Genomic DNA, 125,011 nt, shown 5'->3' with positions numbered 1-125,011 from the left:
AGGCCAATTAAAAAAAAGTGTTTATTTATTAGTTTCTTGTCCCCACATTGGTCCCCGGCCGCGTCGTTTTTACCGAAATATAGAGTAAAACAGTTACTGTATTAAAGGCAAGCAAATTCAGAGCTTAAAACAATCTTGATATAGGCAAGGAAGAGAATTCGTGGGGCATAAATGCACCCCCATGAATTATCATGAACATGTATATAAAACACTTACATGTATATGGCGGGGCAAGATATTGATATGGAAGTCTTGCAGAAAAGACACTCGATCTGTCGTCTGATAAAGGGGAAAATAGCTGTACTTTTGGAAAAGGCAAAAAATTGCACTCATCCTCTCTCTCTCTCTCTCTGTCTTAAGTTAAGACGAGATACTTAATAAGGCGTGTGATCAATGCAACTCCTGTGCCACCCTCGAGTGCGCTACATCTCCACAAACGCCACGAAATAATCCTGTGCATCATTTGTTTTATAAAATGGGTCGAAAACTAACAACATTTTTCACGCACCTTTGTGGGTCAATACCAGTCAGCTACATGTAGCACTCGCTCAAGAATCGATGTCCGAAGATGATGCTCGTCCCAAACATTTACGCACGTCGCACTCGGAAATGCCGCACATATAAGTACAGTGTACTTTACGTATGAGAGTATACGTACGCCACACATGTTATGCACACAAGAAAGGCCGGCCGGCAGCCCGAACTAGAAGCTGTTTACAGGATTGACAGCGCGTATAGTAGCGCGCGACGCACTTGTAACAAGTGATTGAGTGCGCACTGCTAGTGTAAACATTGTGACGTCAGGCCGAACATGTTAGTGAGAAATTAATGCACGCACACGTGACTCATTTCAGCGCTTCCAATTGGCTACATTGTTGAACCCATTCTATAACATATCATATACCTCAGATTCCTCTCATCTGATTGGTTAAAAGTGGAGTCATGAAAATAGCTGTGCCCCATTTCTTTAATCAAAATAACGTCATGATTTACTGTGCCCGGGGCATAGAATCAACTGTGCCCTGTAAGTAGGTTTGGAGACAGTCGCAACCCCGTACACAATCATATATCACTCATAAAATATGTATACGCACCAATGATACGACCGCCGCGCTGTCGATCAGCGTTGATTACGAGTGCTGTAAAAGAGACTATTCGGTATTTATATTTCTGAAGCGTTTTTTTAGACGGCACAGATTGGGGCATGGCGCGTATTAAACCTATGGGAAACGCAATGGGTTAGGGTTAGGGTTTAGGGTTAGGGTTAGGGATAGGATTAGGGTTAGGGTTAGGGTTAGGGTTAGGGTTAGGGTTAGGATTAGGGTTAGGGTTAGGGTTAGGGTTAGGGATAGAGTCCTCAATCTGTGCCGTCTAAAAAAACACGCATTTCGGAATCTATATTTTCGGTATATAAAACGAATAATGGCAGCTTGATATTCGGGGCACAGTTAAAATTATGTAGGCCCTCGGTGATGTATCTGCTTCGCGGGGCCCATAATTTCAACTGTGCCCCTCATGTATAGCAGTCATTTTGTATACTATGCATGCCTGAGCCTGCACTTTCGCAATATTTTCGTGAGGCCAAGACAGGCTATAAAGACAAGAAAGAAGGAATTTTCTGTAAATCTAGAGAATCATGAGTAAATATAGGAATTAGTGCAGTGCATTAATTTGCACCAATAGCTACATCAAACCATCAACAGGTTCATTATTTCGATTTCCAAGTTTCCATGTATAGGTCGTAGCCATTGCAGGATTTGATCTTATACGGGTTTGGGGGTGGGGGGGGGGGGATATTGGAAGAGGGTGGTCTCTTCCCCCCCCCCCCCCACACACACACACACACACACACAAACAGTGAGAACTTTTTGATGTTGTAAACGGTGCAATTTGATGCATTGTTGCGTGTTTTATCAACTTAAGACGGTCCCACTGGTTTAAGTAAGGTAGCAGTATATTTTGATATAGATTAGGCCTATTGTTGAACAATTTGCCCCCAAAATTTCATCATTAATCTTGTATTACGATGAATATCATCATTATCATGAATGCTGTCTGTTCAGCAAACAGAAAAAAAAACCATGGAAACGAGGGTGTAGGAGAGGGGTATATCTTCTCCAACAAGAGGATGATTTTGCATTTTCAGACCTGAAATTCAGCGATCTGGTGCAGAACCTTAGATGAAATAAATGAAAAAAAAATGATGCAAGCAATTAAGGTGTTGTTTTTTTCTTCAGGGAAGTGTTAAAAGGCTAAATCACGAAATTTGGCTCTTATTCCGCATGTGCATCATCACTGTGTAGTTTAAGGTCTAGATGGGGAGGATGTGGGAGGGGTGCCCCCTCCCACATACTGACGAAGGTTTGCGTTTTACGAATATTGAAATAAAGTAATCTGAGGCACACTTTTTTTGTGTGTAAAAAAAAAATCGGAAATTGCCATGGAGGGGACCAAGCAATGGGAAGGTGGATACGTCTCCTATATTCGAGGGAGCTTTTTCGTTTTTAGAACTGAAATTCAACCATCTGGTGCTCACCTTTGCTGGAATATCTGGAATTGTCAATCAGAGAAGTGTAGCGAGTATGTGGAAGGAGACAAAGAAGGAGGATGTGGGAGGGGATAAGCCCTTTATAATCCCCCTCCTATCAACACGAGGGAGACTAATTACAGTTAAACGTTCTGCATGGTGCACACATTTTGTTGCATTTGGAATACTCATACTCTCATGTTCAAAGTGTTGCATTAGTCTACATGCACCGGCGTAAATCCGCAGCGAGGAGGGGGGGGGGGGGGTGATTGATGATAGTCACCATCACATACAATCACGATTGTGAAGACAAGCCCATAACCGGACTGGCCCAACAGTTGGGGGTGAGGGGCTTGGAGAGCTTGGTGGGGGGGGGGGGGGGGGGCGCTACCCCCTCCTCTCTCTCTCTCTCTCTCTCTTTATGACAAAGGGATTGAATGTTTGCATCCACGACATTTTGTTTTTTGCATGAAATATAAAATGGGAGGAAAGTAGCAGCAAAAAATGTGAAGACTCTTTGTACCTCCCTTTTTTTTTTTTTTTGCTTGTCAGCCGACTTTCGGCCGAAAATTGCACGGCAAAATATCGCAGGACCTTTTCTTAATTGCTGTTTCGCTTTACTTTTGTTTTCGTTTTGAAAAACGTTTTTGACACCCTCAGTTTTAAAAACATAGCCTCGCCCTGCATAATGCAAAAATGAAATCAATAGAATAGTCATATTCATTTCTTTGTATGCAATAATGTAGTAGATATTTCTTTATATACTGCGTTTCTAAATTTTATTTATTTAAATCAATTAAAGCCATCACCCCCAGGGGCATCGTTCAGTTTAATCGATGGGGGATGGGCCAAAACATTAAATTAAAAAAAAAAAATCTGTGCGAGAGAGCGGAGTGACCGAGAGGGCGAAGGGAATGGAAGGGACAGGAGCGTTGATCCGTTCTCACGATTGGGGGAGAGGAACTTATAGAGTTGAAATATCTGGCCTCCCACGCCGAAAGATTTTGTATTTTTAGACCTGAAATTCAGCGATCTGGGGACCGTTTCATGAAACTTTTTGTCAGTGATTTACACTGACAACTTTTAAAAGCTACTGAAATCCTTGCGTCTGATTGGCTGATAGCAAATTTGTCGGTGAAAACCTCTGACGAACTCGTTGATGAAACGCCCCCAGGTGTATACTTTTGGTGAAATGTTGGACTTTTTTTCCATAAAAGGTAAGAGAAAGAAATATTCACAGATTGAATGGCTTTTGTGGTATCTCGTATCTCGTATCGACCTATAGTAAAATTAATGATACGTGGAAGTTATCAGGGGAAGGGGGACTTTGCAGGAATTAAGGGATGGTCCCCTCCCTAACGGACCGTTTGCATAACAATGGGCATAGAGTTAAGCGCACTTTTGTGGAATCATTCGGAAAATTCAAATTGTCAATCCCCAAAGTGCTCATAGAGTCTAAATCAATGGATAGAACCGACAGCGACCGAGGGGGGGGGGGGGGGGGGGCGGGGAGGGGGGGGGGGAGGGGGGGGAGGTTTACATTTAGTAAAATTGAAGTCATGGATCTGATCATGCAAACTTAATGACACATTTTGGAATCTGTCAATCTAAATGTGACAGGAAAAGAACCGAAGTGTGGCGAGGGAGGGTGTGGGAGGGGATACCCCCTCCCACGAGGGAGTGGTGCACACTTTGAGTGAAATATTGAAAAGTTATAATTTTATTAAAAGGTTGAAAGTGAGCGGCTTCATGCACATGCTTGCAGTATATCCGCAATTTTTCATCCCCCAGCCTTCCAATCCCCGGTCCAAATCTTGGGGGGGGGGGGGGGGGGGGAGGGGGAGGGCGACTGCCCCCATCGCCCCCTCCCTTGACTATACTGATAGTAGTCAAATTATTCACTCTACTTGTCAAATATTCAGTTGATAAAGAACCTAATGTTTAACTCTGAATTAGTATTGTGTACGATATTGCCATAATTTCATTGTGGTTGTTTCAATCATGAAAATTCAAATATAAGCAGAAGTCCAGTTTATAAATACTAAGCCATCTCTATTTCTGTAAATGCAGTGTTGAATAACAGTCCCTGTTGTGCATGTAGTGTAGCCTGAACGATCTGGAAAAGTTGTGAAAGCTCTCTAGGGAACTTTTGATTGAATGGAATAAACCGCTGAGTAAATTATAGAAACTCAAGATTCTCATTTAATGAGATGCCAAAAACTGAACCAGAGTCTCTCAATAATCTGTATTGGTGGCGTTGCCCATGTTTATATATGAGGCCTCCATCCATTTCAAGCTTACACGGTAATCGCTTAAGATGGTGGTCTCCTGCATTCAATGATCTCTGTTGTTTACTTAAAAATACTGTATATCTTATTTTATGTTTCTGTGTATCTATATACATTGCTCAGTGCAATCACCTATGTGTATCTATTTGTGTACTGTTATCGATTTATTTCACTACACGTGTTATTCTTTGTCTTTGTACTTTTTGAAGTTTGTATTCAAATTGTATTTGATTGAATGTAGAAATAAAAACAAACAAACGATATCATAGGCACACTCTTTAGAACCGCTCCCACTAAGTCATGATAACAATAGATAAATAAAGAGCAGATGAAATTCTCTGATTGATATCTTGAGAAATGTCATAGAAAATAAGCTATATAGTCATGATGATAAGCTGTGATATCATTATCTGCTAAAGGTCTGTTTATTTTGTTCCGAAACATAAACATTATTCAAAGAAAATGGCAAAAACAAAGTGAACGTGTATTGTTTCTAAGAGACTATAATGTAATTAAATTTGAAATTTTAACCTACCAGAGGTACCCGTAAATATATGTTCCCAGTGAATGTGTATTCTGTCTAGGAAACTAATGTAATCAAATTTGAAATTTTAACCTGCAAAAAGTGCCCGTAAAAGATGTTTTAAATCCTTTTTTATTAGTTCAAACTTTTTTAATTGCTTAGATTCAAAATATGATAAACCTTAAAGGATTGTAACATGATTTCCAAGCGAGGTTATGTAGCATTACACAAAAATCTAACGCTTTAGTTAAGCGAACATGATTGTGACGTTGACAAAAATTTTTGCCGTTTTCTCATGGAGAAAAAAACCCTCATATTTTTAGGGAAAAACAACTACAGTGGATTCTTTGACTAGTTTTCACTCCAGAAATGTATACTTTCATTCACATAAAGAAGTAATAATTTGAAAGCAGAAGCGCTGAAATTAAAACTTCCTAGGTTGACACAAACCTGCTATCGACGTCTTCTGACCACTGTAAGTATATAACGTGGATCGATTTCAGTGCCTGTGTACGTGTGTGTACGTGTGACCCAGGTTCGATTTTCCCCGCTGAACGCTAGAGGGCGGCTGCCACTTGCGTTTCACCAGCGGAATCATCATCTTCAGAATCGATCTCAGCCATTGCTAGCAGACACACTCCTGCTAACCCCACCGACCACCCCTAAACATTTCCGTATTAACTCGATTTTGTATGACCGCTAGTCGTGATTGTAGTACCCAATGGCTGGAAACGAAGAATCTGGCCGTTTCGCCGCTCTTATCTTGGCAAGGGGTGGTAGCAAAGGCATCCCTTTGAAGAACATCAAGACATTGGCTGGTCAACCTCTAATTGCATGGACCTTGAGAGCCGCTGTAGATTCGGGAGGTAAGTGGCCTAGCTAGCGTAAGCGTAGTGAGCCGCCGCAGCGTTTAGGGCGCTACGACCCGAACTGCCCTGCCCTGTCGCACGGCGTCTGGTCGGGCGGGCTACCCGCAGTCCGTTGACTGACGCTTTCTTTCATTGCATACATTATAGTATACCGATACTGAACTCCAGTACATTTACATGGCAGCTCAATCATTTCTCGACAATCCTGGCTTCAGTTTGAGTTACATCTACTTACTCATGATAAAGAGTAAATTTAAGTTTAGATGCCAAGTTTCTCAAGTCTCAATTAAGTGGTAGCAGAGACTCCAACCCAAAGCACCTTCTGATCTTGAGATTCTCCCGCCTGAAACCCCTAGCAAACGGGAGACTCCAACTTGATGTGTGCAAAGCGCGAAGTTCCTAGGGTTCTAGATGCTCTCTGTTGCTATCTAAGACTTATTTTATCAACGATAGAAATAAGTAAGAAATCCTTTCCAACGGGAGACAAAGAGCCAGGGTGGGAGAAATTAAATCTCAAGCGGGAGAACAGGAGATTTTGCAAAAATGGTTTTTCGGCGGGAGATCTCCTGTCGAAAACGGGAGAGTTGGAGTCTCTACAAATAAATTCATACTGCTTCCCTCTCCACCATAAAGAAATTTCCAGTTTTATTATCCCGAGGAAAGGTCTGAATTACTTGCCATTACAAAATGCCAGCCTATGAAAGGAATTTGATATTCAGAGCTGCAAAAGGGACACACCAACTTCAAAAAGGCAGGTTCATCAAGGCATGAAACACTTTAAAGGGAATCAAAGAGAGCGCTCTCTCTCTCAATGGCTAGCTTGCTGAAAAGCAGGCTTGGCTGCATCTAAGGTTTCGGGTCATGCAGACTTTGTGATGCTCAAGTGTGATATTAAACAGACTGTGGTATGCTTTTTCCCTCTTTTAATAATAATAATACCAAGGTCTTATTTATAGACGGTAGCCTTTTTAGTGTTGCCACTGCTCTACCAGAGGGCCCTGACATTATTATCATCCCAGCGTGCCAGGTACCCATTTATACACCTGGGTCGAGAAGGGTGAATACATGTAGTGGGTAAAAACATCTTGTCCAAGGACGTAAGCACAGGGCGGGAATCGAACTCAGGTCCTCCGCTTGGGAGTCAGGACTCTTATCCACTATGCCACAGCGCCCCAACATATAGGGGCAAGGCACCCAAAGGATTAAAGGGGGCTAATAGCTGTCTCCTTCAACTAATATTACAAAACATTAATTTCTTCCAGTCATTTCCTTATGAGACACTTTTGTACCATCCACAAGGAAACATTCCCTTAATAATCATATAAAATAATTGCATGGTTTCACACAAATGTAATTTCCTGTTTGACTGACCCTGCAGATGATCAAGGCCTACATCACTTTTTAATGCTTTTCATTGAATGAACGTATTATAGCAGTCTGTTACCCTTATCCAACTTTCTCCATCTCATCTCAAGATGGCGAGTGGTTATGGTGATGGACAATTGCCAGAGACTCCAACTCTTCCGCTTTCGACGGGAGATCTCCCGCCGAAAGGCCATTTTTGCAAAATCTTCCGTTCTCCCGCTTGAGATTTAATTTCTCCCGGCCCTGGCTCTGTGTCTCCCGCTTGAAATAATTTCTTACTTAGTGTCATCGTATGTTTAAAAATAAGCCTTAGATAGCACAAGAGAGCATCTTGAACCCGAGAGCTTCAACTTTAGAACCCCAGCCGCAAGATACTTCGCGCTTTGCGCTCGTAATGTGCATGAGCTAAGTTGGAGTCTCCCGTTTGCTAGGGGTTTCAGGCGGGAGAATCTCCCGATCAGAAGGTGCTTGGGGTTGGAGTCTCTGTATTTGGGCCCCACTCAAAAAAACACTCAACAAAACAAAACAAATTCCAACCACTTTTGTCCGTCCCAGAGGGGAGCGTATTATGGAGTGATGTGGGTTATTTTTTTCAAAAACTCTGTGGTGTATTACAGTAAGATTTCATACACGATGCAGAGAGACATTCTTCTTCAGCCATGGAAAATATTGTGATGTTTGCTAAGGGGATGTAACCTTTGTTAGAGGTCATCTGCCCTTGAGGACTGCTTGGTCTGTCTACCTTTGTGTGAACTTTGGTAAAAACAGGTTTTAGCTTCATACTTACAAATGCAGTAGTGCTTCCAACCAAAAGGATTTGGCAGGAAATTTGCAAATTTGCAAGACACATCTCATCAATCAGATTTGGGGAAAACATGTTTTTCAAATTTAAAGATGGCCATTAAACGATACCGGTACTGTGGTTTGCTTGTTGACCTACAGTGCATTTTTATGTAGAGAAAACTACATGTATACCATGGCTAGCTTCATGAACAAGACACTTAGCAGTGTACCAAAGGTGTACTGAAGCTCTGAATGGCAATACTTGTTCATGAAATGAAATGAAGAGAAAAATGATTTCTAAGGAGATTTATTTCTCCTTCTGTGTCCTAGCTTCATTGTAGTCCTTCCTTCTTTTGATATTCTTCCTTTCCTAATTATGCCTGTCGGTTGTGCTTTGTTCTTCTAACATATCATTCCTCTTTTTTTTTATGCCTCCGCCACAAAGTGGTGCTGGACGCACTATGTTTTCGGGTTGTCTGTCCTTCTGTCCGTCCTTCCATCCGTCCATAATGAATTTTGTGGACAGCGTAACTAAAAAACCTTTTGAGATATCCTCGTGGAACTTAGCATGTATGTGTATGAGGGGGTGAAGTTGTGCCTATCAACTTTTGGGTGCACATGCTCAAGGTCAAAGGTCAAAAGGTCAAGGTCAAATGTTCAAAAAAAATCACTATTTCCCCTATATCTATGCAATGCCAGAAGATATTTTCTTAAAACTTATTGTATAGATGTATTACCTAATTAAGATTCTCTGGTGAAAGTTTGGGGTCATGAGGTCAAAGGTCAAAAGGTCAAGTAAAAATGTTAAAATTTCACCTTTTTTTCCATATCTTGGAAATTAGGTTCAAGGTATCTTCATGGAACATAGTATATATGCATGTGCTGACTGGCAGTGATTAGGGAATTTTGGGTTCATGGAGTCAAAGGTCAGGGGTCAAAGGTCAAGGTTAACTCCTCAAAATGTTACTATTTCCCTAATATTTATGCAATGCCTGGAGGATTATTTTCTTTTTAAACTTGGTGTATGCATGTTTAACCCAGTAGAGATTCTTTGGGAAGTTATTTTTTTTTTTTGCCAAAAAAGTCAAAAGTCAAAAAGTCAAAGATCAAGTGAAAGTGCTGAACTTTACTTCTTCCTCCATATCTTGGAAGTGGCTCAAGTTATCTTGAAACTTAGTACATATGTTCTGCCTGACAATGATTCTCTTGAATATGAATTTTAGGGTCAAAGATCAAGGGTCAAAGGCCATATGAAAATGGTAGCAATTTACTATTCAATGCAGAAATTGCACTTTTTCTCCGTACCTTGAAAATTACTCAATGCATAAACTTATGAAAGGGTCAAAGTCAAGTAAAAGTCCTAATATCCCCAAGTACATGCTCTCTCATTCATCCAATTAAACCAAGGTCAAGGAAGGTGAACATTCAACACATTTGACAAACATGCCATTTCAACATTCTACCAATTTTGTGAAAATGTAGTCACACATTGTCTACATGTACTATAGACCTATTAGGAGTACATGCATTATGGCGGAGCCATACCAGTCACCACAGCGACATTTCTAGTTTCTGTATCTCTCTTTCTCTGTCTTTTTGTCCTTCTCATACTTTTTCTGCTTATTAACTTCTTCCTTCTCTCTCTCATTTTTTTTCTTCTTCTTATTACTTCTTCTTTGTCTTTGCACTCCAGTCAGTCCTTTGCGATCAATTATGACACCTCCTCTGATTCTGCTAAAGTGCAGACAGAATAAAAAAACATGAACAAAGAGAGACAAGCTAATATGTTTGTGTATGTTGGACTCTTCTTGAATTTGTGTACGTTGTAGAGTTTGACAGTGTGTGGGTGTCGACAGACCACGACGAGATTGCACGAATTGCGGAAGAGTGGGGCGCCAAGATCCATCGCAGAAGTCCGCATTCTGCCCGCGACCAGGCCACATCCATCGAAGCTGTACAGGAGTTCCTCAACGAAAACCCAGGTGTGTAGAGACTTCCATGCACAGCTTCTCCCCCCACAATTCCGGCAATATTTTAAGATTATCTTATAGCAATCGTAATCATTAGCTTTATATGAACCAGTGCTGGCATTTGTTACAGGTAGGCAGCTTTCTCTAATGGAGCTAATAAGGCAAAGTGAGCAAAAGGCTGATTGCAAAACTCATAATGCATTTATATATCAGGAACCAGGTAACTCGCTGTCCACTCAAGTTTCAAGACGGTCTGTGGCAGACTTAGTGTTTGGTATACAGAAAGTGGACAGAAATACAGCTGACTAGAGTTCCATATGTGACTTAAAACTAGCCATATTCTCTGAAATGACTGTTTAATGAGTGATATTTTGTTATGTTTCTAAAATCTGGAATGTAAGTTATGTGGTCTGTGATTGATTGTTCTTAGAAAGTTATGAATTTCAGACCTTGAATTAGAATTCTGACATTGAACCTCTGAAAGTCTGAAATAGTGTAGGACAAACGATGGGGATAAATGTTTTTGTATTGTGTCTGACCTCTGTTTGTGGTCAAAAGTGCTATTAAGAGGCAAGACAGAAGGTTATGTGAGCATGGTCACCAAACTTTCTGTCCTAAAGCAACAGCTCCTTATTGACACTGCAGGACATTACTGGATCGTGGAGGCAAGCTTTCTGTGTGAAGTCCAGTCAGGAGCTCTTGATACCTTCCTGTCATGTATTTGCAGTTCAGTTTTCTAGGATATCAATGCCTGCTGGACTTTTTCTGTTCAAAGGATATCTTGTGGGAATGAACCCTTTCCTTAAAGGGATGGTACAGTTATTGGTGGAGATGAGAATTAGGCTTTTTACTACCCTCATTTCATTACATGCTCTCTGCCATGGTTCTGGCATGGGGACACGCATTTATTCTTTACCGATATATATTTCAATCTAATCTTATTTTCTGAACAGAAGTGACACGGGTTGGTCAGATCCAGTGCACATCACCATGCCTACACCCATTCCACCTCCAGCTAGCCGGTCACATGATGAAGAACCTCGGCTATGACTCGGTCTTCTCCGTGACTAGGAGACACCTCTTCAGGTGGACAGAAGTCTCCAAAGATGATGGTAAGATGATGTGATGTCATCAAAGGATGGAGGGCGTACTGTATAAGCTGTTATTTTCGTGTACAGATATTTTCGCGAATGAGTAGGTCACAGGCATTTTTGCAAGGTGTACAAGTAGTTGTTTTTTCACGAATTGACACGACGCTATCGTAAATACACTCTTAACCTACCGTATTGTGACATTTTCATGTGTTGTTATATTCGCGATCCAACTGTGATTAGCGAAATTTGCGAAAATTAAACCCTCCTGAAAATAACAGCCTATACAGTAGTTAGTGCTTTATAGGCAGCCTACCTACCCAACCGATCATAGTTCCTTATAAGTGATACTGTTCAGGTAATAAAGAGTGGCAGTGGGGCCACCTGCAGACCATCATGGCAACCCATCTGTGCACAATGTAGCTAGTGGTATAAAGTGGTAGACCAGAGAGGCAAAGTCTCCAAGATTTTCTTTTTCTAGATCCTGAGCATTTTCTCTTTGCACTCACACCCTACTCTCAGTGTCTACAGAAATGTTCATATTGTTCAGCCTTCTGTGATCACTTTCCAGATCATTGCTGAAATTGTCGCAAAACACTCATACACAATAGGCTGCTACTTTAAGCAGTAGCTTCAGTTGCATTTATGTAATTCAGAAAGAAAAAAAAACCCTGAAAAGGTATTCCAATCAAACAAAGCATTTCTCAGTTCAGAGCTCAGAGGAATTTTTGCTGATTTACTTTATTCTACATTTTTATGTACTTAAGCCATTGTGCCATATCCAACAGAAACAAAAGAGGAAAAATCTAAAGATCTATTTCGAATTTTTGAAAAGTGTGTGGGCTGGTTAGTATGTTTTGTAGAATAAGATTGGAGATGTGACATGTATAGTGTAAACGATATTATTCTGTTTTGATCTACTGTAAAAGTGGATATTTTCGTGCGACTAATTTTTCACGCTTGGCCGGATAAGAAGAATTTCACATTTTTTTAATTCCATGGAATCAAGACATTACGCACAGGAACACATGGCTAGCAAAAATATTTGCATGCTTTTATATTCGCGGTAGTTTCTGGTTGCGCGAAATGCACGAAAATGTCAACACCGCGAAAAATTTCCACTTTTACAGTAATGGCAGACTTTGCTTGTTTGCTTGTGTCGTTTAGTTTGTGCATTCATGGAAGCTTCCTATTTCAGAAAACATTGCATCATCCATGTCCAAAGCTAATGCTTATACTTCAGTTTATAAAAAAAGTCAAAAATAATAATGATGCAGATTTAGACATAACAGCTAACAATTAAATATGGAGGAATTTTGTATTGTGTCGATATGCCATGGTATTCTTGAAGATGGTTTGATGTGACTTAGTATTCCAATGTCACAGTCTGCTATGATTGCTCATAGCTCGCGTTGAAATGGCATCAACTGAAAGCAAATATCCTCAACATGCCTCATGCATGCCTCTGAATCCATGATAAGATACCATCATTAACTCTTAAGGGATTGGAAAGTATTGGTGGAGATGAGGGTTGGGCTTTTAACTTTTTGCGAGATACCAAGAAACCACTTATGAAATAAAACAGAGCATACCGTCCTATGTAAAGAGGAATTCAAAATTTATTAGATGAAAATCAGTCTTAGGATGGCAGAGACATCCATAAACAAAGTAAAACAAGGTGATCCTAATAAAGATGTGGGTCCGACCTTTTATTAGGCTTGCTCTGTTTTGGATATCTCAGCCATTTCAAACCAATTTTCATTAAATAAACTCTGAATCCCTCTTGGAATTACATGCTCTTTCATATTTCATAAGAGGTTTCTTATTATCTCACACAGACACGAAAATAAATTTGAAAATTGAAGTTTCAGTTTCAGTTTCAGTTTATTTTTCCACAGTTCAGGTAAAAACATATAAATACACAATCAATCAGTTCTGACACATACATATACAAACCAAAAATTATTTTGGATAAATACATAATCACAGTTAAAAGTTAAAAAGTGTGTGTTCCAGATTGACATAACAATTACAATAAATGGTGGAGGGGATCAGCAGTAGGCCATTGGCCTTTCGAGGCTGATCCCCTGAGCAAATATACAATATTAAAACTGTATGTCATTATACACTGTTACATAAATCATGAATCGCATAAAAAAGAACTGGATTTGCAATAAATAGGGGCAAGAAGAAGAAGAAGAAAAAAAAAACACATCCAAAAGGAAGAAACCACGACATACCAAAAAACAACCATAAAAAGGGTGGGACAAAAATGGGCAAAAATTATCATTGAATGCAATTTAAGAAATATATATATGGTTTGAGCATATAATATTCTATAAAAATCGACAAAGACAAAAAAAAAAAATACATATCATCATAATACCGAGTATCATTGAATATAGTGTGCAGCTGTATAATCGTGATTCTTCAGTGTGTACATTTATGCTAAGCAATATCGTGAGCCGCGCCCCGCCACTGAGGGCGCACCACTTCCAACATGATCAGAGCTCTCCATTACGATACATGTACTGAGTACAGTGTAAAAGAATAATTGTAATACATTGTACAATGAATGTAGAAGGCTCCGATCATATTCACCACAGGCACGCGCGCGATTCCCAACCTGTACCACCCTACATCCTCCACCCGAGGCGGCCGCCCGGCGACCCCCACCCACAGAACTGGCGCGCGCACCCCGCCAGCGCGCCGGGGTGAAGGTCACCGAGCAGGCGCCCGAACAGAGAACACAGAACAACACATGCCGAGAATCAGCCAGTGCACTGTATAGACACAGTACAGTTCTATGAACAATACCGGTACGCATTAATCAACTGTAACTTAAACTGTCTTTTGAATGATGAAATGGTGGGGCATAATTTCAAACTGGGGGTAACTGAGTTCCATATTTTTGGGCCTGTATACCCTATTGACTTTCTTGACAGGCTAAGACGGTAAAATGGTACATACAATTTATCAGAGTTTCTAGTTCTATACAAATTAACTTTGTTATTACAAATAAAATACTCTTTAAAAAACATCAGGCAGTAAATCCGTAGAAAATTTGTACATGAAGCATGCTGCCTGCAATGTATACAAATCTAAGACCTTTAAAACCTTCAATTTCTCAAACAAAGGGTTTGTTGGAGCTAAAAAGTGAGAGTTTGAGACACAACGGACTGCACGTTTCTGCAAAACAAGCAATCTGTCCAAAAGATATTTAGAGCAGTTTCCCCATACAACAGTACAATATGAAAGATGTGGCAAAACCAAAGTATTATAAATATTTAACATAATTCGAAGAGGAAGCAAGCTCTTCAATCTGTTTAAAATACCCACTGCTTTTGCTATTTTACCTGAAATATTTTGCACTTGATCTTTCCATGTGAGATGTTCGTCAATAATGACACCAAGAAACTTTATTTTTTTAACATTACTTATTTTTTGGTCATTAATGGATAAATCAAACAAAGTTGTATCTAGCTGTAATTGCTGAGGTCTAAATATCATAAAATTTGTTTTTTCAAAATTAATAGTGAGTTTGTTGGATAAAAACCAGGAATACACCTTTTCAAGTTCTGCATTGAACACAACATTCATATCATGGATATCCTTGCCTGACAGAAAGATGTTTGTGTCATCAGCAAATATAATGGGCTTTAAAACATCACTTACAAAAGCCAGGTCATTAACATAAAGCAAAAAGAGTAATGGACCTAACACTGATCCTTGCGGGACACCAACATTGATATGTTGAAATTGTGAAGTATGATTATCAATAGACACATATTGTTTTCTGTTTAACAAATAACTTTCAAACCAGTTTAACACATTGCCTCTAATTCCATAATGATACATTTTACTTATCAGAATTTTGTGATCAATAGTATCAAAGGCTTTTGATAAGTCTAAGAATAATCCAATAACAATGTTTTTTTCTTCAAAAGCCAAAGTAGCATTATTGACAAATTCTAAAAGGGCCATAAATGTGCTATATCCTTGTCTGAAACCAAATTGCCCTTGATACAGGATTGCATTTTTTTCCAAGAATGAGATCAATTGTTTGTGTACCAACTTTTCGAAAACCTTTGAAAAAATGGACAAAATAGAAATTGGTCTATAATTAGAACAAAGACGATTATCCCCAGATTTAAAGATTGGGATAACTTTTGCGATCTTCATATCACTTGGGAAAACACCTTTTTCAATTGAAGTATTGAAAATATGGTCTAAAGTTAGAAGTAAGGTCTAAACCAAAACTATACGATCCCTTTTTTTCCATATTACATCAACACAAGCGAACATGCATCTCTCATTTAAAGAGCCATTTTCAATGATGTGTTGAAGCACTATTCCAGTGTATGTTGTATTTTCTCTACACACATGTACGCATGCACACACACACGTATCACACATTTAATTACTTGACTTTGAGTTGAAGGACACATCAGCTGTGGGAAGGTACACAAAGACATGTCTATATAAAGCCAGCATGATTTATGTTGCATTGTAAAGTTCAGTCAACATTTTTTTAACATTCAGTGTGGCTTTCAAAGGGGGAAAAAAATTGTCCACAGTACTGAGTCAACAGTGATGGAGAATATGTTTCCAACTGGCTTTTTATGTCATAAAAGTCATTCTCCTTTCTCATTCTTTTCTCTTTGTTATGTGCTGTGTGTGTGCACGCATGCTTGTCCAGGTGCACTTGCGTTCAAGCAGTGTTGGTGTGCATGGGAGTATAACTGATTTTTGACTTTTTTTCTATGTACCTACCCCCACAAGCATCTGCTTCCATGTAGGTTCCCCCACACATGAATGTAACGTACCCTAGACTGATGTAAATTTATTTTGTGTCATGCAAATGCAGTCATTGTCAAATTTCGCCGGATTTTTGCGAATTATGAGATAATAATTTGAGTGCGACAAGCGATCCATACGGTGAATATTGTGTAAGCTCGATAATCCATGTCAACAAAAGATACAGCTTTCACATTGGGAATGGACCAGAAAAAAACAGTGTGTGTGTGTGTGTGTCTGTGTGTGTGTGTGTGTGTGCGCGCGCGCTCCCAATATGAAAGCTGTATCTTTTGTTGACATGGATCAACGAGCTTACACAATTCACCGTATGGAACGCGTGTCGCACCCAAATTATTATCTCATAAGTCGCAAAAAAATGAAAATGACTGCATTTAACAGAAATTGGCGTAGAATAAAAAGTACTGAACCAAATTTAATGATTTTGGTATCATAGTCTTCTGCGGAAGATGCTCTTTCTAATGATGTCAAAAAGTATATCACTTTTAGAACGCAAGGTACTGAAAATCCACCGTTCCACTTTTTTTGGGACACCCGGTATAATATACACAAACATTGCTGATTCTGTTGTATTATTACGCTTGACAGTCCTTTTTAAAGTGAAAACATCATTCTGGTAAGGGTTTGAGAACCAGTCTTGCATCATTTCATATTTGCTTGCAATATATATCGAAAGAGGCTACCAAGAAACTTACCTGGCTGATGCAATTTGCAGGGAAGCTGAGTTGTTTTGGAGTATTTTGAGATCAAAAGTAAAAGTCAGTATACCGACTTTTATTCCAGAAGGATCTAGGTGAACTCGGTGTCAGGGACAACTCGGCCCTATTTCAGACAAATAACACGCAGTTCGAGATCTCCGTATTCTATGCATAGGCACACGTTCATTTTCTATGCGCGCAAAAGAGGTTCTTTTGATGTGCGTATTGTATCAATGCGGCCCATAATTGTGACCAGCCAGAACGCGAAGCTCTCCCATAGCACAACACTGTACAATCCAGAGGGACAACTCGGCCCCACCTTCAAAGTGAGGCCGAGTTGTCCGTGACTCCGAGTTAGCCTGACCCCAATTAGGTAGGTTCTGAGGTGCACACCTTTTTATGCCTCCGCCACGAAGTGGTGCCGGAGGCATTATGTTTTCGGGTTGTCCGTCCGTCCGTCCGTCCGTCCGTCCGTCCGTCCGTCCGTCCGTCTTTCCGTCCGTCCGTCCGTCCGTCCTTCCGTCCGTCCGTAATGAATTTTGTGGACAGGGTAACTACCAAAACCTTTTGAGGTATCCTAATGAAACTTAGCATGTATGTGTATTAGGGGGTGAAGTTGTGCCTATCAACTTTTGGGTGCACATGCTCAAGGTCAAAGGTCAAAAGGTCAAGGTCAAATGCTTAAAATTTTACTATTTCCCCCATATCTATGCAATGCCTGAAGATATTTTCTGGAAACTTAGTGTATACATGTACTACCCAATTAAGATTCTCTGGTGAAAGTTTGGGGTCATGAGGTCAAAAGGTCAAAGGTCAAAAGGTCAAGTAAAATGTGAAATTTTCACTTTTTTCTCTATATCTTGGAAATTGTTCAAGGTATCTTCATGGAACATAGTATTATGCATCTACTGACTGGCAGTGGTTATCTAGGGAATTTAGGGTTCATGGGGTCAAAGGTCAGGGGTCAAAGGTCAAGGGCAATACTTCAAAAATTTACTATTTTCCTTATATTTATGCAATGCCAGCAGGACTTTTTTTTTAAAACTTGATGTATGCATGTATAACCCAATAGAGATTCTCTGGGATTTTTTTTTTTTTGCCAAGAAGGTCAAAGGTCAAAAGGTCAAAGATCAAGTGAAAGTGCTGAACTTAATTCTTTCTCCATATCTCGGAAGTGGCTTAAGTTATCTTGAAACTTAGAACATGCTGAGTTTATGTATGTTCTGCCTGACAGTGATTCTCTTATAATCAAAGGCCAGATGAAAATGATAACAATTTACTGTTCAATACAGAAATTGCGCTTTTTCTCCATACCTTGAAAATTACTCAGCGCATAAACTTATGAAATGGTCAAAGTCAAGTTAAAGTTCTTAAATCCCCAAATACATGCTCTCCTATTCATCCAATTTAAATAAACATAGGTCAAGGAAGGTAAACATTCAATACATTTGTGACAAACATGTCATTTTAATATTTTGCTAATTTTGTGAAAATGTAATCACACATTGTCCACATGTACTATAGACCTATTAGGAGAATCATGCATTATGGCGGAGGCATACCAGTCGCCATAGCGACATTTCTAGTTGGTTCATATTTCACATTTTTGTTGTTACCCAACAAATATCTTGTTATCACAGCGTTATTCCACACATTTCTTAGGCATATCTTTATGTGTACATTTTGGAGCAAAATTTGACAATTTTGCAGGCATACCAGAACTATGTTTTGCCTTTAAGCTACAGATTGTGTATTCTTCCCTGCACACAAATATATTCCCTGGGTGCTGAGCCCTTTGGGGAAAACATAACTCCCACAGGGTTGCCAAGTGTTATGATACATCTCTCACTGTGTACTATACAGGGGTATGCTATAAACATTTGATAGCATCTGTCGGCCGGTTTATTGGTACATTTGAAATTGATGCCGGCATTGAATGAGAGGAAGTTGCAATCTGAGTGTCAATAGCAATGTACACATATAGACAAATGATAGTTTAATAGTATGTGATCTCAACTGGTGTTTGCAATCCTTATGGTGGTAATTCCATTCAATCTGTCGTGTAGCGGTTTAGGATCAGTAAAGCTTATAGCGTTGGTTGGGATCTGCATGCAATGTGCACACTCATGTTGATGAGAACATGAGGAGATAAGTCTGTAGGGTCAATGTAGAGACGTATGGGCTTATACCGGGTGTCCCAAAAAAAGCGGAACAGTGGATTTTCAGTACCTTGCGTTCTAAAAGTTATATATTTTTGGACATTATTAGAAAGAGCATCTTCCGCAAAAGACAATGATACCAAAATCATTAAATTTGGTTCAGTACTTTTTATACTACGCCAATTTCTGTAAATGCAGTCATTTTCAAATTTTTGCGTCTTATGAGATAATAATTTGGGTGCGACGAGCGTTCCATACGGTGAATTGTGTAAACTCGCTGATCCATGTCAACAAAAGATATAGCTTTCACATTGGGCGCGCACACACACACAGACAGACAGACACACACTTTTTTTTTCCTGGCCCGCGCCAAAATGTGAAAGCTGTATCGTTTATTGACATGGATCACTGAGCTTACACAATATTCACCGTATGGATCGCGTGTCGCTCTCAAATTATTATCTCATAAGTCGCAAAAATTTGAAAATGACTGCATTTACAAAAATTGGCGTAGAATAAAAAGTACTGAACCAAATTTAATGATTTTGGTATCATTGTCTTCTGCGGAAGATGCTCTTTCTAATAATGTCCAAAAATATATAACTTTTAGAACGCAAGGTACTGAAAATCCACCGTTCCTCTTTTTTTGGGACACCCGGTATAGTGTTTATTAGCGTTGCATTTCATTTCATTTCTTTCATTGATTGGTAGTTTATGTAATTGCTGCATAATGGCTTAGAGCATGTGAAGTCTGTGTGTATCTGTGCTTGTAAGAGTATAATGCCTGGCATTATTTCCCCTTTTGCTGTTTGCTCTGTCAAAGTTTATTGTTGTGCCGTCAGTAATGGAGTATTCAATTCAATTCAGTTTAATTTTATATCCAATATCACCTGAATTCTTTCAAATACAGTAATTACAAGAAGTCATTGTAATACAAAATAATATGTATTAAAAAAATTAAAGCGGAACAGACAATAAGCAAGTGCATTTCGTCGGGTGCCCGTGCATTGGCCGCTAACGCAATACAATTTGTATTGCGTTAGCGGCCAATGCATGGGCACCCGACGATTTATAACAAAAATTAGGGCCTGTTTTAACAAAATCATTGCATTATTTAATAGAGAAGCCCTTTTGAAAGGCAAGCTTGTAGATATGCTAGCCACTCAAATAACTGAAGCACAACCACAAAAAAAATGGTATTATAATTGGAGCACTGAGAATCAAAAACACAAACACACGCGGGGGGGGGGGGGGGGGGGGGCACTGGGCGCCCACCCCCTTCGATTTTGTACAATACCAAATGTATGCATGACATCGCACAATGACCAACATAAATATTAAAAATCTCTCTACCGCGGGAGGGGAGACACCCCCCTCTGTCGCCCTCCCCTCCTCACTCGCATTGCATGCTCAGGCTCGGTTGCTTAGATATACTCCTGCGCTTTGCGCCCTCCTTTACGGAATTCCTGGATCCGCCCCTGCACAGACAACCAATGAACCAGGAAAGAAAGAGGTAAACGTGACAAAGCAACAAAGCAGCATGCATCTTGCATTGTGATAAAAATCACTATATACTGTGAGGATTTTATTCAATGCCCAGCATTATTTCAGCACTTGTGCAGACTACTTTGTCTGAAGGTCAGAGGTGAAATTCTGCCCCTCTCCACCTCCTCAATTGTTGTAGCATAGCCAAAAAGCCCAGCCTGATTAGGTTGAATTGGAAGTTCACTGGTTTTTCACTGTGTGAGATCCCACGTTGTAGTCATTACATGCGCAGTACAGTGTACCTGCATGCATTACCTCTGAGAGTGGATGATCAATTCTATATCATTGTGTGTTACAAGAAGAATGAATGCAAGTTGAAATTTTGTTTGATGGCAGGAACACTGGTGTTGTTATGATGTTATAATACTTGACAGAAATTTAATCTGAATTTGATCTTGACCAAAATCAAAAACAACTAAACAACGAGAGGAAACACCTGCTGAGGAGAGCCAAGCAGAAGAAACCTAGCCTTGACTTCAATTATCCTGCCTGAAGCTGTCTCCATATTAGGTTCTCTTTTTTTTTTCCACTCATTTTTTTTCTTCTGTTGCTGTAGAATTTCCTGCCATAGCCACAAACATTTATGAATGATTTCAGTAGGCCGTACCAATACAACCCCCCCTCCCCACACACACATGCATGCCAAGAATATTGTAAGGAAATGAGTGTCAGTGAAACTGTATTTCATGCTCGTTCACAATTCCAGTGCTAAGAATTGATGAGAAAAATAGATCAATGTAGCACAATAGAAGCCTTTAATAAATTGTGTACTTTTTTTTCATGGTAATTCAGCGTTAATAATTGGTTGTTTTTTTTTTCATGGTAATGCAGTGTAAATACAATTACAAACTAGTTGACCTTTCGATGGATATGTGAACTTGTATTCTGTGTGTATTGTTTGTGCTTATTTGAGCAGAAAAGGGCACCAACCCAGAAAACCTGAACCCGGCGAAGCGCCCACGCAGACAGGATTGGCCTGGTGAGCTGTATGAAAATGGGTCCTTCTATTTTGCGACAAGGGAACTTCTTTTGCAAGGACTCTTCCAGGGAGGAAAGTGAGTAGAGACACCTGTGTCTGATTGGTTGATTGATTGATTGATTGATTGATTGATTGATTGATTGATTGATTGATTGATTGATTGATTGCTTGCTTGCTTGCTTGCTTGCTTGCTTGATTGATTGATTGATTGATTGATTGATTGATTGATTGATTGATTGATTGATTGATTGATTGATTGATTGATTGATTGATTGATTGATTGATTGATTGATTGATTGATTGTTTGATTGATTGATTGATTGATTGATTGATTGCTTGAGGAATGATTGATTTTTTTTTGCTTGTGTGTTTGGTGTAATGCATACTGACACCATGACTCGTTATTGACTTTCCAGGGTCGGTTACTGCGAAATGCATCCCGAATACAGTGTCGACATAGACACAGACATCGACTGGCCAATCGCGGAGCAGCGAGTCATCAAGTACGGCTACTTTGGCAAGACTAAGCCCCAGGGTGTGAAGCTGGTGGTGTTTGCGTCTGATGGAGTGCTCATAGACAACCAGATCAACTTCACTGCAAAAGGTCGGGATAGATACTCCAGAGATACTTGCACAAATTAAAAAATGTGTGTCATTGGAAGGATCTTGATTTCTCACTTGCCAATGCTTTCATGCTTATAAAGCAAACTAAGGTATCACAAACCAAACCAATACTGTAGGAGAATCAAAAGCTTACTTGTTTGTGAAAAGATAAGCAAAAAACGACATTGAGGTCATTGCAATTGTTACTAAATTGTATTTGTTACGACTTTCTTCATCAAAACACTGCAGATAATATTCTTGATTTAGCTGTACTGTCACCTAGGAACTCTCTTTTATTTGCTCTAGGACTGTGAGGAGTCAATAGCTTCAAATTTTGTGTCACTTTGCACAGAAATTCATTGAGGACCCACTTTTGCATTGTGTAGATTGATTGATTATTTCCTTCCTATTCCAGTCACAAACAAGTTACCCAATCTCATTTATCAAAAACAAAATGATAATAGTGATATTTAAGCAGAATCATATGAAAACTGTTTTGAAATTTGATTATTTTCAGGAGAATTTATTTCATGTACTGTGTAGTTTATTGAATAATCAATTTATGTATTTCTATTCAGTTCCATCATGCCAATGCAACCACCCTATGATTGTGTTGTTACTATACAAGTGTACATCACACACACTTCTTTCATGTTTACACTTTTTTTTAAAAGTGAGAATATAAATGAAGACAAAAAGTGCTGCAATAAACATGCAACATTTGCATGCAAAATTTGCTCCAGTAATGGGAATAAATGAACAAATACCAGGCTTGCAAGCCATCTGGGTCATAGTCTATAAATCACTCTGGTATACCTTCTTATTCCTCAAGTTAATTGAATGATTTATTGATCCAGCTGTACCAATCATTAACACTGTGTGCCAAACAACAGATGTGCCTGTTTCTAAACTGAAAGTTGCTGAGTTCAGTATCACACATACATATGTATACCCCTATCTTGTCCTCTGTAAGTCTTACAAGTTGACAAGAGAACAAATGATCTTTTTATGCCTCCACCACGAAGTGGTGCCGGAGGCATTATTTCTTTCTGTCTTTCGTTTTCACAAGCATCATAGATTTCATTTTTTTTGTCCCCGCCGAACGAGTTCGAGCAGGGGACTATGAAACGGGCTCCGTACGTGTGTGTGTCCGTGTGTCCGTCCGTCCGTGTGTCCGTGTGTGCGTCCGTGTGTGATCAAAATCTTCAATTTGCTACTTCTCTGTCATTTATGAGCCAATTTTGATTCTGTTTGCTTTATATGATAGCACTACATGGGAGCTTTGAAACTTCTACACAGAATTTCAGTCGTGACCTTTGACCTTGACCTTTGACCTATATTGTACATTTTGCTACAAAATGCTACTCCTTCGCCATTTCTAACCCGATTTCGATTCCGTTTGCTTTATGTGATGGCACTAGGTGAGGGCTTCAAAACTTCTACACAGAATTTTGACCTTTGACTTCTTTGACCTTTGACCTTGATTTTTTGACCTATATTGTACATTTTGCTACAAAATGCTACTCCTTCGCCATTTCTAACCCGATTTCGATTCCGTTTGCTTTATGTGATGGCACTAGGTGAGGGCTTCAAAACTTCTACACAGAATTTTGACCTTTGACTTCTTTGACCTTTGACCTTGATTTCTGACCTATATTGTACATTTTGCTACGAAATGCTACTCCTTCGCCATTTTTAACCCGATTTCGATTCCGTTTGCTTTATATGATGGCACTAGTTGAGGGCTTCAAAACTTCTACACAGAATCTTGACCTTTGACTTCTTTGACCTTTGACCTTGATTTTTGACCTATATTGTGCATTTTGCTACAGAATGCTACTCCTGCGCCATTTCTAACCCGATTTCGATTCCGTTTGCTTTATGTGATAGCACTAGGTGAGGGCTTCAAAACTTCTACACAGAATTTTGACCTTTGTCTTCTTTGACCTTTGACCTTGATTTTTGACCTATATTGTACATTGGCTACAAAATGCTACTCCTTCGCCATTTCTAACCCAATTTCGATTCCATTTGCTTTATGTGATGGCGCTAGGTGAGGGCTTCAAAACTTCTACACAGAATTTTGACCTTTGACTTCTTTGACCTTTGACCTTGATTTTTTACCTATATTGCACATTTTGTTACAAAATGCTACTTCCGGCGGGGACATATGTTACGCACCGCGTAATTTCTACTTTTCCTTGTTTTTTTTTTGCCAGGTACAGATATCTCCCAGTATAATGAGGTCCTCAGGACCAGTAGTTTTGCTTTCATTTTATCAAACTATTATAGCCAAAGAGTATCATATACAAAGATATACTGTAAAACATGATATATTCGCGGCATGAATTTTTCGCGAATTGGAGCCGACAGCCTTTTTTGCGAGATGAAATGTTCGCGAACTGCCAATGGTATTCAATGCATCTAGTGTAGACAAGAACTTTCGCGTGCATTTTAATTTCGCGAATGTTCACGCTCGTGAAATTCGCGAAATTAAAATGCACGTGAACATTCCTGGTTTTACAGTATACCTTAAAGCAAGACGTTTTCATGACATGATGCATTCAGTGCATAATGTAGACAATAACATTTGCATGTATTTTAATTTTGTGAATCTCGGCTCTCATGAAGTTTGTGAAATTTAATAAATGCATGCAAACATATTTGGTTTTACAGGACATGATAATTTGGGGATCTGAATTTGTTACTTTGTTTTAAAAAAGGAATTTCTTTCAAATTCATGATTTTCTTCCGTCGAGATGTTTTCATTGCGACTGATTGACAAATTGCCCTACATCGACGTAAATAAGCACTGAATTAATCAGTGTTTTAGTAGTAGCCATGATAAAAAATCATGGGCGTACATACTCGAGCAGGATTCGAACCTACGACCTCCTGATCACCGGACAGGCGTCATCTCCACTAGACCACCGAGCTTTCGCCCGAAAGCAAGTGTTGGTTCTAATCCTTATAGCATGCAGCGGGTACTGCTTTATGGCTACTACTAAAACACTCTTAATCAATTCAGTGCTTATTTATGTCGATGTAGGGCAATTTGTCAATCAGTTGCAATGAAAACATCTCGACGGAAGAAAATCATGAATTTGAATAACAAAGCAGTACCCGCTGCATGCTGTAAGGATTAGAACCAACACTTGCTTTCGGGCGAAAGCTCGGTGGTCTAGTGGAGATGACGCCTGTCCGGTGATCAGGAGGTCGTAGGCTTGAATCCTGCTCGAGTATGTACAATGTACGCCCATGATTTTTTATCATGGCTACTACTAAAACACTGATCAATTCAGTGCTTATTTACGTCGATGTAGGGCAATTTGTCATTCAGTTGCAAGGAATTTCTTTTAATATTGCTATGTACATTATATTGGCAGTATACTGAATATCTGTCCTGAACACAGCCACAGAAAGATTAAAAAAAAAAATAGAATTGATTTTTCTTTTTCATTAAATTTCACTGACAGCAGTCCAGATGATATTATTTTGTATAATGTCTTGAGTAAAGTTTGTCAGCTGTTTGTAGCAATTTGGTAGCTGCAAATGAGTTTGCAGGCAAAATAAATTGACATTAATTATTGTTACACCCACCCACACACACATGCACACAGACACACTCACAACTATATACTGGTATACAAACATGGCAAACACATGTGCATGCATACCACACACACACACACACACACACACACACACATTTTGTACACACACATGCACACACACTAGACACACTTCAAACATACTCAGGAACTGGCTCTAGTTTACCTACTGTAAAACACAACATTTTTGCGGTATGAACTTTTCACGAATTGGAGCCGACGGCTTTTTGTGCAGCATGAAATTTTTGCAAGTTGCCTCTAATGTTCAATGCATATAGTGCAGACAAGAACTTTCACGTGCATGTTAATTTCGCGAATCTTGGCTCTCGCGAAATTTGCGAAATAAAATGCACACGAACATTCCTCGTTTTACAGTATAGAGCTAGTTTCAGCCTCGTGTCAGACAAGAGTGTTACCCAAAACTCTGTCTCATGTTACTAGATATGAAGTATATCACCTCTCTCTCTCCCTTCTCACATTTCAAGTTCATCGATGAAGGTGTGTGCCCAGTTTGCATTCTCAAATTGATCCATGTCACATGCACCAGATGAAGCCAATAGGATCAATATCTCTGGTGTTACCATGCCTTGTTTTAATAGTTTTGCTATGTCTATATACAAGAAGCTTTTTCCTGTAATCAACTACACTACTTTGTCAGCCAGTCAGAATCAAGTATCTGGAGATTTTCATTGCTTTCCTGGGGCTAGCCATAGACAGCCATATTGGATTGAAAGCAGAGCTGGGGGTATTTTTGCCACACATGTGGCCACCCTATCTCTGTAACATCTGGCAAATATTTAGTTTTACTTTTAAAATGCAAGGGAAGGGGGAAAAAACACATCCATAATCTTCAAAAGAAAATAATCAAAACACCTCACTAACCCAATTGTGCCTGTAATATACTATGGGTCTACTACTGTATATACTGTATACGGATGCTATTCGTAAATTGAAAAAGAAGCAAAAATATGAGCTCTGATTTCGAAATGAAAGTAACGTGCACACATACATTTCTCCATTCAGTACTGTAATCCACGATCACGAAATCAACCACTTGTGAAATTGTTGAGAAGTCCCGATTTGCGAAAATTTGGACTCGCTAAATGTATGGTGTATACAGTAGTTCTCACCCAGGGGCTTTTTCCGACAACAGATCTTAACTGAAAATCTTTTTGTGCATGTTCTTTGGCAGGGGAGGAGTTCCGGTCATTCAACTTGAGCGACTCCATCGGCATCAAAATGCTGAAGGACAAGGATGTGAAGGTCAGAATCATCTCAGGTGAGTTCAGCAGGCCAGGCATCTCTACCAGCAGGTTTGCAGTTCAAACCACTCCCTTCCCCCTCTGACCCAAATTATCAGGCCTATGCACTATCGCCCGAGGAGGCCAGCCATTGTTCCACATGAGTGCATGCAAACCGACAGCACTTAGAACAACTACTCTTTATTGGCAAAAAAGAAGAAGAAAAGAAATGAAAGATGGGCAAGTCATGGGATTAGGCAAGTCAGTTACTAGTGTAAAGTGGAGATAATTGCCTGTCATTACCACGCATAAATCACTTTGGTTAAAAATGCATGCAGCAATTTTAGCATGGAGAAAAGTTCAAGGGATGGCTGCATTTAACTGCCTTTGCAACTGAGGGATATCTCATGTGTGGCTTCTGTAGATATTGTGCCCACTATGGGATGTCCTTGTCTGGCCCAATTTGGGTTAAGTTTCAACCCGTCAGAGATGCGGATCTAATCTAATGAAGTAACAATATTTATGGCCCACCATTACAGGGCCATGTATGTTTCCTAGAGACTCCAACTCTCCCGCTTTCGACGGGAGATCTCCCGCCGAAAGCCCATTTTTGCAAAATCTCCCGTTCTCCCGCTTGAGATTTAATTTCTCCTGCCCTGGCTCTGTGTCTCCTGCTTGAAATGATTTCTTACTTTTTGTCTTCGTATGTTGAAAAATAGGCCTTAGATAGCTTGAGAGAGCATCAGGAACCCTAATTATTGGAGCTTCCAGGGCCCAAGCGGGCCCTGGACCCCGGCCGCAAGGAACTTCGCGCTTGTGATATGCGCTTCGCGCACATCAAGTTGGAGTCTCCCGTTTGCTAGGGGTTTCAGGCGGGAGAATCTCCAGATCAGAAGGTGCCTGGGATTGGAGTCTCTGGTTTCCTCAAAGTAATTTTGTCGATTCCTTGTTGTTGTAGTTGTTGTTGTTGTTTTGTTTTTTTTTTTGGGGGGGGGGGAAGGGGGTTCATTACTCTTTACACATGGAACCTATTGAAACTGATATGAATTGCAAGGTTCTGTATTCTACAAAATGGAATCATTCTCAGTCATCACTGGCTAGTGTGTCACAATTTTTTTTTAAACTTTTTTTTTTGGGGGGGGGGCGGGTGGTGAATTACACTTTACAGCGTGGAACCTGTTGAAAGTGATATGAAATGCAAGGATCTACACTGTATAATCTACAAAATGGAATCATTCTCAATAGTCACTGGCTAATGTATCACAATGATTTTTTGGTATTAGATTTTTGATAATTTAATATTAAAGAAATTGGCTCTTTTGCTCCAGTCTGTATCTGTAAGTGGGTGAATGATGCCTCTCACTTCCTTGTTTCTTTCCCTCTTCGTTGTTCTCCTGCATCTCAGAGGCAAAAGATGCCACCACGGTGAACCTAGCCAACCGCATCGACGTCACCCTGGCAACGGAGTCCAAGGGCAAGTTGGCCCTGTTGGACAGCTGGAGGAGAGAGCTGGAATTAGAGTGGAGCCAGGTGGCCTTCATGGGTGAGGATTTCTTGGCTCACCTGAGCCAAAGGGTCAAGTTAAAAAGTTTGAGATCCTATCACCCTGGGTCCACGACCTGCCAAGCTTGGTAAAAATGGTGCATGAAGTTTTCAAGGAGGAGCTGAAAATGTGAAAAGTTTACACATGATGTACGAAATGGGGACTGTGTTGCTGATGGATGACCCACGACCAGACGAAACTCCAAAAATAAAAGGAATCTTTACCAAGTGTCCTCTCTAGAACCATAAATGATAAAGGATGGTTATTGCTATGAATTCGTACATTGGTGACTTTCGTTTCAAGTTTGTTCATGGTGGATCGGGAAGTTGTTCAAATGGGCATCATCCCCTCCCCCCTCACCCCGTTAGTGCTATGAGTACTTACATACATTGCTGACTTTAGTTTCAATTTTTTTTTTTTTTTTTTTTTGGGGGGGGGGGGGGGGGGCAGAATTCACCATACTTGGCAGGTAGTATCCCCAGAGTGATAGGATCCTTATTTGTTCAAATGGGCTCCATACCCCGCTTTGGGGTCCCAGCGGGCCCAGAACCCCAAATAGGAGAATCTCCTAAATGTAATATTCAATAAAACCAGAATTACTCTGAGTATTTATAATGAACATTCATGAAAGTACTGTCAAGTTTGTTTCGGGGGAAGATTCAGGGGTGTCCTCCTTGGTGCTAGGACCATGTTGGGTGTTAGATTTCACATTAGGATCTTCTTTTGAAAAAGTGTGGACAGCTGCACTGCATTATGCATTATCAATCCATGGAAGATGTAAAGTAAGTAGTCGTAGGACAAGTTCGTGGATTGAAATGATCTCATTCTGAATAAATGTTCAGAATTGTCATACATATTTTAAAATCATAAATATTATCATTATTATTATTATTATTAGTCGTAGTAGTAGTAGTAGTATTGTTATTATTGTTATTATCATTATTGTTATTATTATTATTATTATTATTATTACTGTTATTACTACTGCTGCTGCTGCTGCTACTACTACTACTATTGTAATTGGAAAAAAACAAAACAAAACAAAAACAAAAAAACACCCCTATAACAGAGCTGAATTGGTACTGGGATTATTATCGCTGGGTGCTAAATTTTGGTCACCATGATAGCAGTGTGTAGATATACAGCTTCCAAACATGAGATGGCACCATACACCATGGTACCCTGGGGTACCGCGTGGTACATTGAAATAATGCCAAACTCTCTCTGCTCGCATGCAACCCTGCAGGATGCGACCACATGGATCTTGACTGCATGAAGACAGTGGGCATCGGGGGAGCCCCGGCTGACGCCCAGAAGGACATCATCACTACCTCCCGCTTTGTGGCCAAGAAGACTGGCGGTCAAGGCGCGGTCAGGGAGTTCTGCGACCACCTCCTACTGGTCATGGAGAAGGCAAAGAGTGCTGCCGAGAGTCAACTTATCAACTGAAACACGGTCAGATAGTGCCAGCAAAGGAATACTCCTGTAAACACACAGATTTCCGCGGTCCATTAATTTTGCGCATTTCGCGCTACTTTTGAATAGCGTGAATTCTAAAACCCGCAAAAATATCTTCACAATTTTCTCTGAACATTATTAGTAGGTTGACAATCGTGCAGCGCGAAATCAAGAACCCGCTAATATGTTTTTGAGCTGCTCAGCGCAAAAAAAAAAATAATTGCAAGACGTTTACAGTAGAAGGCAGCTATTGCTTTGATCGATTTGACCCTTTTGTACTAAAGCTAAATAAAGTTGAGGAACATGAGTGTTTTGATAGGTTCACAAATGTGTAAGTCATCAGACTAAAAAGACTTCTAATGATGTAGAACTTCTCTCACTTTATTTCCACAAATCTACCATCACAAAATCACTGGAAGTGAGTGGTGGAAAAGACAGTCACTGTAAATAAACTAAACAAAGTCTTTAGAAAGTCAGCAGTGAAGTTTTATGCAGAAGACTATTAATCAAACCTCATTGGAACGTGCTTCATTGAAAGTGAAAATTTTTAAATGTGTCTATATAATGATAGTCTTTTTAGAATACAGACAAGAGGTTGTCAAGACATGTATCTTTTGATATTTGATCCAAGATCAACATTTATATTCTTTTTTTCTTAGATTGGTTTGTGATTTCATGAGGATAGCATGACGGTAGCATGTTTAAGATGTGGTGTGATTGATGTTTGTGCAGTTATTAACCCGTTGACGACAAGTTCCGAGTATACTCAGGCAAGTATCCAAGGGAAATGAGTGTTGTAGCAAAATCAGCCTGTCCTCAATGGGGTAATAGAGTCATGTACATGTATAAGTGCATTCTCTACAATGAGCTATACACACCACATATTGTCTCTTTTTTGTATTTGCAAATACAATATTGCAATAAATGCTTGACAAAAAATATAATGAAATTTGTCACGTAAGTGTAACAATTAACAGAAACCAAGTGACACACATTTGTAATCTGTTGCATTTACATCCAAGTAGAAGACATAAATTATTGTGAATGTGGCTTTTTGATGCATGGCGTGTTGACTAGAGGGGAAAAAATGTGCTATTAATTGTGATCTCTGAGACTACTGACTGCCTGAAATACCTTTTGCTGAAGTCATTTTGCTTTCTTTTTGTTGTTTTTCTGTTTTGCTTTTGAGCTCTGTATTCACGTGCTTATTATTTCACTTCCTGCTATGCACATTGTTGTTTGGCTGCATAGTAAGAGAAACATTCTGCAGGTTGCAATCTGGGTATTGATATTTACTCCAAGTGGCAATTTGTTCTTTGTGTCTTCTTTCCTATATTCCTTTTTATATTTGTGAACAATACAAAGAATTGCACCATATAGCATACTATATATTTTATGCTCTTGCGCATAGTAAATTAATGGGAGTAGTTGCAAATTTTTATGCTTAGCAGAAGAGAGATAGAAAAGCACTACTTGCACATTGTGCATCTACTACATATATTGCAGAAACAATTCAAAAACTATTTAAGGCATAAGTGATATTATGTTTATAATTTCTCTCTTGTGCGATATGTTGACAAAGGATGTGATGTACAGAGGAATTCATATTTTGCTCTATATACTTTATGTCAAGTCATAGAGGACTCTTTTCTCCTTCAAATACAGGTTACAGTGAAATGGAGTCGTAATACCACCGAAGTTTCATGACACTGTGTTGACCACATACTCGCTATGCACCCTACATTGGCTAGTAAGAATGAATTGTCTGGAAGAGCCATTGTGTATGTTCTTTTCCCTTCATTTTCACAAGTTCAGTTGCAAGGCAATTTTACAAAAGAGATATTTGATAATCTTTGACCCAGTTTGTCAAAGAACGAAAGATCTAGAGGTTGTAGGCTTAGTATATTTGCTACATTGAATAACAAAAAAGCCATTGAATTGTGGCCAAGTTTCATACATTTGGTGTTTTACTGTCATGTGTTGACTGAAAGTCTACAATGGGACTTGCAATATGTTTTGTCTCATTTGTTATGAGAGTACATGTAATATTATATTGGGAGTATTTTAGTATTGTTTCCATTTAACCTTAGCAGCATTATCAGCTGGATTAGAACCACTCCACTCAAAGTGAAAGCAGTCTTATTTGTCTTTTCAACATTTGAGGGAATGATTTAGAGTCAATTTTGTATACTGTAAAACCAGATATATTTGCGGCATGAAATTTTTCGCGGATTGCCACTAGCATTCAATTCGTTAGTGTTGACAAGAACTCTCGTGTGCATTTCAGTTTTGCCCATCCTCGCAAAGTTCACAAAAATTTCATGCATGCAAAAATTTCTGGTTTTGCAGTAGCCCAGGTATTCGAGATTTGGTGTTGTGTATTTTTGCAACTGTTTAAACACTTAAATATGCCACAATGATGCATCGTTGTATATGCTTTTTGATGCATAGATTATCTTCTTAGAGTTCACTATCATTGCAAACATGTCAAAAGTTTCTTTCACTGATACATGTAATTGATTACAATTAGAGGTAAATAATTCACTTTGTGACCCAGTGTGATGTATTTTATGGTATTCTGACTTGCTTCTTGCACAGTGAAGTGCATGGTTCATTATTGGGAGAAGTTGCATGTTGATTCGCTCAGCTGGAATAGCTCTCTAAAAAATTGATTAACATTGTGAGATTGGCTGCTTTTTTGTTATTTCCATCCACAAGTAAGTTACATGTAAGTGAGTGCATGTACTACTGTATATATCTTTTGCACTGTACTTACGTTGTTTTATCATTGATCATCGTCAAAGCAAACAGGAGATTTGACAAAATCGGTGTAGGGCAGCTGGCGTCTTTCCAAAGTGTTGTGAAAATGTCTGCACCTGTACCCGAGAAAACGTGACATCAACTTTCATAGTGTCTCAGCGTCTAATAGTCAGTAGTGTAAAAGTAAAGCTACGAACATTCCCACTCTTTCTTTCTTTTTAGCTAGAGTGACGGTCTATTACAGTCTAATTCTTTAAAATCTGCTCTCACATGACAACTAGCTGGTATTCTACCAACAACCGTGAATTGAAAAGTGCATTGCCCTCGTGCGTCCCAAACCAACTTGGTTTGAAAATGCTGCTCCCGATGCGTATTTGTCAGAAACGGCATTTTGTCCACGTAGATGTACTTATGTTAGGGTGGACTCTCCTTGGAGCAATCAGATATGTTTAATGACATGGACAAGGATAGCCTTCTGGTTCTCTGTCAGTGATGATAGTTGCTGTCCACCCCTCCGGTCCACCTAATGTCCATCTCCCATTGCCCTCTGTCTCGGAATCGTATTAGCACTTTTCATGAATTTGTTGCCAAGGGAACCAGAAGGATTAAATTCACTTTCGTATTCCAGTCGTGGCTCCGCCCTTGGACCGGGGTCACTGTCAAGGTCTCAGGCACACTACAATGTCATTCATTCTTGAGATGGAATGTGAAGTCCTCCGTGGATGCATGTCAGGTTTTGTATTTATGATGGATACCAGTGCGTCAAGTGCTCATATTATGACTATTATTACTGTTCATTCCCGTGTCATCCTACTCTGTGAGTTAATTCCCAGAAAGACATGACAAAACTTGTCTAGATCCATGCAAGAAAGTGAAATTTACTACTTGTTTCAGAGAGTATGGGCCGACATTGTGAGAAATCTCAAAAGAAGACGCCAGAAGATCAATCATTTTGTGAACATGCCATCAGGCCCAAATCACCTTCTCTGCCCGACCCTTGTGAAAGGGGGGGGGGGGGGGGGGTGTACAGTTGTACAGATACGGGGGGAAATGTCTTTATATAAACAACCTGCTTGGGGTCACTGCAATTCCTTCTTGTATCAGGTCATGTCAAAATATTAATATGATATTAATGAGGATGGGACCTGTAAAATTATTGTTATATCAGGAATCATGCTACATCTGACCTTGTTATAACAACGTTTCACTGTACGTGTATTTGGACTGCATAGATGTTGCTGCAATTGTGGATGACACATGTGGAACCTCCAACAGCATGTCATTTGCTGTGCTGTAGAGTCCAGACGTGTCCCTGCTCTCACACTGAAATACAAAAAAAGTGAAACACTGGTACACTGTATATACATAGGGCCTACAGCAGAGTGCCATGTATTACAAATTTATGTCATGTTGTAGGTCTTTTTGAATATTCGTGCATTTCCACCACTTTTTTGTGTGTGCGATTAATTATGGACAACTTTTTTTTTTTTCTGGAAGATTTTAATGTATCAGATGGATGTGCAGTTATTAAATAAAGCTCAAGTCCATACAAAGAAGGTGGATCTCTGCAGAAATCCACAGAAATTGCTGTCAAGGGCTACAAGCTAAGAATTGTCTATTACCTTATGTAATACTGTACATTTACAAGATGTATAAACTTGTGGGTAGGCTGGCTTCCTTATTTTTTTTTTGTAACAAATCTGCTCAAATTTTACATTGTGTCTCCCATGTGAAAACTTGCATTTAGGGAAAGTACATGTATGTACAAAAAAAAAAAAAGAAGAAGAAAAGAATAGATAAAAAGAGCGATTCCAAAATGTGGCGATGAGACTTGAAAGTAATTCCAGGCGATTTTTTCTATTGTCTCTAGTGCTGTAGGTCTACTTCATGTATGTCTTTTGCATATTTTCTCAGTTATGCTCTAATGAAATAAAGGTCTTGTATGTTTTAATTTGTGAACAGATAAGGGCCTCTAATTCATAATCTCGTGTCATATTCTGTATTTTTAAAGCAAATTTATTTGTTTTGTTTGGTCTTGCTCTATGTCCGCTCTTGGTCTTGCAAAATATTTTTTATGAATGCTAGGTAAATATATTACCATGTACTACCAGTAACCATGATGATGATGAATATTTATAAGCATGTGTACAGGTACCTACATTGTGTGTTTATCCATCTGTGTACTATTAAATGAAAACTTCTTGCAGAAACTTCGCTGTAACTCTGGTGTGTTCAGTTACATGTATTTGTTTTCCCAAGCTCCACACACTTGGCTGCACAAACGGTAGAAAGTACTGTATAAGCTCTTATTTTCGTGTACAGATATTTTCACAAATGAGCTGGTCACAGACTTTTTCGCAAGATGCTGTTTTTGCGAATTGACACCGAGGCTATTGTAACTACACTAGTAGCCTAGCGCATGTTGTAAATAAATTTACAATCCAACAGGGATTTGCGAAATTTGTGAAAATTAAAATCCTCACAAGAATAACAGCTTATTCAGTATTGTCCACAGTATTTCATTTGTAGAAGTACTTATAGATTGTTAGTTCACACACTTCATACATGTAATTTTTATATGTTTAATCTCTTTGCCATCTTGTGGCACAGGCTTTCCCCATGGCAAATTCGATGGACGTCTACCAGTTTCATATTGCAATACATGTACTTGCTTATCATTAACTATACAGTCTTTGTATTAGCCCAAGTCATCAAGGTGTACATATTAAATAACTAGGTGCTGTGTGCAAGTCAATGTTGATGGGAGTCAACACATTTTCTCTGGTCCTACAAATGTTGACTGTAGATTGCATACAAGGTTTACTGCATTCTGACTTCTTTCAACAAGAGCAAACCTCCTTTGTATGAATCAATTGCTCACTAATTATCAAACATTGCACTAAAATGTACCTGAAATATGCTTGAGGATTCAGTGAACACTAAAAAAAAAAGTGTGATGTCACAGTAGAGCTATGATGTAGAATAAATATAAAGAGAATTTGTCAATTTTCTTTTCAGTAAAATGCACATACTCAAAACTTTTTCTTGACATGAGATATCAAAAGGTCAATAATATAATTCCCTCTGTTGAAAGAGGTCAATTAAGTGCTCAACAAGGAAAAGTAGAAATTACGCGGTGCGTAATATATGTCCCCACCGGCAGTAGCATTTAGTAGCAAAATGTACAATATAGGTAAAAAGATCAAGGTCAAAGGTCAAGAAGTCAGAGGTCAAAATTCTGTGTAGAAGTTTTGAAGCCCTCACCTAGTGCCATCACATAAAGCAAACGGAATCAAAATCGGGTTAGAAATGGCGAAGGAGTATCATTTTGTAGCCAATGTACAATATAGGTCAAAAATCAAGGTCAAAGAAGTCAAAGGTCAAAATTCTGTGTAGAAGTTTTGAAGCCCTCACCTAGTGCCATCACATAAAGCAAACGGAATCGAAATCGGGTTAAAAATGGCGAAGGAGTAGCATTTTGTAGCCAATGTACAATATAGGTCAAAAATCAAGGTCTAAGGTCAAAGAAGTCAAAGGTCGAAATTCTGTGTAGAAGTTTTGAAGCCCTCACCTAGTGCCATCACATAAAGCAAACGGAATCGAAATCGGGTTAGAAATGGCGAAGGAGTAGCATTTTGTAGCAAAATGTACAATATAGGTCAAAAATCAAGGTCAAAGGTAAAAGAAGTCAAAGGTCAAAATTCTGTGTAGAAGTTTTGAAGCCCTCACCTAGTGCCATCACATAAAGCAAACGGAATCGAAATTGGGTTAGAAATGACGAAGGAGTAGCATTTTGTAGCCAATGTACAATATAGGTCAAAAATCAAGGTCAAAGGTCAAAGAAGTCAAAGGTCAAAATTCTGTGTAGAAGTTTTGAAGCCCTCACCTAGTGCCATCACATAAAGCAAACGGAAACGAAATCGGGTTAGAAATGGCGAAGGAGTAGCATTTTGAAGCAAATGTACAATATAGGTCAAAGGTCAAGGTCAAAAGTCACAACTGAAATTCTGTGTAGAAGTTTCAAAGCTCCCATGTAGTGCTATCATATAAAGCAAACAGAATCAAAATTGGCTCATATTTGACAGAGAAGTAGCAAATTGAACATTTTGATCACACACGGACGCACAGACGGGCGGACGGACGCACACACGGACACACACACGTACGGAGCCCGTTTCATAGTCCCCTGCTCGAACTCGTTCGGCAGGGACAACAAATTGTTGAAGTCTTCTTTATCCAGCGATGAAAATGGCACAAGGATGAAACCAAATTTTCAAGTTTCATACCTTATGAACAGATTGTTCAAAATATCCTCAAACTTCACTGATGTGTAGACATGTACTACTAATTAGTACTACACTGTAGTACTTCTGCATTTACTGAAGCTGATTCTCGCTGGTGTGACAAGACCTTGTATCTCAAAATTTTTGTGAAAATTACTTTTTTGGAATGGTCAGATAGTCAGTTGAATGCTGTCCCGTCCAAATCCCAGTTGTCTTACCCCAACAGTGAAGCCACCACTGCATGTCAAAGGAAAGGCAATCTCGTTTGTTCTAAAAGTCCTTTGGCTGCCAAGTTTGTCTGCTCACCTGAATGTTTGACATTTTGTAGATACAATACAATGTCTTGTCACCCCAGCGACAATAAAAATTATGCTTGGGGTAAATTTCCATTTAGGAGTCATGAGATAAGAAACCTTTTTGGGTTGATGCAAACCTCATTTTCCATATCAACTGCTCCCCATCCCTCCCTCCCGGAAAAAAAGGAGAGACACTGACGAAAAGTGACAGGCCTATCACTCCACACCTGTGTGCCTCCACAAGACTCACTAGCTTGGTGGGGAAAAACACAGACTCAAAACTACAAACACAAAGCGATGTAAAATTGGCCATAGGTATCAATTTTATTGACTCAACATTTTTTAAACACATTATTCATAATCATGTTGTCCTCCTCTGTCATTTCTTACTTTGTCAACTATGAGCATTTACTTCTTGCAAAATCGGGAGAAATAAATGAACATATACAACACGAAATACATAAAAAGGATTCCTATCGTACATTCTATATATTACTACAACCTTTCTATGTGTCTGCATAGATGTGATTGTAGAGTGAGGAAACAAAGTGTAACACAGACTGACGGGGGAAAAAACAGAAGACATGTTCAATCTAGTGCTGATAGGAACACAGAATAAACGCTGAAAGAGTAGAAATGAACAATGAGGAAACAAAACCGGGAATCATTTTTTTTTTTTTCCATTTCAAAGAATACCCCAACAAATTTGATAACAAAACTCAGAATAGAGCACAATATACAGACATAAAGGAACTTGATGCACTTGTAAGAAAAAAGGATGTGTACATATTTCTTTCTTCTCTCCCCGAGTACCTCTATGTTGATACTTCACGTAGGTTAAATTCATTTTTTTTTTGTTTAAACTTTTTACAACTGTACACATATGGTGAGAAACATTCTGAAACATGGAAAGAGAGAGAGAGAGAAAAGAAATACAAAGGTAAGAAGAGCCAATTCTTACAGATTTTCTAATTTACAGATATAATTATTCTCTCTCATTTTTTTCCATTAATAGACACGACACATAGCGCCCAGTGTTTAGCGATGTGAAATGACTGACAGATATCCTCTCATTCCAACAGTCTCTCTTCGATTTTGCTCTTTGGAGCGATCGTCAAAACAGAAAGTCAAACACCAGCAACAAAAATGACCACAGAAAAACTCCAACATTCAGATTAAAAGCCCCTATCAGACGATGTCCAGTCTAAACTGTCTACCATACTGTTGGTATTTGATTTGCTTTTAGCAGTGTAGGGAAATACTAGTGTACTTTTGAGAACAGTTGGGGTATGTTGAGGTACGTCACTGAAAGTATGCGATGAAATGTATACGGCTGGGGGACATCAACGAAATGCCCCTGCTCAGCGCTGGCGGTGGTTTTGAGGTGACAGTGTCGGTGAAGACACCTAGAGTGATGGGGGTATTAGAGAACCCGGGTCAAAAAAGGACTATGTTACCTGTCAATGAGGCAAGGTTTCTGCACAGAGTGGTCGGCATGTTTGCTTGAAGAGCATTGGTTAGCGGGACTTGGCCACGAGGGTGGGGCCGTTTCCATGACAACAAAGGCTACCCGCTAACTTCACAGATCATCACACAGTCAACACATACAACTGTCCTAGTATGAAGTAGTAATAATAGTGGTTCATTATGGGGGGGGGGGGGGGGGGGCAAATGGTAAAGAGGCAACAAGTCTTGAAGCATATGTATATCTCAACTAGCTTTCTGCAATTGTCCCATTAGTAACAGATCTCGATCTACTCGGCACACACCCTTTGCTCCAACTCACACAAACAATTACCACATGTAATCTGTAGAACAGTGTCTGTTCAGTCCCTGAACTTGAAGCTCGACAATTTCGCTCAAATCACATTTCAAACCATCTACACGACTATCAAACTGAATCTGGGCATCACATCCGCCAGTATCAAAACCATCTACCATCTATTTTTCTGCTGAAAGAAACTACACAATACCAGCAGAGAATCTTGTAGGGTTGGAGAGCTACTAGAGCCCTGGCCTACAAAATACATTATCCAACTCTCTGGCAAGAGTTTGGTTTCTATCCCCTCATCCTTCATTTGGATAAGTGACTGCAACCCTCAAGACCTTACTGACTGGTAGCAACTCGGAGGCAGTGATGGCTACATATCATAAAAGCATTCCTCCTCTTCAACTGCAAGATAGCCTAGTAACCACCAACAGGCCACGGTAGGGCAAGAAGTAATCCACAACATACACTTTTAAGCCAAGGCCATGGCAGTTGCTCTCATCTTACAAATTACAACAGTTTGGTGAGCTACGCCATTTATCCACAGTGTGCAATCTAGAGGGTTTTATTCATCGTGTATTTTCAAGCAGGTGCCAATGCGCTCATACTCCTGTGCAAGATTTACATGCAGGCTTCTCACACAACTACGAGTATAGCTGTAACTCTAGTGCACACAAGAAGATTTTTACAATTGGCAAACCTAAGAAGCTGGGATGCTGAGGGTTATGTCTCACTAAGCCACATTTGCAGTTGCCGTTAATTAGACTATCAGGTAATCAGCAATATTCTTTAAAGTCAAAATGGCAAAGTACTTGAGTAGTAGCCTGATAGATGTCTACACCAAATTAATTTCCTGTCCGGTATTAGCAATATTATTATTCCAAAACAGGAAGTGTGAGTGAGGCACATATTGTATACCAGGTGTGGTTGGTCCTGCTGAAGTCCAACCCATCCGTCACCAGTAGAGGTTGGTACACTTGCGGACATGAAATCTGGGGCTCATTTGTACATATTAAATAAAGAAAACAGATCTAGGCCCATTAACTCTTATGGGGAGCAACAGAATTAACCAGTTTTTCAACTTCCAACTTCCTTGAGATCCACCATGAACATCATGCAAAGATGCCCTTTTTTTTTTGCGGGGGGGGGGGGGGGGGGGGGGTGTAGGGCTTTAGGGACTTTGGACTTGGCAAGACAAAACATACAATTATTTTGGAAAATGTGGTTATTCTGAGAAGTGTCACACACAACCAGTTATGTCGAGTACAAAAGCCTTGTATCCTCTCTTTACAGAAAATCAAATTGGCGTACAAAAAACAACAAAACTGCAAAATGAGGATGCCTCGGAAGGGCTCACTCCAATAGCACTTACAAGTTTTCATTTATCTTTGCAAAAGATGTTTCGCACAATCAAACGCAAGTACAACAGAAAAATGTCCATTCCAGCAAACAGCCATTTTCATCAACAATATCTCCTGAGACTGAAAACCTTGCTAATGCTGTCTTCCCACTACTTAATTTCCAGTAAGCAGCTAATATGTATGTTATGGTCATCTACAAACACAGAAATGAGCACTGGGAATGGGCCCTCAGACAGAATTCAACTTCTATATTCACAGAGTAGCATGGGCCGCCCATTCCAAACACCTAAATCTATAAAAGGTTAACCTGAACTGATCAGACTAGACTAGACATGCCTTAAAAGTTAGACACCGAGCCCAGTTCTGTAAATATCAATCAAGACGTTAAAGATAATGGCCTACCCCCTCCACAATACGGTCACAACAACCGAACAAATGCAGCCGCAACAATGTCGTAGTACTGGCATTTTCTTAGAGGTGCACAAGTCACGCTCTTTGTTGTACAGAGCACATGCATTACCACTAGGGCCTGTGGGAGAAGCCTGCGAGGCATTCCCACACACCTGGGCCCGAATTCACGAAGGTGGTACAATCTTTGTCCATGGTTTAAACCATGGACAAAGACCATAGTTTTGTATGGGGCACCAAGTGTCGCATGGCCTATTTTGTTATGAAATCAGTCATTTCATCAACGAAATAGGCCATGCGACGTTTGTCCATGGTTTAAAGCATGGACAAATATTGTACCACCTTCCTGAATTCGGGCCTATGTGAGAACAGGCTTTTGGGTGGTACACCAAGATTCAACACAAGCATACCTATTTAATGGTGTATGGAGAGCTGAAGATTTTATTCTCCCTCCGTTTTCTCATATACATGCCACATTGGATGCCACTCTCAACAGTTGATCATCCATGCATTACTCAGCAAGTGCATTTTCTGCTGACAGAAGAATTGGATATTAAGTATCATGTATTGGCACAAGTGTTAATATATATCTTTCATATTATATACATCTAGAATTGATACCAATTTGTAAAAGAAAAGGAAAGTAAAATGGTAAGGGATCTAAAGAGGTCTGAGATTAGATTTGGATTTTGAAATAGGGGTAATGATGCAGTATGATTGGGGGGGGGGGGGGGGGGGGGTAAGGGGGACAAGGGGGGTCCACCTGTATTGGTAATAAAGACACAACGAGAAAACTTTCCAAAATCGTAACATCAAGCCACAATTGTTTGCCTCTTCATACATTGGTGTAGAATCATGTAACTCCATGAAGAAGTCGGAAGTTATGAAAGCTCTCCTATCTGAAGCGGCAAAACTGGTGTATGTTCTTTCTGTTGAAACCCGGACTTGTGAAAGAGATGCTACGTAGACATTATCAATCTCCCGTCACCATTTTACAAGCCTCTGCGTACTGCCCACGCTAACAATGCTATAAAAGCACTTTCGCTCTATGTGTGTGATAAGGTTCACCCAGCTGTCAAGTGTCTAGACTACATCGGCTGGACCAATTGGGGTCATCTTTCTATTCCCTCCGATTTCAAATAAAATAAAGTCTTCTTTGTTGTTGTTGTTATTTTAAAGATCGAAAGAAGTCATGACACAGCTCATTTGACAGGTATAAAACCCAATACACAGTAGCATCTCATGCATGTCGCCACTTGAAATATGTGAATTTGCTCAGAACTTGTTATGAGGGTTAATGGTAGATAAGGGGGAAAAAATGTATGAAATGGGAATTAAAAGATATAAATACCTACACTTGTACCATGAATTAAGAGAAAGAGCATACACTTATAGTCAACAGGAAGAAAAGGACAAAACAAAAAAATAGTAACAAATTTATCCACCCCTGAGAATATAATTAACGCAAGACAAATCAAAATTATATACACACAACAGTAGTATGGACAATAGGACACATATACAGCGAGGTGACACAGGATACCTGCCTTTCAAAACACTGAATACTCCATCGCGCTTGAAGCTAAGATTCCTTGGTAGGCAGTCCCAATCAAAAATTCAAATTACTTCCCCCACACTCTGCCTACCGCTACGTCAGACATCCCCTCTATCATCCTGTGTGCATATATAACCATAAAGCAGGAAACTGGCACATTCAATGAGGACTACATATAGGATTTCTGTGATCAACATTACGTGCTATAGACTGGCCGACATTGCACTCACAAATCTCGCGGCTCTTTTTCCCCGCCACTAGAATGTATTCCTCCAATTCTTTTGTAAGCTCGGTAAAAACATCCTGGGTACACCAGACTGTCAGTTTGAAAGCGATGCTACCCGTCGAGTCAGACATAGAACCTTGATGGGGATTCCCCCAAGATGACATGAATTCCTAGTACTACCTTGCAGGTACTCCGAAGTGAGGAGTTGATTCATTTTGCACGGGACTCTGCTACAGCTTTCAAACATTGCTAACAGTGTTACAAAATGCTGACAAAAAATATCCTAAAAGATTGTGCAGACAATGCCAAAAATTGGTTAAATCGAGAGGGGGGGAGGGGAACTAGAGTTTCTTTCGTAATGTTCACCAAGAACAAGATCAATTTAATGAGAATCTCCATTGCTATCAAAGCAAAGTTCATATCAATCATACACTCTGCATACACATTTCTTCACAAGTCATAAGGAAATGATGAAGCCTCATGCACTGTAATGTCTGCTGAACAGTGTATAATTATGTGGCATTATGAAGCGGAAACAAAATTAGATTGCTTTCTTTTTTTCTTGTCAAACTTCAGGATTGATACAAACATGGGTAAACATGAGTTTGCTATAAACAAAGAGGAGTGTTCAACGTGGCGAGTCGGGCAAGAGAATCAAATAAATCTTTGTCTACGTAAAACCTGTACAGTCACCTCATGATGACAAATATCAGTTTCTTGAGTGCTGCTTCAAAAGACGAATGACAGCATCTGTGAACATTTGCACCTGACTCAGCATGGTCAGTAAACTCCACTGGATTATCCGCAGAGATACAGCTCCTACATATTGGTACAGGGCATAGCATAGCACAACTTGTGTGCATCTTCTGAAAGGGGTGCAGAACACTAACCGTGATCCAGACAAAAAAGAAAAAGAAAAAGAAAGGAATATATATTATATATGATATATATATTTTACTTTCCCTGCTTTCTACACAAACCTGCCCTTTGAGGTGTAACAAAAAACGAAACACAAAATTGCTGTCTGAAGCAATACTGCACACTGATGGAATTTTGAATGGGAGGGACACAGCAATGCATAACAGACATCAAATTGAATTCATGAACATCCGCTCGTTTTCAGGATCTACTTTAACTGAGGGTGTAACAGCATTCAAAAAGACAAGACACACAGATTTCTGACCCACATGCCTCGACACAGTTGCATTGTTTGGGCTGCTTGGTTCCATCTCCTGTGCTCACTACTCGCCGTGAAATCCACCAAGTCAGTCAAGGCTACATGCTCATAGGAGTTTTGGACTGTGAGCTTTTAAAGTGAGCCGTCCATTTCATATTCACTCCATACTTACTGTTGAGTCTGATCACTGATTTTTTTTTTACTAGGAATACAGAAATGACAGTGCTATAAAGAAACAAGTCTCAAATCTATTTTTCTCTACGTTTAACTTTGCACTAGTTGCCATACATTGGAGACCGACTCCACCAGACAGGCGCTCCCTCAAACAGACACGTCAGGGGCATCCAGGGACCATTGTCATTGGGCGCATCTGATCAATATCTTTGCACTCCTCTTGGTACGCATGACTTTCATTCTGTCTTAAATTCATCAAAATTGTCCCATCTCTCACCCATCTCTCTCTCATCTCTCTCTCTCTCCATCTTTTTCTCTCACACTGCCCACACAAATCACACCTAAGCTGCTCTTCTGGTTGGGTCAAACGCATTGGGTTATCGGTACACCCATGACTGGTTCGCGGTTGCTTTCATGGGCTCCGTTGAGGACCTCTGCAGCATGTTTAGCTGTACCCCAGCCGCTGGTCCCAATCTCACCCAACTTTCTGTCTTCGCATCTCGTCTGCTCACGAACCGTTTCTCCCAAGTCCAGTAGCTTGGACAGCAGGCTGCAGCAAACTGGCCAATATATGTTTCTCTCTTCCCTCACTCACCCATGATTCTTTCTCTCACTCACTCTCTCAATTTCTCTCCCCTTTTATCACTCTCTCCCTCATATCTACACAGTAAAGTTTATCTTTCTACCTCTCATCTCTCTCTCTCTCTCACTCTCTCTCCCTTTATCTCTCTTTCTATGACTAATTCAGAATTTTGATGGGTTTCTCCACATAGTTGTAGCGAGGGCGCTTGTTCTTGTTGACATGGTCCAAACCCAGCCACGGTCTTGGTTGAGCCTGAGGGTTTCCACCTACACACAGAGGAAAGAAGTTGGCGATAGGAGCACAATCAGCAAATATTCATCACTAATCTCTAGATCAAATGTACAGTAAACTCCAGTTGCAGGACAAGTGTACCTTCAAAGTACCTGGGAAGTTCTACTTCACTTTATCAACTAGACACAAATGACACAACTGATCTTTATCCTCAGGCTGATGTGCAGTGAGTTCTCCTACACGACATGGTAGTGATAGATCTCATGAAAACTTACAAAGATTTCAATCCAATGTGATTACACGGCAACAAGTAACAAGGCAGTACTTCCGAGCATTGATTTTAAAGGCCTATCACTGTATACAGCTTTAGGTGATTTCTTTTTGTACATATAAAGTGGTAAAAACTGCTCTGAAAAATGTGAGACAAGAAATGAGACCAAAATGATAATTTATGAACATATATCGTCGCTGGGGCGACAAGACCTCGTATCTACAAAATGTCAAATGTTCAGGAGAGCCAAAAAACATGGCAGCCAAAGCACTATAGCAAATGGGATAGTCCTTCCTTTGAAATGACGTGATGGCTTCATTTTTGGAGTAAGACAGTTGGGATTTGGACAGGACATCACTTAACCCATTATTTAACTATTAGTCCAAAGAAGTCATTTTCACCAAAACTGCAGATACAAGGTCCTGTCATCCCAGCGACGATATAGCATAATAAAAACACTCAACTCTCGCAGACACATCAATTTAGCAATATGATCACAATTCTACTTATGCAGCTAGGCAAAATGACACTTTTTTTCCAGATTAAACATCCCGTGCCCCCCCCCCCATCTTCCCAAGCACCTATCAAAAAGATCAATCATGTAATAGGCAGGAAGGCAGGAAGAAAGGAAAACTATTCTAAAAGTGCGCTCACCTGCGTGTCCTTGGGGCTGGAAGTCCTTGAGTCGAATCTCGTACTCTTGATCTGTGGCGGGAAGAGAGGGAAGAAGACTTACCTAAAACAAAGCGTACATACATTGTCTCACTCACAGACAAAGCTGTTTCACAGTTTTTAACCCTTTACATGCCCAGGCACATAGCATAACTTGCCTTGTTTTTTCATCAGTATGCAATTAATCTCACAAATCAAGTCACCTATTTTTAGATTTAGCCAAGCCCACTCGGGTGTAGCAATGTGCCTTGGTCCAACACAGTGATCACAGTGACACAATAGGGATTGGGGGATTAGATAATCTATTGTCATTTCTGATTAGTTGTTTGTGCCAAGCAGTGAAAAAAAAAATGCCCTCCAGCATGTCTACCGATTCTTTTTTTTTTTTTCGGTTACAAGAACTGATATTTATTTGAAACCTTCTCCACTGAAAGTAATACACTTTGAGATGTCATCTCTGGGTCATTATTGGAGTAAAAAATATGTGCTACCAACTGGGCAGTGACAGTACCTAGTGCAAGTTCAATAAGTGAATGTTACCAAATTGAATCTCATTTCAAACAGAGCTGTCAGGTCACTTTCATCTTCATGCGTGCCAGCTTCAACTTGATGTATGGTATTGCCCGGCAACAAACATTCTTAACAAAAAAAAAACTCTAATTCATTGGTGCCATGTTCTTACCTTCCCCGATGTAAGTCTGCCTCCCCATGACCACTATTGCAAATTTGATCTGTGGGGAGAGGATGAAGACAATTTGGGTGAAAGGGGGGGGGGGTATGGTGGTTGTTAACACACATAATCCATGATTGCTGGGGATATCAAGTAACAAACATTTGAAATATTGATCCAGCCAGGTTCTCACAAACTGCTTCCTCATAGGTTTGTTTGCTCGCATGCTACTACATTCAAAACATGATAAATGTTTCAACAAAGCTAGAGACATACGTCAAGACCTTCATCTAAACCAACATCCTGTTTGCTTGTTGTTGTTGTTTTTTTCACACTTCAAGACATTAAGTCTCCACGCATTTTCTCAAGTTGTTTTTTTTTCCCCAATTTTTGTTTTCACTGCAAGAGGCACATCATCTTGCGTGCTACTGAATTATTGCAAAAGTGATAATATGTGAATATCTTGTTAAAAAAAAAAATATGTTCAGAAATGCTCTTGTCTAGTAATTACAGACCTGCCATATACAGTGTCATCGGCCAAGCATAACTCGAAATGTTTCCATCTTTGCAGCAGTCAAATTATGAATGCACTTTATAGTATTTCTTTTCTTTTTTTTTTTCAATCCCCAAACTATTGCCAACACTGGAGCAGCCCTGGGTCCCATTTCATAAAAGATGTAAGGATAGCAACTCTGGCTGGAATAGCAACTTCCCATAGCAACAGCCAATTGGGGAGCTGAATTCTTGTCGTTACATTGACAATTGCCATTCCAGCAAGACTTGAAATAATATCAACCTTTTGTGAAATGGGGCCCAGATCTGCATCTTACCTTTTCCAGTTCCTTCTCTGAGATATCTAGCTGTTCCCGTATCCTCTCTTTGACATTTGAGAACGGTTCACTCTGCAGGTAGACAAGGAGGGTGGAAAGTGGAGACAAGCATAGAAGTGGAAAACTATTACTGTATAAGCCACATACTGCGCAAATTGAGACTTGGAGAGCAACAATATGAGCAAGATACAAAGAGAATACAAAATAATTTCGTTTTTCTAGCACAATGAGAAAACACTTGACTAATCTCTTTCAGAAGGCAGGCTGAATAACATTACCCACAACATATGTCAGTAACAAGTCTAAGGAATGTGTACTTTTTGTAAATAATGAAATTTTGTAGAATTCTCTCTATGTTTTCATTGTATCATTGCCCCACAGTGACTTTACACATTGTGGTAGTCTTTTCATCCTATCATGATGGTACATGGATATCATCAAAACTTCAAAAGAATTGTTCATAACTTTTGAAATGACAGCCTGTTTCCTCAAACTTCACCGATGTATATAAACTATATCTGCATTCCGTTCACTGAATCCACACATACATTTGAGCACAGTTCCTTTCTAACAGAGACTTGCAAGGAAATGCCTTTATTCTTTCATTGCTGCCGTCTACACTGGCCCAGACCAATGTGTACTACTAACACTGTAGCAGTACCATGACTGTCTGTTGTCCACAATGAACATAAGCAGACGAGCGCCTGATTCTTGCAGGACATAAGAGCACAGCCTCAAGAGGAGGGTGAAGGCCCATCCACATGCTGGACCACTGCTTCGGTTTCAACTTCCTGAACAAATCTGGAAATATTTCATCTCTTGAATCCTTCAAATTCTACCTGAAGGTGTACATGTAACTGATGTTCAACTTTGTTCAACATTTTGTGCACAAAAAAAAAAAAAAAAAAAAAAAAAAAAATGATTTTGCTTCCTGCGCCTGTCTCTTTTCAGTTTTTCTTGAGCCATGTGTTAATTTCTCCTGCTGCATCTTTAGGACCTCACTACATGGAAACGGCTCATCATAATGTGTTTTTTGGTTTTGTTTCATTCCATTCGCTGAGCTACCGATACTTGCCTCCCGTAATTTGACAAAGAAGGGCGTGCCAAACGTGTTGTACAGGTCCTTCTGGAAGTGAGCTACACACACTAACATCTCATTTTCATTCAGCTTGTGTTGGTCCCGGGGGATTTCCTGCAATACAGAGTGTGAGAGAGAGAGAGAGGGGGTGGAAAAGTCACACATGTATCAAAATGAAATGGGTTGCTTGTCGTTTTTTGCTCTCTCTCGCTAATGATTTACATCACGTACCCTAAAAAAAAAAAAAAAAAAAAAGAAATCATGTTTTGGGCAATGGAATATTCTATCCTGATATCAGGAATAGATCGTACATACATGAAATGAACCAGAGTACTGTTAGTCATGAGACATGCCTGTATGTTTTTTTTTTTTTTTTTAACAAATCTTTACACAAGCATAGACAGCAGTAAAAAGAAGAAAAATAACAAACATAAACAAGAGTTCCCAAGGAGCATGACACTCAACCGAGCTTTATGATGAATTTGACCTTGATGCAACTTCAATGTCTTGCCCCTTGATGGTATATCATTAAATGAATTGTAGCCACCTCTTCACAGGCTTCACATACAATTAAAATATATTATTCTTTTCCTATGACAGTATATGTACAATATTTACCTATCCTTCTGGATAGAGATATGATGATTAAAATGGATATTGTCTTGGCTCTCTGCAGCCCTACCCAAAGACCTCCTTATGCATTTATTCAGCTCAACATTAGCAGTGGCCCAGGGCCACTAAAAATTTATCATGGGTCATCAAATTTCAAAACAAGTCTATATTTTGGTTGCCTGATTGGGCAACTAAGATTCAAGAAGGATTGTTACGTTTGCTTTTGTTTCTTTTTCATCTTTTTCATGCCACCAAAATTTCAGATCTAAAGATTTTAGTGGCCCAAATGGGCCACTGGAGAAAAAAAAAAGTTAATGTTGAGCCCTGATATCATATAACTCTGTATTCCTTTCCTGTAAGGTCCATTCCAGCCAAATCAGATCAGAATCCATCCATTCAAAAAAGTGGAAGGTTTACTTGTATGTTCCTCAATTGCCATTGACATTTTGTTCTATTTCCCTCCCACATACGGGTGTCCACTAATACACTGCAACAAGTTCACTACTTGGTGTTCAGAAGATATCATCATTGGCAGTACTTTGCATCTTTGAGCATTACGTCAGACCCTAATTCTAGGCCTTAATTTGGGACACATACAAACACAATCTAAATCAGTTGGTGTTACCCCCAACACTCCAAGTAATGTCTAATTAGAAGACCAAGGTAGTAGAAATAAACTCACCTCTAGTCTGTACATCTTTGCCCCCTGCATGGTGAGATTGTCGATGGGTGTGTCTTCAGCAAATATCTGGAAGATCTTATTACTGATAATGTCTAATAATCTGAGGACAGAAATGCAAACACAAAAAGGTTGTTATTTGATTTGATTCGATGTGATTTGATAAGATTTATTCTCTGTATGGCATTGCTTTACTATTCCTAACTTTCAGTAATGTTATCAAACATTATAATTGACACATATATATGGTACTACACAGCATGGTTATTTTGTACAATTTCAACAATTTTCATTATACATATACACCTGTAACATGCATACATTATGAATTTCGTACAGAACAGTTGCTTACAACAAGCAAAAGGCTTGGTTCTTTGGTAACCGATAATGCAATGTACCGTATGTCCCAAATGTCCGCAATGATAACTTTAAAAATAGTGAATCAATCCACATACAATTTCAGGGTACGAAACTATAACTCATTGCCCATATCTTACAGAAAACCCCATTAAATTTGCTTCAGTGGTCAAAGAGAAATTAGGAATTTTGTAGAGCATGTCAGGAATCTCTTCCTTCCAAGTTCTGTCTATTGTGTTCACACACAAGAGCATCCAAGTGCTAAACTTGGAAGAATCAGACTCATGACATGCTTTACAACAATCCACATTTCTCTGTGACCACTTAACCAAATTGAATAGGGTTTTCTGCAAAGTAGAGCTAAGATGTTACATTTTAAGACCCTGACGTAGCACTTAGACAGTTTAATCATATTGGGTGTTGTCAATGCAAAAATCTGATTGTAATTTTTTTTTGGGACATACTGTACATAGCATTAATATGATAAAACAAGGGGGTCCAACATGATGCTCGTAGAAGAGAGGGATAAGGAAAGAGAAAGAAAGATGGGGAGAGAGGGGGAGGGATGATAGAAACCTCCACATAATAGTCTCCCAGATTAACATTACATCGTATACATTATTATGTCATAACTTATCCACAGGATATACAGTACAACATTCACACAGTAATCACAATGCTGGTCTGACATAACAGGAATTCCACAATCTGTAAGAAATTTCTACGCTAGATGGAGACCACAGTTCATATATGAACGGAAATGCACATAATTAGGGTGTCTTAACTAAACTCAATGCTAGTGGAAAAGCTTTGCCATTTACATTAGAAAGAATTTGCAGTGCCATATAAGAGATACACAAAACATTAAAACACACATGCATGAAAAGAAAAGGTTATCCTCATAAGAGCTCTCCATTACAGGACAAACTTGAGCAGAATATGTTTTTGTAATTATTATTATTATCATCATCATCATCATCATCATCATCATCATCATTATTATTATTGTTATTTCGTTTTACTTATATTTATTATATATTCATTACCAATGGAACATTTGAATTCCCTTTCCCACAACATTTCTCTCACAAAGATGAATGCCGGTTATCAAGTAATCAAACTGAGACTTTTATTTCAAGTCATCATCCTAGGGGAGAGTGCTCTGTGATGGTCAACTCATGACATAACGGGAAATTGACGGAAACTTCTCACTTTGGCTCAAATCATCACTGAAATCAGAGGAGAGGGCATGGACACTGTGGAGAATTTGCTGCGGCTTACATCAGGGATGCCAGCATTTCACCATCACAATCAGGGAGTTACCAAAGAACAACACGGGTGATACTCATGTTCTAAATGCATTTTGATAGGCAAGGATGATTTCCAGCTTGGGGACTCACTCATATATTTTCTCCTGTCAGAACATGAAGAGTTTTATAAGCATTCAGGGGGTCTCTTGCAGAATCAAGAAGACTTGGCTGCTCTACTTACAAGGCCTGTCTCTAATGGGATTACATCAGTGTTTTAGAACCAGTAGGACAATAACAACCATGAATACAAGTGGTGTTTCGTTTCTTTTTTTCTTTTTTTTAGAGGGGGTGGCTTTGTTTATTAAAATGGTAGTATCATAAAGCATATCCTGAGAGGGGTGAGGCAGGAGGAGTGGGGGAGTAGGAAGAAAGGATTCCTTGTGAAAAGCTCACCTCAGCTTCCCTGTTCCCTTTTCTGAGAGAGGAACGTGTTTCCTGGCCTCGATCAGCATGTCTCGCACGCAGTCCGTCTTGTTGGGATATAGTACAACCTCCTGGGAGAGAGCAGAGAGAAAAAAAAACCAGAGAGAAAAAGCCAGCAGTCAGCGAAATCTCCACACCCAATGTTTGCTTACTTTAGTTTTAGTAACTCTCTCAATAATATGACACGTTTGCACTTAAAATCCCAACAAAATGCCATGTACAGGGATACCGTGCAGCTACAGCACTCATCACACAAAGTAAATTTTTACAAGCAAACTGCTTCCTGAGATGATCTCAATGATCCCTTGCCGTACTATGCGACAGAGAGAGAGAAAAAAAAATCAGCTCTCATGGAAATGTGTGTTTGGATATACCCATGACTTTGTACGCTTTACCAATTTTCTCTAGTTATCAAGGTATACACTTCGTTTCAGAGTCCCTGTTGGTACAGAGCTCACCTCTGGAAATTGATGCTTGAGTCCTTTGCAAATTATACAAATGCAAATGCCTTCCAGTTTGAATAACCATGATGCCACTCAACAAATCTTCTAAACTTAATAGATCTGTGAGCATTTCATTCGGACCACGTGGTTTGCCCATACATCTTGGTACCCTGAGCGACTGACCACCGGAGAAAGGAATAAGCTGGCTACACTCACCGCTTCCTTGAGTTTGTCCGAGACCCATATACACTTGAATTGCCTCTTGTTCTCAAGCTCGTCAATTCTGATGTTCAACTGCATCGGGCACCAAAGAGAAGTAGAGAGATACAAAGAGAAGGAGAGAGACATTTCAATATACCTCACAATGCTCATACAAGAACTTCCATTCTGATTACATTACTGTCATATCACAGAGTATGTCATACAGCAGTTCTTAATTGAGTATGCGCTATAGGTGACAGTTAATCATTATCATCATCCCTTTTACATTTACATCGTTTTCACTCCATTAAAACGGTCTTGGTAGAGATTGGGGGGGGGGGGAGGAGAAACTAAATCTAAACTTAAGACACATTGTGCATGGATACAATGAAGAACCCTGCCACATCAATTGAGGATGGTAATCATGTAACATGTGTTGGCTAACTCGGGCTGCTGCAAATAGTAATGAAACTACTAGTACTAAAGAAACTAATCTCAGTCACAAGTATCATAATCTACTTGTTAGCCCCCCACCACCAGAACCCAATGGGAGAACTATGAACCGACCCAAACCAGCTTACACAGGAGGTAAGGAGGTAAGAAGAGCCTTATGGGTGCTAATGCCCTCATTCCCCTTTCCTGCGTATCAGCATCATCAACCACGAATAAATCTACATCAAGCATGGAACCAAAATGACTTTCTCTCTCATTCCCTCTGTCGGCACTCACCATCTGGTAGTACAGCTTTCTGGGTTGTCTCGACTTGGTTGGGGGCAGGAGATCTCGTAGCGTGCCCTCAAACGAAAACCGGAGGGGGTGACCGGGACCATCTCTGTGACTGGAGCAACAGCCCGGAGGAGAGGCGGGTGGGCGGAGTCAAGAGGTTGGTAGAGATTGGGATGAAATGAGAATGCAACATTAGTCACATCGCTCACAGAGGGTTTGGGGCTTTTCACTTATATACAAGAAATTTCACTGGAAATTCTTTAACAAGAAGAATAGCTACATATCAATCCTCACACAATCCCTTTCATGTGACATAACTGTTGGCTCCAAAAGGAACTTAACTTGAATACTCTCCATCTGAAAGTAAGAGTGTAAAACAGAAACTGAAGGATAAATAGAGAGAACAGAAAGTGACAATCAGACAGTGAGATTCAAATTAAATACAGAGGCAGAAAGAATAATACAAAGACCGACTGATAAACAGAAACAGCACAGGGATGTAGATCAGACTGAAATGCTTACTGTATAAGCTGTTATTTTCGCGAATTTCACAAATCACAGTCGGATCACGAATTCAATAACAGGCGAAAATGTCGAGTTGCGCTTCACGAAAGGTAATACTGCATTTACGATACTGTTGTGTCAGTTTGCGAAAACGATATCTCGCGAAAATGTCTCTGACCTCCTCATTCGCGAAAATATCTGTATACAAAAATAACAGCTTATACAGTAAACTGAGCTGCAGAAAGGTGCAGAGTCATTGGACTTCATACAGCATTAATGCCTTTCTTCTTCTCAACATACACACACACACACACACACATGGATACACATAGAAATGGTGATACAGAGACAAAGTAACTCTTGAGACAGGTCTGATACTAACAAGACGGACAGGATGACAAGCGAGACGTGGGGAAACACTGCTCTCAGTGACATGATACGCAGTGAGACAGAGAGAGACAAATACACAAAAATACAGCAATTATAAAAGGACAGGGATGAAGGCAGACCTCTGCAGATAAGAGAAAAACATAAAGATGCACAGCCAAAATGACACATTTGATATTGCAAAAGAAAAAAAAAAGAAAAAAGGAAAAATTTGGTTTACAAAATACACAATCTGGAATTAGTAAGCAGGCTGCATTGAATTTCAGAAAAAAAGAAGTTAATATCAAAACCATTTCTTCTTTTTAACAATCATAAAACATTCTAACCATGGCAAAGAAAAGGAACAGAAAGGATTAATTTTCAGCTCTGAAGGGGTGAGGAAGAAAGAAAATTGACAGAGAGGCTCACCCCTGGCTCTTGAAGAACTGGAGCAGCATCATGTCTGTGTCGAGGTGCTGGGCCACGGCCTTGGCAAAGTGGAAGTAGTTCATCTTGTTGGAGAGTACTAGCGTGAAGCCGGGGTCGCGCGGGTTTGTCTTGTCGCAGAAGGTCACCTCCTCGCGGCAGAAGAGGTCGCGGAAATAGTCCTTGGCCGTGGCTAGCTCGTATTGCATCTTATCGGGATCATCCCTGTGGGTTGGGAATCGATGCAGTGACGAATGTTCAAGATGAAGATTTAATTGATGGTGGACAAAAGAAACACTTACTGTCAAACCAGTAGGCAACATTTCGTCAAGTTGTTCATTTCGCAAATAATCACTTAACTTGTTTAAATTTGAGATGGAGAACCACAGTGATGGAATTAGAAGTATCACTCTCTTTGAGATATAAAAGTTCAAAAGCAATTTCCCAGCCTGGAGACAACATACATTGCATTGCTTCAAGAGAAGCAATATCTTCACATTTGAATTATTTTTTGATTTTATTTTTTTTGATTTCGCAAATATCAGTTAGACTCACAAAATTTGCAAAAACAAACAAACACAAAAATATATGGCGTAAACAGTATCTCTTCATTCGGCCAAGTGTGTTTCCTTATTGTCATATTGGCTAAATACATCACACCGGCCCCATGCCTTTCCTTACCGCTGGAATACAAGAATATCTCCATCCATGAGCTCATCAAGCCCCTTGTCCATCTGCTGGGTGAGGTCTTCTATTCTCTCTGTCAGATTCGGCTTCACCTCCTATAGAACAAGCAGAACAAGGTTCGAATAGGTGGTGAGGAGGGGGAGGGCAATTTACTCCCCCAAGTCATTTGTAGCCAATTTCCCTTAGTGCCAGGTGGTGGCATAAAGTGGATAGATGTCTCTGATATTGTGAAATCCCATGGTGGGCCGCAATGACAAGTCATAATCAAACCATTCCAAGAGATATGCTGTACATTACTGACAAGATAATACACTTACAGTTTGTATATACCTGCTGTAATCAACTGAACACAGCTTCCTCACGTCACTGCTTGCAGCGCTGTATCACACATGCCATGCCACCACTGCCTTAGCAATGTGATCTTTCAGGTCACAAGTAAGGCATACATTCACCAACTATATTGTACACCCCCATGATTCCTGTACAAGTTCACATCATACCTGGCTGCTCTGACAAGCACTAATAGGCACACCACGAACTTCAATATCAACTTTTGCATATTTCTCCCACATTTCACTTCTTGAAGCATTAGGAGCTTTATTTTTCTCCTTCATTTTTTACACAATATGAAAGACAACAGAATAACATATAGGACAATTCATGTCAGATTTTCAAAAAACAGCAACAACAACAAAACAAAATGGCTTCAAGAGGATATAGACAGCATTACGATTCAAGTTGCCACTGCACACATCTCTGCCTACCTCGTAGAGTATAAGGTCTGTGTTCTCCGGATAGCCCGCCCTCTGGTTCATCAAAGGAACTAATGCCTCTGCAAATGAGGGATACAGAAAATAGAGAATTTGTATGACGCATCAGCTGGCACTAGAAAGTCAATAGAAATACATCAATTAAAAATTGTGATATATCATAAACAGAAAAGCTCATGATTACACCCCCCCCCCCCCCCCCCCCCACCTCAAATACATCCTTGGATCCATACACTGGAAAATGCATTTACATTAAGAAGAAAACCAGTGTCTGTGACACACATCATATAAACTGAGGACAATCCTCAACAACAAAACTCTATTGGACAGTGGATGTAGTGGTCATCTTTTCCCTCAGATGCTACTAAATTGAAAATCATGACACTGAAAATTTCATTTACCTCCGTTCACATTTTGATGTTGTCGATTCATAAGGCCAAACAAAACAGCTTGGGGGACACATTTGAAAAAGTCACTTTGAGCTTACCTTCCCTATGGTAAAGACCAATCTGCATCACCAGTAGTGCAACTTAACATATTCAAGCTTAAGTAGTATGCACTCGTCTAGTGCCACGGTCACACCTTTGTGTAAATTGAAGCATATTGCTGCACTTTGCAGGGTATAGCAAAATGCAGCCATACCCTGCAATACGCGGCAAATGTGAAGGTAGCACTCATACTATTGCAAATTAGCTTGTAGGTACATGTAGCTCATATGCCAACAATACAGTCGTGTACGGTTGCCTATGACTGCCTATTACCTCGCTAAAGCTTGCTGCTGCTGCTCATAAAAGTAAGATTCAATTTGCAGTTTGCTTGCCACGTTGCATAATATGTAGCTCGTTCTTTGTTCGTTTGCTGCTCGCTAGCCGCTCACACCGATTGGTCTCAATGTGTCTCACAGCGTGTTCCCTTGCTTTAGCTGGTTTGTTGTTCATAATCCTGTGTGCCAGCTCACTCTACAGCGTAATAGCTCGCCTGAATCCAGCAGTGTATAAATTCTAGTCATTTTGCAGGACTGGGCATGAGCATCTTAGCTCTTGACGAGTCTACAAACAAGAAGAAAATAAGAAATCTGAAAAATATTGCTTGTATTGCTCTGAAACAGAAGAATTCAATTTAAACTCAAATGAAGGTAAGCAATTGCAGTCAAATCAGCTTTACAATTTTCTCTCTGTAATTGTTTTTGTCTTAATAAGACCCTATATTTTGTTATGATTGTGTACATCTATGCTAAGCCACTCGCTGTTGCTCACACTCACTGGTTGTCGCTCGGTGTCTGCTCACAGACGATTTGACCTTGCGACAGCTTGTGATGGTTTAGAAAAATCGTAAAAATAGTGAGCAATTTCCGCAGGTCTATGGGCTATTGAGTATGGAGTGAGCACGTTTCATGCGCTTTATTGGGTACGATTGTGTACGTCTATGTTCGGGCGATATGCAACAAAACGCAAGCCAAATACACAAAGGTGTGACCGTAGCATAAATAATCTATGAATTTGGCTAGGATCACTTGCAAGCACATTGATAAGGAATCTCATTTCGACCTTGAATGCTTGTGAGTGCTTTTCATGCCAATGAAGAAATGGCAGCAGTGAAGTATGAGCCATCCACGTAGATACGACGTGATGCTCTCATATCTTTGCTAACTCATCTCCAGGCTTACAAAGCTGGTGTTTAAAACTTACGTATTTTGGTTGTGATGGGAACGTAGACATGTCCACAGTATGAAAGACTCTTGGTCTTTGGATCGTACAGCTTCAGGAACAGAAGGACATCACCTGCCAATCAAATGAGATTCAGAGAAAGTGATGAAAACAACAATGATGATGATATACTAAATACATCTGCAGGCACAAATGCTGTCTTATATCAACATTTCACAAACAAATCGTCAGTTTCTAATCATCCTTCGGCACCACTGTTTTATCAGCATGTTATATTATTTTCCATTTGACTTTAAAAAATGATATAAATATCTGCTAGGTTAACAGTATTATCCGATGACATTTTTGTCCCCAGTATTTTTGTCCAAAATAAGTGTTTTTACAGATTAATGTCACATCGCACCTTCAAAACTTGCCTCATTTCGGACATATGGCTGTCACACCACAGTAAAAAATGAAGAGGTGCTGATGAAATAAATACACTTGATCGTGAATGATCAATAATGATCAACAGATGAACAAGGCAAAGGATTAACAGACCTTAGCATACAAACATGCACAACAAACAGAGGACCGAGTCATTCCGAAATTCAACGATGGCTGTGTATAGAGGTTATAAAGGATGACTTTATGTCAGGGCTGCCTACATTTACATACATAGAGTAGAATGAGTCCAGAAAGCTTTCAGGGTGATACCCAAATGTTATATGCTTCTTGATGAACAAAACTGGTTTCCAAATCAGAGATGCTTTCATCATGTCTTTGTGAGGGTGTAGAGAGATATTTCATATTTCAGAGAAAGATTCTTACAGAATCAGGCAGCTTGGGTAAATATGCACAGAAGACATATGGGTCACGGGTATGCTGCCCTCAGTGGCAGAGGGAAAGAGAAATATGCTTACTTTCTCTGTCAAAAGGCGGGAGGTTTGATTGAGGGAGCTCCGGGTCCTGTGTCTCCAAGAATACAGTCCACACACTCTCGCCGTCTGCTACCTCATTCATCTGAGAAGAAAACAAATGAAAATGGAGGCATTCAAGTGTGCGGAAATGGAAGATGAGGAATATCAGCATAAGGGGCAAAAATCTTGTTTTCCTATTCCACATAATTCTCTACTACACTCTGAAGACACAATGTGCATGGTTGATACTGTTCATTGACAACTGCTTGTCGTTCACGGCAAAACCAAAGTGAGTTGGTATTTACTATCCAAATCTTCGAACAAGTAGCATAGGATCTCTTACATGGGTGACTTGTGACTCCTCGTAACACAGGACTGTTACTCTATGCCAAATCTAAGGAACAGACCACCGTACCTCTCACTACAAGGGGCAAACACGATAACACACAATATTGCTCAGTTGGTCTCAACATGTCTCAAACAGTGACCAATGGCAGACAAGCTGCCGACTGAGGCAGTTTGTTGCCCTTTTCACACAAGATGGAGCACAGCTACACACGGAGTGCTTCATATTCCGTACCCTTTATGTAAATTCTACTTCAGATTGTACAAGGCATCCATTATGACAAATACTTCTTTCACACCTGCTTTCCCGGATCGTCGTTTTCCAGTAAGGTGGGCCGAAATGTGTGGTTGGTCCTCTGCGAGAAGGGCCAGATTCTAATTTGGTCTGGCCGGTAACCCATGGACTGGGCAAGCATGTCCATGCCCTCCGCCAGCGTGGCCGATTTCAGGATCTTGAACTCCCTGCAGTGAACAAGGGGTAGAGTGAGTGATTTTACTGCAGTAATATTGACGACAATACTCAGTAGTTACATCGTACTTCCTACACTGTGCCTTTCCTCCATGCCTGGGTGCTTACAGCACTTTATGCATCTTTTTGTGACCCTTGCTACTTCTTAACATGAAGTTTTCAGTCATACAGATATAATGCAGAATTTTGGACTGGTAAGAGTGTTTACAATATTTTCACACAAAAGGTGATTGCAAAAAGGAATGTCTTTGAAAAAAATAAAAAACCCGAAACAAGTACTTCTACTTCCCCTAGCAAAGGCAGGAAACACTTAACTCAAACTATGACATCAGATTTTAATGATACAAAGAAAATAATCCCCAGCTTGAATTTGACAGTTCGTGACAGGTGTCACACCAAGGAAACCATGTTGGTAGAACAAGGGAGCTCATGCTTGAAAGACAATCTCATCTAATGTGATCAGGACAAAAGACATGGAATGGAACAAAATCTCTCAAAAGAGTAATTCTTTCAGACAAAACAGACTCCAAATTAGACAAAACTAAATAGAAGTGATGTGTATTGACCTAAAGCAAAAGAAAATTTGCATTCATGGATATTATAAACCTGATAAGCATTAAACCTATGAACATTTGAGCTAAACTGAACATAAATTCAAATTTACAACAATTAAAGAGAATGATCACTAGACTTTTGGAAGCTAAAATACATAACACTGTACTCTACCAGAATCATATACAGACATATCTGTCATGCCACGGGGATGAACATATGAGTAATACTTTTCAAAATGGTCAAACTGCTAAATATTGTGAGATGCTTCCATTCAGTATGATTACAGTTCGACTAAATTGTGCAATGATGGCCGCCTGATGAGATTCAGAGGACAAAACGTGGAATGCGAATCCTAAGAACCGTACTTGAATCGTATTCTGTCGAAATCGAAGAGGTCGTTGCCCTGGTGACCATAGAACTGGTCCTCCGTGACCACCTGGATTGTCATGTACAAGTGTGCCTCTGTCCTCTCTTTTCTCCTTTGTGCTTCTAGTTTCCTGCAGTGCAACAAGACAAATGAAAAACGGTTTGGGAATGAGCATTCATTTCTCATTAAAGTACTCAGCCACACTTACTGTATGTATTTAATGTTCACTCTCATTATGTCACATTGTAGTGAACTCAAGAAGGGTGCTTCATGATATACGATGATAAATAACTCTAATCGGTTTGTCAGACATGTTGCTTTGTGACCTCTTTATCTTTAACTCTTTTGATTTAAAGCCTGCGATAGTTGTGACACTGCCAGATATCATGGAACACAGCTTTGATTGATTCCCCTGTCACTGAACTTGGTGGAGATGAACTCATCCATACAACATTAGGGCAGAATTGATGACAGCCGACTCTACTTCAAGAGATTGTTCAAACAGTTAATATCATTGTTCACCCATTGAGGACGGGCCGATTTTGCTACAAAACGCATTTCCCACAGACACTTCCTGAGTATACCAGGGACTCATCCTAAACGGGTTAAGACTTTACGGTTACACTCCAACACAGACCTGAACGGGGCACACTGTTTCATCCCTACACTTGATAGGAAGATGAGGAGATCACAGACAATACAAGCAAATGGCAGGGATCCACTGTCTGTCAATTCTATCTGAGTTAAAGGTTAGACACAGACTTCACTGATGTGGACTGACAATGTCGGATAAATGTAGGTCACGGCTGGTCTGTGAAAACTACTACCCTCAGACTCATGGATTTGGATTCATCATCTTTCTTATGTGTGTGTTTGTCTTTCATCTTATCAGTCCCTTTTAATGCATTGCCCTGCTCCTATTCAGCTCTAACAAGAATAACAGACAGTGTAATGAACTTGACACACAAAACTGCCACTGTAACTTGATCATACACACGTTTCCGGTGAAATAAAGCAAATGGAGGTTTGTCATTACACGACTCTGGCTGGTCTGGTTAGAGGAGACTATTAGAAACATATCATCTAAAACTAAGGAAGAGTGCTCTGCCTATCTTCATCCCATTCCTCCTTGAGAATAGACGATTAGTAAGGAAAGAGAAGTAGACACCACAGGGCTTCTTGCAATTGTCAGCACGAATGCATCACTTTTGTGAAGCTAAGATCACTGATACACATAGAATGGGCAATCTCACTGGGGAGAATCCACATTGCATTCTACATTGCTTTTACTTGTGCCTAGTTTGGTCGGGTTTCCCATGGCAGTACGACCCAGTTTATGACTGGAGGACTGGGCAAGGCAGAATGGCACATTCCATTAATACGCAAAAGAACTTTATGGTGTAAAAGTACGAATAATGTTTACTTACTTCTCTTCTTGTAATCTCCTCTTGAGTGTCTCTGGAATTTCGTCATCAGGCACATCTATTAGCATTTCCCCTGGGAGAGGAGAAAAAAAAAAACACAACGCATCATATCATCTGTAATCCACACATTATCACGAAGAGCAGACAATTTCAGAGGTCAGAAAGGATTAAAAGGCTTTGCAGTGCAGAGACCACACAGAAAAGTTCTTCATCTTGTGAAACAGGAAATCTATTATTCATTCAGCATTGAAGTAATCCCAAGTGAGGACTAGAGATGGATTTCTTATGCTCATAATGGGTCATTTTCATAATTTACCACTCTTTGTACCGCAGCAACAGTATATTGAACTTTACACAGAAACAAAAGGTATTGAATTAAATCCATCTATCCATCCATCCATCTTGCCTTCCGTCCTTCCATCCACCCATCCATCAATCCATCCCACTGCACTGTACCTTTGAAGCTGTCCCGTATGTACACCAACATGTAGGCATTTGTACAATTCCTCACTGAGATGTCGTCGTCATGGCCACCAAAGTTGTTGTCTATTGCTTCCGTCTTGGTGCATTTTGAGACTACGTCATCGTCAAATTTACACCACTGCAAAATTTATGAAAGGAGAGGCAGAGCATTTAGAAATTCATTACCCACAGAAATATCGCAGCAAAAGAAAAAAAAAAGATCATACATTTGTTTATAGACATACTGACAAATCTGTTTAATATGATAGTTGTCATTATGCAAGACACACTTAAACTAAAGTTCATGTCACTTCTGTTTTTTCTCATGGTATGCTTATTCAGCATACACTAGCAGACATTTTAGAATAGCACATTTGCAATCGACTTATGCATCCCGGAGAAAACACTTCAGAGATTGAATTTTGAGCAGCAATTTGCATCTCCTCTGAGACTAATGATCCTACCATTCCCAACCCCCAAGCTACTACACTCTCAGTCCCAAACCCAATTTGAGAATAAGATAACATATCATAACATAATCATATCAGTCATTTCACAGAACTGAGAACCACCACCAAACAGTCTGTGTGGTGATAGAGAAGAGACGGGAAGGAAAACAAGGATCAAGAAAAGACGCAGAATGAGGACAACAGGGATGACAGTGGTGATGGTAAAGGTGCTGATTGGTGATGATGATGATGAGATAATGCCATGATAATGAGGATGACGAAGATTATGACGATGACGAAGATTACGACGACGACGACGACGATGATGATGATGATGAGATGATGCTATGATAATGAGGATGACGAAGATTACGATGATGACGATGAGATGATGCTATGATAATGGGGATGATGAAGATTACGATGACGACAATGATGATGACGATGAGATGATGCTATGACAATGAGGATGACGAAGATTACGATGATGATGATAACGGAGATACCAAAGTGAGCCCTTCCCTGCTGTCACTTTTGGAATCACTACGAAGGGACACGGGAGAGAAATAAACATGAAGCTGAACAAGAAAGCAAAATGATGGTTTCTAATACCCACCTTGCCATCACCCTTGGGGTTGATGAAACCTACATAGTGACCCCCATGGTTGTCCCCGCTGTGGACCAGCACCGAATGGAGAGTATAGTCCGCCGGGGTGTCCTCTTCTTCCTTCATGAAGGGATCAAGGTTGAGCCTGAAGGGGAACTCATACCTGTGCAGGAGGTCAGACAAATCGGAAAAGAACCTTCCTGAAATAGATGCCAAGATCTATGACTTAAACACAAACCCTGTTAGACTATCAGAATTTATCAAAATCAATCACGGGTTACAAGTCACATGGTTGTAAGTTTTGCATATGGAATCACAAAACAATGGGGGGGGGGGGGGGGGGGGAGTTGTGCCAAATGACAAAAGAGTGAATTGGTTAAAAGGCAAGTAGTATTACTACCACCGGTATCTCATATTACCACACAACATTCCAAGCTGAAATTACAGATCAAAAAGCAGTTTTTGGCACTGAAGCTAAAATTCAGTCAGCATATCTACCCCTTACGTAGCATACCTGGACTAGGTATCAAGAAAATCAATGGAACTGTTTGTCTCAAATCACGTAAACCTGATCTGGGAAGGAGAGAAGGACGGAACTACAATGTACCTCCCAACAACAAACAAAAATATATGCCTCAGTACCCTACTGAACGGACGCTTAACCCTATTCTAACTGGGGGGGGGGGGGGGGGGGGGGGGGGGGGGGGGGGGGGGGGGGGGGGGGGGGGGGGGTGGGGGGGGTGGGGGGGGGTCAAATTGACCCCCCCCTCGACGTTTAGCGCCACGATTCCGCAACGTGCCAAGATTTTGCCGCGACGTTTCATGACTTTTTTCATTGAAGTCTCCCACATATTTTGAGACCAAATTTGCGACGTCCGGGTACACCGTTCTGAAGTTACGCAATGTTTTGCATATGCATGTCAACCCGAAAACCGCTCAAATTCATGATTTCGTGTGCAAATCCAATGCAAACTGTATTTTTTTGTTTAATTGATATAAATTAGATTATTTCAACTTTTAACCATTGAAATAAATCAATTCTAATGTAGATAAGCTTGAAACAGTGCCTCCAACAAATTTTGGCAAAAAAACAATAGAAAACAAAAGATCGAAAAAACAATAAAATACATAAGAAATTAACAAAACAATAAAAAACAAAAGAATCTGATTTTGATTGCGCTATTTTTTTACAAGAAAATTGTTTGATGTGTCTTGAGGAACTCTGACACAAAAATTTAGCAATCCTTCAGTCTCTTTGATGGAGTTATAGGTGAAAATATGATTTCATGCGTTAATTTGCATAATTAATTTATTAAAAAATATGAAATCAACATTTTTCTATTGTATGACCATGTAATCTTGTAGTTGACATCCGGCTCTATGTTCGGGCAAAATTTTGCGGCGATCGCGCGATCGGCGGCCGAGATCTGAAGTGGGGGTCAAATTGACCCCCCCCCCCCCCCCCCCCCCCCCAGTAAAAACTTGGTCTGAAATAGCCCAGTTAGAATAGGGTTAATAATGTAACTTGGTCCTCAGACAGTCACCTCTGATTGCATCACAAATCAGTTTGCTTACCTGTCATTGATCTTGACATTGGAGTCTGTCTGAGGATCATACTGGAATCGCATCAGCTGCAGGTGTAGGACCGGAGGGAACTTGACGAAGATGACTCCCTTCTCCGCTTCCTGCCACATGATCAATGGAAGGGTCAGAGAATGAACAATTTCATGCAAGGAGCCCACAACAGTTTTACATACTGGTTTGAATGATTGCAATGGAAGCACAGAAAATAATGTAGCACCAAAGAACAAATTACATAGACCTAAAACAAATAAATAGATAAGTAAATAAATAAAAGGGAGAAGAATCTTCAACAGAATCCTTTTGTTTGTTTTTTCAAATAGTTTGCAGGAAACTGGGCATAGAGTGCCAACTGCCGCAACAAATCTAGACACCAACAAGCGTTGCCAATGCTGAAGGGAATTTTGCACACACAATTTTCAGACTTAACACTTGGGGGGGGGGGGGGAGGAATAGGGTCCTATACACTGTATTCAACTCTCTACTGGAACTCAAATCTAATTACAAAATGCAACTCCAAACTGTCTTGTGTACATACAAGTAGTATGAACAAAATACAATGATGATTCAATATATATATATTTTTTAAATTTTTCTAACGTTATGAAAGAGCCTCTCATCTCTTTTAGAAGGGAGGGGGAAATAACATTACCCTTAACATAATTATGTCAATAATGAGCCACAGGAATGCATACTTTTCATAAGAAATAAAATTCTGCAGAATGCTGTTTATATTTTCTTTCTGTCATCACCTTGATATGAATATCACAAAGTGTTGTAGTCTTCTTTTCCACCAATAGCAGCACAAGGAGTTAACCAAAACTGTAAAAATTAATAACTTTGTAACAGATTGTCCAATTCTCATCAAACTTAACCCCTTCCATACTGAATTCTGAAATGCCCATAGACTTAATACACAAACCACAAGGTTCCCGTAAAGAATGGGTTAAAAAATGATGTGTCTTACTTTCATTTCTACTTCCACTGAAACATATTTTTGGCAAATTTCCCTACTTATACCATGTACTTGTTAAGGTAAGTGAATCTGACCTGCATGCCATGTTCTCCTGCATCGTACTTGTTTTCCCCGTCCATCGTTTCCGTGGCGATGTAATCCTTGAAGGATTCTAACACTGTCGGGTGACAAGACAGCACGGACACAAAGTTAGGTAATACAAAGTCCAAAGACTAGATTCACTAGTTTTATATTGCAATCAATTGTACTTTACGGACAAAACATTGTAACCTTGTTCGGATGAATCTTAAAATCAGCACCTTTAGGATGATTATCCATCTCATGTACAATCCTCACCACATCATCAAAGTTATTCTTGTCACAATTAATGATGCCAGCTCACGCTATTCTCTCAATGGATGCAAATTTGTCATCTTAAAACAACACCTGAGGGTGACTTTCAGTGAGCGTGATATGATGAAATGCGCTGGCACTCAACAGTACGAGACCTGAAGAACCTGCACTCTTCAGAGATGATGCTGATCTTGGTAACATTCGCTAAATTTATTCACACGCATATTATACAATACAACTGCACAAACCCAGCTTTAGCATTAGTCTTCCTGCAAGTCCTTGCAATGAATGGGAAATGATCGCAGATGACAATCTTAAATTTGGAAAAGAGAACACAAATAGTGATTAGCAAAGGATTAAATTGACTCAATCACAACTATCAGGGGGGGGGGGGGGGGATGTGGAGCTTACCATTCTTCTTCCCTTTGATGTTCAGCTGAATGTCGTAGAATTGCTCTGTCCTCAGCGACTCGTAGTTGACATGTTTGCACTTGATGTAAGACTAGAACGAAGGACAAATGTGAGAGGGAAACCATATTGTCATCCATTACGGTAATGACAATCACTAATCATGCCAGTTATTACAAATTAATGCTACTTTAGTCATGCAATCACAATATTGCTTACAAATACTGTTTGTCTTCATAATCATCTCCCAATAGTTGCAATACTGTTTGTCTTCATAATCACCTCCCAATAGTTGCATTTGAAAATAATATCTACAATGGGAATAATGGAAATGCAGAGATAAGTTTTGACAAGACAATTAACCCACCTCATCTCAGAAATAACATTACTGTGGGTTTTATGTTGTTATCTTTATATCATAACTTTTACAATAAAAAAAAAGTTTGTAGCAGAACATGCACGGCCATGATACTTACAATCATTTTGCCTTCGAAGAGCTTTGGAATGATTCCTTCCACAACTGTTCCTTTCATCTTGCTCTCAATGTTGTCCAGAAGCTGAGGAAAGAGAGGAGGAAAAAGAATGAAGAAACGTCGGAGCATTACACAGATCTGCAAAACGGAGAATCTTTGCCGTTTTAAATCGTTCTTTTCATCTTTCTTTGGTATAATAACTATGCATGAAACAACTACTAACATTCCTTTTGGTGTTTTTTTTTCCTTTCTACCTCTTATTAGCCTACATCACATTACCAACTACAAAACATCACAGACCACAGATTAACTTAGTTAGGCTTTACGCCTTTGAAATAAATGTAAGAATGGTGATGGCTCTGTTCTCCCTTGGCTCATTTCTTCTCCGCTCAGAATATCTTTTAGACTCACCACTCGACAGAGTTCCTGGACATCATGTTGCATGAAAGAATCTAGTGTCTCCCACCTGTGAAGAGAGTGGAGCAAATGAAGATTAATCAAAACACAAAGAACACAGACTAATTCTTACCATTTCATAAACAAACTCACAAACCCTTCACTAATCACCGAATATACATGAACGGGAGGGCCTACGAATGACAAAATGTCAATCACACTTCCAAACTATCAGCAATAGACTGCATTATACCAACCGATGTCTATTAGTCTTGAAGTGCTACAAATAGGTACATTGATATAAACATTTGCCTTAAAAAAAAAAATAGGAATTTTCATTGTATCCCTTACTAAACTACCAACTTACGCTTAAAAAATACAGTATGCCATATACATGTACACGTATTTCACAAGTTGAGTGATATTTGCAAAGATTATCAATACACCAACATTGAAGGGAAATTCTTCCTCCAACACAAATAGAATGTATGTATTGTTTACTGCACTCTTGTTGATTGCACATTCTGACACTATTTTTTGATGATGAATTTAACCACATGTGACAATATCTAACATGCCATTCATGACATTCATTGAATATCATATTTGCAAGTTACATGGCGAATACATTTGCACGTATAAATAGCATTCCCTCTTTTCTGAGAAACAAGTATGAATGCTCCTACTAGATAGGCAAGGTGGCCAGTTGTACTCAAACACTGCCCTCAAGAATGAGACACAAAAGTGACCAACAAGAAGCATCGCTTTGCTGGTACTCTATACATATGAATGATAATCCACTAACACCTGTGTATGGCACTTTGGTCCCTCTGTGATTAGAGAAGACAAGACCAAGTTGGTCTTGTAGGAAAAAATAAATGAATAACTAAATAAATCGCCAAGGCAAATAGCGCTAGGCACATTGCGTATAAATCTCGGCTGGACCCCAGGGCTTACCCAAACGACTTGGTTAGTTTCTTGGTACTGACAGGTTTGTCGCTGTGTTGGAGCTCATAGAATACCCTCTGCAATGCAAGGGGAACGCTTTTTGAGGAGTCGTCACTTTCCGTTGGCATCGAGTACACGGCCTGTCGAGGAGACAGAAACAGATTGTTGCCATGAAATTATAAAATGCTTGCATTCGCAAAAACAGAATCATCGTTCAAAATATCAGTTGTGAAGAAATGAATGGACACTACAACCCTTGTTTTGAAGCTTTACAGCTGAACTGGCCCCCTGTAGCTTTAAAAAATGAAATGAAATTAGAACATACATTGTACCCCTAGTCTGAGGAATTTCTAGCTTTATATTGGCACAGTGTATCATAATGTAAAAAAAGTCTGTAACCAAACATTTATGAACTACATGCCTCCAGTGAATTCTCATAATACGAATAATAGTCGACCACAACTTTGGTGTGCAGTGCACAGTCTGCTTGGATACATCTCTGCATCTGGTCCATGTCGGAAGGCATTAAAAAAATATGTCCACACGTAACGCAACATAGATATGCACACATACATAAATGCACCCATATGTGACCCTGCATCACAAAACCAACAAAAAGTCGCCAAACATGGATTTTTATTTAAGAGCTGATTCGTAAAGAGCAGACTCAAACTTTAAAATGATGTATAACTCAATTCAAATGGACTCTTCTAACCTATCGAATACAGGAAAGAAAGCTCACGCTCTGGAAGAGCGTGAATTGAGAAAAGAGGCTCTTCAATACAGGGTCTATTCAAGTGCTTAATCTTTACACTGTGCTGGCTGTGTAATAAATGGGACGAAAACAGGATGTAAACCACGGGAGCAGCAGCAATGAAGGGATTATCAGATTAAGCTGAAATTGAGCACGTTCTATCAACACATTCTGTCCATGATTAATGCCAAATTTCAAAGCAGTAGCATTATCCTTTCAAAAGTTATTAGAGTTGAAAGTGAAGAGTGTGCAAAGGATTTTCAAGAAATGAAAAGGGGCCTCTAAGACATACCTGATCACACTACCCTACAAAAAAAAAAAGTAGCAGAAAAACTGCTGAAAACACACTTTCTGATTCATTTCATGATCCCAAACTTGGGAATAATGTAGAAGAATAGCTCTTTCAGAAAAAGTGAAAAACTCAAGATTGACTTGGTCGACCTGTTTCATCTTTATTGAGACCATATGTAAAATCAAGGGGTGCGATTTTTTATTAGTTTTGTGATGGACAGTCAAATATATACACTGACACAAACATCATAACTGACACAGATATATCCTCACTACTGCTATTGAAGAACACAATGATGGAGAGAGAAGTTATCTGTTCTATACTGCATCCAAGAATGAATGGGGGGGGGGGGGGGGGGCTAACATACTGCTTGACGTGTATCCATTGTGTGTGTGTGTGTGTGTGTGTGCAGATCTACGTTCATATGCTTTATCATTTTTTCCACTGCCTGACTATTCATATTGTAAGGCATGTGATGAGAAGTTCCTTTGTTGTAGTTCTGTAAAAGTGGACATTTTTTGTGGTGTGAAAATTTTCAACATTTCATGCAAAATGAATCTAAAAGTAGCTAAAAAGCTGCTGAAACAGCTTATCCAATACTGGCAAGCCTATGGATTTAAATTGGAGTCAAAAGGGGCCTGAGCTTTCGATCCTAGCAGAATCTTCATCAGAGGCAAATGACAAACATGTAGGGAAAGCAATCATATATGGACTACACACAACAAGCACAGTCTGAGGAGGGCAAGGGACACACAACAAAGAAAACAAAAGGGGTGGTTTAGCAGTCAAAGTCCTATTCTTTAACCTTCTGTTGTCCCTTATCTTGTTTGATGTTGCCTTGCTATTCATCTTTATCCTTCACAGGTTGCCCCCATGATCCTTGGGATCATCACTGGCCCACCACTGACTTTTGTCTGTTCATCCCCTTGCTTAACTAATCCCCCTTCCTTACCTGTTTGGCTCCTTGCCTTTAACTTCTAACCCACCTCATTTGTTTTCTTTGTTCTGCATCCCTAGCCCTCCCCTGACTGTGCTTCTTGTATGTAATCCTATGTGATTGCTTTCCCCAGATGTTTGTCATTTTGCCTCTAGCCTAGGCCTCTTTGGACTCCAAAAATGAATCTAGCGTGAAAATAAAAGCAAGCAAATTTCTTGTTTGTTATATATAACTAGTTATGACACTTTCTAGTTATAACACTATTTTATGTTTTGATTCTGCAGAATAAAAAAAAACATGAAATTCATCTTGCCTGCCGAACATAAAAAATTTCCGCTTTTACAGTAATATACACATATTTAGGTAAATTCCCTGTGAGAGAGGTTGATGTACAGTACATACATTTCTCAGCTTGTTTGTAAAGAAGAGACACTGCAGTAGAGAGTTCATGTAGCAGGTGGCTCCCTGGTTCTTTAGGCCCACGTATCCTGTCAGCTTCTTGGAATCCCAACTGGAAGGGAGAAGTGGAGATAAGGGAATAGATAAATTCAGTAGATGATTAAAAAAGTACGGAGGGCTATACTATGTCACACTCACACTGGGCCAGTCTATGGTGTAAATTCAATATTCACTGGCCTGCACAGCACTTCAACTGTCACGAACCTTTTATGGTACATGAGAGCATTGGAATCTGGAATTACTGTAGGCAATGACTGGAGAAAGGCAGCGAAAGAAAACAACAAAAACAAAACAAAACAAATCAAAATCCTCATAGAGATCGGTGACTCTTGTTAAAAAAAGAGTCAAATGATGAGAGAAAGAGTGATTTCACCATAAGCATGTGTATAACAGTCACTGATATTGGGGGGGGGGGGGGCAGCTACAAGTAACATAGCTTGCGGGACTACATACAGTAAGTAATTGATAAGCTTTGTGAAAGAGAAAGGTTCACTTCTTTTTCTTTCCGATGACTCTGCTATCAAAATATTAGAACACTGTGTTCCTTTCACATCTTTCTTAGGATAGAAGTGCATATCATTTCACTCAAAGTGGAGAAACTTCGCACATTCATTCAAAGCGTGCACTGCAAACAATCGAAGAGCTGAAGTCAAGCAACACCGTGCTAATGCAGAACTGAGACAATTCATCACATCTTGACGCAGGTTGTCAACGTCTTACACTGATAAAAGCCCATGGAAAAAACTGTTGAAACAGCCGTACATGGGCACAGTGATCTAACTTCATCATTGAGTAATGCTGCTGGCACCTTTTACGACCATGGCATCATGAAATATGGATGTGTGTCATAGACAGAGAGGGGGTCCTTTATACATGCATTCAAGTACCACACTCTGGCATATTGGCGAATATACCTACAGTTGGCACGTTTATCAATACAGCTACAGTACCACTGAGGCAAGGTGTGAACATATAATTGAAATTACAGAATAAGAATAAGACTGTGGATTAATATGGGCCCTACATTCTACGTAAGGCCAAATTTCAAATTGATTATAAAACCAAACAAATTAACAGCTTAAAGTGCCAGGTGCGAAAACCGAAATCTCCTGCTCATCTTTCACACACAGCTCCGGGACTACCAAAATGTTACTTCAATACATTCAAAATTTATGTCACATTTTTTTTTTAACTCTCCCAAGAGTTGTTATTTCTTTCACAGGTTTGCTCTTGTGACTTAAAGGATAGGGGGAGGAAAGGCAAAGCTGATCACACCATCATATCATGTGACCCATTACCTGACACCGTGCGGGGCATCCGCTACTACATGAACCTCAAGAGTGATTGCGTCATCCTTCACGTAGCCCTTCTCTGGGTCCAACAAGTCCTGCCGACAGAAACCATGCAAAGAAAGAGGAGAAAGTAGAACATTGAGGACATACCAGAACCAATTACATTAATCACATGAAGTCGTTTGAACCTCAGTAATCTTGTTTACGACACTATCAGTTATAATAATTCACGAAATTGCTCAAAACGATATGCCTGCACTTCTGGTGGAGAAGTGGGGCATTATCGTAAGACTTGGTGGGCTGTGCGGTCATCTGAAGTAACATGAATTTGGTAAATTAGCAAGTCAATGGGCACGAGCACAGTGGGAAGAGAGAGGTCAGTTCTCAGCCTCAAATCAACAAGGTTGAGCCTCTACCTGGTCAGTACGGGAGTCAGACGTCTGCCAAAACTGTGCAGTCACTAGTGTTGCAGTACGATCTTATTATTACATACATATTCTTAAAGTTTATGCAGTGCCGGATAATGAAGCTACTGTTTTCGCAATGAATTAAGCGAGTCTTTTGTGAATCCGGACTTCCAAACAATTTTTCAGGGGTGGGTAAATTTGTCATCGTGGAGTACAGCCATGGATGGAGAAAACGGGAAGTGTGTGCATCTATTCACACAGTATAGGTGCGCCAAGGCCTACTACTAAATCTGTATCGTCACGCACCTTGTTCATGCACTGTGTTCTCCATACCAGTACATGTACGTTTCAATGTCATATCTATGTCAGGATCAGAGTTAATATTTTTGCGTTGTTAAACTTACAAATAGCACTAGATTTGCAAAATTTGCGAAAATAAAACCCTCGCAAATACATGGCACGTACAGTACAAGATTCTTTACTTCTCTGTCATGAAAGACAATACCAAAATAAGCCTGACTTCATTTTGCATTTTATCAGTATGCCATCATGATTATGCATCCCAGTAGAGAAATTTGCCCTCCTTTTCCACTTGAGATAATTTGTAGCATTGTGAAATCTTTACAAGGAGCAGCCAACGCTTCCCATTTTGCTCTGTAAAAACACCTACATGAACAATCCAAATCAATGGTTTGAAGGTTACAATGCTTTGTAAACTTACACTCCAGGCCATGAAGTGGCTGAACCCCCAGTCATTCTCTTTGCTGTAGAACAGATGAGAAATTTCTGTGGAAAAAAAAGGAAAACAATGAAAATGAAAACATTATGACGGATGGAGAAACATAATACAGACACAAAAATGAACTGGAGGAGAAATGACGGAACAAAAAATGACAGAAATTGATTGCCATAAATAAATTTTAACATGCATGAAACTTTTGTGAATTTCGCAAAGAGCCAAAATTCACGAAAGTAAATTGCATGTGGGCATTGTTGTTTACACAATGCATTGAATGCTAACTGCATTACGTGAAAGTATCACACAGTGAAAAAGGCTGTCGGCTCCAATTCCCGAAAACTTTGTATTGCAAAATGTTTCTGGTTTTACAGTACAAGTGTAGGCCTGGAGGAAATATAAGACTCAGAACTACAAGTGAACACACATCATTCAAAGAAAAATTACTAGTATGCAGAAATGAAATAGCTACTTGTCATCTGAGAAGTAAAAAATGCTGAGAAGTAAAAAATGCAGAGAAATTACATGACAATGTGCCCTTGCGCACTACATGTACACATGTAATTTTTTCTTCCTTTTGTTTTTAAGCTTGTGAATGCAATCTACAATGGCACAGAATCTTGTTGTTGTTGTCTTTCTGCCCTTCTTTGCTCAAATCATCCAGGCTGCAACTGTTATGAGTGTCCGTGGCAGCTGCCAAATGGTCCGTAAAATCTTATATCAGATTCGAAGGGTAAGCACCTCTAATGGTAATGGCAAATTTCAGCTGAGGACTCTGACATTGGGAATGCATACCGTGCTTTAGCATGTACCACGTTATTGGCAAGTTCTTGGCACCGCAGTGCGTGCGCAATGTGTGGGGCTGCCTGCTGTGGATGCAGCCATCCAAGACCCAAATGACAATATCAGAACTTTTCCAGAAGATGGAACAGACAGAAGGGAGCACCACTCATTTTCCGATTTACCAACTTTCCTCCCAAATACCAAGACTCTACAGTCCATTTTTGTTCAACTGACAGTTGCAATTCATGCATCTAGATGATCCATGAATTTCATTGTCATACTTTTAGAACCACAAAAACACACAAAATGGGGGGGGGGAGGTGGTAATGAGCTCAACAGAGACAACAGTACATGAATAAATCAGTGGAATGCTTCTTGATCAATCCCTCATATCATATCCGCATTCTGCAATACATGCATTTGTTCCTTCAGAGATCAATATATGGGTCCATATACTAAATACTTAAATTACTCATTCACAGATGATTAAGATTTTGACATAATTGATTACATGAGGTTTTACGACCATCTTCACAGGAGTTCAATATGACACTATTGCAATCACCAATGAAATTTGACAAATAAAGGTATATTTTTCTAACAGAATAACTGGAGAAATTCCAGAATTGATCTTGATCAGTCAATCTTAATGTCCTTAAAAAAAAAGAAAGAAACACTTGAAACATTTCTGGTTAAACAAGTTTGATGGAATGATGAATTTAAGATTATTTCACTGATTAACAACATATATTCACTACATGTACAATGCAATCAAACACAGACACATATGAAACAACATTTTTTTTTTTTTTTGGGGGGGGGGGGTTGGGATACCTCTTGAAAAAAAAGAAGAATGTATGGGCTTTAAAACTAAAACACAACAAACCAAACCAAACATAACCTGATCTATAATTTACCAACACAGAGAAAAATGAGCTGTTATTAATGCCAACTGTCTTCTTAATTCCTTTCCTTACACTCTACTCTCTCTTTTTTCCCCCCTGCTTGTAATGAATATGGAATGAGAGAGCGTCAACTCCACTAATGACATCGGCTTTTGTTCACACCTCATTGCCCAAATGGGCCTACATACAGCCTCCAGTCACAGCAGCCACAGAGCCAGTCAATCTAGTTCCGCATTTAATTAACCATTATCGACACCACTCTCAGATTTGGACAGATCTGCAATGCTTGTCTGGCGGCAACTTGGCATGGCTACAGCACGGACACCATGCAGTCAGCATCTCATCTTTCAGATCACATTTTTTGCCAAGCGAATGCACACTGCAATGGAATCATCAGCACGCAGACGAGAGACCCTTAAGCCCCGGTCACACAGCGCTTTACGGCTTAATCATGGCCAAAACCCGTCTAAAAGTGGTCTCCCGTGAAGCAGACGATGTTGTTTGCATTGATGTCAAGTTTAAGATGAGCTACGGTCGATTTATAGACGTGGCAGGACGCAGGGAAAAATCAGAACGGCGTCGGACACGGTAAAAAGTTTTGAACTGCTCAAAATTTTACTCCGCTGACAACCACGGGTGGCACACGTGATAAAGACGTGCAACACACGTGAAACACATGTGATAATCCATGTTCTGGCAGTGATTGAAACTTGGGGAGACGCGGTAAGACGCGAAAATTTAGCGGGCAGAGCACTGTCATCTGACGTGTGTTACGCGTTGGTATCACTGGAAAAAGCGTGTGTTTAGCGGCTTGTCACTGACAATTGATTTTCCCCGTACATACATGTGGCTGGACGTGGTAAGTCATGCTTAGGCAGTGCTTCAGAAGTGGAACAGCCGGCAACGGCAGTACCCCGTACACAGCACGGTCAAACCAAAATTGACCAAAAAATTACCACTTACGACCATGTCCACTAGATTTTCATAACTTTTTGTACGTGATTTAGACGTTGAGTGCTGTGTGACCGGGGTATAAGAGAGGGTTTGAGAATGCACTATTTGATTTTGATATCAATGTGGAAATGCATAAAATGACTATTGAAGAGCAGATCTGATCCACTAAAGCACCGTCACACACACACACACACACACACACACACACACACACACACACACACACACATACACACACACACATGATTGGACTCACTTTTGACGTGGGGAGATCCCCCATGTTGGTTCAGCAGCTTCAGTTCTGCAGTGGCTTGGCAGGACCATGTTCTTTGAACGCAGAGAGGAAGGAAACATAGAAATGACAAGCACTAGAACAACTCGAGAGACAAGTCAGAAAATCCATTTCCAAATCTCAGAAAATAGCTACAATGTAATGGAAATGTGGCTTGACTACAGAGTTAAATCTGAGCATAATGCATCTGTGGGGTTGATGAGGAAGATTATAATATAATTCATCAATTAGTCCAATTTATACTCAGTTTATATTGGAACATGAACATGAACATGAACATGAACATAAAGATGCTATTTACCTGGTTGGTTGGGTTTACAGAGCAATTCCAGTGATGTGAAAAGCAGTAGGAACAGTCTCCATTCATTACGATTTTGTCAAATTTCTTATGAAACCCCCCCCCCCCCAACTTTCCAACAGTATCTCAGATAAAGACGGATGATATCACCTGAACCTTACTACTATGCATTTCTCTTGTTTTTCCCCTTCAGACACAGTCAAGGATAAAACAAAAATCATACCAGTTCTTATCTCCCACAGACATTATGAGAAAACTTCAAAATGTTAATCTCATGCAAAGAGAAAAATTTCTGTGCAATCACTTCTTCTTTGTGTGTGTGCTTAATGCAATAATTCTGCACTTGTGTGCCCACAGTTTTCACTGACACTGTCATATGAATAACATGAATTTATGCAAGTGTGAGAGCATATAGTTGATATGGCATTTGCAGATTTTTATTTTCTGCACTAATATCACAGATAAATTGCTATCACACGCAAAAGCTAAACTTACTGGGAATCCGAATCGGCATTGCACTGTAAGAAGAAGCCAAGACTTCGCGAGCTGCGCTCAGCACTGTTATGACTCGTCCTGGGCATTGCCATGATTTTCCTGCATAAGCAAAGCAAGGGAATTGCACTCGATGATGTTACTTCAATTCGCATTACCAAAAAAACCCAATTTGCATAGGGTTTGAATAGATAATTGTATCTACAAATGTATGTGATTAATCAACAGTTCACAGAATGTAAACAAGATGAAGCAAGATAAACATCCGTTCACACAGTTTCTTTCAAAAGTTTTCTGCAGAGTTAATTACACACCTATATTCATCAAATTCCTGGAATACATTGTACAATGTTGCAACTGGAATTGTGACATAAAAGAACACTCAAATTTTTTGAAAGAACAAGGAAACCACAAAAATTTCTGCTTTTCATTCAAAATGTCCCATTGTATGTGTAAACTTGATACCGTACACTGAAAATATAATGCACTTTGAGACAGGTTTATCATTATTCATACGTACAATACGTACATCTATTCTCGGATGATTGCACTACAGCTGACTGAAGTGCAAAAAAACAAACAAACAAACAAACTAGTTTCTGTTGGAACAAAACTGTTATACCCTGATTGAATAAGCTATTCATTCTCTTAAAGGACAAGTTCACCTTCATATACATGTGGATTGAGTGAATGCAACAATATCAGTAGAACACATCAGTGAAAGTTTGGGGAATATCGGACAATCCGTTCAAAAGTTATGAATTTTTACAGTATCTGCGCAGTTACTGCTGGACGAGAAGATTACTACAGTGTATGATGTCATATGCGTACAAAGACATAAAGAAAATAAAAAGAGAATTTCACAAAATTTTACTTTTTGAAAAAAGGGTACATTTCCTCAACTTGTCACAGATGTATGTTAAGGGTAATACTATTCCCCTTGCCTTCTGAAAGAGGGAAGTCAAAAGACCATTTATCAAACGAGGAAAGAGAAAATATGTTGAATTTTCTTTATATTTTCTTTATATCGTTGTACTCATGTGACATCACAAGCTATAGTAGTCTTCTCATCCAGCCTTCAGTGAGCAGAAACTTCAAAAGTTCATAACTCTAGAAAAGATTGTCTGATTTCCTCAAACTTTCACTGATGTGTTTTACTAATATTGCCGTATTCACTCAACCCACATGTCTGTGAAGGTGAACTTGTCCTTTAATGAAAAGAAGAAAAAAGACTATATACTGTAAACATACTCTGCTGGGACAAATGTAATGAATAATAAGTGTACTGCACAATCAGTAATTAATGTAAAACTGCTATCAATCTTAGAATCATTTGCAAATCTGTCACACAAAATCTTAATATTTTGTTAAAGAAAAACGTTTGCAAAGATTACAATCAAATTCAATTTTCTTTGAACACAAACAATGCACATGAAGAACCAGCACAAGTACATCTTGGCTTTCACAGAGACTCCAACCCCAAGCACCTTCTGATCTGGAGATTCTCCCGCCCGAAACCCCTAGCAAACGGGAGACTCCAAGTTCATGTGTGCGAAGTTCCCAGGGTTCTAGATGCTCTCTGGTGCTATCTAAGGCTTATTTTTTCAACATACGATAGCAATAAGTAAGAAATCCTTTCCAACAGGAGACACGGAGCCAGGGCGGGAGAAATTAAATCTCAAGCGGGAGAACGGGAGATTTTGCAAAAATGGGTTTTCGGCCGGAGATCTCCCGTCGAAAACGGGAGAGTTGAAGTCTCTGCTTTCAAAATATTTGGAATCCTGTGTTGGGCATGTGTTTGGCACCAATATTATCAAATACACAAGTGTACTTCACACTGATTCAATGATACACAAAACCACTGTAAAGTACATCATTATCCAGTCACATACAGTACGTACACCTTGTATCTTCAATGTAAGCTGAAAATCTTGCTGTGCTAGTTTGGACTGCATTTGGTGGTTTCATGTCATATCAACATATTACTAAGTATATCACTTTGAGCAGGAGCTACTTATTGATTCCAGTCATGGAGCAAATTTTGAGCATTAAGTCTTTTCAGTGCACAAAGTCCATATAGCCATGGAGAAGAGTATAAATGGATACTTTTAGCACAATGCTTGGGCTTTACAGTTTTATTGAACAAGAGAGAGAGAGACCAAACAAAACAAAAAGCATCAGTGTTTGAATCAAATCCCTCAGATCCCATTAGCCAGTTGAAATGTAAAGATGCTCCTCATAATGTATGATTTTTACATGAATTGCAGACTCTGTTCCAAGTACACTTGTACATGAATTGTAAATGACATACATTGTGCAATGGCACAGGGGATGGTACGATGTGAACTGTTTTATACTTTCATTGATCAAATCCCTTGGCATAGGAAGGACAGGGATAGAAGAACAGACAAAAGAGAAAAAAGAAAGGGAGATAAAAACAGACAGATAGAGGAAGAGAGAGAGAGAGAGGAGAGAGAAGAGCAAAAGCGAAGGAGAGAGCTCTCTCTACAGGTACTTCCATCTACACCAGATGAACATGCTTCGATTGCAATATTCACTGCAGTGGCTCTCATGGATGCTATCACTGTGCTCTTTGACAACAAAAAAAAAAAAAAAGAAGAAAAAAAAAAAGCAGAGGTCCAGCAAATCCTATTCATGGACTAGCCCCCTCCCCCTTCAATTTTTATTGCATTTACATGCAATAGGTAATCTACGCTTTTAGAATTACGTGATACCACTATGTAAAAGGCATAATGAGTATTTATCAATATTCATTTAACAAATATTGTTTACATTCGAAAAGCAAATTACCATACACATACACACAATAATAATCATGGTATTTTATAAAGAAATCAAATTTGTCGTGAGTGTTAATGATCCATAAAGTCAAGATGGGACTCCCTTTCCCCATTTTCTAGTCGTCCCACCCCCAAAAGATGATCTAAAATGGCCTACATGTTCCAAAAGGGCAAATAATGACAAAACACATAACCTGTTAAATGATGAATCTTAATAGTGGGAGCAAGCTCATAACTCATAAGCACATGAACTCACTCAACGCTAAACATCTCAGATCTCGTCTAAGACATGGATGTCGATTCCAGCAGAGGTACCCCTCCCCCCCCCCCCTTATTTTCAATGTTACTGGTCTCAAAGCTATGAATTCGCTCTCAAACAAGAACATAGTTTGAGCCTTCATACTTCCGAGAACATTTCACTTGCAAATTACAACATTAACAATCACTATATACAGTGCATGCATGATTTCTGGTCAAAGCACATCTGGCAGCATGGCACACATAAAGAAAATAAATCAAATAATCTGAAGCTATCTAGAATATACAGGCAGCACTCTTGAACGTGCCTAAAATAGGAGAGCAAGGAGCCTACAGACAGTCGCAAAAAAAAAAAAGAAGGAAAGTCTGCCATTTTCTGATCTAGAAACACAGAATGCCAAAACAACAGAAATGAGCGGCCACTTATTGTATATGACTGCATATGTCAAGGAAAAGCACCAGACCAGGGAGAGGCTTGATGAGCAAAGGCATCCAAAGGTAAAATTGAAGGAAACCATTCAGAGCTGTACGATTACCTCATAACTTAAAGCCACTGTTTACCATTGAGAGCAGTGATCAACAAAATGTATGAGTTATCACATTTGATGCATACAACACTTCAGTTGTATCACCACACATACTACCACAGATAAAAAATTTTGCAATAAAGCCACAAATATAAGGACATGTCACTTATTTTCTCAATAAACCATAACTGTAGACAGTTTATTCTAGAAATGATTATAATCAAACTAATGTTCATATTTTGTATATCTAACAATACTTAACATTGATTATATTGATTAACATTTTTTACAATGGTTGTTTCTATCCCTAACTCACATTTTAGAACTACAGATTTGTACTTATGATGCAATAAAGCTTGTACTAAAAAAAAAAAAAAAAATCTGCAAATGGTAAGTAGTAGTTTGACCCTTAACATTACCATTGGCAACTTGTTTTTATGCAATCTCAATGGCACTTTACAGTGGTGGATTTGAGATGATTAATCTGTTCTGTGAGAGGGACTTTGGAGAGTGTGTGCAACTCTATGGGGGTCTCTGTGCCAATCAACACTCAAAACACATAAGGATTGTGGAAAGTCTGATTATGGAGGGGACTGCCTACATGTACATCGCAGTATTTAATTATACAAGAGTGCTTGCCTGATTTTTCTCCTGTCAAAAAAAATAATAAAATATATTATATAAGAGAAATGACTATGTCTTGCTTCCCCCACTGGTGGCTTGACTCTTGGCTGCTTTTACACTGTTCAAGAAATGTAATTGCAATGCTGAATCACAATTGCGATATAGAATTTCTGTCCATACACATGACCACGGAAGGCTTCACGGATTCTGCAAATTGGAATCTTAACCCGTTCCTCCCAAAATTCTCTGGAAGCCTCCAGTGCCACCAAACGAGATTCTTTTTGCAGGCCGACAACCACATGCTACTACAAGTGGGGAGGTCTTAAAGGTAGGGGATACCTTTTACAGAACTCCCAAAATGCAGCAAAACATTACATATATGAACCTCAGGGGACTTGTTTAGGCCACTGCTTAGAAATTTGAAAGTCAACAGTTATCTACAATTTGAATAATGCACAAAACTCAACTACTCAGTAGTTCTGTGTGTCAGCCACACCTAAGCCTTTTTGTTGCAGTCTTCTGTATTTTTTATCTATAAACACAGATCTAAAAGTATAAGAGCTGATGTAATAACATATAGAGTGTGTGGCAAGAATGTATATATAGAAATGTTTGTAAGTTTTGATGAACTTTCTTCACAAAATATGATGATGGACACACATGCAGTGCATGGGTCTGCAAAGGTAGCCTAGTAATGTACTGGAATTTACGGTGAGCCCCGAAAAAAATTCAATTCAAAATCTAACGGTCAATAAAAATGTACTAAACGTTACCTTCCACTTTCAATACTTTATGGGAGTTTCTAAAATGATACTCTCTTCAACATACCACTGTGTTTATACAACTCTTCATTTAAGGCATGCAAATGGGATTCCCTACCTTTAACGGAGACTAGGCAAACACACAAGAGGTGCTTGCAAATGCATGAGTTCATGTTATCAGCCATACATACTGTACATGCACAGTACATGTAGTTTCAATGTGCTGGTGGCAGAGCCGCTGCCCAGCAGGCAGATGGTGACAGCTTTAAGTCCTGGCAAACAATATTCTCTGCTCACAAATATTAAGAATAATCAAGCATCCCCTACTTACTATGGGAAAACACTTTGGTTGATATTTGCCAGACAGTAATATATCATTAGTTACCCCCTGCTTGTTCACGAAATACGGGCAAATACCTACGGTCTGGAGCCATATTCCATGAGGCCGGATATGGCACCAGACCGTAGATATTTCCCGTATTTCGTAAGAACAAGCAGGGGTTAACGATTTTATCTTTTTAAGCATAGATCTGGCCTTTGCTGTATTTTTGGGCGTTGTGCTAACCTTCTTCTTGCTGATTTCCTCTCCTGAATGATGTTGAAATCGCCAGCTGTCAGCCATGTTGACTTACATCTCGTGAGCTAATTATGCGTGCATACGAACACGCGCAGCTAGCTGCGTAATATCATGACGTCATATCACGGAATACGGAAAATATTCAGTGGCGGATTAAGAGCATGCGCACAATATGACCTTATTCACAGAATATGGGAAATATTCAGTGGTTGGTCTGAGTAACACAGGTAATACGGGATTTTATCAATTACGTGATTGGCCAATGAGATTACAGAATTCACGATCACTAAAAGATAATACGAAATATTCCTATTGCACACTACGAAGCTCACACTCAAATCTCAACACGAAGAATGACTCATGTCATACAATTTGATATCTACGTCAAAGCTCTCCCATGATGCTACAACATTGTTAACGATCATAAAGAATGACCGCATTGATTGCCCACATTTGAGGTACAGCAACCAAGACCAAGCATAACCATGGGTGCTGTATACATCAGTGGATTTCCTCTGGTGAAAAACATACGGTACCATTACTAGCACTGTGCAAAGTCTGTGGGGTTGCTGCTGGCTCTACAGTCTTCTACATGTGTGACAATAACATACAAGCATTTGTACATTCTGTATGGTAAACAGCATCGATGTGGCTACTCCGTTGTACACACTGTTATAAATAGCTTGCCTTGAAGATTGAGGATATCATTTATGAAGTTACATTATGTTCGTTGTATCTAATACTTAAAGAAATAAATGACAACTAGGTATTGCTAAGTACTCTTGATAGGAAAGGATGACCTAAAATAGTAATAAAAACTTATTTTTCCTGCTTCAAAAGAGCCATATCTATGTACAAGCCTATCTACATCAAATTGTCTATATCACAAGCATTTACATTGTAATCCTGCTGCTCTATCTTCATTAAAATGCATGTGAAAGTTCTTGTCTACACTACATGCATTGAATGCTAGAGGCAACTCGCGAAAATTTCATGCCGCAAAAAAGGCCATAGGCTCCAGTTTGCGAAAATTTCATGCTGCGAAAATATCCTGTTTTACAGTATTTATCAAGAAAATAAGTGTGATTTTCTGCATGCACGTATGGGTAGAAATGAACTGCTTGGCAGATGTCAGAGTGCTTTTGTAAGTTTTGATCTTGGTTTTTTGTGGGGTTTTTTCTGGCCTTGTATCTTATACACAAAGGCTCACTGTTATCACATTGTCCCCCAATACATACATGTAATATACACACACATGCACAGTATGTATGTACATGTACATTGTATACAATCACTGATGATATTCAAGCTACTGGATGATGCTACCCAGTTTGACGTAAATTATTCAGGGATGTGGAAAGGCTCTCCAAGCAAGTCCTGAAATTCTAACTGGATAGCTGTACACGTTAATTTCAAATTGGCTACTGTCTACATTGCATGCAGGGATGGAATAGGTGTATGTGAGGGTCATATCAAATGATGCATCCAATGTGTCACACAGCAGAAATCATGCACATCCACTGTGGTGTATTAATTATGTTGCACTGCCATTCAAATTTTATCAACAACAGATGATTTTGATTTCTTTTTTTTTTCAAGCAAGGTATATTACATTATAGAAGCGGGCTACACATCTACATGTAGTTACAACATCCATGAACTCATATGCAGCAAAGGAATTCCATTGAAATACATGTACATCATACAGTACATTACTATGAGTATCAGATGAGTGACTATATTTGATAAAATATGTACGTACACCATGTATAACATGTACGCCAGAGAGAAATGCCAAGGTACTTTATTCTTGCCAATCCAATGAAGATCAACATCAAAATTTTGATACACTGTGTATGTTCACCAATTTGATCTTTCATACCATGATTGCCTTCTCAATATTTGCAAGGGCAACGAAACAATGTGATCAAAAGGTAGGCATAAAAGGGTGGAAATGACAATGTAATGTTACGAACTATGCTCAGTATAATGGATAAGAATAGCTCAGTACATACCATCTGGAGACAGGATAATGGCTGAAAAATACTGTACGGCAAGATATTTTCACGGCAAGATATTTTCACGGCATGAAATTTTCACCAATTGCCACTGGCATTCAATGCATATAGTGTAAACATGAACTCTCACATCTGCATTTTAATATCATGAATCTTGGCTCTCGTGAAATTAACAATATCAAACTGCACATGAACTTTTGGGTTTCACAGTTAAAGAACAGCCCAAATGAGACAGATAGAGAGGAAATGTAAAACAACAAAAGAAAACAGGAGAGAAAGACGGAGACAGAAGCTCAGAAAATTATCTATATTGAGTCAAAGCAGCAGTCCTCCTTTAATAACTTAAATGTTTTATGTGGCTGTTTGAGTTATCCTCATCTCACAACAAGCACCAGTTGTACATCCTATTATTATTGTATTCTTTCAAATTACAATGCACATGTATGCTACATGAAAGTACACACATGCACTCTCAAATGAACTGTACTACAATAAATATGACTATCATTATACAGAATGATGACTTCATGGACCTAGTCTCATTTCAGACTGAGCATTGAGAAATCGCTTGATAGAACATGTGATCAAGTTTAAGGTCTCACCACAGCGACACAATTGGAGCACAAACTCGCCATTGGCATGACAGCTGCCTACAGTAAGCCCCATTATTGAGGAACAGATGCCAAGAGACAGATCATGTAAAATGCATCAGGCAGATCCCCTACAAGTACCATGGACCTACAAGTACTGTACATAATGTACATGTATGTACTCATGATTGAATTGACTAGTGCTACAGTAAGAACATTATCTGCAGAATGGAGGATGTGTTTATGCATGTATTCATACATGTGTATACATCTGAGTTGCTTTACAAGCATGTGTCCGTGTGACATGACGTGTCAAGTATGTTGAGTAAAGGCGGACTGGCAGCATTTCCAATACCATTCTTCCAAAATCTAGTTCGTACAATGTACTTCCCAACATGGGGATAATTTTCTCCATACCATAACATGCCAATGAAACACATTAAACAACAGATCATACATTGGTTCATCTTGGTAAACACACTACACTGATATTCAAACTACGTATTACAGCTAGAACTGTTTTCTTGTATATTCCTGTTGGATGAAGACTAATTATGCATGTCTTCCAAAAGGAAATATGGTAATGAAAGAGCATGACATACATGTACAAACTGCTCACTCAACAAGCAGGGGTCTGCATGTCAAGCTATACTGCATCAACCCAGCATCAACCCTGATATTCCATGAGCTCTGTGATTTACATCTCTGTCATTGTGCCAATGCATTCTGACTACAGTTACAAGGCAGGGTGCTAAATAAACGCTTGCCCGATTGCCTGGGGCTGGTGAAAATCAAAGTCGGGCAAGTGTTTGGAACAATGAGAAGAAATGCTTGCCCGAAGTGGGCAAGTAAAAAATTGTGAAGCTACCCTTTTTTCACTATTCCCCCTTCAAACCCACAAAAGCAACCACACGGAAGCCCAAAGAAAATGACTATTCAGTGATGCAGTATACTTTGATTTCAGTCAAGCAAATTTTCAATACTTACATGAAGAAGCCCCAATGCAATACAGGAACCAACACTCGATCAAACCAAGTTTGTTACTCCAATGTGTTTATGTGTGTTAATCAACGAGTGCTCTTTATTCAGATGATTGTGTTTTACAAAGCCCTTGACTTACAAGTGATACCAGTATATTTTTGGACTTTTTTTTTGGGGGGGGGGGGGAGCAAGTAAAATTCATATTAGGGCAAGTGTTCTGCAACAATTTGAAAATCTGCTTGCCTGACTGGGCAAGTGGTAAAAAAAAAAAATTATGTAGCATCCTGCAGGTGCTATGAATAATACTCTCTATATGAGATGACACAAAGCAATACTTACTAGCATGTGTGCACTGGTGCTGTCACCTGTTACCATCATTATGTCACAAATGAACAATTATGGGTTTTGTTGTTGTTGTTGTTGTTGTTTTTTCAAACTGTATTTGGGCGATCATTCATAAAAGACCTTGTTGATAATGCAAAATGAGTCCCATTCGTATAAATGGTGAATACCGCAGTATTTCATAATGTCAACACAAATATACCATGGTATTTACGGTGGACTGGTACATACATGTGTAATTCAAACTTCTTGTGAAATACGTATGCGAGCTTTGAGTGTGAATTGTGTCACGAAATACCACCCATTCCTCATATGACCTGACATACTTCCTATTTCTCCTCGTAAGAGAACCAACTATGCAGGGAGATGTACTTTCGGGCCAGAAATACCGCGATATTTTGTTAATGAGAAAGGTTGGCCTACCAACTGAAATACCACAATATCCATTTACCATTGTATTTCACAAATATACTACAAGTGACAACAAATTACTGTGGTACTTAATACCCCAGCAATTCTGAAGTGATTGTCACTTTGTCCATATGCCACACTAAAGCAAAAGTGGCCATCCGTTGACCACACTATGTGCGATGTACCACATCCAAAAACAGGTATGCAATGATGTCACTCAGAAACTGAAGTCCGAAGTGCAGAGCAAAATAAATCATGCAGGAACATGTGTACGATCTATGCATTGTGTCACTGTGTGTGTGTGTGTGTGTGTGTGTGTGTGTGTGTGTGTGTGTACACATCTTCTACATGTTTGCAGAGTTGGGCAACAACTATCAAACATGTCATCACAGGATAAGGTTTTTCAGTTCATTGCCACATCTGTCAAAAAAAAAAGAAAGAAAAAGGACAAGGTACCAGCCCCAATTTACTATAGTACATCATTGTAGGGTCTGAAAAAGCATTGCCTCATCTTTCTCTGAAAACGTATCTTATGTGGTACACATAGAATTATTATGAACAAATATTCCCATTTTCATGGTACCTTCGTATCTTCAGTAACCGGAATACAGCTGTACCTTAGTGACAGAACATGTCTAAAGAGGCTCTCGTCAAATTCTGCTTTTAAAGGTGCATGGTCCCGGTGTTTTAGTCATATGCGTACGCGGGCGCACGGCGCAAGTTTCCTATAGAGACCTACGCTATCGACTCCTCTTTAGCGCTTACGCTTTGGCCCACTTCCCGGAGTCCGAAGAAGTCCGATCCACTGTAGTCAGTGGTCCGATCACAGTTCGGCTCATGATTCGGCTGAGGGGGATGACAGCTTTAGCAAACTCCTTTTGTGATGTCATAATAACAAGCACATATGCACGCACCCTGGCATTACTACAGACTGCGCTATGCGCAGAGAAGACAACGAAGGCAACGTTACTTAGCAACACCTACGCACTTTACTCTTGATGACAGCTCAACTTCGGTAATCTTCGTATCAATGCTAACGGTGATTGGCAGTATCATCAACAGCGCACTCTACACTACCGGGACTATGCCCCTTTAAGAGGTTGAACACATATCTGTTTATAATGTGGAGGGTCAGACAATCCTGCTGATTTCTGAACCATACGTATGCCAAAAGTAGCGACATCAAAGTGAAAACGAGGAAAAGAGCAATGGTATACCTTCTTGGAATCTCAGCAATATCTGAAAAGCAGTTACCTGCGATATCAATATGCCTACAACTCTAACAGACATTATTATTATTGTTGTTGTTGTTTTTTGGAGGGGTGGGTTCATGCAAATGAACAAAGTGCTTAATTTTGCAATATTTTCACTGGTTCTTAGCCCAAATTCTACAGTACTCATACACACATAGCTTGAAGTACAGTAGCCAGAGATAATGACAGAAATGGCAACAACACCTAATTTAGACTATCTCAACAGAAGCAGCTGGCTAAATAATTGACCAATAGCTTTTTAGTTATCAAATGGCACACATGCATTTAATTTGGTAGAAACAGAGAACCAGATTTAAAGCAAAAGAAGACTACCATTTTTACCCTCAAATGCCCTTGATAATAATGTGTATTAGAATTGCACTATAGTAGCAGTGATTGAAGGGGCTTTGAGCGTGATTGTATCCATGTATACATGCACTTTGTGAATGAGAATCGTACATAGTACAATGTTGTAGTGTCATCGCAAGCAACAGTTCTGTTAAAGGACAAGTTCACCTTCATAAACATAAGGATTGAGAGAATGCAACAATGTTAGTAGAACACATCAGTGAAAGTTTGAGGAAAATTGGGCAATCGATGCAAAAGTTATGAATTTTTAAAATTTTTGTGTTGGAACCGCTGGATGAGGAGACTACTACAGCTTGTGAGTCATATGCGTACAACAGTATAAAGAAAATATAAAGAAAATTCAACATATTTTCACTTTTTTCACATAATAAAAGAGCACTTGACTTGGCTCTTTCTAAAGGCAGGGGGAATAATATTACCCATAACATTTGTCGGTAACGAGTCGGGGGAATGTGAACTTTTTTCATAAGATGAAATTTTGTATAATTCTCTTTATATTTTCCTTATATTGTTGTACGCATGTGACATCTAAGTTATTCACACACTGCAGTAGTCTTCTCATCCAGCGGTTACTGCACAAAAACTTCAAAAATTCATAACTTTTGAACGGATTGTCCGATTTTCCTCAAACTTTCGATGATGTGTTCTACTAATATTGCTACATTCTCTCAATCCTTATGTTTATGAAGGTGAACTTGTCCTTTAATAGTGTTCATACACTGTAGATCTATACAGCTGTACATTCCATAAGTGAGTGCAGCGGTAAGGGTACACACGTATGTACACATGCACACACACGTGATCCAGCTTTGCGCCACGAACGCCGTGTGACGGCTGATGAGTGTCAAATTTGCACCTATGCATGAATGGTATCATGTCTAAAGCATTTGCTGAGACCAAAAAATGATTAAAGGACAAGTTCACCTTCATAAACATAAGGATTGAGAAAATGCAACAATATTAGTAGAACACATCAGTGAAAGTTTGAAGAAAATTGGACAATTGGTGCAAAAGTTATGCATTTTTTAAATTTTTGTGTTGGAACCGCTGGATGAGGAGACTACATGTACTACAGCTTGTAAGTCATATGCGTACAACAGTATAAAGAAAATATAAAAGAAAATTCATCATATTTTCACTTTTTTCGCATAATAAAAGAGCAATTGACTTGCCTCTTTCTAAAGGCAGGGGGAATAATATTACCCATAACATTTATCGGTAACGAGTCAGGGGAATGTGTACTTTTTTCAAAAGATGGAATTTTGTGAAATTCTCTTTATATTTTCCTTATATTGTTGTACGCATGTGACATCTAAGTTATTCATACACTGCAGTAGTCTTCTCATCCAGCGGGTACTGCCCAAAAACTTCAAAAATTCATAACTTTTGAACGGATTGTCCGATTTTCCTCAAACTTTCGATGATGTGTTCTACTAATATTGCTACATTCTCTCAATCCTTATGTTTATGAAGGTGAACTTGTCCTTTAAAAGGGGTGTTTTCAAGGCATTTTTCCTACCTGAAGATATGGAGCAGGTGAAAAACTAACCACACCATCGGATTATGAAGCATATCCAAAGCTACTTGCTTGCCACACGCTGGTTCATGTACCAAAGCAGACACAGAGATTGTATGGGTATGCATGTGGGTGTGATTGTAGTGATGTAATTACATCAGTTCATTGTCACAGTCACATACCAGTGCTCTTAATATGGAGACAAACTTCTTTCATTTAATCCCAAATTTGTTAGGATTCGTTGGCAGGGTGCTATGGGGAGAATGCCAAAAGGGCAAAACCCAGCACAAAATTGCATGTCAAATTGACACATCCCACATTTCTATTGTGTTCCATGGGACCTGCGAGTTAAAGGACAAGTTCACCTTCATTAACATAAGGATTGAGAAAATGCAACAATATTAGTAGAACACATCAGTGAAAGTTTGAGGAAAATTGGACAATCGATGCAAAAGTTATGAATTTTTTAAATTTTTGTGTTGGAACCGCTGGATGAGGAGACTACTACAGCTTGTGAGTCATATGCGTACAACAGTATAAAGAAAATATAAAAGAAAATTCAACATATTTTCACTTTTTTCGCATAATAAAAGAGCAATTGACTTGCCTCTTTCTCAAGGCAGGGGGAATAATATTACCCATAACATTTATCGGTAACGAGTCAGGGGAATTTGTACTTTTTTCAAAAGATGGAATTTTGTGAAATTCTCTTTATATTTTCCTTATATTGTTGTACGCATGTGACATCTAAGTTATTCATACACTGCAGTAGTCTTCTCATCCAGCGGGTACTGCACAAAAACTTCAAAAATTCATAACTTTTGAACGGATTGTCTGATTTTCCTCAAACTTTCAGTGATGTGTTCTACTAATATTGCTACATTCTCTCAATCCTTATGTTTATGAAGGTGAACTTGTCCTTTAAATCAGATAGGGCCTGTATTCGTCTTAATGTTGGCAGGATGCGATCTGACATCCCAATAATTGCACAAAACACTTTCTTTTCTGAAGCATCTTGAAAAAAAAAAGCCTTCAGAAAACTGAAAGGGCTTTAAACCTCAGATACTACCCTTTTAAGACTATGTGGGAATAAATGAATACCTCATGCTCAACAGATAACTGCACAAAACATTTGGCATAAATGTGTATGAATTTGCTTTTTGATATAGAATCTTCAGCATTCACAGACATGTCACTGACCATGAAAAATTGAATTAGAACAGAACTGCACTTAGCCTGTGTTTCACTCATACAAAATGATAATATTGTAAATCAAGTAACTGCCTTCATTTGTACAGTATGGAAACATAATGCAGAGGGGAAAAGTTAGGAAATAATTTGCCATTTTTCATCTTCGAATCCCCCCCCCCCTTTCCGAATAGCTGTAGCATGCAGAGAGTACTATTTCCACTTAAAATTCATGCTTCATTTCAAGTGCACTTGTTTGTAGTTTGTTTGTTTGCTTTGTCTTGTGTTGATTTGTTTTGTTTTGCTTGCTTGCTTGCAACCTCGATGCATGAGGCTGGCTGACCCTTGGGCAGAAGAGGCCTACATTCTTTCTGGAGCTGCCCATCTCCCTATGAAGGCGTCCTTGACCAAAGACTATCGCACTTACCAGGGTAGGTTTCTGACAGTGACAGCACTCCCCAGCGAGGTCTCCTTCAGCTTGCTGATGTTGTGCACTGTATGACGGAATGTGGCCTCTGAGCGACTACCATCTGAACATGGAAATGGACAAAAAAACACAGGCACAGATGAAAGAAAGTACATGTTTAATGATGAAAGATGTCTGCATCTGACTGTTGTCAATTACAATGTGACCACGATAGACACAATCTGTACATGTACATATGTACATGTTGTAGCTCAAATTGACTTTCATGCGCAATGGATCTTTAATGTGCACAAACTGTAACTGCATCTAGAACAGTTTTTGCATAATTTGATAGTGCATCCATGCATGTACAAAAGAAGACCATATAGTCACGTTCCCTAATTTTGTCTATCAGCTAAATCATGCATGTCCAAGACAGTCACTATAATCAATAGATAATGAAATATAACCAAAACAGTACTAATGCAAACACATAAAATCCTAGGGTGTAGGAAGCTTTAGAGGTCTTTACAAAAAAAAAAAAAAAACTGAGCAAAATATAATAAATGCCAAATTTCATGTTTTTTTGTTTTTTGTTTTTGCTTTGGTAATGATAAAAAAGGTACTGCAAATTATAAATGTTTCCTCATTTACCTGTCTGCTGATGTATCATGCCTGCTCTTAAAGCTATTTCCTCCTGGCTTAGTAAACCAGGAGCAACAACAACAACAACATCATAAATGAACACCAACAGTGCTTTTGTGTAGCATCGCACTTCTGCTAATGAGGGTTGTGCTATTGAAATTACCCTGGTATTTCATATTGCAGCTTTTCCACTCTGAACAGCATCGCACTCTCATCATCCTCACCTGGGAGGAAGATGGGGGGCAGAAGGCCTAGCAGTGTGATAAATCCCATCCATTTTAATACCACAAGGTCAAACTGAGCGTGTCACATGGCAGTACTAATGCTCCCTCTCCCCCACATTTCTGTATTTAAAACATACAATGTACATTGCACACACATCTCAATCCATTTAGAGCATACGGGTCACACATAGGCTGGTGCAATATGCATCACACAATCTACATGTACCCTGGATAATATGCTACACACAGCCATAGGATTGACTCTATGACGTGCTCCCTAAATCAAGGCACAGGTTATGGGTAGAGGAATTCTCGCGATACACAAGCAATCCAATATATTGATCCCACAGAACAGCAAAATTTTGAGGCACAAACCCAATTGAATGCACAATATCCCAACATGAAGTATGCATAGATGGTTGATTAAACTGGACGACTGCATACTCAGCTGTGACGTATAATGTACTTGGAGGACTGCAGGGAAAACATTACATTGGTTCAGTGGTGAGTGCACAACACTATCGCCACGTTTAGATGCTTACTGGTCCATAGCATGTCTGGGGACCATCATCTCCATCAATGCCCCCCCCCCAAAAAAAAAAAAAAAACCTTCTTTCTATTCAGTATATCATGCTTTGTGTTGTCAAAAATATAAAATGCAGAACCAGCTGCCCTGCTGTATTTTCAGGAACTTCAACAGTCCTCCATCACATGAAATACAAGTTGTATCTTATCATTATAATTCTTTTCTATGGAATACAATACAAAACCCCAAAAGATCATATCACTGAGTTCGTTCTATAATTTGCTACCTTACCACTTTATCAACTGTCGACATTTCATCATGTTTTTGAATGCTACAGTGTAAAGTATTGTGTATAAGCAAGTATTGTGTGAAGTATAGTGCAGTATTTTTGTGCACATTGCACAATGTATTAACATGTAAAAATGAAATGTATCACGTACGATGTGTTACACTATTTGCAAGCAAACAATGTGCCTTGGTGATTCAATTCCTGTCCAATAGAGATGTTATTGATCCTAAGATATCTTTCTTTGCTTGTAATTTACGCCCAGGTCTAATACAATGTACATTGTAAATACTTAAAGAACATGTATAACAGACACTATTTCATGCTTGAGTACATGCATGCACATATATCAGAAATAATTTCAGTAGTGCCAAGCAGTTGAGTAGTCATATGTGTCCTGTAGTGACATCTGAACAATCTCATTACAGCATAATACAAAGACAATACTTTGAGTGTTACAATTATGTAGATTACTTGTGCAACTTGTTACAGCAAAGTTTAGAGACAATTACTGTTTTTGCTTTTGTTTTGCGTTGTTTGGAGAGTGGTGTCTAGTACAAGAGTTCAATCAGATACATGTACACATATATGCTAAACAATGTATAAAGGTATGTGCTTGATTACTGTGTTCTTCAACTTCCCCCTAATTTTTAAGACTACAGATCATTCCAGAACATATGTACATGTTTCAATGACTGAGTGTTAGAAAGGTCATGAGAGTACAACCCTACATGTACTAATGTAACTTGGATATACAGTGTATCATCAAAATGAAGCTGAATGCTCCACTTTGTACAATGCATGCATACAATGGTCATTTTCATATGTGTTTGTGTGTCTGAATAGCTTAATATTGGTACATCATGTAACTAGTGCCACCACTATTTAATAGGGTTGGCCTAACCTCTTCTCCAAAATTGATGCAAGCATACAAACACAGTATTAAGCATACAAACACAGTACTACATACAATTTTTTCTACAGTCTGAACTACGCAAAAGACTTACAGGTAATATGTGACCGTGCACCTCAAAACGAACATAAAGTCGCACACACTGATTTTGCGTGAGGACTGAAAATAAGTGAAATGGGTCAACCTAGCCGAACTTGACTTTTTCATATTTTCTGAAAGAGCGGGTCTTCTTTTACATTATGCTAAAATTTGGTATCATAAAACAGGCAGAAAAGTGCGTGTTTTTTTTGGCAGTTTATCTCGAATAGTTTTGGTAGAATACAAAGGTAGTGTGATTAGGTGTGTTCTTAGAATCCCTTTTTCATTTCTGAAAAACCTTGTCCACACTCTTCACTTTCAACTCTAATAAGTTTTGAAAGGATAGTGCTACTGCTTTGAAAGTTGGCATTAATCATGGACAGAACGTGTTAATGAGGCATGCTTAATTTCAGTTTAATCTGATAATCCCTTCATTGTTGTTACTCTGGTGGTTTATTTCCTGTTTTTTTGTCCCATTCATCGCACAGCCAGCACAGTTTGGTAAAGATTAAGCGCTTGAATAGACACTGTACTTCAGAGCCTCTTTTCTCAGTTCACACTTTTCCCGAGTTTGTGCTTTCTTTTCAATATTTAGGTAAGTTAGGAGAGTCCATTTGATTTGAGTTATACATCATTTTAAAGCTTAAAGTCTGCTCTTTCAGAATATGGTCTTAACTAAAAATTCATGTCTGGCGACTTTTTGTTTGTTTTGAGGTGCAGGGTCACATATTATACAAATCAAGGAGCTTCTGCTGTTACAGTATGAGATCATCTCAAACCATAAGTCTGCATGCTCTTATACCACAGTCATGTTTGAGGCTGAGTATATCTTAATGTCTCGTAATGAAACATTATTCGTATGCCGTGCTACAATGTACATAAAAGCTAAAGGTGTCTGAGAGTATCCATTCATGTAGCATCGTAAACTGAAGGCTATCATTCATGGAGGGGCTCTTCCAATGGAAAGTTCACAAACTACATTACAAGCTCTTGCTATGTTCACAACAGATTTTTTTTTTCTTTCTCTTAATACTTTAAAATTGTGGTGGATAAAGCAATTCCACTATTTGAAAATACTTCCAAAACATCAAACTGCAATGCACGTTTCTGTCGTACATCTCCAGCACTGCCACAACTGTACATAAAGATGAGTATACACAGCTCACCTTCTTCAGTGGTATTGTCTGGTTCCTGGTCTTCCAGCCTGGGCTCACTGGTCAGGTCGCCATTCATGGTAACCTGGTTCTCCTCCCCACCCCCACCCCCACCCCCTCCTGTGTCCACCTCGTCACACAGGGGTTGGGTGGGGGAAGTTTCTTCCTTGGTGGGTACATTGTCTGGTGCTGCAAAGATGAAAATCAAACAGACTAGCTGTTAATTCCAGATTATGAATGTTTATTTTCAGTAGGAAATGAGGGGGTATGAGAGAGTGAAGCAGCCAAGACAGCAAAGATAATAATTTATGCAGAGAAATGATGTTGAGTACCATATTTACGTTGTATACCATGTATTTTAAAACTCCTGTTAACTACAATTGTAGTACAGAGGCAAATTGATGTTGGCACTGTGCTAGCACATGGGCTATTGAGTATTGTGATCACTTATTGAATACAACAGAATGTCACTATACAATCATGAGGCAAATAGAATAAAATGAATTGCTAAATACACGTACAGTTGTACTTGGAGATCCACAAAATAAAGACAAACAATGAAAACAAACACAAATGGAAAAAAAAAAAGAATACTCTGCATTAATTGTTTAGACTCATTTTTTTTTTCTTTAAAGCTACATTGTACAACTATTGTATTTACTATTAAATGCTTAACACTGGCAGCGGGCTGACAGTCCCAGACTGGTAAAAAATCACTGCCGGGCCAGTAACTTTTCAGGAATTGCAAGATTTACACGTACTGGTCCAACGTGACCAGTAAAAAGAAAATAACATTGTCGGGGCCAGCTGAAAAAGAGAACAGGAATAGGGATATTTTAGGTTCAGACCTGTAAAGAATAGAAAAAATGGGCAACTAATATCAAAGCATTTATGCAAAGGTAAATGTCTCTTACAGCACACTGGTACAACGTATGTACAATATGAGTGCATGTATCTCATGTGCATGTACTGGTACAGTCTGTTTTGTGGCCATCTGTGTTTGTTTTGTTGTAAAAAGATACATAATTGCAGTGTATTCTAGATTTTTGTGCATCATTACTCACAAACCAGGCATATCAATGTGTCACAGTGAACTCAGTCACAGCTACATTATTACCATATCAAAATAAATAAATAAATAAATAAATAATAATAATAATAATGAATAAATACAAAAATAAATGAAAAAAAAATGATAACAACTGACACATACTGCACCAGAGGGGTCAATTCCTCTTCCATGTTTCGAAACACATCCTACAGTAGGCACTGCAACATTTCATCTGACCTCCACTGCACTTACATTTGTACATGTACAATGTACACATGTATGTCCATTGATGAAGATCAGTATAAATTGTTGTACATGCACATGTACTTGTATCAATGGTTAATTGTTTCAGCAGAGAAAAATCAATTTACTCCAAACTACCTGGATATGATGTAAATGAGTCAGACATGAGTAACTATAAGTACAGTGTACAGCACTGAAAGGCCAACATCTTCATTGATTTCTCCAGTTTCAGACCATTGATTACAATGCACTTTAACATAAATATTTACAAAAAGAAAAAAAAAATCTTTTGAGCAAATATCAACATGCTCTCATGTCCACCTCATCCCATCCGAAATCCATAAATATATCATAAAATACCTATCATTTACAATCAAGTATTTGTAAGTTATGCATCAACCTACATACATTGTACATTGTACATATCTCGCCCCCCCCCCCCCCCCCCCACACACACACACATACACTGTACAGATGGATGACACTGCAATTGACATGCCATAAGAGCTAGCATTTTCATATGACTTCAGACTGTACCCTGTACACTTCTACAGCAATACCGAACTTTAGCATAATTTCTATGTACACTTACTCAGGATTACTCACTTACATGTACTCCGAAATCAGTTCATTAGGATTCATTGCATGCATACATGTACAAGTGTGCATTGGTCATGTTTATGTGAAGTAAAAAGTGATGTCAGTGATTTTTAGCTCATACAGTAGGTATATGTTAGAGTGTTCTTGGTACATTTGTACATTGTATATTTCCCATTTTAGCTGCATATCAGGGCAAAGCCATTCTGTTTCTGATGTCATGGCTTGGAGCATATTTGCACATTTGTTTCTGATGTCTTTTTTCAGAGAGAAAAAAAAAGAGAATTTCACAAAATTGCATTTTTTGAAAAGAAGAAGAAGCATATTTCCTCGACTTGTCACTGACCGTATGTTACGGGTAATATTATTCCCCTGCCTTCTGAAAGAGGCAAGTCAGGCATTCTTTTGATATGCGAGAAAAGTGAAAATATACTGAATTTTCTTTATGTTTTCTTTATATTGTCGCACACATATGACATCACAAGCTGTACTGTAGTCGTCTCATCCAGCAGTGACTGAGCAGAAACTTAAAAAATTCATAACATTTGAACGGATTGTCCAATTTTCCTCAAACTCTCGCTGACTGTTCTACTAATATTGCTGCATTCACTCAATCCACATGTTTATGAAGGTGGACTTGTCCTTTAATAGATGCCACTACGGTGTAAATGAAACTGCAATGCTAAGACAGCCATTTGCAGTGGAACTACACACCCATTATTAAAGGCATAATTTACCATAGCAGATGAAACAAAAACCCAGCATTAGTGCTTTAAAATAGTTCTTAAATGTGAGTTAGAGATAGAAACAACCACTGTAAAAATTTGAATTGATAAAATCGATGTTAAAGGGATCGTATAGTTTTGGTTGAGACCTAATTTCATGTTTCTAATATTTTTTGGTAAGATGATGAGAAACCCCTTATGAAATATGAAAGAGCATGTTGTAATTCCATGACGAATTCAACGTTTATTTGATGAAAATTGGTTTTGAAATGGATGAGATATCCAAAACAGAGTGATTCTAACAAGTGTAGGACCCACACTTTATTACGATCACTTTGTTTTACTTTGTTTTTGGATGTTTCAGTCCTACCAAACCCAATTTTCATCAAATAAACTTTGAATTCCTCAATGGTTAGCTCTGTACTATTTCGTAAGTGTTTTCTTGGTGTCTCGCAAAAAGTTGTAAGCCCAATTTTCATCTCCACCAATGCTGTACCATCCCTTTAAGTATTGTTAAATAATCAAAATGTGAACAATGGTTACAATAAAAATGTTTCCAGACTAAACCGTCTACAGTTACGGTTTATTAAGAAAATCCCCTTACATTTTATGCTTTATCACGAAAATTGTATATGATAGGATATTTTGTGGTACAACACACCTACACATACAGTTTTGTACACTGTACATTCAATGTCATACCTTGAAAAATTTTTTAATCACTGTTCCCAAAGGTAAACAGGACCTTTAAACACAACCTATTAACTTTTATTTGAACCCCCTTACAGTACAAATCTATTGCTACTAAGAGATCACTGAACAAGCTCTATGTCAATAACCATCAGGTCGCCAACTTATTTTTTTCAGAATTTCAGTCAAAATAATGGGGAAAATCAATGATTTACCTTTCATTAATGTTTCACCTTTCTCCCCATTCAGAAGGGACAGATGAAGCTCTTTTGGTTACTTTGAAGGAGACATATTACCAGATATGTTTTTCACCACTTCTGGAAGGCAACCCACTAATAGTAACAGGTTGCCAATGAAATCAATCATTCACCTGCACGCTATTAACCCCCATGCCTTGTTGTGATTCATTCTGATCTTATTTCGGTATACTGCATATCGCTATTTGCCAGCGCTCTTATCAGGTTGTCAGTTGGTACACTGTAGCGATGTTATCTGTCAAACTGTCACAACAATTTTTGTATTTTTTTTAATTTACAAATTCCATCCATTCAAAAATGGGACAATCCTATGCTTAAACTTTCAAAAATCTAACATGATACATACATGTATTTTATTTAACTTTTGTTCAAAACACTACTTTTCCCTTTGAGAAAATTGGATGGTCCCAGGTCTATTGCACCAGTCCAGGCAACATACATTTGGTGCATTTGTGTGTGCATAGTGCCATATTTTGACCGGTCTGTTTATTCTTATTTCTAGCCCACGTTCAACATGTACAGGTGTATCATGCATTATTCATCTATACTCCTTTGACCTTATGGTTTCTACAAATGTACATTGTATGTCATCATCCGCACAGTAGCCCAATCTATAGTTTAGATCTAGATCTGGAAACCCATACATAACCAGATAGACTAGAATTAACATGGTAGCTATAACTTTATGAGAACATTCTATTCCACTTATTTACATTATAAATTTACATCCCTTTGATTCAGGCAGAGTATACACCTACAAAAGTCTCTTTACCATCCAGCCATATGCGCGTGATTGTAGCCACGGCCAAAGTCGCTGGATACAGCCACGTGCGGGTGGTTGAAAAACTGGTTTCCAATTAATTCTCATCTTTTCTCCTTGCTTTTTTTTCTTGTCATAAATGTTAATCTGTTTTAACTGCAAGCTTTCTCAAAGAAAATCTTAATTTCTAACCCAAGGACTCGGGTTTGGTGTGATCAATGCTGCGCAACGGCCGCTTGGCCAGCCTCGCCGGCGCACCAGTCAGGCGCAGCTTGATGATAGCACTAATTTAATGCATACCCTGTACACTGTACATACTCTCCGACACATACAAATACACACAGCATACAATACACTCTTCCATGTGCACATATTCGCGTTTACGAGTGTACAGGGCGGTATGTGCTAGCAGTTGAATCAAGGGCAATTGTGCACTTCACGACCCTCTATTATTGGTGTGAGATTCTACCCTAATCGAGCAGTGCGTGCAAGTACCTATCAGGCACCGCGGGTTCGACAGCATGTGTTCCGGTACTGTGCTGTGTTCTGTGCTGTGTACATTGTATGTGTCAACATGAGTGCGCGTAATGAAAGCACTTACGGTACGCCACATGGTTGCTCTAATGCCCTTCCCTGCGCGGCGTGATTGAGAAGAGACAAACAGGGTGCTGTGCATTGGCACACAACGGAACGCAACCAGTGGTAAACATTTGTCCTTCATTCATGATTTTAAATGAATGGACGCTGCATTATTATCTCAAGCAGGGGATCAATCTTCAAACCTATCACAGAGGACATTACGTCCACTGCCTTGGTAAAATTATTCTGTGACATAATGAAAAAAAAAATCCCAAATCTTATCCCAATTCGTTAGTTTGTTGTGTTTATATTGTCTTTAGAGTTACTGATTTACTCGCCCCATCGACCCCGACCAGACGTTGTGCGAAGCACAGACTTGTGTACAGTGACAGGGCTTTGTATCACACACACAAGCCTTGCCCGTGTGGGTGGTTTGCGCAATTTGTGATGGGGTCGGGATGGATGATGGAGGCATAAAAATATTCATGTAACTGTTGTGGCTAGCCAGGATGTTCAGAAATGGAAGCTATTGACTGTATCACACTCACAAACTTACTGTCAACTCTATCAGTATCACATTTTGTGCCACGATCATGGCAATTTTCTGCGATGTAACACTACAAATAGAGTGTCTGGTAGATTTTTGCAACTGGAGAAATACAAGTCATTTCACACTAAAACATACATATCCATAATGTCCATAGTTAACATAATACATGTGCAAAATTTCTCACCATAATCATGAATAATGGTGAAGTTATGAGCAAATAAAAACAAGGTATTTTTCATCCTCACGCTGTCAAAACCTTGGCGAAAAAGTGGGTCGCGAGCGTAATGAAATTCACTGTCAAGCGCACTCCAGTGGGCGGTGCTATTCACTGCGTTTATGACATTCAAAGCGCGCGTGTTTCTAAGGCTAAGAGCGCATCCTTGTCAGCTAGCACACACCTACCCAGCCAGCTGTGCGAGGCCCCCTTCGATCCCGCGGCACGCACATGTACTTGCACTCGCACGCGATTTGTACACACGGGTTTATGAGATCGATGACCCATCATACAAACAAACGTATCACAAGTAACGTAGGTCTAACAGAGCGGCGGAGTAAAAGCGCACACAGTAGTGGTGCATGTGCGATATGTAGTACAGTGTACATGGAGACGCGCACATGTACCGGTACTCACATTACGTACCGGCGGTGCGCTATAGCAGCTCTGCGGAGGCTGAACATCGTACCTATGCATGCAAAACCGACTCGACTGTATGGAGCTTCGCGTAAGTGCGCGCCGTAACCACGATTCATGGCGTGTAACTACGTGTCTAGACTTGTAGGCCCCGCCTCGCTTAGTTCGCTGATGCTGTTACTATGCTGAAAAGGGTATCTTAATCGCTATTTCGCGGGTTTATCCTGGGGAATAAGCGAAAAACCAATGCTATTTTTGGATTCAGCACCATTGAATCCTCCTACACCGGTATGACCAGTTTCACAGTCGGACGGAACAGCCGAGTTATAGCGATGTTTAGGCTTAAATCTGAATTTAGGTGGCAATACGTCTTGATATCTAAACTCGGCGTAGGACGAGAAGAATGAGACCACCACAAGCTTTCATATGATACCAAATTTATGGAGATTTGTTCCCGGGATAAACCCGCGAAAATGCCTGAAAGGTGATTTTAAGCCAAAATTGTGGGTCCACTTTTTGACCGAACGCGCGCCCTACGTTTGCCCATTGCCCAACACGCACTGAACGCATCTGGTAGTCGTAAGTTTATTTGAAAATGCTAGCACTTTTGCATTCAAAATGTGACTTTCGTGATATCATTTAGTATCGAAGGTAATATGATACATTTCTCTTATTGTAAAAAATGTTTTGAAGTAGTTTTATGTTCTGTAGATGCATAATAAGACCTAGAAAATCTAGGTCAAAGATGACTTGTGAACTCGCGACTTTTGCGTGAATTTCGAAGGGGATGACAAAGCGCATCGCGCTACCGACGCCCTACTACAAATGTAAAGCTCGATAATCCTGCAGCGGAGAGCAAAGGCACATGATATCGCGATTGCACAGTGTTCGATGTGTCAGCTACCATTACGCAGCTAGTTACAGTGAGTGAGGCGGTTTTCAGTGACCTCATCACTTGTCAAACGGTGTTCCATACTGCAAGAGAAGCTCGCCATCTGCTCAGTGTGCGGTGGTTCATGGGATATCACCTTGGCGTACGGGGAATGAGGTACCGATAATTTAGGTCCATGAAGTGCACGATTGCCGCCGATGTACCAAGACTCCGTCAAGCTTTGTGATTGAATCAATCACTCAGTCCCCCAATCAACTGTAATTTAAATCCATCATAGATCTAGATAAAAAAAAATGGAATGGGAAAAGGCCAAAAAGACATTGCAGGAAAATAAAGCTGTTTACAAAAAGGTCCCAACGGCAACGCCACGGTATGCATGTATGACATGACATTGATAACTGAGGTATTTTTATTGCCTTGCAAGGTGGTGGTGTGTGAATCTGTGATACATGAATTCGTCGTAGTCGTACATTGGTCATTGCAATTGGCGTGTGTCAATGTGTGGCCGGCTACACACAGTGGGTTTTGTACACAATACAGACAGAACAGTCATATAGACGCTCTAGATCTACATTAGTAGACACTCTACATACATTTACAAGTAAATTACGTGCTCAATATTCAAATTGTGGTTTGTAATGAGTGTACGACCACTGCACTGGCACTGCACAGCTACTGAAACTGTACTGTAGTACTGCACTCTGCCACTGGCATTTGTCATGTCATAAACTGACTCACCCTCCTGGGTATCCATCTCCTCCGGCTCACTTTGAGGTCGCTCATTGCTGGGGTAGTGGTTCATAGTGCCTGTAGGACTCTTGTTAGTCTTCTTGGTTGATTTCTTCTCGGTCTTCTCTTTCGTTTCCACAACCGACGTCGCCGAATCTGACCCCCTGTCACTGCCCTGCGACGAGGGGTTTCGGGACGCTGGAGGCACCTTCACGTGCTTACTTGCGATCCGCCCAATCTCGGCTGATTTAACCCCTGCTCGCAGGGGACCTCCTCTCACACGACAAGCCTAAATCTAAGATTTTAGGGAATCAATCGGTAGCTGAAGATATGGGAAACAACCGCATCACATATGTACGGCGTGTTGGGCACGGGCAATCCATTCAATGCATGATTGTACTCCCACTCGCGCCTTGTTACTACACTGTACAGTGGGGAATAATACGTTCGATAAATGTAGCGGCAATTCCTTGTGTATTTCTATGGGCAGGAATACTGCAGCGCGCGATATCGACAAGAAGTGTCTCGCATACGATCAGGGAGAAGTGCAAAATGGCGTACTAGTATGTCATTCCCAGCAATGCATTGTGGGATCGGACTTCGCCGACTGCTGTAATAAGCTGACCGCTTTACGGTCAGCCAATGAACTTCACATTGGCTTCGGGTGTAGTGAAGCTCTCACAATACTTTCGAATATTTTTAAGTAGTTTCCCTGCAAACTATTCACCATAGATCAGCAGAAATACAAAATCTTTCAATCATCTGACGACAACCAAAGAGAAAAAAGGAGGAAATTATTATCAGCAGTTTGCATGATCAGTGGAAGAATCGCATTGTATCCTAACATGTATCGATTTCAACTGATTAGAAAAACTATGTACTAGTAATATTTTTTACTTGAAAAAGAGAAAGCATATTCTCTCATTTTTTTTTGTTGTATATACAAGTACTAAACACAACTTTTATATGGACAAACACTGTACAGCAATACGTACATCAAATCATAATCATTCTACAAATGGAAGACGTACTGATTACCAGCGAGAAGTTGATGTAAACATCCGGAGAGGCCGGGGTGGATAACAAATAATTATGACTTTTAAATACTGTAAAACATGATATATTCGCGGCATGAATTTTTTCGCGAATTGGAGCCGACGGCCTTTTTAGCGGCATGAAATTTTCGCGAACTGGAACTGGTATTCAATGCATATAGTGTAGAAAAGAACTTTCGCATGCATTTTAATTTCGCGAATCTTCGCGCTCGCGAAATTCGCGAAATTAAAATGCACGCGAACATTTCTCGTTTTACAGTACTTTGGTACAGGTCTGCGATAGCTGTGATGTGGCAGGTGCTCACTTTATAGACAGCGATTCTGCTACGATCCCCCAAACTGACAAAGCCACAACATACCGATCGTGGCGAGACCGCTTAAAATCTTCTCTATCGTTGTATACATGTGTCTATCAGCATTTCAGCAGCGTGAAGGGTCGCCACCAAGTTTTGAACATCGAGAGCAAGGCTGTTTTACAGCATTAAAAGCGGCATTTATATTCGTAGCTCTACGCGTACAGCGAAATCAAGTGCACCTGAAGGCGCGGGCTCCCATCGCCCACGATAATTTTCACTTTTATAGTAGATCCTGAATGTATTACGCAACAGGAACCAGGAACCATGGACAAAAGAACTGGTGCACCAGACCAGAGATGAAATTAATGGAAAAAAGCGCGGAGAAATTATTTTCTCCAAGTAGGATTACACGAGTATGTTCTCTGTTCATTGTTTGCTTTTCATTTACCATTGCTACTCAATGCAAGTATATGCCTGCCCTTTTCATTTCATTTTCACTCGAAGATTTTGGAGTGATCCCTGACGTCACTCCAAAATGAGTGAAAATGAGCATTTTCACTCAAAATTCACTGCCAATTTCACTCGAAATTCACTCTTTTTTGTATTCACTTCTTTTTAGAGTGAACATTTTCACTCGATCTTTTTTTAGAGAGTACAGCCTGCCATGGGCCCGCTCGTAACACCGTTGTATAGGCCTTGATGAGCATACTCAATTATGCTTAATGAATATTATAAAATGGGCTTTAGAATCTCTGCCAATCTCATTGGTCAATAAGACCAAGTTTACAGTGCGAGGCTCGGCGGCGGTTCGGCCGCGGGCCGAGTCCACCTTCATTTCAGTGTAAACGCGCAAGGCCAAATGTGAGGCCAAAAATTGGCCGCGCATTTGGCCACGCTCCAGCAAGAGATGCTATCCTAACATCTTTTATGAAATGGGGGCCCTGCACTGTAGAAATGATGAAGAATGGGCCTTATTGTAGTATCCTACATATAGGCATAATGCATTTTATGTAGTACAGTATCTTAAATAAAAACAAATTTGTTTTTTCAATTACAGAGAAAATTCTCATAAAAAGTATAGAGCTTGACCTTGATGACTGATAATCGGCTCATGCAGCTCACAGTTTGACACCATGCAGCCATATACTCGCAGAGGCTTGTAACCAAGGAGCCGGAAGGGGGCGGGGTGGTCAGGGGTTGGAACGACACTCCCCCCCCCCCCCCCCCATCCACCTGTCCCCCGGGCTATATAATTACAGAATAAAATGATACACCTCCGATGATGGCCGTACGCACGCATGTGGTGGTGGTGGGGGGGGGGGGGGGGAGGCAATTGCCCCCATACCCGAAATTTTCAAACCCCTTTGTTTTGAAAGGATTTGATCAGTAAATGAGAGAACTGCGCTGAAACGAAAAGAATTTACTTTGAGTTTCTTATTTATTTTGCAACTTCAATGAATGAAGGAAACGTATCGTCTTACTTTTTTATGTGAAAATTTTCCTGATCGATCATTTCATCCAAAGTGTGCACAAGATCGTTGAATTTCTATTCCAAAACTGCGAAAGCTCCCTCCATAGTGTGGGCGGGGGGTAAACCCTCGTACCTTAATTCCCCTGCATGCCAGATCGGTCACTGCGCTCAGGTATTAGACTTTCAAATAATTTGATTAGTAAACGAGAAACTTATGCAATTGCGATTACAAAATTTTGTTTGTTTTTATATAATAGATTTTATTTTTTACCATTTGCATAACAGATTTATAACCCACGTGGAGGATATCGTCTCACTTTTCTTTAAAAGTTTCTCATAAATAATTTTCACCCAAAGATTGGAAATGTCCTCCCTCCGCCCCCCCCCCCCCCTATGGGGGGGGGGGACCACCGTGAAACATAATTATATCACAATCCTGAGTATCCTATGGGATCATTATTATAGCAACGTATACATGCCTCTCCCATCATAGATCCTATACGTTCGCTTCTCTCCTTCAATCAGAAAGGTCAATGGACTGAATTTACACTTTTTGACATCCCCCCCCCCAAAAAAAAAATGTGTTTTCGTCTTAGATCTGAAAGCATCAAAAGATTCCTTCAAGTAACTCATCACCTTTTAAGAAGAAGAAATAAACACTATATCTAACGTCTCATGATGATATATTTCTTTTTTAAAATCAGAATGCTTGACATTCATTGCTAAAATTAATGATTAATTAATTCTCTTCATTTCGAACCCCAAATAAAGAGTATATAAGATTGTTGTTGTTGTTGTTGTTGTTGTTGTATTTTCAGTTGTGGAACCATAAAGAGTCTCTTAAGAGTCTCTTCATTCAATAAACAAATTGTAATTCTTAAATTGGCTACACATAGGTAAATGTTTCCATCCAAAATGTGCATTTCCCCCCTTTTTGCTTTCGTGCTTTGTTAAATTCTCCTTATCGGATATGACATAGGCAGGCCAGTAAAATATCAGAGTTACCAATAATGACAAGAATGATGACGTCTGCAAAAATGAACTATAAAGGCAATGTCCCCATGATTGTACATATTCAATTCAATTTCAATTCAATTCATTCACCATCATTTTGAAGAGTACAATAAAGGACATGCAAAAAGTACATAATCGTATACAAAGAGAAATTCAGATCAAAGAAGAGAGTTGAACTTGATGGTGCTATGCAGAAACCCACCAAGAAGCAAGCATGCAGTGCTTTAGATAGAACCCCTCCCCTCATTCATATTAATCCACAGAGCGAAAAAAAAATCATTATACATGTATCAGTCGCAAGTACGCTTGGGAAAAGAGAAAGAGTAATATAGATAGAAAGATGGATAGATAGGTGACAATACATACATTTCTTACAGTATGATAATCAAAATATAATAAATATATAACATATCAATAGAAGATAGATAGAGATGGAGTATAGAAGATAATATAAACATTACACTTGACTTCAAGCACAAGAATTTAGCAGATTGAGCGTTGCATCATCACGTTGCATCAATAAACTAAACCTGAATATATGAAAGGGGCCCCTGATATGTTCATGTGATAGATATTGATATAAAGCATATCATATAACGTACACTCCTCTTATCTGACGGATTACTAATTGATTTTTCTTTTTCTTCTTCAGTGAAACATTTGACATCGTCAAATGTTTTCTTTTTTAATTCCTTCTCGATTGTTAATGATGATTCTGTGGATGCACATGATTCACAAAGCACACGAGTCATACAGCTAACAAGTCATACAGGCCTCCAGTGTTACAGCCCATGAGTTCGACATTAAAGGGGCATTCCGGACGATTTTTCATAATTTCATATCATGTAGTATACATAAATCGACAGCTCCATGTATAGATTCGTGGAACTTACTGTGGTCCTTGAGCAGAGAAACCAATAAATTGTAAATCTTAAACAAATTACACTGAACAGTGTAGATGACATCAGAGCCTCATATATTTCAGAAATGTAGCAACGTAATACCGCTTTCTCAACAAGTTCACCTGTGAAAAATCTGTGCATGCCTTCTTCTTTTGTTCTGCTTCCTTGAGCCCCAACTCATGCATTCTTATGGTGAGGCTGCCATGTCACCATCCTTGTTCATTGCAATTTGTTATAGATTTTGAAAACATTCTCATTCCTCATCCCAATCACTATAAATTCTGAAACTTTGTACTCAGTTTAACTTATTTATAGTTGTTCAAAATAAAAGTCTGAAAATCATCCGGAGGTCCCCTTTAAGTGAACAAGGTCCACGAGTTCGACATCAAGTACAATTTAGTTAAATACAGCCCATGAGTTCGACACTGTTAGGCAAAAAAAAAAAGTCAGTGACTTCGACACTACGCAGACAAAGCCCACGAGAACGACATCACACACACACACACACACACACACACACACACACACACACACTTACATACACAAAGGCTCATGAGACCGACAGGATGAATAGCGCCATCTATATGAGTGTATAATTGTATAGGATGTCCAGATAGTGGTACGAGATAAATGTATAAGGAAGAATAATTAATGATGGGGAAATAGGAGTTGCTGTAGGGTGTTACTGTGTTGCCCTCCATCACCCCCTGGAATTGTCGATACCTTTATCTATGTGTGCGTGTGTGAGTGTTTGTGGAAAAAATAATTAATAAAAGTTCACTAAAAGTGTGCAACAGATCTTTCTTCCTTAATTCCGAAAACGCAAAAGCGCCCTCGTTTGCATACTTATTATTACGAACTTCTCGACATTTTTAGGTAATCTTACTCCCCCCCCCCCCCAAGGAAAAATGGCCATAGTAAAATCTTCGAGAGAAAAATTAATATTTACAATCTTGCTCTCCAGTGCACCCGGCAGTATGTTATTTTCCCTTTCTATGTCATTAATGCAACATTACTTTATGCAGATACATACTTGCAGTTGACATAGATGGCGCTGCTCATCCTGTTGGTCTGGTGGGCCGACTTTGCCTACTGTCGGTTTCGTTAGCCTTTTTTTATTTTATTTATTTTTTTTTTGCGTAATGTCGAACTTATGGGCTTCTTGAGTTGCCTATAGTGTCGAACTCATAATGGGTTGTATGACTCGTGAGCTGTTAACTCGTGGGCTGTATAACTCATGGACCTATTTTCAATATCGGTCTCGTGGGCCGTATGACTCGTGGGTGTCGGTCTCGTGGGATGACCCCGATTCAGTCACCATAAGTGCTCAATAAAGAGTGAACATTCTCATGAAAAACAAAACAAAACACGGCTATCCAATGAAAGGTCCGTCGCAATCATTGGCTGCTAAGTTAAAGCTATACCCCACTCTTGGACATATTCTGGGGAACAAAAAAATCTATGCGAACCAATTATATTGGAGAGGAACCCTGGAATATGATAACAAAGGGACATTTGAACTTTGCACAGAATTACACTACAATATGCAGACTTGAATGAAATATGTGCTTCACTATTCACTAATGACCATCACCGCATATTGAAATATTCTAATAACTGAAATATTTTAATATTTTTAATGATGATGCTGTGATGAACTTGGTATAGATGATCAATACTTGCGCTAGTTTTTGTATACAGGCAGGAAGAAAATCAGAAACTTTTCTTGGTTATACCGGTATAGGAATAAAACGTGTTTTTAAAGGACAAGTCCATCTTCATATACATAAGAATTTAGAGAATGCGGCAATAATAGTAGAACACATCAGTGAAAGTTTGAGGAAAATTGGACAAGCCGTTCAAAAGTTACGAATATTTTAAGTATCTGCGCAATCACTACTGGAAGAGAAGACTACTACAGTGTATGATGTCACATACGTACAACTCTATAAGGAAAATAAAAAGAGAATTTCACAAAACTTTACTTTTTGAATAAAGTGCACATTTCTTCGACTTGCTACTGACGTACGTTAAGGGTAATATCATTCCCCCTGCCTTCTGAAAGAGAGAAGTCGAGTGTTCTTTTGTTATGCGAGAAAAATGGAAATATGTTGAATTTTCTTTATTCTTTCTTTATATCGTTGTACTCATGTGACATCACAAGCCATAGTAGTCTTTTCATCCAGCCGTGACTGAGCAGAAACTTCAAAAATTCATAACTTTTTAACGGATTGTCCGATTTTGCTCAAACTCTCACTGATGTGTTCTACTAATATTGCTGCATTCACTCAAACCACATGTCTATGAAGGTGAGCTTGTCCTTTAAGATCATCATCATAATCAATTTGTCATTGCTCCATCTCTTTGGAACAAACTCCCTTTTCATATTTAAAATGCTGAAAGTGTATACTCATCAGGACAAGTTCACCTTCAAAAACATGCGGATTGAGAGCATGCATCAATACATTAGTGAAAGTTTGAGTAAAATCAGACAATCCGTTCAAAAGTTATGAATTTTTGAAGTTTCAGCTCAGCGATTGCTGGATGTGAAGACTAACATACAGCTTGTGAGGTCATGCAGAACGATATAAAGAAAATATAAAGAAAATCCCTCATGCTTTTACTTTTCTCTCATAATAAATGAGCACATGACTTGCCTCCTTCAGAAGGCAGGAGGAGTATAATATTACCCTTTAAGTTGAGGGAATGTGAACTTTAAAAAAAATGAAATTTTGTGGAATTCTATTTATATTTTCATTGAGTATACGCATGTGACATCATCGACTGTAGTCTTCCTATCCAGCAGTGACTGCACAGAATCATAACTTTTGAAAGGATTGTCTGATTTTCCTCAAACCTTCACTGATGTGTTCAACTTGAGTATAAATTGCTGCTGCAGCTGCATGCATTAGGCTCAATCGACATGTATATGAAGGTGATTTTCTCCTTTAATTGATAGTAATATTCATTTTTAATAATCATATAACAATATTGATAAGTATAATATGCTGTTATATTCTATGTTCTTTGCTGTTGTTTTTACAATACTTGTATTCATATGGTGTTATATTCTGTGTTCTTTGTTTCGTATAATGCCCCTATAAACGCCAGTATAAAAGATTAAGCGCTGTCAAGGCCATATGTGTTATTATTATTATTATTATTATTATTATTATTATTATTATTATTATTATTATTATTATTATTATTATTATTATTATTATTATTGTTAATATTATCATTATTATCATTGTTGTTATTTATTAGGCCTTGTATTATTTTTTTCACTCAGAATACGCCAAATCACTGAGAACTGAGTCATCGGCATTGAAATCGTTAAAGGGGTCAGGGAACTCATTTTGGCGTTTTCGGGCTCCGAAATACAGGATAAAGAGTCTCTGTCTGCACAAAGGGACTCTATATAGGCCTATAATAGGAAAGTGATAACAGCTAATCTTTTGTTCTCAGGCTCGACTGCAATAATAGAACTAGATGTCGAAATTTAGTTTCTTTCATATGGTTTGTATTTTCCATCTCCTCTTTCTTTCTATATTTTACTCTCTCTTCTTGCTCTAGCAAAGTTGTAGGATGTATGGTAGCTATTACCTGATGATTATGATAATCAAAATTTGATACAAAGACTTTATCAGGGCTGCCAACTCTCACTCATTTTGGTCCATTCTCACTCTAAAACTTTATTTCATTTGCATGCATTTCTCTTGATCTCACTCATTTTGACTCCTTAATTACAGCATTGGCCTATGGGAGTCTCACTCTCAACTAGTTTCCAATGTTGGCAGCCCTGCTTTATACTATTCAAACAGTGAAATTTAATTAGGTATCATCCATATATCATATTTTAGTGTTCGTATCCGAAGTTATTCTCGTTGATAATGATAGTGATGATGTTGATGATGATGATGATCAATGATGATGATGATTTGATTTTTTCAAAAATTTATCAAACCCTGGATGCTCATCATAACACAGGACAAAACAATAAACGCCAATAACCATTATTGGGTGCTGCTCTCCTTGGTTTGACAGCCTGTGTGATATTGAATGCTTGCGAGAAAGAAACTAACCGGATACAGTAATCCTTCCAGCATAAAGTAAAAGCCAACTTACATCTAATATATTCTCATGAACACTCAGTCAATCCACAGTCATGATGTAGGCCTTATGCTGTATTACCGTTAGGCCTACCTTACTTTTATTTTTATTATCATTATTATTATCATCATCATCATCATCATTATTAATACTTTATTATTACTATTATCATCATTATCATCACCATCATCATCATTATTAACATTTTATCATTATCATTATCATTACCATCATCGTCATCATCATCATTAATATCTCATTATTATTATTATCATTATTATTATTATTATCATCATCATTATCAGTATTATTATTATTATTACTATTATTACTTTTATTCTATTTGATCTATTTATTTATTCTTTTTTTACCGGCGAATAAAAACTATCAAAGAAAATGATTATCTTGCATGACTGGGCTTCATAACAAATGTAGGCCTATACAGGGCCTTCCAAATTTGTTGATTATTTTCTGAATTTAGCAAAACCAAAAAGTTACGTTACCAATTTGCAAAATATGAATATTGCTTAAATATTATCAAAAATTATCATAATTAAAAATTGTATCATATGCAACTAAAAGATAAATAATTTTTTTAGAAGATAAATTATTTTGCTAAAATTCTCCGATATTCATTTTACCTTAAAATATCAAACTAAAATTGGCAAAATTTCAGTACTTGGAGAATGGTTACTAATTTTTCACTATGTTCCTCTCGCGAAATGTATACAATCGAACGCCTCTCGCCGATGTGTACGCCACACAGGAGTACGAGTGTGTACTAGGCAGTACAGGCGCAGTCCGTACAAAGTGTTCGTGTTGTTGGTGATGCGTTGTGTGTGCCGTTTTACGTGCACTGCATGCATGCGTAAAGTCTATGCAGTTTTGAAACGTATGAGACCAGTCGATCGAATGCATTTCCGAGTAAAACGAGGGAGAGGTTATACCCACAAATCATTCATTTTTACTTTCATTTGCCGTGGAATCTACTCTTGTTAAGTTCTCGCATGATCTGGTAAGAACACTTTTTTTGCATCATGAATGAAGGCCGCGATCGCGGGGACGAATCTGGCAGCGAGATATGGAATTCAAGTAGCAGCTGGGAGGCACAATGTCTGGAAGAATTGGACAGGGAACTCGAACCAAATTTGGATGAACGCCTTCCGCAAGAGAAACAATTTGCGACGGAAAAACTATGGTATTCCTTTCAGAACTGTGCGAGTGCTGTAACTACATTATATAAAGGTGTGTAATGGACAACTGGTAAATATGGATGTAGAAACCTTTGCATTTTCAATAACAGGTCTGTGTTCGTATGTATGAAAACAAATGAAATGAATTTAACTGTCGCGTCGAGCGAGGGTGTATGGTTCAATGATGGTCATACTTTTTTCTTTAGTTATAACTTTGCACATGCTGGTTCAAGGCAGTTTTCCTCAAGAGAACGCCTGTTTTCAGGTCCCCCCCCCAAAAAAAAGGGTCATACTCATACTAGCATTTAGAATGCAAGGTCACTGCTATGTCATGAAATGAACCAGCAGTATGGTAGGTGTCCAACACGTCGACATTGAAACCGACACCCTCAATCATTGCCATTGCGCGTAAATAAATTAATGAACATTCAAGCATGAGTGGTTCTTCATTCTTCATTGGGTCGTTGATTTTACTATTGGACACCCAACTATACCCAATTTGTTAATAGTACATTATTAATTTTGTCGAATCATGAATGTAATCAAGGTAAAAGCAAATTAAATACCGTCTGAAAATTCTCAAATTATGCTGTATGGTATACACGTAGAGTTCTAGCACTACATTATGTAGGTAGAATATAAGAACGACCCATGTCCAATTTTTGGCCAAATTCAGTTTGACATGGGAAATTGTAGCTTATGCAAGGACTCATCTTGTGTATAAATGATAAATTCTAATTACCCTGAAATGAATGAGTTAAATCTTATATTAATGTAAGAATGAAGGACTTGGGTCATTCTTACATTCATACATGTAATAGCGCCCTAGGCCTCTCTCATCCTTCTCTCATCTCTATAGCAGAATATCATGTATTATGAATCAAAGAACAACCCAAGTCAGTTCGGGAAACCCACTCACAAGGGGGGCCCCTCCTTATAAGTAACCCGTCCCCCTTTAACCCCGTCCCCCTTATAAGTAACCCCCGGGGCACCCCTTATAAGGAGTCTCCACGCTTTTTTGCAATGCAACGCGAAAATGAAAGGACTGCGGCAATTCGCTTGATTATGTCCATAAAGCTTCACAAGTTTCCTAGTTACTCACGAAATTTGAGCAAAATTGGTTTGAGGCATCATATCTAAAATCATGGATTTAAATGCGATGTCAAACGACCCATGCGAATGCTGAAATGCGAGCGATTACTGGCGTGAGTGTCGCCAGGCGCGGCGGCGCGGCAATGCTTGAGTGCAGACGTGGCGACTGAGTACGAGTCCGTACTCGGTCGCCACGTCTGCACTCAAGCATTGCCGCGCCGCCGCGCCTGGCGACACTCACGCCAGTAATTGCTCGCATTTCAGCATTCGCATGGGTCGTTTGACATCGCATTTAAATCCATGATTTTAGATATGATGCCTCAAACCGATTTTGCTCAAATTTCGTGAGTAACTAGGAAACTTGTGAAGCTTTATGGACATAATCAAGCAAATTGCCGCAGTCCTTTCATTTTTGCGTTGCATTGCAAAAAAGCGTGGAGACTCCTTATAAGGGGTGCCCTGGGGGTTACTTATAAGGGGGACGGGGTTACTTATAAGGGGGACGGGTTACTTATAAGGAGGGGCCCCCCTTGTGAGTGGGTTTCCCGAACTGAAGTCCATATGAATCAAAGAACGACCCAAGTCCACTACACAAAATGGCCTCTCCACAATTGATGTAAATGTTAATTGTCATAATGATGTTTTGATTTAATGTTACCTTCCCATCACAGTTAAATAGAATATTATTGGACAAATAAAAAAGATATAAATTTTTTTTTAGTTTACTCGAAATGGTCTTCCATGGACTTAGGTCGTTGTTACAATTGTATATTCATATACTCATTTGCTTCTTACCAATGCATGTCCAAGTCCATCTTGCAACTTGTAAATATTCATGGCCTACAGATCTATATTTAACCCTTTAAGTTAGGATCTGACAAGACTGGAAGTGAAAATGACAACTTACAGTGCAGAAAATTCTGGAGTTCATACATGTGAATCTGAAAAAAAAAGATCAGGTAAAAAATGTGTGATCAAGTTACATACATACACACACACACACACACACACACACACAGATGTGGCTATCCAGTAGTATACAAATAGTGAATGGTCACGAGTGCAATTGCACGAGATTTCGCACGAGGTGAAAGATAGAGGCGCTCTATTCAACGAGGCGAAGCCGAGTTGAATAGTGCGCCTCATCTTTCACCGAGTGCGAAATCTTGTGGAGGTGTCGTGGCTGAGTGGATAAGAGCGCTCGTCTGTGAACGACACGAGCGTGGTATGGTTCGTGGGTTCGAGCCCATGCCAAGCCCGACACGTTTGCCCTTCAGCAAGGCACTTTATCCACATTGCTGCTCTCCACCCAGGAGTATAAATGGGTACACGGTAGGATGAGAAAGCTTATGTTGGTTGATCAGCATGTGCGCGCCTGTAAAATGGCTGCGACTGGCTGGAATGCTCCCTAGGGAGTGGAGAATGAGCACTGTTAGTGCTGGTTGGAAATAATGTATCCAGTGACCGGGATAATAATAGTCTGTAAAGCGCATTGAAACCCTGAAGTGTGTGAAATCAAATGCGCTATATAAAAAACCAGCTATTATTATTATTATTATTGCATGAGTAAAGACCATACACTATTTGTTTTATACAACGTCCTAGTAGATCTTCATTTGGTTGGAGGATTGTTGGGTACATGTAGGTCTAAGTACAGACCGTAGGCCTAGAAGTCTATACATACTTGTAGTATGAAAAATATAGCCATACTTACATGTGGATCCACTGCGATTCTCTTTCTGGCTTGTGCAATCAGTGTAGATACAGGTCACAGCTAGCGCTCATACACGTACACTAGCACTACATAGGCCTACATACGCGCATGCATGTACTGCACACGTACACTGCTCTAGCTGCATGTGATCCTCAATATGCAACACACACAGTACATGCAGTACCGTACAATTTCTCGAACCATGGAATAGAACGAAAAAATCGAACCAAGTTGCACGCAAAAATAGAACCAAAATTGCACGGCGCGTTGAATGGAGTACTTATTGAATATCACGTCACCAACAATCCTCCAATCAAATTACAAGGATTTACTTGGACGTTGTATAATATCAATTAGAACGAATAGTTTTGGCATTTTTAATGGGGGATGGGATAGGGGATTGCCATTTTTGTGTTGTTGTAAATGATATTTTCTTTTTATTTCCTTCCTCTTGCCCTACATTCACAATAAACAAAATGGTTACATTGTACAATACCCCCCCCCAAAAAAAAAAAATGAGATCAGAGTATAAAAATGCACAGAGTAAACACATCATTGTTTTACTTGATTCATTGTTTGACTCAATCATCAAAGAAGACAAAAAACACCTCACAAAATACCTTCATACAGTAACTCATATCACTCAACAATGATCATAAGAATTCAAAGCTTACACTAAATTTCTTTTTTTTTTCAATCATATAGCTTATAAATGAAATCATGGAATATATGAAATCATATTTCTTGTCAAGTCTGACTATACATGTACTTGTAGGTCAAGTCAATTGTTGCAGTACAAGACTTCCTTGTGCCTCTCCTCCACTAATATCCCTCCACTTAGACAACGTACTGTAGTTCGTTGTGCATGTGTGCGTAAGCTGCAGGCTAGCCCCATTATTGAGGACAGACCAGGATCAAAACTGGATGATGAAACCCCCACCAAGTCTGAACGGGGGATAGCAGGAAGCCTACAAATGTTGTACATGTATGAAGGTTCATTACGTGTACAAGTGTATACCATGTACATGATTTGTAGATTGCCTTATCTGAAGACACTGTAAGGTCATGCAACATTTTTCTGTTTTTGTTGTGTTTCCCTCTTCTTCTTTTTTTTTTTTTTTGGGGGGGGGGGGAGGGGTAGTCTTAACAGGTCAAATTACTATCACACACCAAACTGCCTTACTGTGTTGGAGTATGACATTTATTTGTGTGTGTACAATGTACATGTATGTTGCTGATTTACACTGTACAAGTTGTACAAATGTACCTTGTAATTGTCAGTTATGAGATGATCAGTATGTACAATTATTGTACAATGTACTGTAGCTTACACTATGTCTTGAAAAGTGCTACACTGTATGTTGATAGTACAGGTAGAGACAATAAATCTTTTTGGGTCTTTAAGTGCATGGTTGGAAAACATGTTTGAATTAGTTGTCCACAAGAAAGGAAAAATTTTCGAGATTCCAGTCATGCAGATGAATACTGCAGTGTAATTGTAGTTTTGTCATACTTCCTGGATCTAGACAAGTAAAGAACTGTGCAGAATGCATTGTAATGGCCTGCATTGGTGCAAAAAGTTCATGAATGGAAGTTTGCTACTTGGAAGAGTTTCATTATATTTGGTGTACAGTGGTTGAGGCCAGAACTGTCTGCAATGAACAGTACTCAGAGTAAAGGGGCAGTTAAGGGAGCTTTTTTCCTCGACTGTCTTCTTTGTCGTTTCCTGCTCTTCATGTACACCATGTACATGTTATATCCAATTGCATTCCCAAGAAACACCTAGAAGGCTACATTGCATAGCAGTGTACATTAACCCAGTCACATTCTGTTTTATGTACTAAGTATCACATGTATTAATGTAATGTGCTGTCAACCTTGCCTAAGTTGAATCTATTTGGAGTGAAAGAAATACAACATTGTAGCTTCGACTTCGAGAAAATTTGACTTTATGAGGGATTAAAATCCAAAGAATATAAAGAGAAGAGGACTTGCAAAGACCTTCGACTTACATGTTGGAGATTATTCGTCTTCTGCAAGGTTGACTGATATATTGCATTTGTTTTGTTATCCTTTGCCTCAGTACAGTGCACTCCTTTGATAACCAACACGGTAAAAATAAAACTCTTGTTCATTAGAATAAATAAAAAAATTCTGGTTACTAGATTATTGTTTATACTCTAGCATTTAGCTATAGCGAAATTTTGATATTAACAGAAGAAAACTGCCTGTTCTGAGGGTTTCTTTATTATGGGAGTCATCTGTGTGTTTGCACATTTTTAATGGGGAAATTTGTTCCCATTTGCTGTATTATTGAGACATAAAGATATTTATGCTATCAGGAAATATAGTAAATGTCTACATATTGCTGGTAAACTTCCACCTCAATTCACATTTTCACAGCTGCTCTTCATTACTTCATCTACATGTCCATGTAGATATGGTTTGAATTTCAAATTTTATAAAAGAGACAAGTTGCAGATGCACACATGATGTACAATGTACATTTACAATGGTGTACAATGCATTTAGGATAGAATGCTTTTGAATACTGGATCAGTGTTTAGCATATTCAATGAGTACAATGAATCAATTGGAAAAGGAGGTAGCCTAAAATAGACAGCGTTAAGAATTCTAAGGCCCACTGCACCTGTTGACTAAATCTTTCTAGGATTGCTGAATAATCTTTTATCAGATTCACTGATTCATGTGAAAGGTTGGACTTCGGGTGGTATTCTGAAAATCTTCCTAAGTTTCTTCCTAAGTTTCTTCCTACAGCTTTAAGTCAGAAACTTAGGAAGTGCCTAGAAAAGACAGAATTGGTATTCTGAAATTTCTTCCTCTAGAGGCACTTCTTAATGCAAATTAGGCCATCCTTATCCCCGCCCACGTCCTTTCTTAAAGGTGTATAGTCCCGGTAGTGTTGAGGGCGCTGTTGATGATACTGTCGATCACCGTTAGCATTGATATGAAGATTGCCGAAGTTGAGCTGTCATCAAGAGTAAAGGGCGTAGGTGTTGCTAAGTAACGTTGCCTTCGTTGTCTTCTCTGCGCATCACGCAGTCTGTAGTAATGCCAGGGTGCGTGCATATGTGCTTCTTATTATGACATCGCAAAAGAAGTTTGCTAAAGCTGCCATCCCCCTCAGCGGAATCATGAGCCGAACTGTGATCGGACCACTGACTACAGTGGATCGGACTCCTTCGGACTCGGAGAAGTGGGCCACAGCGTAAGCGCCAAAGAGGAGTCGATAGCATAGGTCTCTATAGGAAACTTGCGCTGTGCGCCCGCGTACATGCATTTGACTAAAACACCGGGACCATGTACCTTTAAGCCAACACGAAATGCCGTATCATAAGGAACCAACCAATGACAATCGCATAGTACTATGACGTAGGGTCAAATACACGTGTGCGCTTCATGTCCCCTTTCTCACGCTCATTTCGCGCATCAAAGTTCATGTGCGCGCAGTGAATGATAAGCGCACCTATCATGATGTCTGCAGCTTGCTATTCTTAACAACGTACTTAGGACAGGGGTGGAGCTTTCCTAAATATCTTCCTACATTAAATTTCTTTCCTAAGTGCATTCTTGAATACCAACTTCTTCGTAAATCAGAAATTTGCATACTCCCACCCCCTTCCTAAGTTTCTTCCTAAGTTTAGGAAAAAACTTAGGAACAGACTTAGGAAGAAACTAAGGAAGATTTTCAGAATACCACTTAGGAAAAAATCCTGACTTAGGAAGAAATTTCTTCCTCGGAAGGATTTCAGAATACCACCCTTAGTCTTTCATTGGTTGTGTACAAACACAGCATGCTGTATGTCGTACAATTTTAGTACATGTATACACTGTATGATGTTGAGCAGACTCATGATGATAATGGTACAGCATGTACCTCCCCTGCCCTGATTTGCAAAAATGCATTGTTAGAGCTAACAAGGAGTTTCGGCCAGCCATTCGATTGCCAAAGGTCACATTTAAGATAGATAAAGTTTAATTAGGCTGCTTGCATGACCATCAAAAAGTTATATTTGTCTCCTTCTCTGTCAGATTTGATACTTTTGACCAGAAATTGAGAGAAAAAAAGTTTTGTTTCGTTTTTTTCTCTCTTGGCGCCTTCCTTCCTGTCCTACACAGTACACTGTACAACTCACTGTATGGCTGATGTACTGACTTTCCTGCAAATGTCAACGTCGACACTGCAACAGAAGTCCAATGACTATATGTGACATGGGACACAACCCATGTCAAACATGATGGTGTCTTCCACAAGTTTCTTTTATGTTTTACCTGTTTTTTCTCTGTATTGTCTCGATGTCACAGAGCGTCTGTCACAAAGCAATATCCACTTGCCCGTCTGGCTGGTCTTCAAGAATGCTGCGGAATCAGTCACACAATTGTACAAAGGTGAGTAATGACATTTTGTGTGTTCATTTGTACAAATGTGTGTGTGTGTGTGTGTTTGTGTGTGTATGCTTGTACAACATGCTTGAATGCTTCGTCAGTTCACAAGTACATCATAGTATCATCTACATGTATGTCTACAGTTAGCGCCAAATTTGGTGTATCATGAAGAGGGAAGCAAATGATTGTGGCTTTTTGCACAGTCAATGGAGAATCTGTGCACACATGTGCCTAAAAAAGAAATATGAAAAAAAGAAGAAAATAAACACAAGAACTTTGTCTTTGTTTTTTCAAAGGGGAAAAAATCTTATATTTGAAGCTGACTTGAAGCAGCTGTTTGTACTTTAAGAAAACTACAAAGTGTGTGGATAATGCAGACTTCTGCATCTGAAAATTGTTAAAAGGTGGTACTGTAAAAGTGGATATTTTCGCGCGACTAATTTTTCGTGCTTGGCCGGGTAAGCAGAGTTTTGCGTGTTTTTAATTCCGCGGAATCAAGACATCACGCACAGGAACATATGGCAAGCAAAAATATTCGCGTGCTTTTATTTTCGCGCTAGTTTCTGGTTGCGCGAAATGCGCAAAAATTTCAACACCGCAAAAATTTCCACTTTTACAGTATTATTCTCCAAATATTGTAATTGTCAACAGAGCTGTATCTTTGGATTGATCTCTTTGTTGTGATTTTGTATTGTGACTTACAGATAGTCTAGATGCACATAAAGGTAGCTTAGACCTGGGCATCAACATTGGGCATCAGCGACGCACCAGAGACATCGTCGCCTGGGTCAAGAAGCGGAGGCGGCACATCCGACGGGAGGACCTACTGGCGTTCCTTTGTGGCAAGGCAGCTCCGTCAGCACGCATGCGATCAGCCCACAACGTGCCCCGCAGCCCCTCGGAGCGCTCCTCCCCCCGCACTATCTCCCCACCTCGCGAGGTCCCACGGGTAGTGGAACCTGCTGACGACCTCCAGCCCTTCAGAGAGGCATTAGCGCTACAAGGTTAGTTTAGCATGTGGACTATTTCAAGACTTTTGTCAACACTTGGTGCAATAGTATATCATTTTGATGGTCTTTATGAAAATGCAAGTCTAACTTAACTTATTGCATACAAGGTGTTGGGTGCTACAGATACATACTTCGTCTTGGAGGCAGTAAGTTTTTGTGTATAAAATGCGAAGCGAATGAAACAATGTTCAAATACAACCTGAAGACTTCTGTTGTGTTTGTGTACTGGTATACATCATCTAGATACCAGCTAGAAGTGTTGATGTATGGCTGACATGTTGCATGACAACTATGAGAAAGTCGTAGACAGTTGCAGCACATACAGTAAGAAACTTAACCTTTTTCCCCTGCTCTCTGCTTGTACAGGTCTCAATGGTGCAATGGCCAACATTGGTGTGTCACAATCGCCATCTACACACCACTCAAGGCGCCGCCACTCCTCCAACCACGACCTCTTCCCGGAGGACCTCGTCAGCCACCCGGACAGCCGCAAGCGCTCCAGTGGTAATTGCGGGCCAACTGGGGAAGGATCACCGTCACACAAGCGCTCAAGGCTACTATAGATATCAGCTAGAGAAACACACAGCTGTTAAAACCTCGCGGAGAAGAGAGAAAAAAATAAAAAGCTGGAAAAAAATTAAAAGTTATAAAAAAAAAAGCTAGATGTATCTATAATGTGCCATCTCTGAACTTGTCATCGGTGATATATGATATGGATATATGTACCTGTGTATATGTCTCATGAATCGAAACAAATATTGTACTAGGTGAATACAGGTGAAAATGAATGTTGCCTTCCTTTGTAAGTGTGCGTTTTGTATCGATTTTGTGAGCGCGAGGAGAAAGACACACGTGTCTCTGACATCCAGCAGACTCGGTAAACAGATGTCGGAAAGAAATGGCACTGGCTGCGTTAATCGTCTCAGTCTATACTCCATGTTGTCTGCAGCAGTGCGCTGTACTGTATATAGTCAGTGTTCCTTTTACGATGCGACGAAAGTGTGTGAACAGTACGGCAAGTTGTGTTATCCAAGCTTCTGGTGGCATTGCGTCTCCTATGTTCCGCTCCTGTCTGTGACTGTTGGTAGTGTACCATGTTATATCAACATTGAACGCTCCTTTTCTCGTGAATGTAGTGGCTTTTTTTTTTTTTGTGGTGGTCGTTGTAGTCAGCTATATAACTTACTGCCACATTTAGTGGAGAACCAAGCAGCCTCACTGTAGTGTTTTTCAAAGCTATGAAACAGCCACTTTTTCTTGCGACAAGAAGTGAAAATCTTTACCCCCATTTTCTTTAGTACTTTTGCATTATCTACTTGCCTCACACATACTCAACTGGTATATAAATCAGATGAAGAATTTACTGTCAGTAGTTTGTGACACATTAATGAGTACAGACTCATTGCAAGAGCTTTGATTGGATTTTTGTTTAACCATTCACGTGCTTTTAGTGCTGATTGGCACAGAAAACGGCAGTGTGTTCTACTCACTGTCCAAAAATCCCTAGCACAGAAATGGTGATGCGCCTCGGTCATGTGCTTGCAATATGTAGGAATTTGGCTTCTCAAAGGCCATAAATAAATGGATGAATCTGCTTTCTCTCTCCTTCCCAAGAGTGAGAAAGATTATGAAATGGCTGAAAATTTGACTGTGGTCAGATGAGATGATAACAGAACCAGGTTGTTGTATGCTATCCCAAAGAAAACTGTTCAGCTTTCTTATATAAAGTGAGATCTGTCCTGGAGAAGCTACGCTGGACAAAGTTGTCAATGTACTAATTGTTGCTATAGGAGTAGTGAACCACAAAGTCTCAGGCTTAGCACTAGATATCATTGTGAAATCAATTGGTGGGCACTCTGTCGTTCCATACACTACACACACACGCAGAACAATTATTCAATACACCAGTCTCACAAGTATTTGTGCATCACTGTCTTGTTGAATTGCTGAGTAGAAACTGCTTGCAAAATTCAAAGTAGTCTGTGAGTATGTAGGTTAGTGGATTTTATGTCCACTAGTTACAGTCCATCTAAAATCTGCCGACCGCCACTTCATCTTTCCACCTCTAGCACTGCTGTGGCATTTGTTGAACTGAAAGTATGCCTCAAAAGATAACATTGTAGTGATAGACCAGAAGACATTGTATGAACGAGTGCTTTGTGCTCGTGTCTCTGTTTGACAGTGTGATATGCATGTAACTTGATAGTGATTACAGCTTTGAAGACACTGTAGAATGCTACCAACTTTCTTAGTGGCATTGTATGAGTCATTTTCAAGTGAGATTCTTCGATGGAGGATGAAATATGATTGCATTGCCCTTATATTATTTTTTCCCTTCTAAATCAGCAACCATTGCTTGTCGACAACCCCCCCCCCCCCAGAAAAATATGTATGTGTATCCACAGCACTACAACTTTATGATGACTACACTGTACATCAAGTGGTGATAGCTTCTCCTATGAGAATGAACAAGGAAGTGAAAACTCTATTTTGATGTTGGGTATTACGATGCTGTGCTGGAGTTAATGGAGTATTGGTATGCACATACTGGGTAACCTCTTTGATTTGTGCTGGACTACCCTGAGAATTTCATTTGTAAAGTCATTAATGTGTATTTGTTAAGTGATTACCAGAATTATAACTCAATTTCCACTTCCAATTTGGGCAAGTTGCGGTCATTTTATTTTAAATCCTTTCTCTTTTTCTTTTTGTCCCAATATCTGTAGATATCCTTTGTTCCCTCAACCTTCCTTTGATCACTAGCATGAAATGTTTTTAATTTTCAGAGATGAATTTTATTTGATAGAATCTTATGAGTTATAAGGAGCTATTGATATTTCATCTTTATTTATGATGAGAAAGGCTACTATGCCCAGCATGTTTCATGCAATTTATGTCAATGCCCATGAGGTAGGAACTGTCTTGTCATTATATTGTACATGGAAAACCTATTTGCCTCATTTTGTATGTAGAGACAAATGTATGTACAACTTGATTTAGAGCTGTGAGAGTGAAGTGATGCAATCGTAAACTAGTATGTTTAAGCCAAATCATCAATTCTACATATACTACAGTATATATAATGTTTTTCATTGTAATGTTTGCATTTGTTTTCTTTTTTAGGGCAGTGAGCATTGGCGAGTGAGGTTGCCCAAAGTACTTGTTAAAATTTGTCAGATAAAACTGTCTGTTGGTATACTTTTATTTGTTTTCTGTTTTTCTGTTTTCTGTTTTACAATCAGTTATCAATCCCAGAGAGTCCACATATTTTGCTGGAGTGAAAGACCAGGTTTTCAGATGCCAATTTGAATGGGACAAATTGGTATCATTTTTCAGTAATATGTTTCATTTGATGCACAATCAATTCTTTACCACCTTGTCAGTTTTTGTTTTCATAGGTTTCTATAATAGTGCTCTTTGAAAAAACAAAAACAAAAAAAAATGAGACAGTAGGTAAAATCAAAGTGATTTTAATTCAGCATGAAGACTGTGGTCAAACAAACAATGATATTTTGAACTTTTTAGGTTACAGTTTATAAGTCAAGCAGTATTATTCCCCCCCCCCCCCCCCCCCAACCCTGGCAAGGATAAGGTTAACCTGTAAAAGGTTGTAGAGGGAAACAAAAGAAAGTGACTTCACTGGCGTTGGCCTCAGTCCATGCCCTCATGGTTTGCATGAAAAATTGCTTGGCATGCCCAATGTGATCGTTCGTTTCA

General features: G+C 39.3%; 3 protein-coding genes across 4 annotated transcripts; 2 read left to right on the top strand and 1 right to left on the bottom strand.

Moving 5' to 3' along the window:
* Window positions 1-5,961: 5,961 nt before the first annotated feature.
* On the top strand, window positions 5,962-33,814 carry LOC139742864 (N-acylneuraminate cytidylyltransferase-like). Its single transcript, XM_071653377.1, has 8 exons — window positions 5,962-6,204; window positions 10,185-10,337; window positions 11,279-11,437; window positions 21,550-21,688; window positions 22,029-22,216; window positions 27,019-27,105; window positions 28,473-28,610; window positions 29,857-33,814. Exons 1-8 carry the CDS (start codon window positions 6,060-6,062, stop codon window positions 30,057-30,059), a joined length of 1,212 nt encoding a protein of 403 aa, XP_071509478.1. The 5' UTR covers window positions 5,962-6,059; the 3' UTR covers window positions 30,060-33,814.
* A 7,889-nt stretch (window positions 33,815-41,703) lies between these two features.
* On the bottom strand, window positions 41,704-103,491 carry LOC139742862 (ubiquitin carboxyl-terminal hydrolase 7-like). Of its 2 annotated transcripts, none has more exons than XM_071653375.1 (33): window positions 103,037-103,491; window positions 95,336-95,512; window positions 91,519-91,621; window positions 76,879-76,977; window positions 76,050-76,120; window positions 73,137-73,201; window positions 72,015-72,103; window positions 70,660-70,768; window positions 68,284-68,414; window positions 67,342-67,396; window positions 66,934-67,014; window positions 66,461-66,551; window positions 65,791-65,873; window positions 64,735-64,844; window positions 63,169-63,322; window positions 62,098-62,242; window positions 61,645-61,714; window positions 60,216-60,347; window positions 59,126-59,288; window positions 58,485-58,584; window positions 57,604-57,696; window positions 55,910-55,977; window positions 55,140-55,240; window positions 54,462-54,683; window positions 53,166-53,274; window positions 52,452-52,529; window positions 51,763-51,863; window positions 49,706-49,805; window positions 48,409-48,525; window positions 47,334-47,405; window positions 46,516-46,564; window positions 45,816-45,866; window positions 41,704-44,925 (listed from the first exon to the last, which is right to left on the bottom strand). In XM_071653375.1, the coding sequence occupies exons 1-33, from the start codon at window positions 103,098-103,100 to the stop codon at window positions 44,816-44,818; spliced, it is 3,363 nt and encodes a 1,120-aa protein (XP_071509476.1). In that variant the 5' UTR covers window positions 103,101-103,491; the 3' UTR covers window positions 41,704-44,815. The 2 variants fall into 2 exon arrangements, with proteins under 2 accessions (XP_071509476.1, XP_071509477.1); XM_071653376.1 differs by having other exon boundaries at window positions 53,166-53,268.
* A 9,286-nt stretch (window positions 103,492-112,777) lies between these two features.
* Window positions 112,778-122,424, top strand: LOC139742875 (HUWE1-associated protein modifying stress responses-like). The gene is made up of 4 exons (XM_071653386.1): window positions 112,778-113,123; window positions 120,204-120,287; window positions 120,989-121,288; window positions 121,661-122,424. Exons 1-4 carry the CDS (start codon window positions 112,916-112,918, stop codon window positions 121,855-121,857), a joined length of 789 nt encoding a protein of 262 aa, XP_071509487.1. The 5' UTR covers window positions 112,778-112,915; the 3' UTR covers window positions 121,858-122,424.
* Window positions 122,425-125,011: the final 2,587 nt, after the last annotated feature.

This window comes from Diadema antillarum, unplaced genomic scaffold, assembly GCF_040938485.1.
Source record: "Diadema antillarum isolate AM-2024a unplaced genomic scaffold, OU_Dant_1.0 seq00001028_RagTag, whole genome shotgun sequence".
Lineage (NCBI taxonomy): Eukaryota > Metazoa > Echinodermata > Echinoidea > Diadematoida > Diadematidae > Diadema > Diadema antillarum.
This window is presented reverse-complemented; position numbering and strand designations above follow the sequence as displayed.

Bases quoted from the DNA above. Each gene is read 5' to 3' on its own strand.
- LOC139742864 (XM_071653377.1), top strand. From the start codon at position 6,060: ATGGCTGGAAACGAAGAATCTGGCCGTTTCGCCGCTCTTATCTTGGCA. The intron at 22,217-27,018 runs GTCGGGATAGAT...GTTCTTTGGCAG, and splicing joins GATCAACTTCACTGCAAAAG to GGGAGGAGTTCCGGTCATTC. The intron at 27,106-28,472 runs GTGAGTTCAGCA...CCTGCATCTCAG, and splicing joins GAAGGTCAGAATCATCTCAG to AGGCAAAAGATGCCACCACG.
- LOC139742862 (XM_071653375.1), bottom strand. From the start codon at position 103,100: ATGAACCACTACCCCAGCAATGAGCGACCTCAAAGTGAGCCGGAGGAG. The intron at 91,622-95,335 runs GTGAGCTGTGTA...TTCCATGTTCAG, and splicing joins AGACAATACCACTGAAGAAG to ATGGTAGTCGCTCAGAGGCC. The intron at 51,864-52,451 runs GTGAGTGTAGCC...GCTCTCTCCCAG, and splicing joins CGGACAAACTCAAGGAAGCG to GAGGTTGTACTATATCCCAA.
- LOC139742875 (XM_071653386.1), top strand. From the start codon at position 112,916: ATGAATGAAGGCCGCGATCGCGGGGACGAATCTGGCAGCGAGATATGG. The intron at 113,124-120,203 runs GTGTGTAATGGA...TCGATGTCACAG, and splicing joins TGTAACTACATTATATAAAG to AGCGTCTGTCACAAAGCAAT. The intron at 120,288-120,988 runs GTGAGTAATGAC...TGTGACTTACAG, and splicing joins AGTCACACAATTGTACAAAG to ATAGTCTAGATGCACATAAA.